Here is a 144,179-nt window from a genome sequence, read left to right as displayed (position 1 = left end):
ATTTATTGATAGTGTAGTGTTAGGTTTAATTGTAACTTAGGTTAGGATTTATTTTACAGGTAATTTTGTAATTATTTTAACTAGGTAGCTATTAAATAGTTATTAACTATTTAATAGCTATTGTACCTGGTTAAAATAATTACAAAGTTACCTGTAAAATAAATATTAATCCTAAAATAGCTACAATATAATTATAATTTATATTGTAGCTATATTAGGGTTTATTTTACAGGTAAGTATTTAGCTTTAAATAGGATTAATTTATTTAATAAGAGTTAATTTATTTTGTTAGATTTAAATTATATTTAATTTAGGGGGGTGTTAGTGTTAGGGTTAGACTTAGCTTTAGGGGTTAATACATTTATTATAGTAGCGGTGAGATCCGGTCGGCAGATTAGGGGTTAATTATTGTAGGTAGGTGGAGGCGTTGTTGGGGGCGGCAGCTTAGGGGTTAATAAATATAATATAGGGGTCTGCGGTGTTAGGGGCAGCAGATTAGGGGTACATAGGGATAACGTAGTTTGCGGCGGTGTACGGAGCGGCAGATTAGGGGTTAATAATAATATGCAGGGGTCAGCGATAGCGGGGGCGGCAGATTAGGGGTTAATAAGTGTAAGGTTAGGGGTGTTTAGACTTGGGGTACATGTTAGGGTGTTAGGTGCAGACTTAGGAAGTGTTTCCCCATAGGAAACAATGGGGCTGCGTTAGGAGCTGAACGCTGCTTTTTTGCAGGTGTTAAGTTTTTTTTCAGCTCAAACAGCCCCATTGTTTTCTATGGGGGAATCGTGCACGAGCACGTTTTTTAAGCTGGCCGCGTCCGTAAGCAACGCTGGTATTTAGAGTTGCAGTGGTGGTAAATATGCTCTACGCTCCCTTTTTTGGAGCCTAACGCAGCCCTTCTGTGAACTCTAAATACCAGCGGTATTTAAAAGGTGCGGGGGAAAAAAAGCATGCGTAGCTAACGCACCCCTTTGGCCGCAGAACTCTAAATCTAGCCGTAAGGAAATTGGTATAAATGATCATTTAAAAATAGTGTATTCCCTAAGGTGATACCCTCTTTCAAATAAGTGGCATCACACTCATCTTATTAACTGAATTAGGGCTAGATTATAAATGGAGCGCTAATTCATCATGCACCCACAAGCGGTCAACTTTGTGCGATAAATAACCAGCCATTATGGTATTAGGTTCAGAAGGCTGATCTCCACCCACAACGTGACATCACCCGCGCCATTCCGATGTACGTTTCCTTGAAAAAGACAAGCGACTATTTTGTGAAACGTAGGTTGGAACGAAGCGGGTGACGTCATGTTATGGGCAGAGATAAGCCTTCTGAACCTAATACTATACTCATAGACATTGTTTCCAAATAAACAGTCTGTGTTCAATATGGAGGTTCTAGCTGTGGTTGTTTTTCTTTGTAAACCCCTGTATTTTTAACACTTTTTTAAAATAAATAGTTTTTACATCAATCTGAATTCACTTCTATTGCTCCTGTTGGAGTCACCCTATGCTATCAAATCTAGAGCTTGATGTGAAGCACTATAATATGTGATTATATTACTTACATGCTAATTAACCCTGCAGTCTCACAGGACTTCACCATTTGCAGCACTTGCTTTTATTTGAGGTGCAATCCCTGGAATCCAGTTGCAACAGTTACCTGTTTCCTTTGAAGAATAGTCCCTGAGATCACTTATTCACATTTGAAATCGGGACTCACATTTTTAATAGCACATATCCTTTAAGCATTAACACATTGTATTTTGTTTGATTATTATTGCTTGTGTTTTAACAGGTTCATATTTTTTGTGTATTGAGATATATATATATATATAGGTGGCCCTCGTTTTACACCGTTTCAGAATAACAATCTTTATTTTCCAGTCATGTGACTGCTATTGAAAAGCATTGAGACGCAGTGCATTTATTAAAATAGCCAATAGGTGGAGCTGTCCGCTTGTGTTGCAGCAAAGCCAAGCAAGCTGAAATTAATCAGTTTATCCATACCTGAGCTATCGAGCAGATTTCAAGGGAACAAGATCTTCCTGTCTATAAATCAGTCCAGAATGGAATGCATAGAAAGAACTGTTTGCAGAAAAATGCAAGTGAAGTCTGCGTTGTGTGATTATTTTATTATGTTTATAATGCTGTTTAGCAAATGTTTTTGTTCATTCAACTTAGTTTAATTATATATTCTGTGTTGTGTGATTATTTTATTAGGTTTATAATGCTGTTTAGCATTTAAAGTCTTCATTTCAAAGCTTTAAAAATAATGTATTAGGTGTTACTTATGACAATTTTGAGAGGGGCCTGGAACCTATCTCCCTCACTTCCCATTGACTTACATTATAAACTGGGTTTCAATTTACAACGGTTTCGATCTCAACCATTCCTTCTGGAACCTAACCCCGGCGTAAACTGAGGGCTACCTGTATTTATATTCACATATAAAAACATATATACAGGTGTATATATAAGTGCATAATAGCCCTTTGCAGTTAAGTAGATAAAACATAATTATGCAATATACTGTACATATTTATTAAATATTTTAACTATGTATTTACTGTAAATATTTGTCATTTGCTAATTCGAATATGTTGCTGTTTGCGCAATGGGTTTTTTTTTCATCAAATTTTTTTTCTCCATTGAGTTCTATGGGGAATGTAAAAATGCGATGGAGTTTGCACGATCTCGGGTGTATTTTTCCCACTTTATTTTTCTCCATTGACTTCTATGTGGGAATACATGCACGCGTATGCTGAAAATTCAGTCAGGGTTTTCACACTATCCAGGTTAGCGCTAGTGCAAAATAAGTTTTTTCGAAACTTGTAATACGAACGCAAACCGACTAGTGCAAAAAACTTAACTCAAATACCTCACCATTTGTAATCTAGTACAAACTGTAGGAATAGAAAATGTACACCAGCTCCTCTCTAGTCTATTAAAATGTATACATTTTCACAATTCACATTACATTTTCTAAATGAATACTTTACCACCTTTGCTATTAATTAATCTGCTAGTTATTGTGATATCAATTAAGATTAATTTCTATATGAATCAAACATTTACATATAATAAATAATTAAGGGCCAGATTACAAATGGAGTGCTCAAGCGTTAATTGCACTGCAAGCTTGCTAGAAGTAAGATACATATATACAGGTTGTAGGTGGCGCAATGGATGATAATTCCCACTGATAATGATATAAAGGATGTATATACATATAAAATACAATCAGATAATGACTGATCTATAACTAAATAAAAGCGTTATACACTCAATAAAATTAAATATATAAGTTTATTAACGTGGTATAAACAATAAAATTTACTATATAAGACACCGGTGTCAGCATAAAATATGTCCTAAAACATCAGTTAATAAAAATATTAAAATATAGGCATACGATCTGGTAAATACTGTTATAGATCCACGCCTGTACAATGGTTATTGCCTAAGTAGATAGCTTAATATTGTTACAATATAATAATTGCTTAAGACATATATGTCTAAAACATGCATACAAAGTGGCTAATAGTTGACACGTTGCTGAAGGTTACTATGTAACTAGTGATCATGAAATGTTCAAATGTATATAAATTGGATGCCAAAGTCTTTAGAAGTAACAAACGTACAACTTTGTAAATATTATCCGTGTGCAATTGTAAAGTGTGGTGCTTTCATGCACAAGTTTCAGCAGTTGATGCCCAAATAAAAATACCTGAATGTCTTCGTCTTCGATCGTTCTGTTTCTTAAAAAGTACTCACAGTGCACTGTGGTTTATAGGACTCCGATCCTCAGGAGGATAGTCAGTACTGACCTTAAAAGGACCAGTCATTAGTCAACACAGTAGATTTGCATAATCAACAAATGCAAGTTAACAAGACAATGCAATAGCACTCAGTCTGAACTTCAAATGAGTAGTAGATTTTTTTTCTGACAATTTTTAAAGTTGTGCCTTTTTCCAATCCCCCTGTACCATATGACATCCATCTGCCAATCACAAATGCATACACATACCATGTGACAGCCATCAGCCATTCACAAATGCATACACACTTATTCTTGCACATGCTCAGTAGGAGCTGGTGACTCAAAAAGTTTAAATATAAAAAGACTGTGCACATTTAGTTAATGGAAGTAAATTGGAAAGTTGTTTAAAATACCATGCTCTATCTGAATAATGAAAGTTTAATTTTGATTGAGTGTTCCTTTAATAGTGTGATTTGTCCATCAATCCTGAGTTAAAGATGTGATGAAATAGTGATCTTATTTTGATAATCTCCAGATGATGTCGTCGTTTGTTAGCCTGTAATCAGTATCCGGCTAGTCTCCGATCTTTCCTTGGGTGCTCTTATGTTCAGCCCCTATCAGTCACCGGCTGGCCACCAAACTTTCCTTTAAGTGCTGTTACGTTCATCCTCTTAATTGTTTCTTGAGGGCAAACGGTTCCGGTCCGATCAGGAAAGGCTCACCTCCTCCATATCCAGTAACTGCCAATCTCTAAGGAATAGCAAAAATTCCTCTGGATCCTGACCCTGTATTCTCAGCTGTGTAGGTGTTTTTTGCAGCTTGTATTCTTTCCAAACGATCTCCGCTGTGACAACCAGCTGCTTTCTCTTTGTGCCTCACAAACACATGTTTGCTGTTATTGCGCCAATCTGTCCAGGTAAACTTGTTCAAATATAAGAGGTGCCAAGTGGAAGAGGAATCCAGAATGAGAGCAAAATTAGGTACTGGCACACTCTCAATGTATCTTAAAAGACGAAAATTTTGATTAAAACAGCAGGTAAGCATCTAACATATTTTGGCATATAGAAAATACAGTCCTAGAAGACAAAAAATGAGAGGCGCTCTTGGTGCAGCAAATTCCAAACAGGGGCAAATTATGAATACACAATATATACCATGTACTCACAAGTAAAGTTGCACAAGCAGTGCAATATCGTGCAGGCCGAAACTTCTGAGCCGTTCGGCTGACTCACAGTGGCTGAAGCAGATGGTATCCAGAATGAGGCTCCAATCCTAATATTCGTCACCTCTCAGGAACGCCAACAGAAACCGATCAGTGCTATAGAAATCCAGCACTCGGCTGAGAGTCCAACCAGGTTTTTCACTCCAGCAACACCGGATATAATAAAGGGTCCAGAGCAAGACCAGCAGCAGCTGAACAGGAAGTAAATGAGAGGGGAACAAAGGCCAGTTCAATCAAAGTAGTCTAGCTGCAGACTGGAGCTCCACTCTAGACAGGAAACATGTCTATGAGTAAGGCTATATGCCGAAACATGTTAGACGCTTACCTGCTGCATATTCTTATGTGCTAACCCAACATGAAAATATGAATATTTCACATTGCAATGCTCTTCAAATAACAGAATATGTTCTATAAATAAATATTTCTAATTATATTTGAAGTTTTTTTGGTAAAGTATTTATAACTATACCTATATATATATAGATGATTATACTTAGGTATATATATAAACAGATGTATACAGGAATATCTATTTTGAAATACAAAGAACATATTCTGCTATGTGCAGAACATTGGAATGTCAAATATTTACAGTAAATACATAGACATCTACTTATCAAAGCGTCAACTTTTTTGCATTCAACGGCACCAATACGCTCGCCTAACATCGCTGCCGCGGACCTGAATACACTCTCCAAAGCTACCAAAAAAACTGTCAAAAAGCCGCCAAGCCAAGTATGGTACGATGAGCAGCAGATTGTTGTTGACTAACAGTCATCGATCTCGCTGCTCTTCAGCTTTTTTACAGCTTTCTTGGTACCCTGTCACTAAACACCAACACTATACTATACAGTTTACCCCCTATACCACCGCTCCCAGAGCCCACCGCAACTCTAATAAATATATTAACCCCTAAACCACCGCTCCCGGACCCTGCCGCAACTAAATAAAGTGTTTAACACCTAAACAGTCGCTCCCGGACCCCGCCGCCGCCGCCTACATTATACTTATTAACCCTTAATCTGCCGCCCCGACACCGCCACCACCTAAATAAAAGTTATTAACCCCTACCCTGCCACAACTAAATAAACATATTAACCCCTAAACCACCGCTCCCGGAGCCCACCGCCACCTACATTATATTTATTAACCCCTAATCGGCCCCCCTACACCACCGCCACTATATTAAATTTATTAACCCATAAACCTAAGTCTAACCCTATCCCTAACACCCCTAACTTAAATATAATTTAAATAAATCTAAATAAATATTACTATCATTAAATAAATTATTCCAATTTAAAACTAAATACTTACCTATAAAATAAATCCTAAGATAGCTACAATATAACTAATAATTACATTGTAGCTAGCTTAGGGTTTATTTTTATTTTACAGGCAACTTTGTATTTATTTTAACTAGGTACAATAGTTATTAAATAGTTATTAACTATTTAAAAACTACCTAGTTAAAATAAAGACAAATTTACCTGTAAAATAAAACCTAACCTAAGTTACAATTACAGCTAACACTACACTATAATTAAATAAATTCCCTAAACTAAATAAAATTAAATACAATTAAAAAAAATGATCTAAAGTACGAAAAAAAACCCACTAAATTGCAGAAAATAATAAAATCATTACAAGTTTTTTAAACTAATTACACCTAATCTATTCCACATAATAAAATAAAAAAGCCCCCCAAAATAATAAAAAGCCCTACCCTATACTAAATTACAAATAGCCCTTAAAAGGGCCTTTTGCAGGGCATTGCCCCAAAGTAATCAGCTCTTTTATCTGTAAGAAAAAGTACAATAACCCCCAACATTAAAACCCACCACCCACACACCCAACCCTACTCTAAAACCCACCCAATACCCCCTTAATAAAACCTAACACTAACCCCTTGAAGATCACCCTACCTTGAGAAGTCTTCACCCAACCGGGCCGAAGTCCTCAACAAAGCCGGGCGAAGTGGTCCTCCAGACGGGCAGAAGTCTTCATCCAAGCCGGGAAGAAGAAGGTCCTCCAGATGGGCAGAAGTCTTCATCCAGGTGGCATCTTCTATCTTCATCCATCCAGCGCGGAGCAGCTCCATCTTCAAGACATCCGATGCGGAGCATCCTCTTCAAACAACGTCCAACTGAAGAATGAAGGTTCCTTTAAATGACGTCATCCAAGATGGCATCCCTTGAATTCCGATTGGCTGATAGAATTCAGCCAATCGGAATTAAGGTAGGAAAAATCCTATTGGCTGATGCAATCAGCCAATAGGACTGAACTTCAATCCTATTGGCTGGTCAGCCAATAGGATTGAGCTTGCATTCTTTTGGCTGTTCCAATCAGCCAATAGAATATGAGCTCAATCCTATTGGCTTATTGGATCAGCCAATAGGATTGAACTTCAATCCTATTGGCTGATTGCATCAGCCAATAGGATTTTTGCTACCTTAATTCCAATTGGCTGATATAATTCTATCAGCCAATCAGAATCTAAGGGACGCCATCTTGGATGACGTCACATAAAGGTACCTTCATTCAGTAAGAAGACTCCGGATGAAGAGGATGCTCCGTATCGGATGTCTTGAAGATGGACCCGCTCCGCGCCGGAATGGATGAAGATAGAAGATTAAGTGAAGGGAAAAAGGAATGGGAGGGGTAAGGAGGGGATATTAGCACTCTTACACCTATTGTTACTAATAAACTGTACAATTACAGCATATGTTACTTGCTAGTAAATAATGTGAATACTAAAGTTAAAAGAAATAATCTTTATTAAGACATATATTAAAAATAGTAATTGAGGTGATGAACATCACCTATAATGACCCACACAGTTGAATAACCTAAGAATACACTACAGAAACTGCACTGCTGCTGTCAAGTCCTGCTGTCAAGTCACCCCCCTGTATTCCTGGCCGATATCAGAACCGTCGGCTTCAGGTGTCAGGGGTAGCATGAGGCCACAGTAATTGCAGCCCAAAAGAGTAGTATAAGCTAAGTTATCAAAAAAGTTTTAAAAACTCAAGAATTTACACAAACATGTTTCGGCTATTGCACAGCCTTTATCAATGTGGTTCTGCAAATGAACTGACAAGCTGATCCTCTGCCGGATGCTGCCTTATAAGCCCTAATGTGAGAAAGAGTAAACCAATCAGCTGAGAGTTACCATACACGCCTCTAGGAAAACCTATCACGGTCCTCTGTTTATTACAATCCTACTTTTGGTTGGTAACTATCTCCTGATTGGATGAAAATCGTCACAGTAAATTTCCCTATCACAAGTTGATGTAAACACACACCTCCACATCGGAAATGCACTATACAGGGAGTGCAGAATTATTAGGCAAGTTGTATTTTTGAGGATTAATTTTATTATTGAACAACAACCATGTTCTCAATGAACCCAAAAAACGAATTAATATCAAAGCTGAATAGTTTTGTAAGTAGTTTTTAGTTTGTTTTTAGTTATAGCTATTTTAGGGGGATATCTGTGTGTGCAGGTGACTATTACTGTGCATAATTATTAGGCAACTTAACAAAAAACAAATATATACCCATTTCAATTATTTATTTTTACCAGTGAAACCAATATAACATCTCAACATTCACAAATATACATTTCTGACATTCAAAAACAAAACAAAAACAAATCAGTGACCAATATAACCACCTTTCTTTGCAAGGACACTCAAAAGCCTGCCATCCATGGATTCTGTCAGTGTTTTGATCTGTTCACCATCAACATTGCGTGCAGCAGCAACCACAGCCTCCCAGACACTGTTCAGAGAGGTGTACTGTTTTCCCTCCTTGTAAATCTCACATTTGATGATGGACCACAGGTTCTCAATGGGGTTCAGATCAGGTGAACAAGGAGGCCATGTCATTAGATTTTCTTCTTTTATACCCTTTCTTGCCAGCCACGCTGTGGAGTACTTGGACGCGTGTGATGGAGCATTGTCCTGCATGAAAATCATGTTTTTCTTGAAGGATGCAGACTTCTTCCTGTACCACTGCTTGAAGAAGGTGTCTTCCAGAAACTGGCAGTAGGACTGGGAGTTGAGCTTGACTCCATCCTCAACCCGAAAAGGCCCCACAAGCTCATCTTTGATGATACCAGCCCAAACCAGTACTCCACCTCCACCTTGCTGGCGTCTGAGTCGGACTGGAGCTCTCTGCCCTTTACCAATCCAGCCACGGGCCCATCCATCTGGCCCATCAAGACTCACTCTCATTTCATCAGTCCATAAAACCTTAGAAAAATCAGTCTTGAGATATTTCTTGGCCCAGTCTTGACTTTTCAGCTTGTGTGTCTTGTTCAGTGGTGGTCGTCTTTCAGCCTTTCTTACCTTGGCCATGTCTCTGTGTATTGCACACCTTGTGCTTTTGGGCACTCCAGTGATGTTGCAGCTCTGAAATATGGCCAAACTGGTGGCAAGTGGCATCTTGGCAGCTGCACACTTGACTTTTCTCAGTTCATGGGCAGTTATTTTGCGCCTTGGTTTTTCCACACGCTTCTTGCGACCCTGTTGACTATTTTGAATGAAACGCTTGATTGTTCGATGATCACGCTTCAGAAGCTTTGCAATTTTAAGAGTGCTGCATCCCTCTGCAAGATATCTCACTATTTTTTACTTTTCTGAGCCTGTCAAGTCCTTCTTTTGACCCATTTTGCCAAAGGATAGGAAGTTGCCTAATAATTATGCACACCTGATATAGGGTGTTGATGTCATTAGACCACACCCCTTCTCATTACAGAGATGCACATCACCTAATATGCTTAATTGGTAGTAGGCTTTCGAGCCTATACAGCTTGGAGTAAGACAACATGCATAAAGAGGATGATGTGGTCAAAATACTCATTTGCCTAATAATTCTGCACTCCCTGTATTGTAATAGTCTTCCCTTTGATGATATGTAATCATATGTGGTCATAACATTAATGTTTTTGTTTTAATGGCATATATTACTGGGTATCTATAGGACAGTTGATGTTATGAGAATAGCCGTGTCAACTGATGATACCAAAGCTGCCTATTAAGCACATTATCTATACTTGTGTGTGTATTGGTTTGTAATGATCTAAAATAGATTCATATCTTTCATGGTTAGATCGATGTGTGAATGGGGAGATTCTATAGAATCTGTGTGGATTCATTCATCCAGGTTACACAAAAGCATAAATAAATAAATAACAATTCAAAATAAATAGGAAGTATGCACCTATTGAATTATTATTCTCATGAGCTAAATAAATATAAAATAGGTTTGTGGGATGTACATTTATGATACTGTTCACTTAGCCCTATAACATCATAGCTCATTGAAATGGCTCTCCTAGTCAGATTTATTATGTGTTTATTCTGTTTAGATACGAACTTTCTATGTTCTATTATTTCTAAACATTATCCATATTTTATATGACATCTTGGAGAGTAAATTCAGGGTGCATACCCTATCTTAGGAGTTTACTATCTACTAAATCTTTTAATGCATATCAACATTAATTGCTTTTATTGTTACATATTCTTAGCTCTTGTTTAGAGAACAATATAAGCATAGTAATATATTGATACCATTAGTAGTGGAAAACAACTATCATAATGGTTATGAACCAATAATTTTGATGAATATATCCAAACCCATATTAATATCATATGGGCATAAATGTTCATCTATCTCTGTAGTTGTATTGACTCATTATGGATCTACTGTATATGTATTTTACCCATATTACTAGCATAGGGAATAAGTGTTTATCTACATATACAGTGATATGTGGTCTTATAAATCCACTTTAGAATGAGTTTCTTAAGTTAGTAGTTTAAAAATAAACGCAGAAATTATTATTTTCATTCATGCCGTGGGGCATCACAGAGTTTAATTTAAAAATCCATCTGGCTTCTTTTTTGAGTAATATTTGTTCAATATTCCCTCCTCTAATTCCAGATTTGGCAGTTTCTAATCCCCAGCATTTGAAGGACTTAGTACTTCCATTGTGATGTTGTAGGAAGTGTCTCGCTACACTTGTTATTTTTTTGCCTCTCTCTAGGGTCTTTGTAGCAGACCGAATATTACTTAGGTGTTCTGTCATTCTTGTGCCAAATCACCTGGTCGTCATGCCTACATAAATTAAGTCACATTCGCACGATACACAGTATATTATGTTGGTACTTTTGCAGTTAATGTGACTGTTGATTATCCATTTTTTGTTGAATCTGTCTGTTACAAATTTCTTTTTTATCATATGTTGACATATACAACAATCCCCACAGGCGATTGACCCTTTATATAGGGTTTTTTTTCCCGCATTTCTGGAGAAATGACTGGTGGTTAGGCAGTCACTTAAATTATTTGCCCTTCTATATGTAAAAAACGGTTTATCAGGTATGACAGTTTCCAATATTTCATCTGCTTTCAAAATGTGCCAATGTTTCTGAATGATGCTGGAGATTGATGTGCTTTGGTTGGTATACGTGGATATAAACCTGAGGGGATTCGAGGATTCTTTAGTATTAGATTTTAAAAGTTCAGCTCTATCCTTTCCTAAGGCTCTATTTTACGCTTTGGCTAGAGCTTTCTTAGTGTAACCTCTTTGTAGTAGTCTCACCTTCAAATCATTTGCTGCTTTTTTGATGGATTCTACCGAGGAACATTTTTTGCGAATCCTAAGGTATTCCCCCATGGGAAGACTTTTGATGGTACTTGGATGATGAAAACTATCAGCACTTAATATATTGTTTGTGGATGTGGGTTTTCTATAAATGTCTGTCTCTAGATAGTTCTCACTTTTCCTGATGGTAATATCAAGGAATTCCAATTTCAGTTTGTCAGTATTCATGGTAAGGAACAATCCTAAGGGATTCAAATTGAGGGTGGCAATAAATTCTGACAAAAGTTCTGTAGTACCCTCCCAAACAAACAAGATGTCATCTATATACCTGGACCAGTGGGTGATGAATTGGGTGTACCGATTATTAGCATTATAAAATACTACGGTTTCTTCCCACCAGCCCAGGTATATATTTGCATATGTGGGGGCACAGGATGTCCCCATCGCTGTCCCGAAAGTCTGCAAATAAAACTTATTATCAAACATAAAATAATTGTGTCCTAATACGAATTCCAGTAATTTTATTAGGAATTATTTAGTTTCATTAGACAATGACTTGTTTTTTAACAAAAAATATGATACAGCTTTACATCCCCATTTGGTGTCAATACTAGTGTAAAGTGATTCAACATCACACGTAACTAGAGTAGAATTGGGGGATAATGTAAGGTGATCTATTTTGTTAAGCATATGCATTGTGTCTCTGGTATGAGATGGGAGGGATTCAACTACATACCGAAGTCTGGCGTCAATGTACCTGCTGGCCTTTTCTGTTAAAGACCCTATACCCAAAACTATGGGCCTGCCCGGGGGGCATACCAGGTCCTTGTGTACTTTGGGAAGCAGGTACAGAGTTGCCACCTTCGGTTGTTTAGTTTCAAGAAAATTGAATTCTTTTTTGTCAATAATGCCTTCCCGTAGAGCTGAATTTATAAGTTTGTTATATTGCTTTAGAAAGTCATCAGTGGGATTACCAAAGAGTTTTTTGTAGTTTTTATCATTACTAAGTTGTCTCTTAGCCTCTTGTAAGTACATTTCAGTGGGCCATAGGACTATATTTCTGCCCTTATTACTTTGCTTTATTTGGATTTCTGTCCATTCTGTTAACTCTTTAAGAGCTTGTTTTTCATCAGATGTCAGATTGTCAGTTATATGCTCTTTGTTATCAGAGAGACAGAGAATATCTTTACATACTAAATAAAAAAAAAGTTATTGTATTGTGTTAAATACTGCTGGGTGGTATAAATTGTGATTTTGGTTTTAATATTTTCCTCCAGTCACTATTACCCTGAGTATTATATACTTCATCTACATTTGACTCTTCTAATAATGAGATTAGATCAGCAATAGCTGTCATATCAACTTTGTCTAATGAATCCTCATCCTTATTCCCAAAGAAGTATTTCTTAAGCAAAATTTTCCGTACGAATAGGTGAACATCTTTTATTACTTCAAATTTGTCAGTATTGGGTGTGGTTACAAAAGTTAGGCCCTTTTTGAGTACGGATATTTGGGTGTCAGTTAGTGTTTTTTCTGTGAGATTTATTATGTTTAATTCTGGCTGTTTGATTTGTTCTTTTTGTTCTGAGGTTTGGATTGAAATTTGACCTGTCTTCTTGTAGAAGATGCCATCTGGATGAAGACTTCTGCCCGTCTGGAGGACCATTTCACCCGGCTTGGATGAAGACTTCTCCCGGCTTCATTGAGGACTTCGGCCCTGCTTGGATGAAGACGTCTCCCGGTAAGTTGATCTTCAGGGGGTTAGTGTTAGTTTTTTTTAAGGGTGTATTGGGTGGGTTTTATTTTTAGGTTAGGGTTTGGGCGGCAAAAGAGCTAACTGCCCTTTTAAGGGCAATGCCCATCCAAATGCTCTTTTCAGGGCAATGGGGAGCTTAGGCTTTTTTAGATAATATTTTATTTGGGGGGTTGGTTGTGTGGGTGGTGGGTTTTACAGTTGGGGGATTTTTTTTTAATTTGGGGGGGCTTTTTTTATTTTAATAGGACTATTAGATTATGTGTAATTAGTTTTAAATTTCTGTAGTTTGTTTATTATTTTCTGTAATTTAGTATTTGTTTTTTTGTACTTTAGCTAATTTAATTTAGGTAATTGTATTTAATTTAGTTAATTTATTTAATTATATTGTAGTGTTAGGTGTTAGTGTAACTTAGGTTAGGTTTTATTTTACAGGTAAATTTGTCTTTATTTTAACTAGGTATTTATTAAATAGTTAATAACTATTTAATAACTATTCTACCTAGTTAAAATAAATACAAACTTGCCTGTAAAATAAAAATAAACCCTAAGATAGCTAAAATGTAACTATTAGTTATATTGTAGCTAGCTTAGGGTTTATTTTATAGGTAAGTATTTAGTTTTAAATAGGAATAATTTAGTTAATGATAGGAATATTTATTTAGATTTATTTAAATTATATTTAAGTTAGTGGGTTTTAGGTTTAGGGTTAGACTTAGGTTTAGGGGTTAATGACTTTAATATAGTGGCAGCGACTTTGGGGCAGCAGATTAGGGGTTATTAAATGTAGGTAGGTGGCAGCGATGTTAGGGATGACAGATTAGGGGTTAATAATATTTAACAAATGTTTGCGAGGCGGGAGTGCGGCGGTTTAGGGGTTAATATGTTTATTATACTGGCAGCAACGTTGGGGTGGCAGATTAGGGGTTAAAAAGTCTAGGTAGGTTGCGGTGACATTGGAGGAGGCAGATTAGGGGTTAATAAATATAATGTAGGTGTCCGCGATGTTGGGGGCAGCAGATTAGGGGTTCATAAATATAATGTAGGCGGCAGATTATGTTTTAAAAATTTTATTATAGTGTTTTTGCGATGCGCGAGGGCCTCGGTTTAGGGGTTAATAGGTAGTTTATGGGTGTTAGTGTACTTTTTAGCACTTTAGTTATGAGTTTTATGTTACGACGTTGTACCATAAAACTCTTAACTACTGACTTTTAAATGCTTTAGGACTCTTGGAGGTAGAGGGTGTACCGCTCACTTTTTGGCCTCCCAGGAAAGACTCATAATACCGGCGCTATGGAAGTCCAATAGAAAAAAGACTTTATGAAGTTTACATAAGTTGTTTTGCGGTAAGGCCATAGAAGTGTGCTTTGCCCCTAAACCTGCAAGACTCGTAATACCAGCGGCGTAAAAAAGCAGCGTTAGGACCTCTTAATGCTGCTTTTTTACCCTAATACACAACTCGTAATCTAGCCGATAGTTTGTCTCTATATATGTACAACATACCTTATTTAAGATTTGATTCTCATAGAAAAACTACACCTTTACCATAAAATATATTTATTCATCAATTATCACATTCAAGTAAATTAATAAAAATGAGGGACGTCTCCCAAAATGGTTAAAAATCCTAAAAAACAAATTTGTGTTTCTGAACAATATTGTATACCCAAAGTATAGCAAACTTGTGTGTTACAGATAACCAGCCTTATCAAACATTTAATGCTTCCTGTATATTTATAAACAATGGTTACAGGCTTAATACTTATATACTGAGCAGTGATACAGTATACCACCAGAGAAAGTCTCCTCTTTGTAGTAGTCTCACCTTCAAATCATTTGCTGCTTTTTTGAAGGATTCTACCGAGGAACAATTTCTGCGAATCCTAAGGTATTCCCCCATGGGAAGACTTTTGATGGTACTTGGATGATGAAAACTATCAGCACTTAATATGTTGTTTGTGGATGTGGGTTTTCTATAAATGTCTGTCTCTAGATAGTTCTCACTTTTCCTGATGGTAATATCAAGGAATTCCAATTTCAGTTTGTCAGTATTCATGGTAAGGAACATTCCTAAGGGATTCGAATTGAGGGTGGCAATAAATTCTGACAAAAATTCTGTAGTACCCTCCCAAACAAACAAGATGTCATCTATATACCTGGACCAGTGGGTGATGAATTGGGTGTACCGATTATTAGCATTATAAAATACTACGGTTTCTTCCCACCAGCCCAGGTATATATTTGCATATGTGGGGGCACAGGATGTCCCCATCGCTGTCCCGAAAGTCTGCAAATAAAACTTATTATCAAACACAAAATAATTGTGTCCTAATACGAATTCCAGTAATTTTATTAGGAATTATTTAGTTTCATTAGACAATGACTTGTTTTTTAACAAAAAATATGATACAGCTTTACATCCCCATTTGGTGTCAATACTAGTGTAAAGTGATTCAACATCACACGTAACTAGAGTAGAATTGGGGGATAATGTAAGGTGATCTATTTTGTTAAGCATATGCATTGTGTCTCTGGTATGAGATGGGAGGGATTCAACTACATACCGAAGTCTGGCGTCAATGTACCTGCTGGCCTTTTCTGTTAAAGACCCTATACCTAAAACTATGGGCCTGCCCGGGGGGCATACCAGGTCCTTGTGTACTTTGGGAAGCAGGTACAGAGTTGCCACCTTCGGTTGTTTAGTTTCAAGAAAATTGAATTCTTTTTTGTCAATAATGCCTTCCCGTAGAGCTGAATTTATAAGTTTGTTATATTGCTTTAGAAAGTCATCAGTGGGATTACCAAAGAGTTTTTTGTAGTTTTAAATGCGTTAGGACTCTTGGAGGTAGAGGGTGTACCGCTCACTTTTTGGCCTCCCAGGAAAGACTCATAATACCGGCGCTATGGAAGTCCAATAGAAAAAAGACTTTATGAAGTTTACATAAGTTGTTTTGCAGTAAGGCCATAGAAGTGTGCTTTGCCCCTAAACCTGCAAGACTCGTAATACCAGCGGGCATAAAAAAGCAGCGTTAGGACCTCTTAATGCTGCTTTTTTACCCTAATACACAACTCGTAATCTAGCCGATAGTTTGCCTCTATATATGTACAACATACCTTATATAAGATTTGATTCTCGTAGAAAAACTACACCTTTACCATAAAATATATTTATTCATCAATTATCACATTCAAGTAAATTAATAAAAATGAGGGACGTCTCCCAAAATGGTTAAAAATCCTAAAAAACAAATTTGTGTTTCTGAACAATATTGTATACCCAAAGTATAGCAAACTTGTGTGTTACAGATAACCAGCCTTATCAAACATTTAATGCTTCCTGTATATTTATAAACAATGGTTACAGGCTTAATACTTATATACTGAGCAGTGATACAGTATACCACCAGAGAAAGTCTCCATATATGCCACTTGTGGATCTATATAAGTGTATAAACGATAATTCACAGTCCACTTCAAAATTCAATTTTTGTTTAACTTAAGGTGTATATGTGCAATTAAGAAAAAACGGCCGCTTGCTGGACCAGAACAGAAACACATTCTTTTGGTGTAGAATTGCCTCTATAATGAAGGTGCAAAAAAAACGGATTGTATTGGTAATGTATGTTTACCTTAGAGCAGTCTTTCTATGCTTATGTAACAATTTTTTTGTAGCAAGTTTTATCCTTTAGTTGTTTAAAGGCTTCTTTTAGATACATATCTATTGGCCAGATAACAATGTTACCCCCTTATCAGAACCTTGTATCACTACCTCATCCCATTGTTTCATTTCTTGGACATCTCTGAAAATCTCTATTTGTGGAGTGTTGAAATTTTTGGGTACAAAGGTGGATTTGTTACTTCATTCTCCCTCCATTTGCCTGGCATTTGAGATTCAGATTCTCTTTTTTTTTTTTTTTTAAATAATTTTTTATTGAGGTTTTTGCGTAGAACATACATAATACACAATACACCATTTTGTAAAAAGAACAAAATACAAACATAGTTAACCGAAAAATTTCGGAAATCATACAATAGCTTGGTGAAAGGCTAATGAAACCTCGATTTTTCAATAATATATCACATGTGACTGACCTGTTAGGAACAAAGATTCAGGCCCTATGGGCCTAAAATATGAAAAATAATAGCTATCTGATGGTCAGGAGTCTAGCTCGCTAGGAGCTTCAAAGTATATCATGCGTAGCTGGTCTATGAGGAGCTTTGTTTTAGGCCCAATGGACCTAGAGTATAGGAAATAATAGATAACTAATGACCAGAAATCTAGTTCTTTAATAGCTTCAAAAGGAGCATGAATACGTGTATAATAAGTGGGGGAAGGGGGATATTCAGCGGGTAAGCACCGCTATGTATATTAGGGAGAGAGTGAAGGGCGGAGCCATAGGAATATAGGAGTATAGTAGGAGACTTGGAGGGGCCTATTAATCTTGGTAATGTAGCAAAGTAAATGGGCTAAGATATCTAATTACCCAGCTATGAATTATTAGTCATGTGAAAGCATGATAGGGGTATATAAAAGAGCACTCTAAGATTTAACACGAAGGTTGAATAATCTGATGATAAACACATAAACTATTATGTATTAGCTCCTTAGCTTAGCTGTGAAAGGGGGTTGTGAGAAGATTTTTTTTTTTTTTTTTTATATATAAAGGGGGATACAGTGGAGAATAGACCATAGAATTATATTATACAATATCTAACATTGCATCTAGGCCGCACATGAACAGCTTCTAAACATGGAGTAAATAAGAAGTTATATCGCCCCATATACAGGTATAACATAAATCTCTCAAATTTGTAATGGTCAGAACTTGGTAACTTGGAAAATAATCAGTACAAACCTGTGGGGCTTCTCAAACGTATATCAACAATAATGCAGACAGTCCTGCTAATAGCAAGGAGTCCCTTTACACACACAGCAATGAGCAGGAATAATAGCATTATGGATATAACTAAGTAACCGATCCCCCCTTTTTTTTTTTTTTTTTTATTATTTAGTGAGTATTATTAAGAGATAGATATACCCTGCTACACTAGCATACATTAGAATTAGTAATAACCAGCTTCTAGGGTAAACATTTACATATATAGTTTTGTAATGACTGCAAGCTCATATCTACCTATCTAGTACATATATAGAACATTCAAATGATAGTGTCAAACTTGTTAAACCCTGAAACACTAAACTTGAGGGTTTAGGAGCAGAGCATAAATATTGGCACACACATGTGTAAAGTTTACACAAGGCTGTGCCTTTAGCAGCATATACAATTACATAAAATTAAGGTAGATTGCAAGAAGTTTTACCCTGTAATTTCCATTAATACTGCATAACTAATTAAGATATAGAGTGTAAATGACTCTTAATACCTTATGTGTGTTTATCAATTAATGTAAATATCTACTAGCATATCTCTATCAGGATTGGTATCATCAAAGGTAGAAGAACACATTGCATATTTCACATTACATCAGACAGCTGATATGTATATTTAATTGTATTATATCATTTATAAAACTATAGCCACGTGCCATATAAATGTACAAACATTTCTCAAAACATTTGAGGTGTAAACCAAGTAGATAAGAGTGAGAGTTCCCAGCAATAGTAGTTCTCTGAGATAGCGAATGCAAGTAATCAGAGTTCTTGACATATAAATCTGAGGCTTATGATTTACATGTAAATGTCTCCAGACTCTGGGTTGTTGGGGATAGGCAAAAGTCTTGAGACAGTAGCAACAGTTTCTCTATATGAGGAGAAGTAATGTGGCGACTCACCCAATGCCCAGGCCAAGTAGAATCTACACCACATTCGCAAAAGATTAAGTCTTGTATGATTGGGATATGCACTAACACTGTGCAGATAGATGTAGTCTGTTGATAATATAGATCTATTATAGAGGAGATCTAACAGTCGCTGTGTTTAATTCCCTTCATTCAGCCGTCCCCATAACGGATCGTAGATAGAGAATGTCAATTTATAACAGAGTCCTTACCATTCCGGATTAAAGTTTCTTAGCAACAGGGTCTCTATCGAGGAACATTTAGAAGTGAGGTGTCTCATTAACAGTTTCAGTATCGACACCCAAAATGCAGGCATTATTTCGTGTTGGAGCCCTAGCCGATTCCAGCTTTATGGTGTATGGGGGCAGATCTCAAAATGAACTTATCTAGTACAGGCCTTTTTGCGAGTTCTAATATTCTACTGGACATAGAGAACGCACCCCCTGCTCCAGGAGAGGTGTAAGAAAGGCTGCACAATTTCCAAGAATGTAGGTTTGAGCGCCTGAAGTGAGTTTTAGGGCGCAATGCGTTTAGGTAATTTCGCTGCTGGGGGTCATGGCGCCGGGCAGTTAGATCTGTCAAGTCCCATCTGCGAGCGGCAAGGTTCCCCACAGGCACAGGCCCCCACTCGCCCTCTCCGGTATCATGGGCATAAACCTGCGCCATAACCGTGCTGGAAGTCCTCAGTAACACATTCAAATCAGACTTCTGGACGCAGACTTGTTCAAAAATAAGAGTGGGCTGTAATCCTCTACCCCAGCGACCAGGTATCTCTTCATTAGCAAAAGCTGACGGGAGACGAGTCATCTCTGCTGCTGTAAGGCAAGTTATGGGGTTTAATGGCCGCTCCAGCACCTCCCTCTGAGATATACTTTCCGGTGCTATGTCAGCTATCACTGCGGGTGCTGTACTATCGGCTGCTGACGCGCTGGATTGGCCCTGTGGATTGCAATCTGGGTCTTTATTCCCAATATATCCTAGTAGCAACTGGGATTGTGTTGGCTCAAGGTCTGTGAAGGGGAAATCTGTCAGCGCGTCCCCGCTCACATTCCCTGGTATTCCTCGGATCGCTGATCTCAATGTGTCTGTGAGATCAGTAAAGCAGCTTTCCATCTGCCGATCCAACCCTTGTAGAATAGTGTAGAGTAGCTCCTGAGTTTCCTCCATTTTAAGAGCAGTGTCAGGCTCAAACCTGCAGTCCCGCAATAATGGAGGTAGGCCCAAGTATCTGACCTCACATAGTCTAGCAGTCTCTTATGGCATGGGTGCACAATAGATGATCAGTAGCATTAATCAGCTTAGGCAAGGTGCCTCTCCTTAATAGCTCGGCTGGTAGTGATTTTCTCATGAATATAGCTCAGTTCATGGCTGTATTTAGTTATTTTAGTTAGTCAAGGCCTAGGAGCTCAGCAGAGCTACGTCTGATCTCCTCGGCTGTTGGCTCCGCCCCCCAGATTCAGATTCTCTTAATAAGTTTTCCAAGTCAATTAAAATTACAAGTTCTTAATTGGACCATCCTTCCTCATTGGGGTTATGAGATAAATGTTTTTTGAGTAGTAATTTTCTTATATATAACTGCACATCTTTAATAACTTCAAATTTATCAACATTACTTGATGGCCAAAAAGATAAATCTTTGGACAAAACTGAGATATGTTCATGTGTTAAAGGCAATTTTGACAAATTTATCACTCTCAATGATTCAGTCGAATCTGTGAGAAGGGACTCTGTTGCCTCCTTGGTGGTCTCCATTGTCCCTGCTGGTCTCTCTGATAACGAGTTTGACCTCTGGTGTTTTTTTTTGTTTATTTCTCCCCCTCTGCGTGTCCTCCTCCCTGCTCTCCTGAATCTAAAAAATAATTTCTCTTATTTCTGCTCGAGGATCTAGATGTTACTGGGGGAGGCAGGGGGGAGGTATATTGTTAGATAGGTTACTGGTGGAGCTCTCTTCTTCCACATCACTTTCAATGGTGTTTACTTTGGGGTTTTTATTGGTGTTTCAATAGAAACCATTTTTGCGCCATTTATATACTCTGTTCTAATCAATTTTCCTTGTTTGGTACTCTTGAGTTCTAGTTCATACTTCTCCAATTCCTGTTGATAGGTTTTGTACAATTGATTGAACTCAGTGTCTTGTTCAAATTTCTTGAGGATCACATTTTGTTCTTTAATCTTAGCCTCTAATATATCATATTCCAATTTGTCATTTTTAACTGATATGTTCATTAGTTTGGCTGAACATTCCGATAGTGCTTCTTCCCATTCTGCTGTTAATGCTTGATCTTTAAACTCAAATGCTGGGAATAAGGAATACTTGGCGGTCCAAGAAATAAAACAATGGAATGAGGTGGTGATACAAGGTTCTGATAAGGGGGGTAACATTGTTATCAGGCCAATAGATATGTATCTAAAAGAAACCTTTAAACAACTAAAGGATAAAACTTGCTACACAAAATTGTTACATAACCCCATGGAAGGATATGTAAAAATTTATTCTAACATGATAAATCGGGCACATAATGAAGGGGTAATTACCATGAAGGAAAGGAAATTCCTATGTTTAGAAAAACCGAAAGTAGCAACATTTTACATGATACCCAAAATCCACAAAAATCCACAGGTTCCACCGGGTAGGCCCATAGTGTCAGGCATACGGTGTTTAACAGAAAAAGTCAGCAAATATATTGACCACAGGCAACACCAATATGTGGAAGAATTGTCGTCTTACGTGCAAGACACTATGCAAGTACTACAGAGATTAGAGAATTTAACTCTAAATTAATCTACCTGGCTTAGCAGAATATGATCATATTGTGTGACTAAGATCCCATTTCATTTAAAGGCATTTTTTAAAGCAAAATTTTTTTTGCAGCATAAATATAAGTCAATATTATTGCGAGATGTTAATCCCAATTTTATTTGAACTATATAAGTATATTTAGCAGATAGAAGTATATTTGTTTTTGCAGCACAAATATAAGCTCATATTATTGCGAGATGTATATCCCAATCTTATTAGAAGCTATGTAAGTATATTTGGCAGAGAGAAGCATATACAAATATGCCATGAAAGAGTGGACTTAAGTGGTTGGATGTGCACCAATATTTTTTGTTGTTTTGTAATTGTTTTGGTCACTTTGGTAGCACTCCCACAATATATGTGTTAAGATTAAACAGTCCTTTTGTGGTGTGCTTAACCAAAAAAAACCTTTGTTGTATTCCTATCATTGACAGCACACTGGTGGGAAGCCAACTGGGCAGTTTTTCAGAGATGAGGGCTGGCAGTGGAGCTGGAAGGCCACAGAAATTTGGCAATCATACTTTCTGTAACTCCAAGCTGAAGTTATGGATTCTCAGCATACCTCAGCACATATGTTGTCAGCCCTTCAAAAAATGCTGGTACAGTGGGTTGGAGTGTGTGTTTGTGTGATTTATGAACACACACCTTTAACTTACCCTACCTTCAGGTTACTGATCGAGCAAAAGCAAGACCTGAGTCTTGTAGTGCATTCCTAAAAAGTCTATTTAGTGAGGATGCACTATTCAGTTTCTAGTTGTTAGCCATCCTGAGGCTTTTGGTGAAGTGCTAGCATTTTACTTTCAACTTTTAATATGGAGATGGAAATGCAAGCACTATGGATTGTGCTCTAGGTGACCATATTTCTGCTATACTTGTAATCTAGATCTTATTGATTATTAAATTCTGCTGTATTTAATAACCCTTTTACATTAAAATAATTGCAAAAAAGGCCATTAATGGGACAGTTTAGTCCAAAACAAACTTTAATTATTGAGACAAGTCATGTCATTTTAAACATTTTTCCAATTTACTTCTATCACCAATTTTGATTTGTTCTCTTGGTATTCTTAGATGAAAGCTAAATCTAGGAGGTTCATATGCTAATTTTTAAGCCCTAATGGACCACCTCTTAGCTCAGGACATTTTGACAGTTTTTCACCACTAGAGGGTGTTAGTTCGTGTGTTTCATATAGATAACACTGTGCTCACGCACGTGGCGTTCCTAGGAGCCAGCATGGATTGGCTAAAATGCAAGTCTGTCAAAAGAACTGAAATAAGGGGGCAGTTTACAGAGGCTTAGATACAAGATAAACACAGAGATAAAAAGTATATTAATATAACTGTGTTGGTTATGCAGAACTAGGGAATGGGTAATAAAGGGATTAGCTATATTTTAAAACAATAAATATTCTGGTGTAGACTGTCCCTTTAAATATAACTATTAGGACTATGGTTAGCCTTTTAAGCTGCATACAAAACCCCTGATTACTTTCCAGGAATAAGCCAAGTGCTGGTTGATTCTTTGCTTTTGAAAACAAATAGTGCCAAATAAAATATACAAATCATAAATCTATTTCACAATCATTTATTCTTGGATGTTATGTTTAACAGTAGAAAAATCAATTAAATGTATACAATTTCTTAATAATTAGTGATGTCATGCACAGCTTACAAGGTGAGAGTGAGGGCAGTTTAAGTTAGGAATGTCCTTGCTTTAAAATGTTTTATAAACAACACTGGCTTTAAGGTTCGTTTTTTTGACAACTAATTAATTTGCTATTCCTAGGAAATTAAAACAAATATGACATTAGAACCAAACAAATAATTTGTTTCTATTTTTTTTTTATTTCCTTCTAAAATTTAAATAAATACCAAACACTTTTATTCAGCAAGAAGGGACCCTATTATATTATATCATTTATCTTAGCCAGCTCTGCACAGGTGAAGATTGCTCAAAATTCATAATACACATATTTAGCTGACAGTTACTAACTACAGTCAAATACAAGCTAAATTGTAGTGAGAACATTCCAATTTAATATGTATTTGCTGCAAACTGAGAATTTATATCAATGCACGGTGCTACCCTGTTAAACGCAATTTCCCCTGTGAGATTCTGTACCCCAGAGATCTTCATTACTTTCTATGTTGAATCACTTGAAACTTGAAAGTGATGCAGTATATCTGTAAAATAAAATAAATATAAAATATCACCTGAACATCTATATTTTAAAGGACCAGTAAATACAGTAGATTTCAATAATTAACAATTGCATGATGAAAAGACAATGCAGTAGCACGTAGTCTGAACTTCAAATGAGTAGTAGATTTTTTTCTGGAAAATTTCTAAGTTCAAATTTCCACTCCCCCTGTATCATGTGACAGCCATCAGCCAATCACAAATACACATATATACATATACATATATATATATATATATATATATATATATATATATGTGTGTGTGTGTGTGTGTGTGTGTGAATTATTGCACATACTTAGAAGGAGTGCAAATATAAAAAGACTGTGCACATTTTGTTAATGAAATGGAATGGAATGTAAATTGGACAGTTCTATAAAACTGCTGCTCTATCTGAATCATAAAAGTTTTTTTTTTTTATTATAATTTTTATTGAGATTTTCTTACATAATATAGAAAGAAAAAGAGATACAATTAGATAAACTTGTCAACGTAAACATTATATATGAGAATAACAATCATTCCTTGTAATTGTATCGAACATAACAATCTGTATAGTTTTAGAAAAAAAATACCCTACAGTTATTATAGATCATATAATATTGTTAATCATTGTCTAAACAGAGTTGTTTTATAACTGTAGATATGCGATAAGAGATAAGGAGAGACCAATTATAACACAACTTATATAAAAGGGGCACAAACTTAAGATAAGCTAAAAAAAAACATTTTATGACTGTTGCATATTATAAGCCCTTTATCTAAGATGTAGTTTCCTTTTGATGAATAATTACCCGATCTCTACCAATGCTACAACTAACCACAACAAAAGAAACTGTAAGGAAAGTGGGTATTAATAGAAATATATTTTTGTAAAACAGAAAAAATAAATATATAAACATTGTAACATATAACCAGCCATATAATTTCCTGAGCTAATTCACATCATATAGGCCAGTTAGTTTTATATATATATATATATATATATATATATATATATATATATATATATATATATATTCACTGAGTTATAGATATTCAGAATTACAATATAAAATAAATAAAAAGTATGATTGAAAATGCTGTATTTTGCAAGGGAAAACGCACAATATGCTCTAAGCTTAATTAAAAAATGCTAGAGCTTATATAAATGGAGGTGGAAGATATGGAGCCAACCGGACAAAGATTTAAATATTATAGTATAAATATACCAGAATTTTAGGAACAAATCAAATATTATCTATATAAGTATAACATAGAGGTTACAGATTAAACTTGAAGCATTGTCTATGAAGGCTTCTTTCTAAGCATTAAATACAGAGTTATACTGCATTCTACATGTGGCCATACAGGCATAGAAGTACATGCCACCTTGGCCACTGATAGCAGGACCACCAACCTGTACAATAGGTATTAAATACTGTGAGTAAAATAATTAAACAATAATTCCACTCCTGTGTATATGTTTGCAGTATAACATAATATGCAAGTCCAAGCTACACGCCTAAATTAGCAAATATATGATAGATAGAATAGTTTATCCTTTAACGATAGGAGGGTAAACATAAATTCAATACATAATAGGATATTACACTTAACATTAAATTAATGTAGTCTTAGTTATAGTGAACAATATAGATACTTGAGGTTTTCAGTTTACGAAATTAAACATGCACTTCCACATCCTGTCAACATCAATCAATATTATATAAAACACATTGAGCAATCTTCAAATAGGTATTGGTTAAATAAAAGTTACATAACAAGTCCGGATGACCATCTCTCAGAAAACAGTGTTGTATGTTAAAAAAGGCACTATTACAATGTGTTGCTAGCTATGCGCATGAATAGCCAACAGCTCCAAGCCATGTCTCCAGAAATCAAACCACCTGGATCCCAGTGGAGCAATAAGGTGGCAGCATAGATAAGGATGTCAAATTTCGGGTGTCTTGGCCACATCCCAGTAGTGCCCCACAAAAGTAAACCACAAGGGTCCCATTTGAGAATTTGTGTGATGATGTGGAGAAATGTATGTGGGAGCAATAAAGCTGATGAGGAGTTTAAGGTGTGTTTCTGCGTATTACCAGCCTTCCGGGCGCATCTTCGAGCTGGGGTCTCTATATATTTCCTGGTTCTGTGATAAAGCTGATCGAGTCCTTGTGGCATTAACATTGCAAGTCTGGGATAGAATATTGGAGCTCTCCTTATCACACTCTGTGCTCTTAGCCGCTGTATCCTCACGTTGCAAAGCCAGTTTCCTGTCATTAGGCTTCATATTCCCCTTAGTTGTACAGGTAGTGAGCGTCGGGGCCCCAAAGCGTCACCTCTCCCACACTCCATCATAACAGGTTCAGGCAGGGTGCGGTGAAGAAGCGAGTAAGCACTGCTACGTTTGGACACCTTACACAGCATATCTTCCAAGGCAGCATGGTGTCTGTCAAGTAGGCTACTCAGTGTTTCCAAGAAACCTGAAGGAATTTCTATAGGAGACATTTTATAGTACTATACTACAAGTACAAAAAATAAATAGTTCATAGGTATATCCTCCTCTACTCTTAATTGTATGAAATAATATTAGCTAAATCAGCCTAGAGATCTGAGAGAGGGTATATTACGATCAACTAGTTCCTCATTCAATATAGATTGCCAAAGCAAGGGGGCCCGGCAGGTAAAACTTCAGCGCTTACCACATGGCGACGTTGAGAAGCTATAACTTTACATGTATCCTCAGTATAGGATTTCTTCTAGCCTCACTTTCTTATATGAGTGCATATGAGATATTGAGCGTTAGTAAAGGAAATCTAGGCTTGTAATATTAAATTATTTTCCTCTATTTAGTCCATTAGTCAGGAGCTCTGCTCATACACATCTGCCCTCTTTGGCGGTTGGCTCCACCCCTGAATCATAAAAGTTTAATTTTGACTTGTGTCCCTTTAAATGGAAGATATTTTACCTCAAAATTTCCATAGAATCCACATGCCACTTGCAAGCCAGCATGCATCTAGCATGTGCAGTAGAGTTACTTAATATCCCTCCCTAGTTTAAGAAAATTTACTATGACAGTCAAGTTAAAAAAAAACTTTCATAATTTAAATAGGGAATGTAATTTTAAACCCTTAATGACCACAGCACTTTTCCATTTTCTGTCCGTTTGGGACCAGGGCTATTTTTACATTTTTGCGGTGTTTGTGTTTAGCTGTAATTTTCCTCTTACTCATTTACTGTACTCACACATATTATATACCTTTTTTCTCGCTATTATATGGACTTTCTAAAGATACCATTATTTTCATCATATATTATAATTTACTATAAATTTTTTTATAAAATATGAGGAAAAAATTGAAAAAACACACTTTTTCTAACGTTGACCCCCATAATCTGTTACACATCTACAACCACCAAAAACACCCATGCTTAATGGTTTCCAATTTTTGTCCTGAGTTTAGAAATACCCAATCTATAAGTTCTTTGCTTTTTTTGCAAGTTATAGGGCAATAAATAGTAGCACTTTGCTATTTCCAAACCACTTTTTTTCAAAATTAGCGCTAGTTACATTGGAACACTGATATCTTTCAGGAATCCTTGAATATGCCTTGACATATGTGTATATATATATATATATATATATATATATATATATATATTTTAGAAGACATCCCAAAGTATTGATCTAGGCCCATTTTGGTATATTTCATGCCACCATTTCACCGTCAAATGCGACTAAATAAAAAAATGTTTTCACTGTTTCACAATTTTTTTCACAAACTTTACTGAAATTATTTACAAACAACTTGTGCAATTATGGCATAAATGGTTGTAAACGTTTTCCTGGGATCCCCTTTGTTCCGAAATAGCAGACATATACGGCTTTGGCTTTGTTTTTTGGTAATTAGAAGGCCGCTAAATGCCACTGCGCACCACAAGTGTATTACGTCTGTTTTTTTTTTTTTGTAGTGTAGCTTGCCCCCACAGACCAACCCAACCCACCTGATTTATCGTTTCTTTATTTATTTATTTTAACATTCCCTCCACTGATCAATTTTATACTATATAAATTTTCTGTAGTGTAGCAGTTCCCACTTGCTCCCTCCCAGTGCACGCGCCCGCCTCTGCCCCCTCGTGCATGCGCGCACATCTGTGCACACCCCCAGTTACCCCCGCCCACGATCCCACCCCCCTCCACATCACTGGGTCCATCGATGGCCGCCACCCGCCTCCCACGTCGGCTCCCACCCACCAACGATACTGGCCATCGATATCCGGTGCAGAGAGGGCCACAGAATGGATCTCTCTGCATCGGATGGCCAATTGATGTTATTGCAGGATGTCTCGATATACAGGCATCACTGCAATAACCAGAAAACACCTGGAAGTGATCAGGATTGCTTCCACCGCTTTCTCAGACCGACAACGTACAGGGTACGTCCTCAGTCGTTAACTGTATATTTTTTTGAGGATGTACCCTGTACGTCGTCGGTCATTAAGGGGTTAAACAACTTTCCAATTTACTTTTATCACCAAATTTTCTTTGTTCTCTTGGTATTCTTAGTTGAAAGCTAATTTCTAATTTTGACCACTAGAGGGCATTAGTTCATGTGTTTCATATAGATAACATTGAGCTCATGCACATGAAGTTACCCTGGAGTGAGCACTGATTGGCTAAAATGCAAGTCTGTCAAAAGAACTGAAATAAGGGGGCAGTTTGCAGAGGCTTAGATACAAGGTAATCACAGAGTTAAAACGTGTATTTCTATAACAGTGTTGGTTATGCAAAACTGGGGAATGGGTAATAAATAGTGATGTCACAAACCTAAAAATTTGCATTCGCGAACGGCTGACACGAACTTCCACAACTGTTCGCGAACGGGTGAACCGGGCAAACCGCCATAGACTTCAATAGGCAGGCGAATTTTAAAACCCACAGGGACTCTTTCTGGCCACAATAGTGATGGAAAAGTTGTTTCAAGGGGACTAACACCTGGACTGTGGCATGCCGGAGAGGGATCCATGGCAAAACTCCAATGGAAAATTACATAGTTGATGCAGAGTCTGGTTTTAAGCCATAAAGGGCATAAATCACCTAACATTGCTAAATTGTTTGGAATAACATGCTTTAAAACATCAGGTATGATGTTGTATCGATCAGGTAGTGTAAGGGTTACGCCCGCTTCACAGTGACAGACCAAACTCCCCATTTAAAGGGACAGTCTACACCAGAATGTTTATTGTTTTAAAAGATAGATAATCCCTTTATTACCCATTTCCCAGTTTTGCAGAACTAACACATTTATAATAATATACTTTTAACCTCTGTGATTATCTTGTATCTAAGCCTCTGCAAACTGCCCCTTTTTTCAGTTCTTTTGACAGACTTGCAGTCTAGCCAATCAGTGCCTGCTCCCAGATAACTTCTCGTGCATGAGCACAGTGTTATCTATATGAAATAAGTGAACTAACACCCTCTAGTGGTGAAAAACTGTTAAAATGCAATCTGAAAGAGGTGGGCTTCAAGGTCTAAGAAATTAGCATATGAACCTCCTAGGTTAAGCTTTCAAATAAGAATACCAAGGGAACAAAGCAAAATTGGTGATAAAAGTAAATTGGAAAATTGTTTACAATTACATGCTCTATCTGAATCATGAAAGTTTATTTTGGCCTAGACTTTCCCTTTTAACGCACAGCAAACAACTGCAAACAGTCCATTTGCACAACCGCAAACTCCCCATTTGCACAAGGTTGGATACCAAGCTAGCCATGTCCCGTTCCTTGTCCTCACTGATGTCATTGAAGGTCTCTTCCTCCATCCAGCCACGTACAACACCAAGGGTCCCCGAAAGGTGACAACAAGCCCCCTGGGACGCCTGCTGTGTTTGGTCTTCCACCTCCTCAAAGCCACCTTCCTCCTCTGACTCCTCTTCTTCAGACTCCTCTCTCTGCATTGCCTCTCTCTGCGTTATTATAAGGTGTGTTAAGTAGTACTATTCCTATCAGTGTAATCCCTGTTACGTCCCCTATCAGGGGACGTGTATATGGCATGGATTTTAGGAACCGGGAGATGGAAAAAGATGCTTGGTCGGTCCTCCTACTTCAAATTTAGGGCACTGCGCGTGCAATCTACTGTGCCACCAGATATAAGTGGTGTGTTAAGTAGTACTATTCTGATCAGTTTAATCCCTGTTACGTCCCCTATCAGGGGATGTGTATATGGCATGGATATGTATATGGCATGGCCGAAACACAAGTGGCTGTCAGATAACAGTCAGGCCACGAGATAGATAGATTTGATAGATAGATAGATAGATACATAGATTAGATAGATCAATAGATGCAATAGATACATTTGATAGATACGATAGACAGATAGATAGATTTGATAGATAAATAGATAGATTTGATAGATAATTTCCAAGACAGAGAATTACAAGACGTGTGCCTGGGACCCATGGTAAGGTTCCCAGAGGATGTTGCGGCGCCCGAGGCTCTGATTAGAAGAGAGCACACTGGAACGTATCTGCTCTGGGCCGAAATCGGAACATTCTTTAGCTTTCTGTCTGTCGGCCAAATGTTCGTCTGCCAAATGTCCTTCTGCATTTTGTCAGAGCACCGCGTGCAATCTACTGTGCCACCAGATATGAGTGGTGTGTTAAGTAGTACTATTCTGATCAGTTTAATACCTGTTACGTCCCCTATCAGGGGACATGTATATGGCATGGATTTTAGGAACCGGGAGATGGAAAAAGATGCTTGGTCGGTCCTCCTACTTCAAATTTGGGGCACTGCGCGTGCAATCTACTGTGCCACCAGATATGAGTGGTGTGTTAAGTAGTACTATTCTGATCAGTTTAATCCCTGTTACGTCCCCTATCAGGGGACGTGTATATGGCATGGATATGTATATGGCATGGCCGAAACACAAGTGGCTGTCAGATAACAGTCTGGCCACGAGATAGATAGATTTGATAGATAGATAGATAGATAGATAGATACATAGATTAGATAGATAGATCAATAGATGCAATAGATACATTTGATAGATACAATAGATAGATAGATAGATAGATTTGATAGATAAATAGATAGATTTGATAGATAGATAATTTCCCAGACAGAGAATTACAAGACGTGCAGGCTGGGACCCATGGTAAGGTTCCCAGAGGCAGTTGCGGCGCCAGGGGACGTGTATATGACATGGATTTTAGGAACCGGGAGATGGAAAAAGATGCTTGGTCGGTCCTCCTGCTTCAAATTTGGGGCACTGCGCGTGCAATCTATAGTGCCACCAGATATGAGTGGTGTGTTAAGTAGTACTATTCTGCTCAGTTTAATCCCTGTTACGTCCCCTATCAGGGGACGTGTATATGGCATGTATATGTAAAAGGCACGGCCGAAACACAAGTGGCTGTCAGATAACAGTCCGGCCACGAGATAGATAGATTTGATAGATAGATAGATAGATAGATACATAGATTAGATAGATAGATCAATAGATGCAATAGATACATTTGATAGATACGATGATAGATAGATAGATTTGATTAATAGATAGATTTGATAGATAGATAATTTCCCAGACAGAGAATTACAAGACGTGCGGTCTGTTACCCACGGTAAGGTTCCCAGAGGCAGTTGCGGTGCCAGGGGACGTGTATATGGCATAGATTTTAGGAACCGGGAGATGGAAAAGATGCTTGGTCGGTTCTCCTGCTTCAAATTTGGGGCACTGCGCGTGCAATCTATAGTGCCACCAGATATGAGTGGTGTGTTAAGTAGTACCATTCTGATCAGTTTAATCCCTGTTACGTCCCCTATCAGGGGACGTGTATATGGCATGGATATGTATATGGCATGGCCGAAACACAAGTGGCTGTCAGATAACAGTCAGGCCACGAGATAGATAGATTTGATAGATAGATACATAGATGAGATAGACAGATCAATAGATGCAATAGATACATTTGATAGATATGATAGATAGAGAGATAGATTTGATAGATAAATAGATAGATTTGATAGATAGATCATTTCCCAGACAGAGAATTACAAGACGTGCGGTCTGGGACCCATGGTAAGGTTCCCAGAGGCAGTTGCGGCGCCAGGGGACGTGTATATGGCATGGATTTTAGGAACCGGGAGATGGAAAAAGATGCTTGGTCGGTCCTCCTGCTTCAAATTTGGGGCACTGCGCGTGCAATCTATTGTGCCACCAGATATGAGTGGTGTGTTAAGTAGTACTATTCTGATCAATTTAATCCCTGTTACGTCCCCTATCAGGGGACGTGTATATGGCATGGATTTTAGGAACCGGGAGATGGAAAAAGATGCTTGGTCGGTCCTCCTGCTTCAAATTTGGGGCACTGCGCATGCAATCTATTGTGCCACCAGATATGAGTGGTGTGTTAAGTAGTACTATTCTGATCAGTTTAATCCCTGTTACATCCCCTATCAGGGGACGTGTATATGGCATGGATATGTATATGGCATGGCCGAAACACAAGTGGCTGTCAGATAACAGTCAGGCCACGAGACAGATAGATTTGATAGATAGATAGATAGATAGATACATAGATTAGATAGATAGATCAATAGATGCAATAGATACATTTGATAGATACAATAGATAGATAGATAGATAGATAGATAGATTTGATAGATAAATAGATAGATTTGATAGATAGATAATTTCCCAGACAGATAATTACAAGACGTGCGGTCTGGGACCCATGGTAAGGTTCCCAGAGGCTGTTGCGGCACCAGGGGACATGTATATGGCATGGATTTTAGGAACCGGTAGATAGAAAAAGATGTTTCTTCGGTCCTCCTACTTCAAATTTGGGGCACTGCGCTTGCAATCTACTGTGCCACCAGATATGAGTGGTGTGGTTTTTGGAGCCACAGTGCAGCACCAGAGGCCAGAAAAAATTGGCATGTACACATGCCTGAAAAATTAGGCATTGTTGCAGCCGCTGCTGTAGCAGCGGCCAGAAAAATTGATGTTTGTGTCCCAGGCAGAAAGTGCCCTAAAACATTGCGGCTTGAACCCTAGTTGGTGGAGGATAAGTCATGCAAGTCATCCGGCATTCGAAGATAAAATACAGCAGCGTATGGACCATTTTTAGCCAAGGCAGCTCATGTCATCAGGCCTTTTTTACTTGAATGTATCACCCAATGTCAGTCCCTTTAGGATCCATCCCTCATTCATCTTAATAAAGGTTAGGTAATCTAGACTTTTTTGACCTAGGTGACTTCTCTTCTCAGTGACAATACCTCCTGCTGCACTGAAGGTCCTTTCTGACAGGACACTTGAAGTGGGGCAGGCCAGAAGTTCTATCGCAAATTGGGATAGCTCAGGCCACAGGTCAAGCCTGCACACCCAGTAGTCAAGGGGTTCATCGCTCCTCAGAGTGTCGAGATCTGCAGTTAAGGCGAGGTAGTCTGCTACCTGTCGGTCGAGTCGTTCTCTAAGGGTGGACCCCGAAGGGCTGTGGCGATGAATAGGACTTAAAAAGCTCTGCATGTCCTCCATCAACAACACGTCTGGAAAGCGTCCTGTTCTTGCCGGTGAGGTCGTAGGAGTCGGAGGATTACTTTCACCTTTTCCCCTGTTTCCCGTTGTGCTGTGACATCACACTTATATGCTGTGTAAATCATACTTTTTAATTTATTTTGGAACTGCTGCATCCTTTCCAACTTGCGGTAATTCGGTAACATTTCAGGCACTTTATGCTTATACCGGGTGTCTAGTAGCGTGGACACCCAGTACAGGTCGTTCTCCTTCAGCTTTTTTATACGAGGGTCCCTCAACAGGCACGACAGCATGAAAGACCCCATTTGCACAAGGTTGGATGCCGAGCTACTCATGTCCCGTTCCTCGTCCTCAGTGATCTCACTGAAGGTATCTTCTTCCCCCAGCCACGTACAACACCACGGGTACCAGATAGGTGACAACGAGCACCCTGGGATGCCTGTTGTGGTTGGTCTTCCTCCTCTTCCTCAAAGCCACATTCCTCCTCTGACTCCTCTTCCTCACAATCCTCTTCCAGTGTTGCCGCTGGTCCAGCAAGCGATGCTGATAAGGCTGTTTCTGGTGGTGATGTTGACCATAACTCTTCCTCTTCACGCTCATCTACTGCCTGATCCAGCACTCTTCGCAGGGCACGCTCCAGGAAGAAAACAAATGGTATGATGTCGCTGATGGTGTCTTCGGTGCGACTTACTAGGTTTGTCACCTCCTCAAAAGGACGCATGAGCCTACAGGCATTGCGCATGAGCATCCAGTAACGTGGCAAAAAAATTCCCAGCTCCGCAGAGGCTGTCCTAGCACCCCGGTCATACAAATACTTGTTAACTGCTTTTTCTTGTTGGAGCAGGCGGTTGAACATTAGGAGTGTTGAATTCCAACGTGTCGGGCTGTCGCAAAACAAGCGCCTCACTGCCATTTTGTTTCACCGCTGTATATCGGAAAAGTGTGCCATGGCCGTGTAGGAACTCCTGAAATGGCCACACACCTTCCTGGCCTGCTTCAGGATGTCCTGTAAGCCTGGGTACTTATGCACAAAGCGTTGCACGATCAGATTACACACATGTGCCATGCACGGCACATGGGTCAACTTGCCCAATTTCAATGCCGCCACCAAATTACTTCAGTTGTCAGAAACCACTTTGCCGATCTCCAGTTTGTGCAGAGTCAGCCACTGATCCACCTGTGCGTTCAGGGCGGACAGGAGTGCTGGTCCAGTGTGACTCTCTGCTTTCAGGCAATTCAACCCCAAGACGGCATGACACTGCCGTATCCCGGATGTGGAATAGTACCTGTGGAGCTGGGGGGGTGCCGTTGATGTGGAGCAAGACGCAGCAGTAGAAGAGGACTCAGCCGAGGAGGTTATGGAAGAGGAGGGAGTAGGAGGAGTAGAGGAGGTGGCAGCAGGCCTGTCTGCAAGTCATGGCGGTGCCAACTCCTCTGGAGAGCCACGCATTCCATGCTTGTCAGCCGTCAGCAGGTTTACCCAATGCGCAGTGTAGGTGATATACCTGCCCTGACCATGCTTTGCAGACTAGCTATCAGTGGTCAGATGGACCCTTGCCCCAACACTGTGTGCCAGACATACCATTACTTCCTTTCGCACAATCAAGTACCGGTTGGGGATTGCCTTTTGTGAAAAGAAATTTCAGCCGGGTACCTTCCACTGTGGTGGGTACCTTCCACTGCGGTGTCCCAATAGCTACAAATTTTTGGAATGCCTCAGACTCCACCAGCTTGTATGGTAAAAGCTGGGGGGCTAAGAGTTCAGACAAGCCAGCTGTCAGACGCCGGGCAAGGGGGTGACTTTGTGACATTGACTTCTTACGCTCAAACATGTCCTTGACAGACACCTGACTGTGGGCAGATGAGCAGGAAATGCTCCGTAAGAGAGACGGTGTGGCAGATGGTTGAGAGTGGGCAAGGAGGACAGCAGTGGTTGTCGGGCTGAAGATGCTGGACCAGGAGGAGGATGGCGGCTTTCAGTTTGTGTGCTGCTTCTACTCATGTGTTGATCCCATAGGCGTTTGGGATGTGCGATCATGTGCCTTCGCAAAGCAGTTGTACCTAGGTGGCTGTTGGACTTCCCACGACTCAGTTTCTTTTGGCACAGGTTGCAAATGGCATCGCTGTTGTCAGAGGCAGACACACAAAAAAAAATGCCACACTGCTGAGCTCTGCGATGACGGCATTCTGGTGGTGGCAACAGCATGCGTTGATTGGTGTGCTGTCTGGCTGACCCCGGGTGCCGATGCCTGCTGTCTGACTGTGCCACTAGCTCCTTGCGACCACCTCCCGCTGCTTCCAACTCATCTCCTCCTCCTCCTCCTCCTCTCTGTCTCCCCATCTGAACTTTCCCCCTGTTCTTCTTCTCTTCTAGCGGGCACCCACGTGACATCCACGGACGCATTGTCATCATCAACCGCTTCACTTGTATCTGACAAATCAACAAAGGAAGCAGCAGCGGGTAGAACATCATCATCATCACACTGTACGTCCATGTCTGTAATGCTGCCTGACTGAGACATATCACTGTTATCTACATCCTCTGTCAATGATGCTTGTGCATCACTCATTTCTTCCAAATGATGTGTAAATAACTCCTCTGACAGATCAAGTGAAGCGGCTGGGTGCTAGTGTTGGTGGTGGCGGCAGGCGGGCGAGTGGTAACGAGAGTTGCCCGAAGCTAAGCTGGAGTAGGATGGTGCGTCAAGGTTTGGAGCGGAAGCTATAGAAGATTGTGTGTCCTGTGTTAAAAAGTCAACTATGTCCTCAGAACTTTTCGAGTTCATGGTACGTGGCCTCTGAACACTGGGCATTATTCTAGGGCTAGAGGGAATCACAGCACCAAAACCACGACGGCACCTGCGGGGTGGCCTGCCTCTGCCTATCATTTTTTTTTAAATGTACACTTACACTACTATTAAACAAGATATGAGTGGTGGCACTGGACAAGTGGGCACAGTATACGCTGTGAGCCTGACACAAAAAAGCAGACTGATGTTTCACATTCCAAAAACTATATTTATTTTTAAATGTACACTTACACTACTATTAAACAAGATATGAGTGGTGGCACTGGGCAAGTGGGAACAGTATACGCTGTGAGCCTGACACAAAAAAGCAGACTGATGTTTCACAGTCCAAAAAGGCAGGCAGTCAAGCAAGTTTTTTGTTTTTTTTTAATTTACACTACTGTTACACCAGGTTTGAGTGGTGGCACTGGGCAAGTGGGCCTGGCACACACGCTGGCAGGCAAGCAACTGCAATTAGATTACAATAGCAGACTGATCTTTCACAGTCAAATTTTTTTTTTTTAAATGTACACTTACACTACTATTAAACAAGATATGAGTGGTGGCACTGGGCAAGTGGGCACAGTATACGCTGTGAGCCGAACACAAAAAAAGCAGACTAATGTTTCACAGTCCAAAAATTTTATTTTGTTTTAAATGTACACTTACACTACTATTAAACAAAATATGAGTGGTGGCACTGGGCAAGTGGGCACAGTATACGCTGTGAGCCGAACACAAAAAAGCAGACTGATGTTTCACAGTCCAAAAATTTTATTTTGTTTTAAATGTACACTTACACTACTATTAAACAAGATATGAGTGGTGGCACTGGGCAAGTGGGCACAATATACGCTGTGAGCCTGACACAAAAAAGCAGACTCATGTTTCACAGTCCAAATTTTTTTTTTTTTTTAAATGTACACTTACACTACTATTAAACAAGATATGAGTGGTGGCACTGGGCAAGTGGGCACAGTATATGCTGTGAGCCTGGCACACACTGGCAGGCAGGCCACTGCAATTAGATTACACTAGCAGACTGATGTTTCACAGTCAAAAAAGTTTTTTTAAAATTTACACTACTGTTACAACAGATATGAGTGGTGGCACTGGGCAAGTGGCCTGGCACACACGCTGGCAGGCAGGCAACTTGCAATTAGATTACACAAGCAGACTGATGTTTCACAGTCAAAAAAGTTTTTTTTTTTTTAAATTTACACTACTGTTACAACAGATATGAGTGGTGGCACTGGGCAAGTGGGCCTGGCAGGCAGGCAACTGCAATTAGATTACACAAGCAGACTGATGTTTCACAGTCAAAATTTTTTTTTTTTTTTTTAATTTACACTACTGTTACACCAGATATGAGTGGTGGCACTGGGAAAGTGGGCACAGTATACGCTGTGAGCCTGGCACACACGCTGGCAGGCAGGCAACTGCAATTAGATTACACTAGCAGACTGATGTTTCACAGTCAAAAATGTTTTTTTTTAATTTACACTACTGTTACAACAGATATGAGTGGTGGCACTGGGCAAGTGGGCCTGGCACACACGCTGGCAGGCAGGCAACTGCAATTAGATTACACAAGCAGACTGATGTTTCACAGTCAAAAAAGTTTTTTTTTTTAAATTTACACTACTGTTTCACCAGATATGAGTGGTGGCACTGGGCAAGTGGGCCTGGCACACACGCTGGCAGGCAGGCAACTGCAATTAGATTACACTAGCAGGCTGATGTTTCACACTCAAAAAAGTTTTTTTTTTTAAATGTACACTACTGTTACACCAGATATGAGTTATGGCACTGGGCAAGTGGGCCTGGCACACATGCTGGCAGGCAGGCAACTGCAATTAGATTACACAAGCAGACTGATGTTTCACACTCAAAAAAGTTTTGTTTTTTTTAAATTGACACTACTGTTACACCAGATATGAGTGGTGGCACTGGACAGGTGGGCCTGGCACACATGCTGGCAGGCAGGCAACTGCAATTAGATGACACAAGCAGACTGATGTTTCACAGTCAAAATTTTTTTTTTTTTAAATTTACACTACTGTTACACCAGATATGAGTGGTGGCACTGGGCAAGTGGGCCTGGCACACACGCTGGCAGGCAGGCAGGCAACTGCAATTAGATTACACTAGCAGACTGATTTTTCACAGTCAAAAAAGTTTTTTTTTTAAATTTACACTACTGTTACAACAGATATGAGTGGTGGCACTGGGCAAGTAGGCCTGGCACACACGCTGGCAGGCAGGCAGGCAACTCCAATTAGATTACACAAGCAGACTGATGTCTCACAGTCAAAAAAGTTTTTTTTTTAATTTACACTATTGTTACACCAGATATGAGTGGTGGCACTGGGCAAGTGGGCCTGGCACACACGCTGGCAGGCAGGCAACTGCAATTAGATTACACTAGCAGACTAATGTATCACAGTCAATAAAGTTTTATTTTTTTTAAATTTACACTACTGTTACACCAGATATGAGTGGTGGCACTGGGCAAGTGGGCCTGGCACACACACTGGCAGGCAGGCAACTGCAATTAGATTACACTAGCAGACTGATGTTTCACAGTCAAAAAAGTTTTTATTTTTTTTAAATGTACACTACTGTTACAACAGATATGAGTGGTGGCACTGGGCAAGTGGGCCTGGCAGGCAGGCAACTGCAATTAGATTACACAAGCAGACTGATGTTTCACAGTCAAAAAAGTTTTTTTTTTAAATTTACACTACTGTTACACCAGATATGAGTGGTGGCACTTGGCAAGTGGGCACAGTATATGCTGTGAGCCGAACACAAAAAAGCAGACTGATGTTTCACAGTCCAAAAATTTTATTTTGTTTTAAATGTACACTTACACTATTATTAAACAAGATATGAGTGGTGGCACTGGGCAAGTGGGCACAGTATACGCTGTGAGCCGAACACAGCAGACTGATGTTTCACAGTCAAAAAAGTTTTTATTTTTTTTAAATGTACACTACTGTTACAACAGATATGAGTGGTGGCACTGGGCAAGTGGGCCTGGCAGGCAGGCAACTGCAATTAGATTACACTAGCAAACTGATGTTTCACACTCAAAAAAGTTTTTTTTTTTAAATTTACACTACTGTTACAACAGATATGAGTGGTGGCTCTGGGCAAGTGGGCCTGGCACACACGCTGGCAGGCAGGCAACTCCAATTTACACTATTGTTACACCAGATATGAGTGGTGGCACTGGGCAAGTGGGCCTGGCACACATGCTGGCAGGCAGGCAACTGCAATTAGATTACACTAGCAGACTGATGTTTCACAGTCAAAAAAGTTTTTTTAAAATTTACACTACTGTTACAACAGATATGAGTGGTGGCACTGGACAAGTGGGCCTGGCACACATGCTGGCAGGCAGGCAACTTGCAATTAGATTACACAAGCAGACTGATGTTTCACAGTCAAAAAAGTTTTTTTTTTAAATTTACACTACTGTTACACCAGATATGAGTGGTGGCACTGGGCAGGTGGGCACAGTATACACTGTGAGCCTGGCACACACGCTGGCAGGCAGGCAACTGCAATTAGATTACACTAGCAGACTGATGTTTCACAGTCAAAAAGGTTTTTTTTTTAAATTTACACTACTGTTACAACAGATATGAGTGGTGGCACTGGGCAAGTGGGCCTGGCACACATGCTGGCAGGCAGGCAACTGCAATTAGATTACACTAGCAAGCTGATGTTTCACACTTAAAAAAGTTTTGTTTTTTTTAAATTTACACTACTGTTACACCAGATATGAGTGGTGGCACTGGGCAAGTGGGCCTGGCACACATGCTGGCAGGCAGGCAGGCAACTGCAATTAGATCACACTAGCAGACTGATGTTTCACACTCAAAAAGTTTTTTTTTTTTTTAATTTACACTACTGTTACACCAGATATGAGTTGTGGCACTGGGCAAGTGGACCTGGCACACACGCTGGCAGGCAGGGAACTGCAATTAGATTACACTAGCAAACTGATGTTTCACACTCAAAAAAGTTTTTTTTTTTAAATTTACACTACTGTTACAACAGATATGAGTGGTGGCTCTGGGCAAGTGGGCTTGGCACACACGCTGGCAGGCAGGCATTTGCAATTAGATTACACAAGCAGACTGATGTTTCAAAGTCAAATTTTTTTTTTTTTTTAAATTTACACTACTGTTACACCAGATATGAGTGTTGGCACTGGGCAAGTGGGCCTGGCACACACGCTGGCAGGCAGGCAACTGCAATTAGATTACACTAGCAGACTGATGTTTCACAGTCAAAAATTTTTATTTTGTTTTAAATGTACAGTAACACTACTATTAAACAAAATATGAGTGGTGGCACTGGGCAAGTGGGCACAGTATACGCTGTGAGCCGAACACAAAAAAGCAGACTGATGTTTCACAGTCCAAAAATTTTATTTTGTTTTAAATGTACACTTACACTACTATTAAACAAGATATGAGTGGTGGCACTGGGCAAGTGGGCACAATATATGCTGTGAGCCTGACACAAAAAAGCAGACTCATGTTTCACAGTCCAAATTTTTTTTTTTAAATGTACACTTACACTACTATTAAACAAGATATGAGTGGTGGCACTGGGCAAGTGGGCACAGTATACGCTGTGAGCCTGGCACACATGCTGGCAGGCAGGTAACTGCAATTAGATTACACTAGCAGACTGATGTTTCACAGTCAAAAAAGTTTTTTTTAAAATTTACACTACTGTTACAACAGATATGAGTGGTGGCACTGGGCAAGTGGGCCTGGCACACACGCTGGCAGGCAGGCAACTTGCAATTAGATTACACAAGCAGACTGATGTTTCACAGTCAAAAAAGTTTTTTTTAAAAAATTTACACTACTGTTACACCAGATATGAGTGGTGGCACTGGGCAAGTGGGCCTGGCACACACGCTGGCAGGCAGGCAACTGCAATTAGATCACACTAGCAGACTGATGATTCACAGTCAAAAAAGTTTTTTTTTTTTAAATTTACACTACTGTTACAACAGATATGAGTGGTGGCACTAGTTGGCAAGTGGGCCTGGCACACACGCTGGCAGGCAGGCAACTGCAATTAGATTACAGAAGCAGACTGATGCTTCACAGTCAAAATTTTTTTTTTTTTTAAATTTTCACTACTGTTACACCAGATATGAGTGGTGGCACTGGGCAAGTGGGCACAGTATACGCTGTGAGCCTGGCACACAGGCTGGCAGGCAGGCAACTGCAATTAGATTACACTAGCAGACTGATGTTTCACAGTCAAAACAGTTTGTTTTTTTAATTTATACTACTGTTACAACAGATATGACTGGTGGCACTGGGCAAGTGGGCCTGGCACACACGCTGGCAGGCAGGCAGGCAACTGCAATTAGATTACACAAGCAGACTGATGTTTCACAGTCAAATAAGTATTTTTTTTAAATTTACACTACTGTTACACCAGATATTAGTGGTGGCACTGGGCAAGTGGGCCTGGCACACACGCTGGCAGGCAGGCAACTGCAATTAGATTAAGCTAGCAGGCTGATGTTTCACACTTAAAAAAGTTTTTTTTTTAAATTTACACTACTGTTACACCAGATATGAGTGGTGGCACTGGGCAAGTGGGCCTGGCACAGATGCTGGCAGGCAGGCAACTGCAATTAGATTACACTAGCAGACTGATGTTTCACACTCAAAAAGTTTTTTTTTTTAAATTTTCACTACTGTTACACCAGATATGAGTGGTGGCACTGGGCAAGTGGACCTGGCACACACGCTGGCAGGCAGGGAACTGCAATTAGATTACACTAGCAAACTGATGTTTCACACTCAAAAAAGTTTTTTTTTTTTAAATTTACACTACTGTTACAACAGATATGAGTGGTGGCTCTGGGCAAGTGGGCCTGGCACACACGCTGGCAGGCAGGCAACTGCAATTAGATTACACAAGCAGACTGATGTTTCACAGTCAAAAAAGTTTTTTTTTTTAAATTTACACTGCTGTTACACCAGATATGAGTGGTGGCACTGGGCAAGTGGGCCTGGCACACACGCTGGCAGGCAGGCAGGCAGGTAACTGCAATTAGATTACACTAGCAGACTGATGTTTCACAGTCAAAAAAGTTTTTTTTTTTAAATGTACACTACTGTTACAACAGATATGAGTGGTGGCACTGGGCAAGTGGGCCTGGCACACACGCTGGCAGGCAGGCAACTGCAATTAGATTACACAAGCAGACTGATGTTTCACAGTCAAAAAAGTTTTTTTTTTAATTTACACTATTGTTACACCAGATATGAGTGGTGGCACTGGGCAAGTGGGCCTGGCACACACGCTGGCAGGCAGGCAGCTGCAATTAGATTACACTAGCAGACTGATGTTTCACAGTCAAAAAAGTTTTATTTTTTTTAAATTTACACTACTGTTACACCAGATATGATTGGTGGCACTGGGCAAGTGGGCCTGGCACACACACTGGCAGGCAGGCAGGCAACTGCAATTAGTTTACACTAGCAGACTGATGTTTCACAGTCAAAAAAGTTTTTATTTTTTTTAAATGTACACTACTGTTACAACAGATATGAGTGGTGGCACTGGGCAAGTGGGCCTGGCAGGCAGGCAACTGCAATTAGATTACACAAGCAGACTGATGTTTAACAGTCAAAAAAGTTTTTTTTAAATTTACACTACTGTTACACCAGATATGAGTGGTGGCACTGGGCAAGTGGGCACAGTATACGCTGTGAGCCTGGCACATACGCTGGAAGGCAGGCAACTGCAATTAGATTACACTAGCAGACTGATGTTTCACAGTCAAAAAAGTTTTTTTTTTTTTAAATTTACACTACTGTTACAACAGATATGAGTGGTGGCACTGGTCAAGTGGGCCTGGCAGGCAGGCAACTGCAATTAGATTACACAGGGAAAAAAAAAACATACTGATGTTCTAGCCCTAAAAAGGGCTTTTTGGGGTGCTGTCCTTACAGCAGAGATCAGATGAGTCCTTCAGGACTGTAGTGGACTCTGAATACACTAGCCTAGCTATCAATTTCCCTATTAAATCAGCAGCAGCTACACTGTCCCTCCTCTCACTAAGAAAGCAGCTTCCGAATGAATCTAAAATGGCTGCTGTCCAGGGTCTGGGAAGGAGGGTCTGCTGTTGATTGGCTGGAATGTGTCTGCAGACTGTGAGATACAGGGTCAAAGTTTACTCAATGATGACGAATAGGGGGCAGATCCAACATCGCATATGTTCGCCCGCCGTTCCGAACGCGAACAAGCTATGTTCGCCGGGAACTATTCGCCGGCGAACAATTCGAGACATCACTAGTAATAAAGGGATTATCTTTCTTTTTAAACAACAAAAATTCCGGTGTTGACTGTCCCTTTAAGTGAAGTCCCATGAGATCACAGTATAGCGCACAGCTTCCCGCCCACTGCAGCCATATTGATTAAGTTTTGAATAAAAATCACTTATAACTGACCAATTGTATTGGACTGTGAAATGCTGAAAAACAAAAATAATTTTTGGAAATAGCTTAAATAACAAATAAAATCTATAAATTCAAACTACCAAAGGCCATTATATAAAGTCAAAAGCTTGCTAAGTTTCATAAAAACCCATTAACCATGTCAGCTGTAGAACTGGCTACAAATCCCAATGATAATCAAATGGAATTTCTCTGTTTTTTCTACATTAAATAACAGGTTGACCAGTTTAATTGAAAATGTGTTCAAATTTAAGATATTAATATATAGGACATATGCGTATATATGTAATGACCTTACATTTTCCCCCAACAATAGATCATGTTTAGAAGGACACTTTCTTAGGTGCATTGAAGTGGCCTTGATGTGGGTATTTTGCAGTGAAAATATGTCAGTCTTGTCAGGTAAATTGTTTTTAACAAAAGTAACAGAGCACACTGATGGCGTAATTGAAATATGTTCTTTGTTAGCATTACTTTCATCTCTGTATATTACTAGAATATGCTCTATTGTTGTAAACGCTCTATTTAGGTAATCATTAATTGCTTTGGTCTGTTTTTGGAATAGTCTTACATAATTTATGGCAGGCAACATATTCCTCTAAATTCTCCAATATCCAACTGCATTTGCTCTTCAAGCATGGGGGATCCTGTTACCATATTTGGGGCGCTAATTGTTGCACGTGAGTGATACCAGATTTTTACAGGTAACAGTTAGAGCTCTCATATTACAAGTTAAAAGTATATGTGATTGTGAGAGCACAATCACATTGTATGCTTTTCGAATTAGCTTGACTAAAAACCTTGCATAAAGAGTAGTGCAGTAAAAAAAACAGTTACACTAAACACAACATAAAGACATTGAAAACTACTATTACACTCATATAAACACTATCTGATAAAAATTATTGATATAAATATAAAAAAAAGTTATAAGGGCTCAAAGGTATATGGTATATGACAAGGTGTTTGACTTGTACAAGTGGAAGGGTGGTGTGAGAGCTACCTAGATTGGTTATAGGCTAACTGTCCCTATTTGATTACTTTTTCCTCAAAAAGTAATCCTAATAGTAGAAAAAGAACAAGAGGTGCGGGTCAAAAAGAGCTCCGTAGTTGGAGCTAACCAAAAGAAAATGTGATACTAAATATAAGTAAAAGATAATAGTTGATATAAATTCATAAAATTCTATGTAATATGTTTCACAAAAAAGAAAAAAAAAGAAAAATGACAGTATAATTGGATATGACAACATTTTTATATATATATATATATATATATATATATATATATATATATATATATATATATATATATATATATATATATATAAATATATATATATTAAGCTAAAAAACAGACTTTAAAACAATTGTTATAAGAAAAGTGATGCCGGCATCAATAAAATGTTTACTAAAAACAAATACTTCAGAGAGGGCGCAAATGACAAAAGGAAGAAGGTAGTAACAAAATACCATTGGTAATAACATATACATATAATGATTTAAATAGCAAGATGGTTTAGTTGTACTTAAAGCAACAAAACATCATAAAACATTAATCATAAACAGATGCTGAAAGCTCACTACAGGAGATGACTATCCCTTGCGATATGGCATTTGGCGAAAAGGAAGTTTCAAGATATTGCCAAATTGAATGATAAAGCTGTATCAATCTTCGGCTTTGCACAGCTTAAACAACTCACTGTTCATGGTAGCATGATAGATGTCCAGGTTCCATAGGGCGCCCTGAGGGGTGTGATGATGTCAGACCACAAGACCTGATCGGCTTGATTTTATAGGTCTCTCATCGATGATGGCTCCTTGTCAGATGAAGACAAAGTATCTCCGTGATTGAAGATTCAATAAAACTGAAGATAAACTGTGTTTGCTCAATTATAGCACAGTTTTAGCACAGTGGTTTCTTTTGAGTCCTTTGATGCTGAAAATAAAGCTAAATACAATGTACACCAGTTATTATACATATAGTTAGCTCGAGTATGTAAAAAACAAACAGTGAACCTGATTAGTGCTAAAAAATTAGATTACAAGTTAAGGAATTATTCATATGCCCATATTCCAAAAATTTAGAAATGGGGATGAACCTGTAAGAACGAGTAAATATTCCAAGTGAGTATATTGAACAGTAAGCAAATTTCTACGCGTTTTGGTAGACCCAGCTACCTTTATCAAGATGCTTACTAATGCTAACACATCCCCTTATATAGGGAACAGAGAGGTGGTGAACAATATGATAGTTAGATTGTGTCTGTACAATAGGACTAGAGTGGGAGTGCATTAGTTATTTTCACCTGTGTAGAAGGGGCTGCGAACTTACTTGTACATAATAACTAAATGCAAATTTAATTTAAACTAATTGAGTTCAAAATGAAAAGTATATAAAAAAGTAATAGAATTGTAATGTTGTGTATCTATATGATCAGTAAGTGTTACATAGAACTAATGCATAGTTTCTACTTGCAGAGTTTATATAGCGCCGGAGAAAACAAAAACAGTTTACTCATATGTATTAAGAAATACATATATAGATCAATGTAGTGTATTATAATATATACATAGGAAAAAAGGACAAATCCAGATAGATAGCCAGTGCAATAGTTTTTATTCATCTGTAGAGTAGTTTAGCAGGGCAGCTTAAACTAACTGACATGTTTCGTGCATGTCCTATGCGCTTCTTCAGAGGACTAGTTACAGATATGCATTAAGAAATACATATATAGATCAATGTAGTGTATTATAATATATATGTGTCCTTATAGCTGTGTTAAATTAAGGTGTTCAGATCAAAAGAACTATTAAGTCCTTGTGGATATAGGGTTCTAAAACGAAAAATGAGTTCTGCTTCTTTTTTAAGTAATATTTTTTCCATATTTCCTCCCCTTATATTCGGAGGGATTTTTAGGATGCCCCAGAAGTTGAAACATTTTATGTCACCTAAATGTATATCTGTAAAATTTTGATATAGTGCATTCTTATTTGTTTTGTGTTCTATATTCCAGATGTGTTCTCTGATACTGTCTCTCAGAATTCGTTTCAAGATATTGCCAAATTGAATGATAAAGCTGTATAAATCTTCTGGCTGTGCACAGCTTAAACAACTCACTGTTTGTGGTAGTATGATAGATGTCCTAGTTCCGTAGGGCACCCTGAGGGGTGTGATGACGACAGACCACGTGACCTGATCGGTTTAATTTTATAAGTCTCTCATCGATGATGGCTCCTTGTCAGATAAAGACAAAGTATCTCCATGATTGAAGATTCAATAAAACTGAAGAGAAACTGTGTTTGCTTTGATGCTGAATATAAAGCTGAATACAATGCACACCAGGTATTATACACATAGGCCTAGATTTGGAGTTCGGCGGTAAAAGGGCTGTTAACGCTCCGCGGGCTTTTTTCTGGCCGCACCATAAATTTAACTCTGGTATCGAGAGTTCAAACAAATGCTGCGTTAGGCTCCAAAAAAGGAGCGTAGAGCATTTTTACCGCAAATGCAACTCTCGATACCAGAGTTGCTTACGGACGCGGCCGGCCTCAAAAACGTGCTCGTGCACGATTCCCCCATAGGAAACAATGGGGCTGTTTGAGCTGAAAAAAAACTAACACCTGCAAAAAAGCAGGGTTCAGCTCCTAACGCAGCCCCATTGTTTCCTATGGGGAAACACTTCCTACGTCTGCACCTAACACTCTAACATGTACCCCGAGTCTAAACACCCCTAACCTTACACTTATTAACCCCTAATCTGCCGCCCCCGCTATCGCTGACCCCTGCATATTTTTTTAACCCCTAATCTGCCGTTCCGTAAACCGCCGCTACCTACATTATCCCTATGTACCCCTAATCTGCTACCCCTAACACCGCCGACCCCTATATTATATTTATTAACCCCTAATCTGCCCCCTCAACGTCGCCGACACCTGCCTACACTTATTAACCCCTAATCTGCCGAGCGGACCTGAGCGCTACTATAATAAAGTTATTAACCCCTAATCCGCCTCACTAACCCTATCATAAATAGTATTAACCCCTAATCTGCCCTCCCTAACATCGCCGACACCTACCTTCAATTATTAACCCCTAATCTTCCGATCGGAGCTCACCGCTATTCTAATAAATGGATTAACCCCTAAAGCTAAGTCTAACCCTAACACTAACACCCCCCTAAGTTAAATATAATTTTTATCTAACGAAATAAATTAACTCTTATTAAATAAATGATTCCTATTTAAAGCTAAATACTTACCTGTAAAATAAATCCTAATATAGCTACAATATAAATTATAATTATATTATAGCTATTTTAGGATTAATATTTATTTTACAGGCAACTTTGTAATTATTTTAACCAGGTACAATAGCTATTAAATAGTTAAGAACTATTTAATAGTTACCTAGTTAAAATAATAACAAATTTACCTGTAAAATAAATCCTAACCTAAGATATAATTAAACCTAACACTACCCTATCAATAAAATAATTAAATAAACTACCTACAATTAACCTAACACTATACTATCAATAAATTAATTAAACACAATTCCTACAAATAATTACAATTAAATAAACTAGCTAAAGTACAAAAAATAAAAAAGAACTAAGTTACAGAAAATAAAAAAATATTTACAAACATAAGAAAAATATTACAACAATTTTAAACTAATTACACCTACTCTAAGCCCCCTAATAAAATAACAAAGCCCCCCAAAATAAAAAATTCCCTACCCTATTCTAAATTAAAAAAGTTACAAGCTCTTTTACCTTACCAGCCCTGAACAGGGCCCTTTGCGGGGCATGCCCCAAGAATTTCAGCTCTTTTGCCTGTAAAAAAAAACATACAATACCCCCCCCCAACATTACAACCCACCACCCACATACCCCTAATCTAACCCAAACCCCCCTTAAATAAACCTAACACTAATCCCCTGAAGATCTTCCTACCTTGTCTTCACCATCCAGGTATCACCGATCCGTCCTGGCTCCAAGATCTTCATCCAACCCAAGCGGGGGTTGGCGATCCATAATCCGGTGCTGAAGAGGTCCAGAAGAGGCTCCAAAGTCTTCCTCCTATCCGGCAAGAAGAGGACATCCGGACCGGCAAACATCTTCTCCAAGCGGCATCTTCGATCTTCTTCCATCCGGAGCGAAGTAGCAGGATCCTGAAGACCTCCAGCGCGGAACATCCATCCGGACCGACGACTGAACGACGAATGACTGTTCCTTTAAGGGACGTCATCCAAGATGGCGTCCCTCGAATTCCGATTGGCTGATAGGATTCTATCAGCCAATCGGAATTAAGGTAGGAATTTTCTGATTGGCTGATGGAATCAGCCAATCAGAATCAAGTTCAATCCTATTGGCTGATCCAATCAGCCAATCAGATTGAGCTCGCATTCTATTGGCTGTTCCGATCAGCCAATAGAATGCGAGCTCAATCTGATTGGCTGATTGGATCGGCCAATCGGATTGAACTAGATTCTGATTGGCTGATTCCATCAGCCAATCAGAAAATTTCTACCTTAATTCCGATTGGCTGATAGAATCCTATCAGCCAATCGGAATTCGAGGGACGCCATCTTGGATGACGTCCCTTAAAGGAACAGTCATTCGTCGTTCAGTCGTCGGTCCGGATGGATGTTCCGCGCTGGAGGTCTTCAGGATCCTGCCACTTCGCTCCGGATGGAAGAAGATCGAAGATGCCGCTTGGAGAAGATGTTTGCCGGTCCGGATGTCCTCTTCTTGCCGGATAGGAGGAAGACTTTGGAGCCTCTTCTGGACCTCTTCAGCACCGGATTATGGATCGCCAACCCCCGCTTGGGTTGGATGAAGATCTTGGAGCCAGGACGGATCGGTGATACCTGGATGGTGAAGACAAGGTAGGAAGATCTTCAGGGGATTAGTGTTAGGTTTACTTAAGGGGGGTTTGGGTTAGATTAGGGGTATGTGGGTGGTGGGTTGTAATGTTGGGGGGGGGGGTATTGTATGTTTTTTTTTACAGGCAAAAGAGCTGAAATTCTTGGGGCATGCCCCGCAAAGGGCCCTGTTCAGGGCTGGTAAGGTAAAAGAGCTTGTAACTTTTTTAATTTAGAATAGGGTAGGGAATTTTTTATTTTGGGGGGCTTTGTTATTTTATTAGGGGGCTTAGAGTAGGTGTAATTAGTTTAAAATTGTTGTAATATTTTTCTTATGTTTGTAAATATTTTTTTATTTTCTGTAACTTAGTTCTTTTTTATTTTTTGTACTTTAGCTAGTTTATTTAATTGTATTTATTTGTAGGAATTGTGTTTAATTAATTTATTGATAGTGTAGTGTTAGGTTAATTGTAGGTAATTGTAGGTAGTTTATTTAATTATTTTATTGATAGGGTAGTGTTAGGTTTAATTATATCTTAGGTTAGGATTTATTTTACAGGTAAATTTGTTATTATTTTAACTAGGTAACTATTAAATAGTTCTTAACTATTTAATAGCTATTGTACCTGGTTAAAATAATTACAAAGTTGCCTGTAAAATAAATATTAATCCTAAAATAGCTATAATATAATTATAATTTATATTGTAGCTATATTAGGGTTTATTTTACAGGTAAGTATTTAGCTTTAAATAGGAATAAGTTATTTAATAAGAGTTAATTAATTTCGTTAGATGTAAATTATATTTAACTTAGGGGGGTGTTAGTGTTAGGGTTAGACTTAGCTTTAGGGGTTAATCCATTTATTAGAATAGCGGTGAGCTCCGATCGGAAGATTAGGGGTTAATAATTGAAGGTAGGTGTCGGCGATGTTAGGGAGGGCAGATTAGGGGTTAATACTATTTATGATAGGGTTAGTGAGGCGGATTAGGGGTTAATAACTTTATTATAGTAGCGCTCAGGTCCGCTCGGCAGATTAGGAGTTAATAAGTGTAGGCAGGTGTCGGCGACGTTGTGGGGGGCAGATTAGGGGTTAATAAATATAATATAGGGGTCGGCGGTGTTAGGGGTAGCAGATTAGGGGTACATAGGGATAACGTAGGTGGCGGCGCTTTGCGGTCGGAAGATTAGGGGTTAATTATTTTAAGTAGCTGGCGGCGATGTTGTGGGGGGCAGGTTAGGGGTTAATAAATATAATACAGGGGTCGGCGGTGTTAGGGGTAGCAGATTAGGGGTACATAAGTATAACGTAGGTGGCGGTCGGCAGATTAGGGGTTAAAAATTTTAATCGAGTGGCGGCGATGTGGGGGGAGCTCGGTTTAGGGGTACATAGGTAGTTTATGGGTGTTAGTGTACTTTAGGGTACAGTAGTTAAGAGCTTTATGAACCGGCGTTAGCCAGAAAGCTCTTAACTCCTGCTATTTTCAGGCGGCTGGAATCTTGTCGTTAGAGCTCTAACGCTCACTTCAGAAACGACTCTAAATACCAGCGTTAGAAAGATCCCATTGAAAAGATAGGCTACGCAAATGGCGTAGGGGGATCTGCGGTATGGAAAAGTCGCGGCTGAAAAGTGAGCGTTAGACCCTTTAATCACTGACTCCAAATACCAGCGGGCGCCCAAAACCAGCATTAGGAGCCTCTAACGCTGGTTTTGACGGCTACCGCCGAACTCCAAATCTAGGCCATAGTTTGCTCAAGAGTATGTAAAAAAGAAAGAATGAACCTGTTTTGTGCTAAAACATGGGATTACTAGTTAAATACAGGAATTATTCATATGCCCATATTCCAAAAATTTAGAAATGGGGATGAACCTGTTAGAATGAATAAATATCCAAAGTGAGTATATTGAAAAGTAAACAAATTTCTACGCATTTCGGTAGACCCAGCTACCTTTTTCAAGATGCTTACTAATACTAACACATCCCCTTATATAGGGAACAGATAGGTGGTGAACAATATGATAGGTTAGATTGTGTCTGTCCAATAGGATTAGAGTGGGAGTGTATTACTTATTTTCACCTGTGTAGAAGGGGCTGCGAACTTACTTGTACATAATAACTAAATGCAAATGTTTAATTTAAACTCATTGAGTTCAAAATAAAAAGTATATAAAAAAGTAATAGAATTGTAATGTTGCGTATCTACGTGATCAGTAAGTGTTACATAGAACTAATGCAAAGTTTCTACTTGCAGAGTTTATATAGCGCCGAAGAAAACAGTTTACACATATGTATTAAGAAATACACATATAGATCAATGTAGTGTATTATAATATATATGTGTCCTTATAGCTGTGTTAAATTAAGGTGTTCAGATCAAAAAAACTATTAAGGGCTCCATGTACTAAGCCGTCAATTCATCCGTCATTTTAGTCGCGGCTAAACTCGCCGTTACTCGCCGCGGGCGAAATGGTGTCCGCTGTAGCTATGTACTAATAATCCCACAACAAATAGACACCTCTAGCCCGCCGCGAGCAGTGGCGGAATATTGATAAATTTGACGCCTCGCTCGCCGCGAATAAGCTGATGTACTTAACTTTCAGTTCAATTGTCTGGCCAATTGTTAACACGTGACATGTAAGGTGTCATGAACGTCATAGTAGAAGCGGGAATAGAATTTTGCTCCTATAAATGGACAAGTTTTCTAAACAACTTTATTATTGTTCCAAAATTTTTGGAGAGTAATTACAGAGCGCTCGTTTTTGAGATCTTTATTTACTATTTCGATATGGCTTCATCTGGATCTGAAACCGCTTCAAAATCCAAGAATCCTCACTTTTCTCATCAGCAAAACGTCGTTTTGATTGATATGATTATTGACTCTTATGATTATTTGTTTGGATGTCGTGTCAAACAGACAAATTTTTCTAGAAGGAAGCAGATCTGGCAAAGGATCAGCGACGCTGTTAGTGCCCAGGGTCCAGGAAAAAAGGATGTCGATCAGCTGAAGAAGCGTTACAACGACATTAAACGCTTCGCCAAAGCTAAATTGGCCAGAGAGAAAAATTCGGCACGTGCTACCGGAGGTGGACCAGCATATGTGGCAGACCTCAATGACTATGAGCAGAAGCTTGTTCAGCGTCTGGGACCGGAGATCATCACTGGCATAACGGATGATTGTGACAGTGATTTAAGAGGTAAATGTACAACATAGTTGACGTAAATGTTCTTTTTAAAGTTATGATAGGTTATTGTCTCCAATATATATTTCTTTAAAATAACATTATCTGACTTCTTACGCTTCAGTATCCTATATGCCATCTAGGCCCCAAATACTGTAATCATTTATGTCGCATATATGTATAAGGGATTGTACAAGCCATTTAGGCCCCAAATACTGTAATAATTTATCTCGCATATATGTATAAGGGATTGTACAAGCCATTTAGGCCCGAAATACTGTAATAATTTATCTCGCATATATGTATAAGGGATTGTACAAGCCATTTAGGCCCCAAATACTGTAATCATTTATGTCTCATATATGTATAAGGGATTGTACAATAATAGTATTGTTATACTGCCTTTTTTTTAATGGTCTAACGGAACTAAAGATTTGTTGATTATTACTATAGTGATCCCTAAAGATAACACCCATGTGTTTATTTTCAAACCAGTATTGCATAGAAACCTTAAAGAGATAATGACAATAGAAATAATGTAATTTGAAACTATTAAAATAATATTGTATGTCCGACATTAATCATGAGACTAACCCCAGATCACATGCCTTCTTAAATTTCTGATCTATTGACTTCCATGTTGCGTTATTTCACTATAGAATATTATTGTTAGCATCTTTCAAAATTGTTCTCCGCTTTATAAACATACATTTTTCAGATATAGCTATGCACATAGTTGACGCAGTCACATGAACCATCTATGTGCATCAACCAATGATCATTTACTGTGCCTGTATAGATTTGCTTTTCCTCAAAGTATAAAAATCCAATGAATGCAAAAACATAATACATTTAAATATTTTTAAAAATGCATTTTCTTATGCAATTTGTAAAGGTAATTATTTTTTTTCATGTCCCTTTAAAGGGCCACTAAACCCAAAATCTTTTATTAATGATTCGGATAGAGAATTGAAATTTAAACAACATATTACTTCAATTTTCTAGATATTCTTAGTTGAAGAAAAATAAATACACATGTTGAGCCAATCACACGAGGCTTCTTTGTGCATCAATCAAATGCTTTTCAACAAAGAATATCTATAGAATAAAACAAATTAGATAATATAAGTAAATTATAAAGATGTTTATAACTGCATTCTCTTTCCAAATCATAAAAAAAGGTGGTTGGCATGTCCCTTTAATGATTGAGCCTGCATTCACTGCTGTAATTATTATTATTAACAGTTTTAACTTTCAGTTTCAAATATAAATAAAAATAAACCTAATTTTTTTTTTAATTTTTTTTTTTTTAAGCAATGCCAACAACAGCAGAGCCTGTGAGGAGTAACGAGGTGCCCACTTGTTCTACTTCTTCTTCTGCGGTTTCGAGACCACCCGGTGCAGCTGTTTCAAGACCTTCGGACAGTTTTACACATGGACAATTTATACGCTCATCATCTAATGTTACACACACAACTTCCTCGGCGGACACACTTCCGGATCTAAGGACCAGCACTCCACAAACTGGTGTTGGTAGAGCAACTGGTAAGTACTTTACAAATGAATAATTTCAATGTTGTGTGTTTTATCTCTTTTATCTCTCAATTTTTTTTTTGTAATTTTTTTTTTAAATGTCAAATGTCATTATTGACATATTCTATTTCGAGATCTTGTACATATTTTTTTAAATGAGGATTCTTGTAGAGCATGCATGCTATTTTAATCAACTTTCAAATTTTTTTAAAATTTATCATTATTTTCTTTTTGAGAATTGATCATAGTATTACATAAGAAAGCTGATAGAAATTCCATGCAATATATCTTATTCTCAAAAAGATTATTTTTGCTTCAGTGTCCAGTTAATTGCAAAATACATTTCCATTAATAATTTCGAATATATCGTTACATTGACAAAAAAGCATTTTATTTATTTATTTTTATGTTATTTATTTTTTTATAGGTGATTTGGGACGTCTTTTCCAGAGATTGACTGGACATTCATCTCCATTATTTGATGGTATGTATCACATATGTATATATATATATAATATAACTTAAATTGGTGTATGACGGTTGTATCTGCTCTCTCCTTCTATTCTATTTCTGCAAGTGTTTTTATAACATTTTATTTTTATTTACTAACAATTTGTTATGTCTTGATCTAGAAGAAGAAAACTCATCAAGGGAGATCACTATCAATCTCATGCCGATAGTGGAAAATCCCATTCAAGATGAACCACCAGGAGGGCATGATGGAAGTGAGACTCCGGATATTCTTGAAGATTTGGGAGATGCGCAACCGGATGAAATTCACACACCAGAAAACATTGAGGAACCTGTTGAAACACAGGCACCACCAATTGAACTGCAAACAGGTGGTGTAAATATTGACAATACACCGGCAGAAGGACAATTTGGCGATGTTGCATTGAGGGAAATGTTGACACTGGCAAGGCAATACAGAGAGGACCACAGAGAAATGCTGAATATTATTAACACTAATATTGAACGCTGGGCTGCTCTGTCAGAAAAAAATGTGGAAATCGAAAGGCAAAGGAATGAGATAGAGATGCAGAAATTACAGCTGCAAAGAGAGATGTTCCAGTGGCAGAGGCAGATGGATGAAGAGAAAAACCATCAAATTAACAGAGCTTTGAGCATCAGCGAAAGGACATTACAATCTCTGTTGGCTATTGTCAGTGAAAGGGAGGCGACAACAGACCCAAAGAGGCAACGTCTGGAGTGAACATTTTTTATTATCTAGTCACTGTTAATTTTTTTACTCTGTATATTGTGTACAAAGTTATTGTTTGTGTATTTTTAAGGGACACTGTACTCAAATTTTTTCTTTTGTGATTCAGATAGAGCATGCAAATTTGATCATAGGAGTACATTTGAAAGTTGCTTAAAATTGCATGCTCTATCTGAATCACAAAAGATAAAATTTGGATACAGTGTCCCTTTAAGTTTAAAATGTTAGTCACTGTTAATTTTTTTACTCTGTATATTGTGTACAAAGTTATTGTTTGTGTATTTTTAAGGGACACTGTACTCAAATTTTTTCTTTTGTGATTCAGATAGAGCATGCAAATTTGATCATAGGAGTACATTTGAAAGTTGCTTAAAATTGCATGCTCGATCTGAATCATTAAGTCCTTGTGTATATAGGGTTCTAACGAAAAATTAGTTCTGCTTCTTTTTTAAGTAATATTTTTTCCATATTTCCTCCCCTTATATTCGGATGGATTTTTAGGATGCCGCAGAAGTTGAAACATTTTATGTCACCTAAATGTATATCTGTAAAATGTTGATATAGTGCAGTCTTATTTGTTTTGTGTTCTATATTCCAGATGTGTTCTCTGATCCTGTCTCTCAGAATTTGGCTCATTTTCCTATATATATTAAATCACAGGAACATTTTATACAATATATAACATTAGAATCACTGCACTTAATAATTTATTTAACTGAAAAGGTGTTTTGTTTATTTGTGGAGACTATTTTCAATATTTTACTACTTGATTTACATGACTTACAGGTATGGCACAGGAAAAAACCTGTTAGCTTCTTGTTATCTAGGTCAATATCAAATAAACTGCTATTTGAGTTTTTAAACTCACTAGGGGACAGATAACTTTTTAAGTTTTTTCCTCTTTTAAAAATAAGCTCTGGATGTTTTTTTTTTTACTTTTGTTCCTAAAATGGGATCTTTTTGGATGTAGTGCCAATGTTTATTTAGAATTTTTTTTTTATTTCTTTATGTTGAGAACTGTATTCTGTAATAAATGGAACTGTAATAGAGTTATCTTCAGATATAAAGTTGGTGTTAAAAGACTTATTCAGATTTCTTATTTTATTAGGTCTATCTTTATTAAGTAGGGTTTTTCTATCAATAGTTCTTATTGAATCTTTAGTTTCCAAAACTATTTTTTTAAATTATAGCCCTTCTCTTTAAACCGATTGACCAATACATCTGACTGAATGTCATAAGATTCAATATCAGTGCAGTTTTTTCTCACTCTCAAAAATTGGCTTTTGGGAATATCGGATTTTCATCTGTTTAGGTGACAGCTGTTATAGTGAATGTAGTTATTTGAGTCAATCGGTTTAAAGTAAGTTCTTGTTTTTAGTTGATTGTTATCAATTTCTATTTCTATATCCAAAAATGTATTAGTCTAGTGCTCATTTCGTGTGTAAAAGTTAATCCTAAATTATTCTTATTCAGATCCTCAAGAAAAAATGCAAGGATTTCTGGATCTCCCTTCCAGATCAGGAAGACATCATCTATATAGCATTTATAGAGCACAAGGTTCGCTCCCCATTGATCTCCAGTGAAGAAATTCTCTTAAAAAATAGCATAAAGAGATTTGCATAAATGGGAGTGATCCTTGTGTCCCCATTGCTGTCCACCTGATCTGGAGAAAAAATGCATTATTAAATAAGAGGCTGTTATTTTTTAGAATTAATTCTATACTCTCTAATAAAATTTTATTTTGTTCATCCATTAATAATTTGTCCTTATTTAGAAAGTGTGTGATGGCTTTTATACCTAGTGTGTGATCTATATTAGTGTATATGGAATTTACGTTGCATGTGACCATAATATAATTTTCTTTCCATTCAATTTGGTAAATAAGGTTAAGAAAATGTGTTGAATTCTTTAGATATGCTGGTAACTCACTGACATAGGTTTGAAGATAATAGTCAATATATTGAGATAAGTTGGATGTAAGTGATTCAATCCCTGATATGATAGGGCGACCTGGGGGACAACTGAGATGTTTATTTTCGGTAAAAAGTAGGAATGAGTGGATGGTTGATTTAATGGAAATTATATTCTGAATCTGGGAGTATGCCTATTGTTTTTGCTTCATCAAGAATTTCATTTAATTTTTTTTTTCATTTGACCCGTTATTGGATTATTTTTATGTTTGGTGTATGTAGTCTTGTCATTCAGTAATCAATATGACTCTTCTTTATAACTATATAGAAGAGTCATATAGGTTATTGAATGACAAGACTACATGCACCAAACTTAAAAAATAATTCAATAACGGGCCAAATGAAAAAATTCAATGAAATACTTGATGAAGCAAAAACAATAGGCATACTCACAGATTCAGAATATAATTTCCTTCAAATCAACCATTTACGCATTCCTACTGTTTACATTTTACCGAAAATCCATAAACATCTCAGTTGTTCCCCAGGTCGCCCTATCATATCAAAGATTGAACCACTTACATCCAACTTATCTCAATATGTTGACTATTATCTTCAAACCTATGTCAGTGAGTTACCTGCATATCTAAAGGATTCAACACATTTTTTTAACCTTATTAACCAAAATGAATGGAAAGAAAATTATATTATGGTCACATGCGATGTAAATTCCCTATACACAAATACAGATCACACACTAGGTATAAAAGCCATCACACTTTCTAAATAAGGACAAATCATTAATGGACGAAGAAAATAAAATTTTATTAGAGAGCATAGAATGAATTCTAAAAAATAACAGCCTCTTATTTAATAATAATTTTTTCTCCAGATCAGAGGGACAGAAATGGGCACAAGGTTAGCTCCCAGTTATGCAAATCTCTTTATGGGTTTTTTTTAAGGCAATTTCTTCACTGGAGATCAATCGGGAATGAACCTTGTGCTCTATAAACGCTATATAGATGATGTCTTCCTGATCTGGAAGGGAGATCCAGAAATCCGTGCATTTTTTCTTGAGGATCTGAATAAGAATAACTTAGTAATAACTTTTACACACGAAACAAGCACTAGACTAATACATTTTTTGGATATAGAAATAGAAATTGATAACAATCAGCTAAAAACAAGAACTTACTTTAAACCGATTGACTCAAATAACTACATTCACTATAACAGCTGTCACCTAAACAGATGGAAATCCAATATTCCCAAAAGTCAATTTTTGAGAGTGAGAAAAAACTGTACTGATATTGAATCTTATGACATCTTATTACAGATGTATTTGTCAATCGGTTTAAAGAGAAGGGCTATAATTTAAAAAAAAGTTTTGGAAACTAAATATTCAATAAGAACTATTGATAGAAAAACCCTACTTAATAAAGATAGACCAAATAAAATAAGAAATCGGAATAAGTCTTTTAACGCCAACTTTATATCTGAAGATAACTCTATTACAGTTCCATTTATTACAGAATACAGTTCTCCACATAAAGAAATAAAAAAACATTCTAAATAAACATTGGCACTACATCCAACAAGATCTCATTTTAGGAAAAAAGTAAAAAAACATCCAGATCTTATTTTTAAAAGAGCAAAAAATTTAAAAAGTTATCTGTCCCCTAGTGAGTTTAAAAACTCAAATAGCAGTTTAATTGATATTGACCTAGATAACAAGAAGCTAAGAGGTTTTTTCCCATGCCATACCTGTAAATCATGTAAGTCAAGTAGTAAAATATAGAAAATAGTCTCCACAAATAAACAAAACACGTTTTCAATTAAAGAAATTATTAAGTGCAGTGATTGCAAAAAAGAGTTCAGATATAGGCTCCCGAATAGTTTAAAAGGTATTCTTTATTCCATAGTAGTTAAAAACATATTGAAGACATCAGCATGAAGTGAGCATAATCTTGATCTTACGCGTTTCAGCCGTTGGCCTTAATCATAGATCTAAATCTCCTTGTCAGAGGTATGCTTTTAAAGGGGGCATTAGCCCCTCCCAGTAAAACTTAATTAAAAAGACAAAAAGAGGGGCGGAGCCAACAGCCGAGGCAACCAGAAGCATATCTACTGAGCTCCTGGGCCTTACTTTATAAACTCTCAATAAACTGCTTCTTTTCAGCATTATCCTAAACTAAACGTGTGGGTGAGAAACTATAGTCCACCTGGTACAGAATTCCTGATCTCAGAAGAATCCTGAAGCGGCAACAGTGCTTTAATAACTGCCACAGAAGTGAGCTGTCGCACTAACATGGAAGCGCTGCAAGTGTGGGAGCTGAAGACTCAGCAACTTTTGGAGAATCATTATCGTAGCCTTGCTGACGATATATTATCACTGCTAGAACATATATCGCAACCACATAAAAAGGAGACTAGGACTGCTGCCCAGCAATCAATTACATCTAGAAATCCAGGCACTCAAGCTGGCGGCGCTACAAGCAAGATGGCGGAGAGCAGAGCCGTGCTACTACAGGCCCTGACTACACAAGGCGCTCACCTTCAGTCTGATGAAAAGTTGAACCACGGGATACAGCGTGAAAGTGATACCCGCGCTGAGGAGTCAAGCATCCGGGGACAAGGTTCACCACTTACAACTCCTATGACTCCGGTGCAACAACCATTACCTAAGGCAACTCGCAACGCACAGTATATAAAGACTGACCACAGAGTGATGCCTAAGCCACGCCATGCACATGAAGGAGATATGGGAGACATGGTTACAGCGATGTGCGCTGCATTGAGTGTGGTAAACATAGCATGGCATTTGCAGAAGATTTGCCCACCTCAACCCGGTCAAGTAAATACTTGGTCCCAGCACTATATGATGAACCCTGCTATGCCATTTGGAGCGCCTAGATTCTTTTGTGCAAGGAAAGATAAGTTTCTATTTGCTGAGCACCCCCTGAGGTTATCTGTGTTCGGGAGATGTATTGAACTGAACTCTGCTATTCTCTATAACCTCAGAAGGGGTATTGGCTGAGATGAGGTAACCTTTTGTACCTGCTCCCCGTGCCTACTAAAAAAGACCATGCTAAGGCCCATGGAGTACCCTTGATCTAAGATTAGTTGCGCTGCTACTTGCCCAGCGTTGCTGTCACTTACTGATCCTATGATTTCCTACATTAACCTTTAAGAGCTGATAAGACATGCAGTACTTACTTTTCTAGCTTTGCTTCTAAAAGTTCTGACAAATCTCTTCTATATCAGATGTTATTTACAAATGTTGACTAAAGTTTTGGGATATATAATTACACCCCCACATACTCCTTATAATCTTTATAGTTTATGACAGTTATGTTTATTGTGCATTGCCTATACAGGGAACATTTCAACTTTTGCTAAATCACTTCTATGGCATGAAATATATGTAAATGTATTATAAGTGCCACCTTGCTAATGACAAGTGCATGTTTTTCGGAGTCTATGTCTTTTGTGTTATATTCATCTACATCACATCTAGTCATGATGTTAGCCTTTAGCTGCGATATGGACACACGTAATTACCTCTTATCACATGGTATATGCCTACATATATACATATATTGTCTGTGTTTTTATAAGTTTATCTGAATCTATCCTCAGAGAGGTTATATGGTTCTCATGAATATGCAGTGAGGATTTTTCATACCACCTACCATCATTCAAGTTGTATATACTGTGTCCAAGCCAGAGTTCTTTTGTTATGCCTTGCACTCACTGGGATTCGACCTTCTACTTATATTAGGGGAGACTCTCCTATTGTTCTATTAATGTATACTTAAGCTTCCTACTAGACCTGGTTTAAATGATCAGTCCTCAATGCTCAATAGTTGAGCAGCCTAAGAATTACTAGCAAGATTCTATTATAATCCCTATTAGATATATGGATAGGCCCTTTACTTCATAGGACAATATCCCTGATTCACGGTTCAGTTATCTTACGTACTGCGACTTACTTTCCTTTACGGAAATGGGAGGAAAAGAGAAAAAGTTGATAGCTTAAGTATATACTTGTTGGGCTAGGTATCTTGTATTCACGCCTTTCAAATCTATTCATTACCAATACCCACTAGTTAAGCTACCTTTGACACCCTGTTAATTTATATGTTTTGATTAAGTGCTTTGCTTATGTTAACTCTTTCATTACTTAATCTCTGGGTGTCATAGCAATACTTGGCCGTTAATTACTATTAGGATATACCTAAAGGCATCTCCTCCTTTAGTCCTAAACGCATCACCCTGATTATAGAGCTTGAAAGTAAACTGCACATCACATCCTCCAGTTCTTTTTATCCATGCTGAGTTTTGATGCTAGGATCCTGGCGACTAGAAAGCTATATAACCCTCAACTCATATTATATGTAACCCCTAGACTAGCAGATATTATTTAGTGGGAGTAGGCATTACTTTTCCATTGTGGTGATGTTTTTGTATATGACCCTCATTTTATGCATGCCTATGCATGCCATTATTACATGTGAAAGTAACACTGTCAGCCCTAATATGACTAAGGGTGTTCCTTATGTTGTTGATGTTGATTTCATTATTAGAATAATTTAACTATTCCCTCTTGGGCCCCTCTCCTCCCTTTCCCGCTGGTACTTTTTGCCTGCGGGTCATATCCCTACACCTTTTTCCCACATCGCCTATAGCTGGCACTCCCATAGGAGAGGAGCCCTTCCAGAAGTCATTCATATCCTTTATTCTATAATCCTTATTGCCTATATACTAACATCCCTTTCTGTGTATAACTGTAATGGGAATTAATCTTGTCCATTATGCACACAAGAACCTAGAGACCTTTACTAAGTCCCTATTTAAGAATATTCTCAAATTATAACTGGTAGCAGCTTGAGAAGTATGTTAGACTTAATACATGTTATGGCTCTGCCCTCCACTCCACTCCACTCCCCCCTAAATTTAGAGCGGTGCTTACCCGCTGAATATCCCCCCCCCCTACTCCTTCTGCAAGCTCCTAAAGAGCTGTTCACCTGTCCAGTAACTATTTCTTTATTATATATAATGTTGGTCCATTAGACCTAAACTTGTGTCACCATCTGGTCAGCCATGTATGCTATTTTATAGCAAAATCGAGGTTTCATTAACTTATCATTAATGCTCTTTTATAATTGTCAAAGTATTTTGTTCAAGTTTGCTTATATCTTGTTCTTTTCTTCATGAGAGATGTGTTATGTTCTATGTTTGACATGCAAAACCTCAATAAAAAAATATTTAAAAAAAAAAAAAAAAAAGACAAAAAGAAAAAAAGAAAAACTTTTTTTTACAAAACGCTCAACTAGTATGTACACACAATTATAAAGAAGTTTCAAAAAGAATATTTACACAAAATTACCTTGATATAAAGAAGTTAATACATTTTGAACAATAATAGAGAACATGGACTATTTTAATGGAGATAGGAAATGACACTAAGCTCTTTATGTACAAAGTGCATTAGCAGGATTATCCGTGACATACTTAGGTTTTTATACTTAGATGAACCTTTATGAGTTTAATCTGCGAAGGGTATTAATATCATAATATCATAATATCTTTAAATAATTAAAGAGCTGTATTGTCAGTTCCTAAATTCTTATCCCTAAATAGAACTTTAAAAATGTATTGCTCTCTCTATATAAGCAGCACATGTATATGCCTCATTACTAGTCAATAGGTTATTAACAAACTAAAATATTAATCCAAGACAGAGACCTTACTTGCATAATCAAAATTTAGTTTACATATTATTGTGACAAAGCTTAAATATTTCTAGATACATTCATATGTATCCTACTTTACAAATTTTATCAACTCAATTTGTCTATGCTGAATAGATTAAACCTAAATCAACTCATTGGGATAGATCATAGAAATCATTCCCAATAGTTGATTATATCATATTGCGAGTTAAACCCATTGGGTACCAGTGTCTGCAATGTGTGTATCCAGTACACTAAGTGCAGTGATTCTAATGTTATATATTGTATAAAATGTTCCTGTGATTTATTATATATAGACAAACGAGCTGAATTCTGAGAGACATGATCAGAGAACACATCTGGAATATAAAACACAAAACAAATAAGACTGCACTATATCAACATTTTACAGATATACATTTAGGTGACATAAAATGTTTCAACTTCTGGGGCATCCTAAAAATCCATCCGAATATAAGGGGAGAAAATATGAAAAAATTATTACTTAAAAAAGAAGCAGAACTCATTTTTCATTTTAGAACCCTATATCCACAAGGACTTAATAGTTCTTTGGATCTGAACACCTTAATTTAACACAGCTATAAGGACACATATATATATTATAATACACTACATTGATCTATATATGTATTTCTTAATACATATCTGTAACTAGTCTGTTTTTATGTTTCCTATATTACATTAATCCATACTTATATTTAAAGATAGATTGCACATTACCAATATTTTATTATATATATTTTTTTAATCATAGACATAATAAATATATTTGTTTTTTTCGTATGTGTTCTGGTCTGTATATATTTGATATGACAAAACTATATACAAATTCTATATCTGACTCCTATATTCTGGAGGAGTTTCTTTAGTGGTAATCAACAGCACCATAAAAAAAAGTATTGTGTAAACTGTTTTTGTTTTCTTCGGCGCTATATAAACTCTGTAAGTAGAAACTTTGCATTAGTTCTATGTAACACTTACTGATCACGTAGATGCCAAACATTACAATTATATTACTTTTTTTATATACTTTTCATTTAGAACTCAATGAGTTTAAATGATAGATTTGCATTTAGTTATTATGTAAAGGTAAGTTTGCAGCCCCTTCTACACAGGTGAAAATAAGTAATACACTCCCACTCTAGTCCTATTGGACAGGCACAATCTAACCTATCACATTGTTCGCCACCTCTCTGTTCCCTATATAAGGGGATGTGTTAGTATTAGTAAGCATCTTTATAAAGGTAGCTGGGTCTACCGAAACGCGTAGAAATTTGCTTACTGTTCAATATACTCACTTGGAATATTTACTCGTTCTTACAGGTTCATCCCCATTTCTAAATTTTTGGAATATGGGCATATGAATAATTCCTGTATTTAACTAGTAATCCCATGTTTTAGCACAAATCAGGTTCATTGTTTCTTTTTTACATACTCTTGAGCAAACTATCTGTATAATACCTGGTGTGCATTGTATTCAGCTCTATATTCAGCATCAAAGGATTCAAAAGAAACCACTGTGCTATAACTGTGCTATAATTGAGCAAACACAGTTTCTCTTCAGTTTTATTGAATCTTCAATCACGGAGATATTTTTTCTTCATCTAACAAGGAGCCATCATCGATGAGAGACCTATAAAATCAAGCAGATCAGGTCACGTGGTCTGACATCATCACACCCCTCAGGGCGCCCTACGGAACCTGGACATCTATCATGCTACCATGAACAGTGAGTTGTTTAAACTGTGCACAGCCGAAGATTTATACAGCTTTATCATTCAATTTGGCAATATCTTGAAACTTCCTTTCGCCAAATGCCATATCGCAAGGGATAATCATCTCCTGTAGTGAGCTTTCAGCATCTGTTTATGATTAATGTTTTATGATGTTTTGCTACTTTAAGTACAACTAAATCAGCGTGTTATTTAAATCATTATATGTATATGTTATTATCAATGGTATTTTGTTACTACCTTCTTCCTTTTGTCATTTGCGCCCTCTGAAGAATTTGTTTTTACTATACAATTTATTGACCGGCATCACTTTTCTTCTAACAATTGTTTTAAAGTCTGTTTTTTAGCTTAATAAAATAATATATATATATATATATATATATATATATTTATATATATATATATATATATATATATATATATATATATTTTGTCATATCCAATTATACGGTAATTTTTCTTTTTTTTCCTTTTTTTTGAAACATATTACATAGAACTTTATTAATTTATATCAACTATTATCTTTTACTTATATTTAGTATCACATTTTCTTTTGGTTAGCTCCAACTACGGAGCGCTTTTTGTCCCGCACCTCTTGTTCTTTTTCTAAGGTGTTTGACTGCAAAGGGCTATATTGTATATATACATAAATAATTAAATATATATGTCTAAATATGTGTATATATATATATATATATATATATATATATATATATATATATATATACGTATATGCATATATGTGTGTACATAAGTATTTATGTTTTACTGTATATTTAATGTACACATTCCAATGTTCTTCACATACAAGACAATGTTATTTTTATTGTAAATACATATTTCTATATATATATCTGTATATATCTATATCTGTATATCTATTCCTATAGATACATCGGTATACATATATATTTTACATTCAAAGTATCAGAAACATTTAGAAATATATATTTAATCATAAAAAGTACATTATTTTCTATGTGAAATGCAAAGGAATCTAAAATCTGCATAACTTGATTAGTGTCGGTCTAGCACACATGAAGAATTAGTAATATTTAAAGCACATTCTTGAAATATTAAATATAAAATATTAAATAATATTAATACTAATTATTAAAAATTATTATACATACTGAATAAATTCTAAATAATCCAAAGAATATATATATATATATATATATATATATATATATATATATATATATGTAATAGTGTACAAGTCCAGCACTCACTATATGCCTTAAAACTGGGGTGCTTCCCACAAAGTATACAACAAATCAATCCAAAGAGAGCACTCGCCGTGGTAAAAAATCGTGTTTTAATCCAGAGTGTAAACATTTTCAGGGAGTGACACCGTCATCAGACAAGTGAAGAAAAGAACAAGTGTACTTACTAAGTTTTACTATTTAGAGACTGATGCCTGTATGCCGCCAGCTCCCGCGGGAGAACGCTCCTCCTAAAACCGGAAGTAACCATAGTGATGTCATCATGTTAGGCTCCAGCGGTGTACTCAAACACCATTGGACAAAATCTGTGTAAACAAAAACGGTTGCCGTGGTGATACAAATCCTGTATACAAATGTTAATTATAGATGCTGATTACTGTGCTAACTGTGTAGGTTATACAGTTGTGTTAATATAGTGGCCATAATTGAGTGAATACTACTAGTGCTCAAGCAACCAAGTGTTTTAAAAGTCGAAATGTGGAACCTGCCTATAAATAGAGCAAAGATGTAATAGTTGCAGGGAATACCAAGTACAAGAGGAGATAAAGATTATTGGTCACTTTAGGGAGGTGGTTGAACTGTTCCTAAGAATAGGGCCATATTACTATGGGGCCAGGGTTACTACAATATAACATGGACTACAAATTAATATCAAAGGAGTCCACATAACGGCTATATAGCTGGCTACGGTACTTCTATATAGGGAAAAAAACTGTGTATTAACCAGGTATAGAATAGCCAAGGAGGGTACTAAACCCTATTGTTAATGTTGCTCCCGTAACTCACAGAGAGGGAAAAGGGAAAAAAGGGGGAAAAAGCAGGAAAAAAAGAGGAAGAAATAGAAAAATAATAAAAATTAAGAAAATGAAGAATAAGGATAGGAATAAGGGAAAAGAAATTTGTAGCTGTCAAATACATCAGCCTAATTAGAAATTGGTACTATAAAAGGGGATGTAATGTGATATGACACTAACATATATGTAGCAAAGGCTGAAAAAATGTTGCCAAAAATGAATGCAACAAACAGTTATGCAAATTAGTTACAAAAACTATAAACAGCAAATAATTGCAAACAACTAGTTATTAAAAAACTAATTATTAAAAAACTGCAAAAATCCAGAAAATGGTATTGTGTCTGTATCAAAAAGGTATTGTGTAGGTATTATAGACTATAGGGAAAGAGTCTACAAAAAAGGAGTCTACAAAAAAAAGAATCTACAAAAAACAGTGCCAGTCCAGATGAGTGTTAAGTCCTTTGGGGACCAGTGTTCCCAATTCCTAAGTCCATCTGGCCTCACGTTATAGGAGTAGTCTTCCCCTGTATCCTCCTCTCAATAGTGGAGGGACGTGATCAATGAATGTGTACCGCAGATCTTTAGCAGTGTGGCCCTGTTGGAGAAAATGCCTTGCCACTGGTTGGTTCGACTGACCCCTATCTATGGCGGTCCTAATCGCAGACCTGTGATTTGCCATTCTTGTTTGGAGGTAATCTGTTGTCTTCCCAACATAGATTAAACCACAATTACAGTGAAGCAAATAGACCACATGTGTGGTGGTACACGTAAGTCTGTATTTGTGATGGTATTTCTTACCCTTGTGAGGATGGGTAGACATACATTCCTATGTTCCTCACATAGATTTGTTTTTATTTTTATTATTAATAACATATATTTCTATATATATCTTATAATGCTAATGTAAAATATATATCTATACCTATATATCTATAGCACTGGTTTTCAAACCTTTTCTCAGGCTTCCCTAACAGGCCTGATTTTCAGGATTACCTTGGGTGAGAGCAGGTAAAATAACCATGTTTGCTAATCAGCTGATTATTTCACTTGTGCTCTAGTTCAGATATCCTCAAAATCAGGCCTTTAAGGAAAGTCTGAGGACAGGTTTGAAAACTAGTGATCTATAGGAATAGATATACAGGTATAGGTATATACATAGAAATATGTATTCACAATACAAATAACATAACATGTGAAGAACATTGGAATGTGAAATATTAATAACTTCTGTCGGGTTAGCGCCCGAGTGATAGGTGTTAGTTTTTTTCTTCTGCGCTCTCCATTGAAGTCTATGTGGAGAGTAAGTTAATGCTGTCTTAAACAGGAGCGCTAAATACTGTGCCATTTGCAATCTAGCTCCTAAAGTGATATTATGCACTGATGTTTTTATGTTATTATTTTTTTGAGCATGTGAACAAATCGTTAACTCTTTATCACCAATATCTAAATTTAACAAGCAATACAATTTAGAATTAAATGTTCCCGTTTTTACTGATGCTTACCAAGCCCTGTAGATTCATTTATTTTGTATGTGCAGTGGTGAACAAAGGAATTTGTCAATGAAGGGATAAAAAATGCCAGCTAACTTAAAGGCACAATATAGTCAACTTGTTAATATACTTATTTTCAATCTGCATTATAATATTTTTAAAAACAATGTACATTTAATATTAAAAATAGAGGATTACACCAAATTTCCTACTTGACCACTTTAATTTCCTACTTCTGCCGTAATAACCTGAAATATTGTTGGGCAGCTTTGTCTTTTATTATTAAAGGACCACTGACCACAGTAGAATAGTCTGAAAAGTTAAATTAGCACTTGGTTTGAATTTCAAATGAGTAGTAGATTTTTTTTTGTCTGACAAATTCCCACTGCATCATGTGACAGCTATCAGCCAATCCCCCAAATAATATAAAAACATTTGGCGTATGTATTAAACAAATCATTTGTTTTCAATATACATGTTTTGAATACATCCAGAGCTACTTTTTCACTGTAAAGTATTATGATGGATTTAACAAAGAATTTTGCAAACACTATATATGCTTTCTGATACATTTTTAGAAATTGTAATGGAAAGGAAAGTGTATATGGAGAGATGATGATTTAAGCAGAATTCCTTCCTTCATTAATCATATAGGTTTGATTTCTAAATGCATGTGCAGGTCCTTATCTCTCTGATGAGTCTTGTTGAAGTATTGAGCTTAGATGACCAAGGAAAAAGCAAATAGCATCTGACCTTGCTTTACAAAAGACATTCAGATTAGCTGAAGTAGTTATTGACCCTTTTTATTGCTCCATGTGATTGCGGTACAATAGTCTGTTTACTCCCACTTTAAAGAGGAAATGGAAGAAATTAAATTCGAAGGTATATGTATATTAAACAACTTTTATTTTTTTTTGTATTCGTGGGCAAGAAATATAATTGATAACAGAATGATACCATATTTAGATGCAGTAATTGTTAGAAATTAATTCCCTGACTGCAAATTTGCTTTCAGTTTTATTCTATTTTTTTTTTTTAATATATATTTCTATATGAAGTAACATTTTAGGTTCAGATTTAAATTGCATCACTGTCTAAATCAATCTCAAGATACAATACCCTTTCTCAGGATGTATTCTTTATACAAGGTCCAGTTATTGATTTAAAAACCTTCCATTTAAGTTAACATGGTGCTTTGAATTTCTTTTACACGTTTCAATAAAGGCAAATTAAATATCAATGATTTTAAGAAACAAGGAGCAACAAGCAAGTTTAATTAAGCTTTTCAACTATAAAGAACACAAACACTTTCAAGTATCAATACCTATTGACATAAATAGGTGTTTCAGTATGATTCAAAGGCCATTGTACTTACATTTTATCTTTTGCTGTATCTAAGAGAATGTCTTTTTAAAATGTAAAACATTTTCCTTGATGTTCAATATTTTTTTCTTGTTGTATTATGAAGGATTGTCCCGGCTGGTACTTAAAAGAAACATAGCCCAGTTATTGTAGCATATATGCAGGTTCTTTATGAGCTCTTCTGTTTCAGCATATTTCTATGAAAGTAAGAGCTTGTAAGTTCGAACCTATTGGAGCAATAGGTCATTTATCTATTGTTAAAAGTGCATCAAAGATCTCTGTAACTCTTGCAATTTAACATCAATTTATACTCACACTCTCTAAAATTTCCTTGAAAAGGGACATGAAACACATTTTTCTTCTTTCATGTTTCAGAGAGAGCATACAATTTTAAGAACTGTTACAATTTCGTTTTATTAGAAAATGTACTTTGTTCTCTTGATGAAAAGCGGGTAGGCAGGCTCAGGAGCATGCAGATGACTGGAGAAGTATATCACCAGTTTTGCAAGAATGGTTTTGAGCACTAGCTGGCAGCAGTGTATACCAATGTTAAAACATTATTTACTGTAGCAATTTTACTAGAATATCCTTACTGATCTTCTGCAGTAATATCTATGGATATAAGTATTGCACTACATAAATGTTAGCAAAGTATTATACATAAAAAAGCTTTCAACTTTCAATTAGATTTTTTTTATCAATGGCCTCTATCACAAATTGTTTTCAAATTTTGCTGATATGGGAGGCATGTTTATCAGGTGTTTAGAATCCAAAATGGATTCAGATGCTAAAATGCCACAGCTATGAATGAGTTTTTAATAGAAAAAATCCTGAAAATGTCTTTTTGGCTGTTAAGTACTTGTTATGAGGTTTGAAACTGGGAGTCCAACCAAATCTGACATATGCAATTGCCCTTTCACAACTATAATTATTTACATGTGTGAGATTAACCCATTGTAATCCAAATCATTCCTGATCAAGGGTAAACAATGATAATGTCATTTGTATATAGGCATAATGGTTAAACTGTACATGTTTGCTTAATTATATTGACAATTTTAATATTAATTATTATTTTAAAAATCACTGTGACTGGGATTTCAATAAGGTAGTAACAAAAAATGGAAACTGCACTGAGGTGCAATACCATTTAATATCACAGTCACAATTCTATTTGATATCCCAGTCACAATGGTGCCCTTTAATATACTTTTTACATCTGTGATTATGTTGTATCTCAGCCTCTTCAGACTGCCCCCTCATTTCGGTTCTTTTGACAGACTTGCATTTTAGCCAATCAGTGACCTCACATAAGTAACTCCCCGGGCGTGAACACAATGTTTTCTATGTGGCACACATGAAATAATGTCCTCTAGCTGTAAAAAACTGTCACATGCATTCAGATAAGAGGCGGCCTTCAAGGGCTTAGATATGATGATAAAAGTTAATTGGAAAGTTGTTTAAAATTGCATGCCCTATCTGAATTGTGAAAGTTTAGTTTTTACTTTTTTCTATGTGAAAAACAGGGATGTAAAATATGTATGCATAATAATTTTTATTAATGTGATAATGTTAATGTAAAATAGATATTTTACCTACATTTCTATAGGAATAGATATACAGGTAAATAAAAATGTATATAGACATGTGTATTTACAATAAAAATTACAGTTTTCTGTATGTGAAAAACATTGGAATGTTAAATATGTACAGTACATATACAGTAAAAAACATAAATACTTTTATATATATATATATATATATATATATACACAATACATACGACACATATTTAGACATCTATATGTATGTACTGTATATATGCAATATAGCCCTTTGCAGTCAAACACCTTGCCATATACTGTGTACCTTTTTAACCCTTATAACTTTTTAAAATATTTATATTAATATTTTTTTATCAGACAGTGTTTTTATAAGTGTAACTGTAATTTTGAATGCATTTATGTTTTTTTGTTCTGCAGCTTTTTTTAACACATTACCCTGTACGCAAGCTTTTCAGTTGCGCTAACCTAATGAGCTTAAAATTCGATTGCGCTCTCGTGATTAAATTTACTTTCAACTTAATGTGTTCAAAAACCTGATATTGTTCAGACGCAAATGTTGGTACACCACTTATAATCTAGGCCAATGTTAGCTAATATTAATTTACAATTATGTTAACAAAAAGGGTGAAATAATATATATATATATATATATATATATATATATATTTACACATGATTTACTATATCTATCTTTAACACTTACTTTTTTTATCTATATATATATCTTTGTCTGATTCATCTAGAATTTTCCATATTTTTTTATTAGTTCTTATGATTTAAAATAAATAACTAAAACATGGAGATAATATTAATAAACTTACTAGAGGAGTCTGTTATAATAGAATCAATAACAGGATAATCAGGCTCCGATTTTAGACTTTCTATTTGAGAAATTGCAGTTTCTTTATCAGTTTCTATTTAAATATTAACGTTAAACTTGACTTTTTCTATATTAACATAACATGCACAAACATATCATATAAATATGAATTCACTTTTATGTGCATTGCATACTCTGATGCTACAGAGGGGTCAACTGTTTGCACATGGGGATAACGATGACAGGAATTTCTTTTTATGGGAAACAAAAACTTTGGTTTCCTGTGATGACCAATTACCCTTTTCACCATTTGTATTCCTCCATTGAATGTCTGCAACCCTTGTGTGACATTGTTATACAGTCCACTTGTTTTGCAGAATAATTAAATATTTCTTACTAAATTTTCCTAAAACTCCTCCCTTGCTGCTAAACTGGTTGACCAGTTGGTGGCCCAACAAGTATAAAATAGTGTGGATCAAGTACAGCCAACCATATATAATTTTCAATGATTTATAAACATTTCTCCAAAACTCCCACACACTGCAAAAAAAATGGAAGTGGAAGGCCCTCTAGTGGGCCTGTAGCAAAATTAAGGGATAGCTGACTTGAAGTCTGGAGGGTTCTAGAAGTGTGTGTATGCTACAATGTTGCAAATGTGTGGGAGGGTGTACCTCTTGCCTTTATAGGGTCCTGTTCCAGTGGATTCGGCCTCTTCCTGCCTCCAAACTTTCTTCTGTGCTGGATATCTTGAACTCTAGGCCCCAGTGATCATGAAGCGTGCCAGGCGTACCTCTTTGCCTCCCAGGAGGTACAGGGATGCGGCGGTGGAGCCTTCAAGAAGGAAGAGACCTGCAGGAGGAAATGAGACGTCAGACCTGGAAGATGTGGTACCCCCTACCCCCCAAGCTAGGGTTCCCAGTAGGCCCTCCATTGCAGCTAGACAGAGGGTTAGGAGGGAGCTCAGTTACACCCCTACTAGCAGGGCGGGGGCCAGGGCGGGCACCAGGGCTAGGGGAAGAGGAGCAGGGAGAGCGGTTCCCAGAGATAGTTCTGCCCAGGTTTCTGCTAGGGCTGGGCCTGATGTGGGGGGAGCCGGGGAGCATGGCGCAGACATGGGGGCCCTTATGCAGCAGCTGCCGGCACTACCGCCGGGTGCTCTGGCCACTGTCTTGGCCCTCGCTCAGTCTCTGGCCTCAGGCCGGGGGCCGGGCGGCATAGAGCAGGGCCTGGATGGTGCCGGAGGGTCCGGTGTTGCTGCCGGTGGTTGCCGGGGCCGGGCGGGCTTTGGGCCTTCTGGTAGTGCGGGGCGTGGCCACGCCCCCGCACGTAACGTGCGTCGCGTCTCCTCCCCCTCTGACGGATCTTCTTCTGGGGAGGAGCGCGGTCTCACGCGAGCACAACGCCGCCCTGCAGGACGACCGGAGGAGCCTTCCGGAGCAGCCCCTAGTAAGTTGGGGAGACTCCGGGCGGCGACGACGGTCGCAGGGGGCAGGGGGGCGGGCACCGGGCAGGTGGTGAGTGTGGCTGTGAGCGGGGAGCATAGGCGGCAGGTGCGAGGCATGCAGGTGGGTGGCTCAAGTGTTAGAGGCGCGGATGACGCCATCACTGCAGCTGGGGACTTCCAGGCTCAGGGTCACAGGCAACAGGTTAGACCTCCAATAGAAGCGGAGGTAGTGGTGCTGAGGGGTAGTGGCTCGAATGGTGCTGTTACAGCTATGAACAGGGATCTTATCATGACAGATCAACCCCAGAGTCAGGAGCAATGCGTGAGAGTTTGCAGGGGACAAGGTTTAGGTACAAATGATGCCTCTAACTTTCAGGAAGCGGTCTGTCCGCAACAGCCTCCTTTGCAGCAGAGGGAGCAGATGCAAGCTCCCGGCAGGGGCCAGGGCACAGCCAATAGACAAGGCAATGATAATGTGAATCATGGGTCAGGTGCTATAGGTGACGAAGGTGACTCTATGCAGGGCCAGTTGAGGGGTGTGAATGTATGTGTGGACAGTGCGCAGATCGCTGCTGAAGTACAGCGTGAGGTGAGAGAATGCGTTAGTCAGGCATTAGGTGTTCAGGAGGACTTGATTAGAAGGGCTGTGGCTGCAGCACTTGGGGTGCAAGAGAGGGCTAGGGGTGGCGAAATGGAGGGTACGGCCCCATCTGGGGCCCTCTTCGTCACTCAGAGTACTCCCCAGTCTGTTTTGTCTCCTCAGGTGTCATCTGTTGCAGAGCAAAGAATGGAGGCTGGTACAAGCAGCCAGTGCACGGCGAATGGAGGAGCTGCGGGACTTGCTAGCCCAACAGCAGGTGGACACCTACAGCCATCGGAAGGGGCTTCACAGCAGCTGTCTCAGGCTGGTGAGTGCACCATCACTGACATTACACACACTAACATGGGGTCTTCCTCTAGCGACTCAGGCTCTGATAGCGAGACAGGGCTAGGTTTAGTGGGCAAGGGCCAACAGCAAATGTTTAGAATGATTAAAAAATTAGTGGCAGCGCAGGTGCAGGCGAAGGCAGGCGCGCCGGGCGTCGTAGAGAACAATTCCATAGCGCAAGTGGGAGTTGCGCCGGCAGGGCAGGTGGCGTCAAGGAAAGTGGCGGTGCACGGGGATTCGTACCCATGCCTAGTCCACTCACTTTATGGCCATTTGAAGGCTAAAGTGATTAAAAAAATCCAAGAGGGTAGATATGTGAATATCTACGAACTCACTCTGGAAGCCTGTAGAGCTAAGGAGAGGGCGGCCGAGGGCTCTGGCCCCAAAAAAGTTCGGCACCAGGAAACTTATGACGAATGGCAGGCAGGATATAGGGTGTTGGCGTCCTGCTATGTTGATAGGTGGCCGACTCAGGGGCATAACCTTTTTAAATATCAAGACACGATTGGTGATATTTACAAAAGGTTCAGGGAAGGTGCTTGGAGGGATTACGATATAGCATTCCGCAAGAAAATGGTGGGCAACCCCATCTTACACTTCGGGACGCAAGATATGCACCTGTGGTCTAAGTTGGGGCGCGAGAGGTCTACTTCGCCACCCGCGGCGGCGAAGCCTGGAACGCAGCGGTCCTTTCTGCGCCCGAAGAGGCGGGGGAGGGAGTGCTGGAAATTCCAGGACAAGCAGTGTGACAGGGGAGCAAATTGCTCCTTTCGGCACATCTGCAAGTTTTGCAGCGGACCTCACCCGGGTTCAGAATGCACGAAGAGAAGGGAATCCGGTGCACCCACCAAGATTAGTAGAGGGGGGTCTGGTGGCAAGGGCCCCAACTCCACTTAAGTACGAGAAGATGGCGCCGTGGCTGGCGCTGTACCCTGACGGTGAGGCAGCGGCAGTCCTGTCGTCAGGGTTGAGGGTGGGGTTTAGGATACCGGTTACTTCACAAGTAACCGGGTCCTCTGTCCACCGTAACCTAAAGTCAGCTTATGAGTTCCCGCACGTAGTGAGGGAGAAGTTGGCTAAGGAACTGAGGCTGGGGAGGGTGGTCGGCCCATTTCGGGAGCGACCAATCACGGATCTAGTAGTCTCTCCACTGGGAGTAGTTCCCAAGTGGGAGAAGGGGAAGTACAGGCTTATTCATCACTTGTCGTATCCCAAAGGGGCGTCAGTGAACGACGCGATAGATCCGGACCTTAGCTCTGTACACTATCAGTCCTTTGACGAGGCACTGGAGGTGGTTCGCTCTCAGGGTCGCGGGGCCTTGATGGCCAAGCTGGACATTGAGTCCGCTTTCCGCTTGCTCCCGCTTCATCCTTCCTCATTTCGGCTGATGGGGATGAAGTTCGAGGGTGAATTCTTTGTTGACAGGTGTTTGCCCATGGGCTGCTCCTTGTCATGTGCCCTTTTTGAATGCTTCAGCTCCTTCCTGCACTGGGTAGTGCAGAGGGCGTCTGGGGGCGGGGCCGTGGCCCACTACCTGGATGATTTCCTGCTGGTAGGGGGTCCAAATACTGACGAATGTGCGGCGTTGATGCGGGTGATGCAGGATGTTACAGCCGAGTTTGGGGTTCCGCTCGCACACGAGAAAACGCAGGGACCATGTACATTCCTAGGCATAGAGATCGACACTGTTGCATCCCTATGCAGGCTCCCAAAAGATAAAGTCGACCGCCTACTTCAATCAGCGTGTCGCGCGGAGCACATCTCCATTAAGGAGCTGCAATCTCTTCTGGGGTTGCTTAACTTTGCAGGGAGGGCGATCCCCATGGGGAGGGTCTTCAACCGCAGGTTAGAAGCTCAATTGAAAGGGCCTCGGACGCTTAGTCACAAGCGCCGGGTGACGGAGGAGATGAGGGACGACCTGAGAGTTTGGGAAAGGTTCCTGGTTCATTTTAACGGGGTCTGCCTTTGGAGAGACGGACCCATTTCCAATCAAGCCCTGCATCTGTTCACGGATGCTGCTGGCGGGTTGGGCTATGGAGCCTATTTGGACGGAGACTGGAGTGCGGAGCCATGGCCAGAGGGCTGGATTACCGCGGGCCTCACGCGTAACCTTGCATTGCTCGAACTCTTCCCTATTGTAGTAGCGGTAGAACTATGGGGAGAGAGGCTGTCCAATCGGTCAGTAATCTTCTGGTCAGACAATATGAGCGTGGTATACGCCATAAACAGGTTGTCAGCAGCCTCGCCGGTGGTGGTGACCTACCTCCGGCACCTGGTCTTGCGGTGTTTGCAGCTTAATGTTCGCTTCACAGCGCGGCACGTCCCAGGGGTAAGCAATGTGATAGCAGATGCCCTTTCAAGATTTCAATGGGATCAGTTTAGAAGGGTAGCCCCGAGGGCAGCAGCTGAGGGTCTAACGTGCCTTCTTTTCCTTTGGCAGCTGGCAGAGGTTGGGAGTCCATTCTCCCCCTGATCAGAGCATCGCTGGCTCCTAAGACGTGGGCTGCGTACTCGTCGCATTGGAGGGCGTGGGAGCGCTTCAGCGTGCAGAAGGGTTTCTTGTTGTGTCAGGCGTCTCAGGTACACGTTCTGGAATGGCTAGCGTGCTTGAAGCTTGAGGGTGTGTCCAGATTGTCAGCTCTGAGCAGGTTAGCGGCATTGTCATTTTTCAGCAAAGCTTTAGGTTTCAGGGACCATATGGGTACTTTCCTAGTAAGGTAGATCTTGAAGGGATGGGGCCGGATGGCCCCACCCGCGAAGGATCGGAGGGAGCCGATTATGACAGAAAGATTGCGCTCGCTGGTAGTAAATCTGGGGGCAGTGTGCAGTTCAGCCTACGAGGTGGTCTTGTTTCGGCTGCTTTCGCGCTGGCATTTGCGGGGGCGCTGAGGATAGGCGAAGTGGTCGCCTCCTCCACAAGAGGGGAGGTAGGCGGCATTAAAGTGGGGCACGTAAGGACCTCAGATGATTGCGTGCTACTGCTCATTCCCAGATCCAAAACGGATCAGGATGGGAAAGGGGCTTGGTTGCCTTTAGCCAGGCACGAATGCACGGAGTGCTGCCCGGTATCGAGCGTGGCGGATTATTGCCGTGTATGGCCGGGCGGAGGGCTGCAGTTCCTCATGCATGAGGACGGCAGTTCTCTTTCAGCCTTCCAGTTCCGCAAAGTGCTAGCCAAAGTGGCAGCGGCAGCGGGATTGGATCCGTCTAAGATTGCTCCACATTCATTCCCTATCGGGGCAGCGACTAGTGCTGCTGCCGGTGGGTCGTCGCAGACGGTCATTAAGAAAATGGGGCGTTGGAAGTCGGAGCGATATAGGGGCTACATTCGCCCGTTGAATGCTTAGTTGATGGGGGCGCGTAAGGTGCGTGACCTCTTGATACCTTCCCGGCCGGGCGGGGGGGGGGTGAGAAGGGGTGTATTGCTAGTGGTTGTTTGTCACCGTTTCATTGTCCCCATCCATGTTGTTATAGGTACAGTAAAGACCCCAGTGCGCGTGTGGATTATTGGGCACTCCTTTATCCACTGGGCGGCTATCAGGGCGCATCATTCCCCGGGAGGGCAGCAGCTAGGATTGGCGGCATCCAGGGCTAACATTCGCTGGCTCGGGCGCAGGGGTCTTAATTGGAGTGAGCTCCCCGCTCTGTTACAGGATGCGCATAGGAGGTGGGGAAAGCCTCAAGTGATTGTTGTGCATCTGGGCGGAAATGACTTGGGATCCATTCCCGTGTTGGATTTAATTTGGGTTATGGTTGCGGACATTAAGTGGGTGTGCACATGGCTTCAGGATGTGCGGATAGGTTGGTCTAACGTGGTTGCACTGCTGCGTTGGCGTCACATTGTGACACAGAGGGCAGCGTACAATGTCCGCAAGAAAGTTAATAGGGAAGTGGGAAGAGCGGTCACGGCCGTGGGAGGTTTCGTCATCAGGCATGACACTATTACGGCCGACAAGAAGGCCCTTTACCGACCGGATGGGGTTCACCTGGCGGACGTCGGGTTGGACATTTTCCTGGCTGACCTTAAGAAAGCCATCTCATCGGTTGTTTAAAATGGACACTCGGTAGGACATTAGTTAGTTTTCAAAGTCCTGTGCTATGGTTGGCATCCGACCGTTGTTAACACAGCGTTATTTATATAAAAAAAAAAAAAAAAAAGTTGAATTTGGTTGTGTGTTATATTGTTATATTGTTATTTAAGGGCTATGTTGGTTAAGTGTGGCGGCAAGAGGATCATCTTTTGTGGCGGTCGGGCAAGGCCCTGGGAGCAGGCGCAGTGTGAGCAGAGTGACGGCCCGAACACAGGGAGAGGTGTCGCCCACTAAGTGCCGGCTTAGGGGTTCCTCTCCCCCTTTTAAAGAGCTGCAGGCCGAAGAGCTCTCCAAAATCTCTCTCACTGTGCCAATGAGCGTGCGCAACCCCTGTGCCACGCTGCAGACATTGGAGGGGCCTTGTCCGTCAATAAGTAGGGGTTAGTTAGCTAGAAGAAGATGCCGCCACCAACTGGAATGAACTTGTTACAAGTTCAGTGATAGGTTGATTTGAGCTGCCTAATTATTGGCTAAGATTAGGCAGAATTCAATTTGTTTAATAAACGCGACCGTGACCGGTCTTTTCCCCAAGCAGTTGTGTTGTGTTTTTATTGAAAACGTAGGACGTAATAGGAGGTTTATCCCTTATGGAAGTGGAAGGCCCTCTAGTGGGCCTGTAGCAAAATTAAGGGATAGCTGACTTGAAGTCTGGAGGGTTCTAGAAGTGTGTGTATGCTACAATGTTGCAAATGTGTGGGAGGGTGTACCTCTTGCCTTTATAGGGTCCTGTTCCAGTGGATTCGGCCTCTTCCTGCCTCCAGACTTCGAGGAGAACTTTCCCCGCCCGCCCGTCCCTGGAAGAAGGTATGTGGCGGCAAGTTAGGTTGAGGGTAAGTCTGTCCTCGGCGGGGGTAGGTTTATTTGAACCAGCCCCATAAGCCCGAGGTTGTAAGATAGTCATCCACCTCTCTCATTCGTGTTGGACGACTCGTTTGGAGAGGATGCCTTACTGGGTTGGTGAAATTGTGCCCTAGCTGGCGGTCGGGCAAGGCCCTGGGAGCGGGCGCAGTGTGAGCAGAGTGACGGCCCGAACACAGGGAGAGGTGTCGCCCACTAAGTGCCGGCTTAGGGGTTCCTCTCCCCCTTTTAAAGAGCTGCAGGCCGAAGAGCTCTCCATAACAAAATCTCTCTCACTGTGCCAATGAGCGTGCGCAACCCCTGTGCCACGCTGCAGACATCGGAGGGGCCTTGTCCGTCAATAAGTAGGGGTTAGTTAGCTAGAAGAAGATGCCGCCACCAACTGGAATGAACTTGTTACAAGTTCAGTGATAGGTTGATTTGAGCTGCCTAATTATTGGCTAAGATTAGGCAGAATTCAATTTGTTTAATAAACGCGACCGTGACCGGTCTTTTCCCCAAGCAGTTGTGTTGTGTTTTTATTGAAAACGTAGGACGTAATAGGAGGTTTATCCCTTATGCAACTGTACATATGAAAATGAGAAAAATAAGAAACTGTGATTAGTGTAAACTAAGGAAATACACATGACCCCCCATTTCTGAGTCCACTCCATCCATTCACAATAAGACACAACCAACTTTATGGGGAAGAAAAGGCCGCAGCCTGTTTATTAAATCAACAACACAAGTTAAACTTTATCAACATTACAACCTCTTATCTAACAATCCACCCAGTGCTTGCTTTTAACCTCTCCATAAGCCCCCACCCCTTTTCAGGGGCGGGGCGTCCACCATCACTTTTCACTTTCTCTTACCGACAGAAGTACCAGCCACTATCTATCAGGCGTAAGCCTCAACAGATCACAGCAAGCACCCCGCCGTAGCTGCGACAACCATCCTAGTTTCCATTCCTGGGGAGGGAGGGCGGGAAAACTTCCCCCTTCCGTGCTGCTCCCAACTCTGCAACTGACAGCTCTCAGCAGGGGAGGAGTATTTATCTCCTCCCATCACTCTCCACCCCCACAGCGGAGCCTACCATCGCTCCCATAAAGTGGGGGTCAAATAGCCCTTTTCTTCCATGCGTCCGCCGGGCTAGTCTTGACCCCCCATTTCTGAGTCCACTCCATCCATTCACAATAAGACACAACCAACTTTATGGGGAAGAAAAGGCCGCAGCCTGTTTATTAAATCAACAACACAAGTTAAACTTTATCAACATTACAACCTCTTATCTAACAATCCACCCAGTGCTTGCTTTTAACCTCTCCATAAGCCCCCACCCCTTTTCAGGGGCGGGCGTCCACCATCACTTTTCACTTTCTCTTACCGACAGAAGTACCAGCCACTATCTATCAGGCGTAAGCCTCAACAGATCACAGCAAGCACCCCGCCACCACTCGCCTTCAGCGAGTACCGCCACCCCGGGCTAAGGCCTTTTCGATCCCCTCCTTAATAGTGAAATTAAATAGGTGCAGACCAACTTCATTCAAATGGACCCCATCCTTCAAGTAGAAACACTTGCCCGACTCCCCTTCAAACTCCACGTGCCTAATGCTCACTCCGCCCAGCTTCCTAACATACCCACTGACCGTCCTATTTACCTTCCTTCTGGATGCTTCCAAATCTATCCCACTCTTCATTTCCCACAGCAAATCCTTCTGAGGCATCCACCCTAAGTCATTCCCTCCCACATGGAGGACCAACAACTGAGGGGGTTCAAACACCCTTGCATATTCTGATACCTTCCCGACCACCTGCGCCCACTTCATTCCTCGAACCCCCAACCAACGTAAATGCACCTGATCCCTGGAGAACCCCAACTGCAACCCATTGTCCTTAACAGCTGCCTCTTTCCTCGCCCAAAATATGTAGGAGTGCCCTAAGATCCAGCAAGACACCGGCCCTGTCAAATAAAGCAAAAAATTATCACTTGTCAGTAAACCCCTGGCTGCACCACCAACCCTTGCCTCACGTACCCTTGAAACCTTTCAGACCTCCATCTGCCAATCTTTCTGATCACCCCCCCATCCAAACCTAAGGATGCTGCTTCCGTCGCTGCCCCAATCCGGAATGAATGGGAACTGAAGTCTTCCCCTCTCAACCCCATCGCCACTAATGCCTTACGCACCACCGCCACAAATTGGTACCTAGATAAGGGCTTTCCATCACTGTGAACCAACAGTGGACCCGATAAATTATTAGACACCTCAAAAAATTCCCGAACCGACCCAACCGGACAGCAACGGCCCCCAATCTCCCTCAGTACAACCATAGCACCTCTCCCTTCCTGGTCCGTCTTGGACTTTCTCACCCAAAGCTCCACCGAATCTCCCTTCAACACCACGTCCTGCCTTGCCAAGCCTCCTACGTCCCCCCGATTCCTCCCCATCAGCTCCGATACCCTAAATGCTCCGAAAAAAGCCAGCACACTTGCCATCTTGAATAATTTTTCTTCGTAACTTGAAGAACAAATACCCCCCAGCCTTCCAATCACACCTTCTAATATGGCGAATGTTAGCGGCCGCCTCCCATCCGCCCGCAACTTCCTCTTACACAGACTCCTCACCGCCATCCTTACCACAAAGAATTTTGTCAAATCTACCTGTCCCAACAGTTTGAACAGGAACGCCAAAGCTGCCATCCTCCTCCGTATTTCTGAGGGCGACAGCCCTTCTGTCCCCCAGCATTTTATCCACTCCACCAAAGTTCTCATCCCTTCCTCCACAGTACCGTCTTGATAATCCTGCTCCATCCTATTCCTCCACAACTTCCACACTCGGACGTAAGCCCTCCATGTGTTAGGAGCTAACGCCCCCTGTACCAGACTCAATGTTCCTGACAGCCAAGCTGCCAAAGATCCTCTGGGCACTCCCGGCCTTCCGCATCCGCCCCTGGAGCCACCTCTCGAAATCGATCCCACTGAAACCGGGATAAAGAATCAGCAATCACATTAAGACTTCCAGGGACATGCACCGCCCTCCATGATACATTACACCTCAAGCATTCCAACACAAATGCCCTTAGTAAACGGATCACAGCCGGAGAATTCGCTGTCAAGCGATTAATCGCCCATACCACCCCCAAATTGTCAGAGTGGAAACAAACCCTTTTGTCCCTGAGGTGGTCAGGCCAAATTCTCAACGCTACCACCAATGGGAACAACTCCAGAAATGTCAGATTCTTTGTCAGCCCCCATTCCACCCAGGCCTCCGGCCAGGCCCCCGCACACCACATACCATTCAGGAAAGCCCCAAAGCCATGAGCACCCGATGCATCTGTAAACAAACACAATTGGTCGTCCGACCAACCGACCTCCTGGATCAACAGAGCTCCATTGAAATCTTCCAAAAAGATTTTCCAAATCTTCAAATCCTCCTTCATATCTGCCGATATGCGGATGTGAAATTTTGGATTCGAAACACCAGCTGTAGCCAGAGACAATCTGCGACAGAAAATCCGCCCAATGGGAATAATCCGACTAGCAAAATTTAATTTACCCAACAGCGATTGAAGTACCTTAAGCAAGACCTTCTTCTTGCTCAGGATCCCGTCAATCACCTCCCGCAGATCCCGGACTTTGTCCTCCGGGAGTCTGCATTCCATTCTGACCGAATCAATCTCAATCCCCAGAAAACTCAAGGTCGTTGCCGGGCCCTCCGATTTTTCTTCTGAAATCGGAATACCGAATTCTTGTGCCACCTCACCAAAAACCGCTACAAGGAGCTCACATATACCGGACCCAACCGGGCCCACAAAGAGGAAATCGTCCAAGTAATGTACTACTGAGACCTTCCCCGACCTCTTCTTCACCACCCACTCCACGAACGAGCTGAACCTCTCAAAATATGAACAGGAAATTGAACAGCCCATCGGGAGGCAAAGGTCAACATAGAACCGTTCTTCAAAATTGCACCCCAAGAGGTGATGGGACCTCGGGTGAACAGGCAATAATCTGAAAGCGGATTCAACATCCGCCTTCGCCAAGAGGGCTCCCCGGCCCGCCTTCCTCACTACCGAAATTGCCTTGTCAAAAGAGGCATACTTCACTGATACCAATTCCGGGTCAATGCCATCATTCACTGATATACCCCGCGGGTAAGATAAATGATGTATCATCCGGAATTGCCCCGGGGTCTTCTTAGGGACTACCCCCAAAGGAGACACCCTTAGCCCCGGGAACGGAGGTAGCCTGAATGGGCCAGCCATCCTCCCCAGTTTGATTTCTTTCCCCAGCTTCTCCCTCACCACCTCCGGAAATTCCCTCGCTGACTTTAAATTTCCTGTGAAAGACGGCCCCTCTTGCTCCTTAAAAGGAATCAAAAATCCTGAACTAAATCCCGTTAAGAGCAATTCCGCGTCCCCAGCGTGTCCCCGCTCATTGGCGTATGCCTCGAGCCACGGGACCATCTCTTTTACTTTCACCGGCGTCCGTGCCCGGTACACCCATTTCCCCTGGCCTGTTACCCATCCTGTTCTTTCGGAAACATTTAGCCCCGGAATGGATCCCTCCACACACCGAACACTCATGTTTGTATTTACACAAGGATCCAAACTTACATTGCCCTTCATTAAACTGGAAACACAGCCCTTTACGGATAGCTGTTCCAGTTCCTGCGCTGGCTCCCGGGATGCTCCCCGACTGCCCTGGACTCCGAAAGGAACGAACCCCCCTCAATGGGGTCATCATTTCTAACCAAATCCCCATATCCCTATCGTCCCACCGCATCTCCGGACGAACTGCCATTCGCTGCCTAAATCCCTCATCATACCTCCACCAGGCCATTCCCCCATAGGTCCCAAAGGCACTAGCTATCTCCTCATAATAGCAAAAAAGGGAAGCCCCTTGATCGGGGAACTTTTCACAAAAGACACTAGCTAAAATCCGAAAGGCCCGAGACCAATTCGCAAATGTCTTGGGCAACTTCCTCCATCTTTTCTTTCTTTCCTCCTCCTCCTTTTTCCCTTTCTCCTTCTCATCCTCTTTCACCTCTAAAACATGTTCCAAGGGCAACAGGGAGAATATCTCCACAAATTCCCTCTTCCCTATCTTTTCCCGCAACTCGGCCGTGAGATGGATACCCAATGGGCCCACCGAGCATAAACAAGGCCTCCTAAGCGCCCCTTCCGGAACTTTAACCACTTCCTTACTCGTAGCCGGTGACTCACCTGCTATCGCAACCCCGCTACTCAGCGCTGCCACCGGCCCTACTGGTCCCTGCGTCCCTGCTGCTACTCCCGTCGCTACTACACCCTGCGTCACCGAACCAGGGGCCACCCATGCCGCCGCAACAGGAACACCCCCACTGCTAGGCTTCTCCAATGCCGCCAACAACCCCTTCAGACCTGCCAATATCATGCCTCTCTCACCACTCTCCACACCAGTCACTCCTGGAGCACCCCCAGCCGTACCCTCACCTGTAGGCTGCTGCTCCGTCACTGGGATTTGTGTCGACTCCGTCCCTTGTTCCCTCCTCTGTTCTCTCCTTCCGCCTTCAGGACATCTGCTGTCGTCCAATCTCCTACGTACGTCGTCTTGTCTGGCAGGAGAACGTCCCCTGCCGTGCCTGCTCCTGTCCCGCTCTCTTTCCCCCCGCCCTTGGGGCGGCGACCCAGACCTGCCTCCTCCTTGAGGCCGCCGTATCGGCGATCTTGACCTCCGGCGACCGCCGGAGCCTCCAACCCTGATTGCGGGCGATGCACCCCTCCTACCTGCACCTACAGACTGTGAAGAAGACATAGTCAAAACACCCCTAGCCCCCCCTTCTTCCCCCCGGCCTCCCTCCCCTTCCCCTTGCCCCACCCCTACTGCACTCCGTTGAGGAGACAACAATTGAAGAAGCTGCACCAGGGTAGACATACCCCCTACCTGGCCAACCGTACGTGAACCCGACGATGTTCCCTCCAATGGGTCCTCCTCATCAAAGTTCCCACTGGCCTCCAACTCTAATGGTGGATCCGTGATGTCCTCCTGCCGTTCCCCAGTGTCATTCCTTCTGGCTTCCGCAGCCACCACACCCCTCCTGTTTCCCGCAGCATTCCCTGTAACCAGAAGAAAAATTAATCCCCTGCACCCTAACCTGCCCCTTATAGCACCCCCCCACTTTACCTCCCCCTCCTAACCCCTCGTGATCCTTCCCAGCTGCCCAGCTGGCCTCCCTATAATCACCCTCCGACAGGCCCCCTGCCCCTTCCCCTCAATCAAACCCATTCATACCTACCTATCTCACTACTACCACCCCTACCCTGCTCAAACCATTATATTAAACCTTCCAATGGCATACACCTCCTGATTCCTTTTTTTTTTTTTTTTTTTTTTTTTTAATATATATAACCCGCCCCACCTGTCACCCAAGGACCTCCTCGCCTCCCTACTCCTACAAATCTTTGTGCCTACTTTCGACCATACCTTAACCAATCTCCCCCACTACCATTTCCCTGTTCCTCCCAGCGTGCTAGGGAGCCACCACCTTCCCCGTCCCTCCTTGTCAAACCTCCTTCACCACTCCCCTCCCCCTTTCAGCTTCTTGCTGCCCGCCTCCGCTCAGCCAATCCTAGTAACCCCTCCCCCTACTACCATACCCACCTGCACCCCTTACCAAGTCTACACCCATCTCCCCGCCACCCACCCCGAATAAATAAAGCTCTCCTCACCTCAGATACCCCCTTTGTCCCTCCACGTCAGCCCCCACTCCCTGCTATCGCAAACCCCTTACCACGCTGCCAAGGCTCACAATAACCCCCCCACCCCCGTTAATTCCCTTAATAGGCCCAAACCTAACCTCACAACCGTCATATACCAAAAAACACCAGGCCCTAACCCCCCCCTCCCCACCACAAGAATATTGCCTCCAACACACCACTACCTGTAGCCTTATTCCGGCTCCCGGCCTCTGCTCCCTGAATCTAAATACCAGGAATCCACTCTTCCCCCCCCTCCTTAAACTAAATCACACTGAGCCGGAACCCTACTTATCCCTTCTAAACTGCCCCCTCCCTTTGCCTGTCCATAACGGCCTCCCGGCCCTTGAAGCCCCCCCCGGAGCCTTATCCCGGCTCCCCACCCATCCTTTGGATTGTATCCATTTAACCCCACACGTCACCCATGTGCTCCACCTTCCCCGTTACCCTCCACACACTATGGCCTCCACATTCCCCCATGCTTGCTTTGCCGCCCAATCTGCGATAGCTCAGCGGCACTCACCTTCGTCCACGCCACCGGTCCCGCTCCTCAACGATCTCCGTCTGCCTCTTCCAGCGCCCGGTTCCTCCTGACGCCGTTCGCCAATGACGTCAGCCACCGGCGCCGTGCTAGGCTGCGACTCGGCCCCACCTCCTCCTCGACGACTTCTCCCACCATCCGGCCTCACATCTGTCTCCGCCGGCCGCCCAGGCCCCGCACTCCCTCTTCTGGACCTGGCGGCGTCGATCTCCGGACTCAGGCGCTCCGGTGGCCGCGACCTCCTGGCTGGCCATCCTCTGGTCCCGCTCCTCGCCGACTCTCCAACCGGAACACCAACCGCCGCCACACCTCCGCTCAGCCGCTCCCGGATCCAGTCTTCGCCGTTCTGCCTGGCGACCGCCAGCAACTCTGACAGCAGGGCTTCCATCCGACTTCAGGTAAGACACTTCAGGTGAGTAAAAACTTCCCCCTTCTGTGCTGCTCCCAACTCTGCAACTGACAGCTCTCAGCAGGGGAGGAGTATTTATCTCCTCCCATCACTCTCCACCCCCACAGCGGAGCCTACCATCGCTCCCATAAAGTGGGGGTCAAATAGCCCTTTTCTTCCATGCGTCCGCCGGGCTAGTCTATACATTTTGTAATAATTATGCATGCAATGTATAATGGTTACAGTGCAATGTAGTAATGGTTTTGATGAGGTAAAAACTGTTACACATTTACAAAGAACTTGAGTGTACATTAAACATTTATTATGCTTGGCCTTTCATGGGCGTAACCTATTCTGTACAGTGAAAACTTACAGTTTTCAGTGAAAAAAGCAGCTCAATAGATTAAAAGTTAGAAATATCATCATTGAAATAAAAAAAAAACATTTTCAAAGCGTGGAAACTTTGTAAAGCTTCCTATCGTAAATGGGAAAAGTTGTGACCACTTTCTTCTTTGAGATAATTTATGTCCCATAATATTATCTTGTCTCTAAAAAGAAAACATGCCAAATGAAAGGAATTTTATTTTAAAAATAAACAGTTAGTTAATGTATGTAGGGCCAAATTACAAGTGGTGTGCTATCGATAGCATTGGACGCAATACACAATATTGATGGACTGCGTTATTATTAGTGCGCAACTTGATATTACAAGTCCATCGTAAAGCCCATTAGCCAGAGAAGGGTTGGCACGGTTGACTTTGCTTGAGCACAACCTACACTTTCCATAGAGATTGCAAATGTGCTAACCTGTGCTCATATTACAATTTGAAAATTATAGTTAGCGCTCAAACAAAAGCTGAAACTGTGCTAGAATATTTAGCGCAATTTGAGACCTGAAGTAAAAAATAAGGATTAAAAAAACACATTAAAATAAAGTATTACACACACATATACACATTTTAATAAAAATAGATAATTTTTCATATTAATAAAAGTTTTAAAAGTGTTTGACTGGAAAAGGCTCCAATGTATATATATATATATATATATATATATATATATATATATAAATATGTGTGTGTATATATATATATATATATATATATATATATATATATAATTGTTGTTATTGTTCTTTACTTATAAAGCGCCAACAGATTCCGCAGCCCTGTCTATGGGTGCAAAGATAAAAGTACAGTACAATACAATATAAAAGATACCAGAAAAAGTTTAATAAACAAATACAGGGGGAATTGAGGGCCCTGTTCCTGTGGGAACTTACAATCTAGATACACGTGTATTTAAGTGTTTATATGTGTAAATATGTATGTGCACACATATATACCTACAGTATATGCACATAAATACACATATATACACTTTTGAGCCCTTCCCAGTCAAATACCTTGAAACATGCAATATGAGCTTTTTTAATCTTTAACCCCTTAATGACAAGTGACGTACCAGGTACGTCCTGCAAAAACTTGCAGTTAGTGACAATGGACGTACCTGGTACGTCACTTGTCTAAGAGAGTGCTGGAAGCGATCGCAATCGCTTCCAGCAGCTCTCAGGGTATTGCAGTGATGCCTCGATATTGAGGCATCCTGCAATACCCTTTAGAAAGCATCCGATGCAGAGAGAGCCACTCTGTGGCCCTCTCTGCACCGGTAGCGATGCGGCCGTTCGTTGGTGGGTGGGAGCTTACAGGGAGGAGGGTGGGCGGCCCATCGCTACCCGGCATCCGGTTCCTTCAAGTGTATTGTGCACGCCGGATGCCGGGAGCGTGCGGGGGCTGCGTGCACGCGCGCGCGCGCGTGTGTGTGTGCGCGTGCGCGCGCGCGCGCAGCAATCACTAGCACTGCCACCAATGAATTTAGGTAAGAGGGAGGGGGGCAGAATTTTGATCACGATCTGGATCTGGGGGGGGTGGGGGGGGGTGGTTGGGGCAGCTACACTACAGAAAAAATAAAACATGTCACAAAACAAAACACTTTTTTTGGGGGGGAAAACTGGGTACTGGCAGACAGCTGCCAGTACCCAAGATGGTGGCAATTAGGTAGGTGGGGAGGGTTAGAGAGGTGTTTGGGGGGGATCAGGGAGGTTGGGGGTTAAGGCAGGGGTCCATCACAGCTGAATAATTTAAAAAAAAAAAAAAAAAAAAAAAAACACCTTTTATTTTAGTACTGGCAGACTTTCTGCCAGTACTTAAGATGGCGGGGACAATTGTGGGGTGGGGGAGGGAAGAGAGCTGTCTGGGAGGGATCAGGGGGTGGGATGTGTCAGGTGGGAGGTTGATCTCTACACTAAAGCTAAAATTAACCCTGCAAGCTCTCTACAAGCTACCTAATTAACCCCTTCACTGCTGGGCTTAATACAAGTGTGGTGCGCAGCAGCATTTAGCGGCCTCCAAATTGCCAAAAAGCAACGCCAAAGCCATATATGTCTGCTATTTATGAACAAAGGAGATCCCAGAGAAGCATTTACAACCATTTGTGCCATAATTGCACAAGCTGTTTGTAAATAATTTAAGTGAGAAACCTAAAATTGTGAAAAATGTCACTTTTTTTTTTATTTGCTCGCATTTGGCGGTGAAATGGTGGCATGAAATATACCAAAATGGGCCTAGATCAATAGTTTGGGTTGTCTACTACACTACACTAAAGCTAAAATTAACCCTTCAAGGTCCCTACAAGATCCCTAATTAACCCCTTCACTGCTGGGCATAATACACGTGTGGTGCGCAGCTGCATTTAGCGGCCTTCTAATTACCAAAAAGCAACGCCAAAGCCATATATGTCTGCTATTTCTGAACAAAGGGGATCCCAGAGAAGCATTTACAACCATTTGTGCCATAATTGCACAAACTGTTTGTAAATAATTTCAGTGAGAAACCTAAAGTTTGTGACAAAATTTGTGAAAAAGTGAACAATTTTTTTTATTTGCTCGCATTTGGCAGTGAAATGGTGGCATGAAATATACCAAAATGGGCATAAATCAATACTTTGGGTTGTCTTCTAAAAAAAAATATATACATGTCAAGGGATATTCAGGGATTCCGGACAGATATCAGTGTTCCAATGTAACTAGCGCTAATTTTGAAAAAAAGTGGTTTAGAAATAGCAAAGTTCTACTTGTACTTATTGCCCTATAACTTGCAAAAAAAGCAAACAACATGTAACCATTGGGTATTTCTAAACTCAGGACAAAATTTAGAAACTATTTAGCATGGGTGTTTTTTGGTGGTTGTAGATGTGTAACATATTTTGGAGGTCAAAGTTAGAAAAAGTGTGTTTTTTTCCATTTTTTCCTCATATTTTATTATTTTTTTTTTAGTAAATAATAAGATGTGATGAAAAAAATGGTATCTTTAGAAAGTCCATTTAATGGCGAGAAAAACGGTATATAATATGTGTGGGTACAGTAAATGAGTAAGAGGAAAATTACAGCTAAACACAAACACTGCAGAAATGTAAAAATAGCCATTGTCATTAAGGGTAAGAAAACTGAAAAATGGTCCGGTCATTAAGGGGTTAATGTCTTTTAATGTGTTTTGAAAATAAAATTTTAAAATTAATGTTTCTACATCTATCTGAAAATGGAGGAGTTTAATCTCATGATTTTATCTCCACCATAATTTTTATGAATTTCCATTTATCTGTACATACAATATATTTCTCTATTTATATCAAAATCTGTATGTATTCATACATATACTGTATATAGGTATATATATATATATATATATATATATATATATATATATATATATATATATATTTTACAAAAAATATTAATGTATTTAGAAATATCTATTTAACAACAAAAACACATTTTCTTCTATGTGAAGAACATAGGAAATTAAAGTATTCCTAACACCTTCTGGTTTAGTCCAATTTCAGGTTTGAGCAAACCAGCGTGCGATAACACATAGTTTTTCTAGCACGCCCTATAGAAGTCTATTAGGAGAATGTGTTAGTGTGGTCTCAGTATCTGAAGTCAGTATGCCTCTGTCTTTTGCTTGCTCTCTAACTTTTTACTTCCAACTTGTAATAACGAAAAAAATAGTGTGCCACTTGTAATCTGGCCCATAATAAACTATTTTACATTATAATGCATATAACTGCATAAAACACCATATATATATATATATATGTGCACAGTATACCCATAATGCCCATCTTAAAGGGACACGCAAGTCAATATTAAACTTTCATAATTCAGATAGAACACACCATTTTAAACACTTTTCCAATTTACTTCCATTAACAAAATGTGCACAGCCTTTTTATATTTACTCTTGTTGAGCCACCAGCTCCTCCTGAGCATGAGCAAGAATTCATAGAATATATGTTTATGCATTTGTAATTAACTGATTGCTGTCACATGTTACAAGAAGAGTGGAAACATACATAACTTTGAAAGTGTATAAACTTAAAGGGAGTAAGGGACATGAAAACCAAAATGTTTATTTTATGATTCAGATGGAACATACATTTTTAAACAACTTTACAGTTTACTTCTTTTATTAGTTTTGCTTCATTCTCTTCATATACTTTGTTGAAGTAGCAGCAATATTTTTTAACATAATGGAAATCAAGAATTCATGATATACCGTATTGATGCACATCAAAATGTACTTGGTGTTTTATTAAAACACAACCCTTATTTGTTATTCATGTTTATACTTTGTTATCCAGTTCTAATGATCACTTAAAGGACCAGTCAACACAGTACATTTGCATAATCAACAAATGCAAGATAAGACAATGCAATAGCACTTAGTCTGAACTTCAAATGAGTAGCAGATTTTTTTTTTCTGACAGTTTTAAAAGTTATGTCTATTTCCACTCCTCCTGTACCATGTGACAGCCATCAGCCAATCACAAATGCATACATGTTTTATTCTGTGAATTCTTGCACATGTAGGAGCTGGTGACTCAAAAAAGTTTAAATATAAAGAGACTGCAAATTTTATTGTGAATTGGAAAGTTGTTTAAAATTTCATGCTCTATATGAATAATGAACATTTAATTTTGACTTGAGTGTCCCTTTAATTCTTGATCAAGTAGTTGGTAAGACAAATTTCTAAGTAATATACTTTTTCGTGACTGTCCCAGCTACTAAACAGTTTTTTCTTATATTGAAGACAAAGTAAATAACTCCTAATAAAAGTTACTATGCAAGCTAAGATATTTTAAATGAATGCAAAGCAGCAGTGATGTGGATCCATTTTTGTGCCAGGCAGATAAGGATAATCAGTTTATAGATGGCAGGTAATATTACAGCATTAACATTCAGATATGCTCCCTTTCATAAGAATAAAATACATTTATTGTCTTGCCTTTTATTTGCAATATGATTCTTAGCCTTGCTCTAGACGTAGTGAATTACTGGATGCATTTTCCCATTTTAAGTTACTAGGACATACCTTCAAATGGGTAAGAAATGCTATACTTCAAGAACTGTAATAACAGTAGCTTTTAAAACTATGTTTGGATTTCTGCCCAGAAAAAGATCAATTTGATTGCTCAAAATATCATGTTTCATTAACTAGTTATTCATATTTTGTCTTTTAAAGAACATGATGCTTTGAGTAGAAAAAAAATATGTATAGAACAGGATTGTCTAATTTTATGATCACCCAGACATTTAGATTTCTTTTTCTGCTGATATATAAGCTGGGTATTCATTTTCAAACAAACAATTTATTTCTTATTGATCAACTCTTTTCAATTCCATTTAAGAAATATGAGTCTTTGTTATATTTTTGATTTTTTATGTTTTAAATTTTCTTAGAGTGTTGATTTTCTAGTTTTTTATAAAAATTGGTTTTACATATTAAAGGCAGATTTAGATAACAAAGTACTTTAAATATCAGAATGAAATCAGGGGCGGTATATGTGCAGTCACCAACAACTGGCCATGTTCATCTCAGGATCCCCTGTGTTGCCCAATTTCCGTAGTCTTGATCTCTTAAAAATCTATTTTGGCACATTGCAAAAGTCATTTTTTGACTGCTGTTTTTGGAGATTTTAGTGTCAATGCCTTTAAACGAACTGCTGTTGGAGGCTGATAATATCGAATAGTCAGAAATATTTAATTGTCCTATTGAAAGAAATCTAGCCTATCATCTTGTTGAAGACTATCCAAGTTATAAAGTACGTAGATTCTTAATGTAATGTTAGGAGGAACTGGCAATTTATACAAGCCTTAGGGGCATATTTATCAAGCTCTGTACAGAGCTTGATGCCCAGTCTTTTTGGTGAGCCTTCAGGCTAGCTGGAAACAGAAGTCATGAAGCAGCAGTCTAAAGACCGCTGCTCAATAACCTTTCCACTTGCTCTGAGGCGGCGGACAGAAATCAACCCGATCAAATACGATCAGGTTGATTGACACCCCCTGCTAGCGGCTGATTGGCCGCAAATCTGCAGGGGGCAGTATTGCACCAGCAATTCACAAGAACTGCTGGTGCAATGATAAATGCCGTCAGCGTATGCTGTCGGCATTTATCGATGTGCAGCAGACATGATCCGCTATATCGAATCATGTCCACTCGCACCATCATAAATAGACCCCATAGGGCTCCATGTACTAACCGGCGGGCGGACAGCTTCTTAACTCGCGAAGCTGACTGCCTGACTTCTCTACACATGGGCAGCGGATCTGTTTATCTGCTTGGCCGTATGTATCATTACACACTCATTGGAGTGTGTAATGCCCGCCCCTTCATTCGTGAAACCAATCTCATGACTGAAGGGGCTGTCAATCACCAAGAGCAAGCGAGCTCTCAGTGATTTTCCCTCACCACCTCAGAGGTGGCGTAGGGTGTAAGAAGCAGTTGTATAATGACCGCTGCTTCTTACATTGCGGGAAGCATGCTCAGATATGCAAACCTGCCCCGCAAGGGCTCCGGAGCAGCTTTTGCTGCTTTGTACATGGAGCCCATAGTGTTTACGAAAAACTAAATGTGATTACTCTTGCTGGGGTTTATTCATTTGCCAGAGTCAACAACATAAAGCATCCCTTAGTGCTGGAGGGGCAGGTACCCGTGAACATCATTCCCTAGTTCCTAAATTCACATTTCTATGCAATGTCCTTATATGGTACAATAAAGTTGATACAACATGTGGTGTTGTTTTTTTAAATCAGACAGCTCCAAAATCTGTGCTTATTATTCTTTTGAGTGCTATTTAGTGCATATTTCAGACTTTGTATTATGGAGGTGAAAAGCATCCTTCCAAAAATAATAACTAATAAACTCAATTGAATATAATAAAAACATATCACACACTTCTTAGTTGCTGGTAATATATTTTGCTCATATCACAATTTCAAACCATTTATAAAACCCATAAACATCTAGAATACAGAAATCAGTATGTTCTTTCATAAATTCAATGATGTTGTGTATTGTGAAATGGAAAATTAATCAAAATGGCATGAAGTTGGTGATTGCTATGTTTTTAACCTGAATAAACTAGATTACTAATAAAAACACTGGATTGGAAGGGATTTTAAAAATGTTTCAAAAAATTAACCAAGATTGCATACATTTTTTTCCCCAGGTGGATTGTAATGGAGACTTCAAAAAATGAATGCTTGGTACTATCCTTAATTATATATTCAAACTAAAATATATATTAATATATTATATACAACATTCTACAGTTGAACATACAATTTTCCTAAATGATGTTTGAATGAATTGTTATGTTATACAATGATCATCTATTTTGGAAAATTGATTATTATCAGTTACAAATTATCATGTCTAAATCAATTTGCCTATATCAATTTTGTTTATCTAAAGTTCTAGCAATGGTAATCTATTTGTTTGTCCAAAACCATGGTGTAAAGCTTCCACAATGACCTTCTATATACTCTGTCTAATGATTTCATATTTTGCTAGAAAAATATAAAATAAAATAAAAAAATACTAATTTTGAAACATTTTGAAAAATATGGAAGCTGCACTGTTTACTTTTTAACCCATATTATAGAACTATGAAAAAATGAAGAAATATATATATATATATATATATATATATATATATAACATTTTCCAAATATGTTTTTTTATATATATATATATTTATATTTTCATTTTTTTACTATTTGGGTCTCCATTACAATCCACCTGGGAAAAACAATTTAATAAAGCTTGGGTGATTGTTCTTTCAATATTTTTTAAATCCCTTCCAATCTAGTGTTTGAATTAAAAAAAAAATATTAATTTTGCATACAATAAAACAGGAAAATCTGGTTAAAAACAAAACAATTAACAATCTCATACCATTTTGATTAATTTTACATTTCACAAAACACAAACACAGAGATCATAAATGAATATGCTGATCTATATTTATAGGTTTAACATAGTAACATAGTAGATGAGGTTGAAAAAAGACCATCGAGTTCAACCTATACAAATCTAAAATACTTACAAAAAGCTCCAGTTAAAACTAAATAATCCCACTAAAAGGTGACCCATTTAATACTAGCAATCATATCCATGCATTTTTTTTTCTAGACAGAAATGTATCCAATTTTTAAATGTATCTAGGGTATTGGCATTCACTACCTCCTTTGGTAATGAGTTCCACAATTTTATTGCTCTTACAGTGAAAACATGTTTCCGTTGCAGGAGATTAAATCTCCTTTCCTCCAACCTTAAATTGTGACCTCTTGTCACAAACAATTTTCTTGGAATAAACAGAGCTTCTGCCATCTCTGTATATTGGCCTTGAATATATTTATATAAAGAAATCATGTCACCTCTCAAGCATCTTTTTTCTAAAGAGAACAGGCCTATCTTGGGTAGCCTCAACTCATAGCTTAAATTCTCCATTCCCCTGATTAGCTTTGTGGTCATTCTCTGACTTTTTCTAGTTTTGTAATATCTTTTTTTGCGATCGGTCTCCAGAACTGCACTCCATACTCAAGGTGAGGTCTTACCAGGGATTTATATAGTAACAGAATTATGCTTTCCTCCCTTGAATCAATGCCTCTTTACATACAAACTAGTATCTTATTAGCTTTTGTAGCCGCTGCCCTGCATTGTACACCCATCTTTATCTTGTTATCTATTACTACTTCCAAATCCCTTTCCTCCTCTGTTTGGCTAAGACTCGTCCCATTTAAATAATACGTTGCCTGCTTATTTTTACTTCCAAAATGTAGATCCTTGCATTTTCAGCGCTGCGGAATCTGTTGGCAGTGCTGCAGAATCTGTTGGCGCTATACAAATAACAGATAATAATAATAATAATAATTTTCCCGTATTAAATCTCATTTTCCATTTAGCTACCCATAATTCTAATTTTTGCAGATCCCTTTGTAACGAAAGTTCATCCTGCTCTGACCTTACTTAACTGAGGCCTAGATTTAGAGTTCGGCGGTAGCCGTCAAAACCAGCGTTAGAGGCTCCTAACGCTGGTTTTGGGCGCCCGCTGGTATTTGGAGTCAGTGATTAAAGGGTCTAACGCTCACTTTTCAGCCGCGACTTTTCCATACCGCAGATCCCCCTACGCCATTTCGTAGCCTATCTTTTCAATGGGATCTTTCTAACGCCGGTATTTAGAGTCGTTTCTGCAGTGAGCGTTAGAGCTCTAACGACAAGATTCCAGCCGCCTGAAAATAGCAGGAGTTAAGAGCTTTCTGGCTAACGCCGGTTTATAAAGCTCTTAACTACTGTACCCTAAAGTACACTAACACCCATAAACTACCTATGTACCCCTAAACCGAGGTCCCCCCACACCGCCGCCACTCGATTAAAATTTTTAACCCCTAATCTGCCGACCGCCACCTACGTTATATTTATGTACCCCTAATCTGCTGCCCCTAACCCCGCCGACCCCTGTATTATATTTATTCACCCCTAACCTGCCCCCCACAACGTCGCCGCCAGCTACTTACAATAATTAACCCCTAATTTTCCGACTGCAAATCGCCGCCACCTACGTTATCCCTATGTACCCCTAATCTGCTGCCCCTAACACCGCCGACCCCTATATTATATTTATTAACCCCTAATCTGCCCCCCTCAACGTCGCCGACACCTGCCTACACTTATTAACCCCTAATCTGCCGAGCGGACCTGAGCGCTACTATAATAAAGTTATTAACCCCTAATCCGCCTCACTAACCCTATCATAAATAGTATTAACCCCTAATCTGCCCTCCCTAACATCGCCGACACCTACCTTCAATTATTAACCCCTAAACTTCCGATCGGAGCTCACCGCTATTCTAATAAATGGATTAACCCCTAAAGCTAAGTCTAACCCTAACACTAACACCCCCCTAAGTTAAATATAATTTTTATCTAACGAAATAAATTAACTCTTATTAAATAACTTATTCCTATTTAAAGCTAAATACTTACCTGTAAAATAAATCCTAATATAGCTACAATATAAATTATAATTATATTATAGCTATTTTAGGATTAATATTTATTTTACAGGCAACTTTGTAATTATTTTAACCAGGTACAATAGCTATTAAATAGTTAAGAACTATTTAATAGTTACCTAGTTAAAATAATAACAAATTTACCTGTAAAATAAATCCTAACCTAAGTTATAATTAAACCTAACACTACCCTATCAATAAAATAATTAAATAAACTACCTACAATTACCTACAATTAACCTAACACTACACTATCAATAAATTAATTAAACACAATTGCTACAAATAAATACAATTAAATAAACTAGCTAAAGTACAAAAAATAAAAAAGAACTAAGTTACAGAAAATAAAAAAATATTTACAAACATAAGAAAAATATTACAACAATTTTAAACTAATTACACCTACTCTAAGCCCCCTAATAAAATAACAAAGCCCCCCAAAATAAAAAATTCCCTACCCTATTCTAAATTAAAAAGGTTACAAGCTCTTTTACCTTACCAGCCCTGAACAGGGCCCTTTGCGGGGCATGCCCCAAGAATTTCAGCTCTTTTGCCTGTAAAAGAATAAATACAATACCCCCCCCCCCCAACATTACAACCCACCACCCACATACCCCTAATCTAACCCAAACCCCCCTTAAATAAACCTAACACTAAGCCCCTGAAGATCTTCCTACCTTGTCTTCACCATCCAGGTATCACCGATCCGTCCTGGCTCCAAGATCTTCATCCAACCCAAGCGGGGGTTGGCGATCCATAATCCGGTGCTCCAAAGTCTTCCTCCTATCCGGCAAGAAGAGGACATCCGGACCGGCAAACATCTTCTCCAAGCGGCATCTTCGATCTTCTTCCATCCGGTGCGGAGCGGGTCCATCTTGAAGCAGGCGACGCGGATCCATCCTCTTCTTCCGATGTCTCCCGACTAATGACGGTTCCTTTAAGGGACGTCATCCAAGATGGCGTCCCTAGAATTCCGATTGGCTGATAGGATTCTATCAGCCAATCGGAATTAAGGTAGGAATTTTCTGATTGGCTGATGGAATCAGCCAATCAGAATCAAGTTCAATCCGATTGGCTGATCCAATCAGCCAATCAGATTGAGCTCGCATTCTATTGGCTGTTCCGATCAGCCAATAGAATGCGAGCTCAATCTGATTGGCTGATGGGATCGGCCAATCGGATTGAACTTGATTCTGATTGGCTGATTCCATCAGCCAATCAGAAAATTCCTACCTTAATTCCGATTGGCTGATAGAATCCTATCAGCCAATCAGAATTCGAGGGACGCCATCTTGGATGACGTCCCTTAAAGGAACCGTCATTAGTCGGGAGACATCGGAAGAAGAGGATGGATCCGCGTCGCCTGCTTCAAGATGGACCCGCTCCGCACCGGATGGAAGAAGATCGAAGATGCCGCTTGGAGAAGATGTTTGCCGGTCCGGATGTCCTCTTCTTGCCGGATAGGAGGAAGACTTTGGAGCACCGGATTATGGATCGCCAACCCCCGCTTGGGTTGGATGAAGATCTTGGAGCCAGGACGGATCGGTGATACCTGGATGGTGAAGACAAGGTAGGAAGATCTTCAGGGGCTTAGTGTTAGGTTTATTTAAGGGGGGTTTGGGTTAGATTAGGGGTATGTGGGTGGTGGGTTGTAATGTTGGGGGGGGGGGGTATTGTATTTATTCTTTTACAGGCAAAAGAGCTGAAATTCTTGGGGCATGCCCCGCAAAGGGCCCTGTTCAGGGCTGGTAAGGTAAAAGAGCTTGTAACTTTTTTAATTTAGAATAGGGTAGGGAATTTTTTATTTTGGGGGGCTTTGTTATTTTATTAGGGGGCTTAGAGTAGGTGTAATTAGTTTAAAATTGTTGTAATATTTTTCTTATGTTTGTAAATATTTTTTTTATTTTCTGTAACTTAGTTCTTTTTTATTTTTTGTACTTTAGCTAGTTTATTTAATTGTATTTATTTGTAGCAATTGTGTTTAATTAATTTATTGATAGTGTAGTGTTAGGTTAATTGTAGGTAATTGTAGGTAGTTTATTTAATTATTTTATTGATAGGGTAGTGTTAGGTTTAATTATAACTTAGGTTAGGATTTATTTTACAGGTAAATTTGTTATTATTTTAACTAGGTAACTATTAAATAGTTCTTAACTATTTAATAGCTATTGTACCTGGTTAAAATAATTACAAAGTTGCCTGTAAAATAAATATTAATCCTAAAATAGCTATAATATAATTATAATTTATATTGTAGCTATATTAGGATTTATTTTACAGGTAAGTATTTAGCTTTAAATAGGAATAAGTTATTTAATAAGAGTTAATTTATTTCGTTAGATAAAAATTATATTTAACTTAGGGGGGTGTTAGTGTTAGGGTTAGACTTAGCTTTAGGGGTTAATCCATTTATTAGAATAGCGGTGAGCTCCGATCGGAAGTTTAGGGGTTAATAATTGAAGGTAGGTGTCGGCCATGTTAGGGAGGGCAGATTAGGGGTTAATACTATTTATGATAGGGTTAGTGAGGCGGATTAGGGGTTAATAACTTTATTATAGTAGCGCTCAGGTCCGCTCGGCAGATTAGGGGTTAATAAGTGTAGGTAGGTGTCGGCGACGTTGTGGGGGGCAGATTAGGGGTTAATAAATATAACATAGGGGTCGGCGATGTTAGGGCAGCAGATTAGGGGTACATAGGGATAACGTAGGTGGCGGCGTTTTACGGAGCGGCAGATTAGGGGTTAAAAGTGTAATGCAGGGGTCAGCGATAGCGTGGGCGGCAGATTAGGGGTTAATAAGTGTAAGGCTAGGGGTGTTTAGACTCGGGGTACATGTTAGAGTGTTAGGTGCAGACGTAGGAAGTGTTTCCCCATAGGAAACAATGGGGCTGCGTTAGGAGCTGAACGCTGCTTTTTTGCAGGTGTTAGGTTTTTTTTCAGCTCAAACAGCCCCATTGTTTCCTATGGGAGAATCGTGCACGAGCACGTTTTTGATGCCGGCCGCGTCCGTAAGCAGCTCTGGTATCGAGAGTTGCATTTGCGGTAAAAATGCTCTACGCTCCTTTTTTGGAGCCTAACGCAGCATTTGTTTGAACTCTCGATACCAGAGTTAAATTTATGGTGCGGCCAGAAAAAAACCCGCGGAGCGTTAACAGCCCTTTTACCGCCGAACTCTAAATCTAGGCCTGAGTATCATCTGCAAAAATAGAGCTGTCGCTATATTATCCTTGCTCCAAGTCATTTATACAAATATTAAAAAGAACAGGGGCCAGTACTAATCCCTGTGGGACTCCACTGATTACCTTTGTCCAATTGGAGTATTATCCATTCACTACTACTTTTATCCAGTTATTTATCCATGAGCTAACATTTTCAGCTATTCCCAGTCCCTTAATTGTGTGCATTAATCTCTTATGTGGCAGTGTATCAAATGCCTTTGCAAAATCTAAGTATATCACATCAACTGATTCCCCTTTATCTATATTTTTACTAACTTCCTCATAGAATCTAATTAGATTAGTTTGACATGATCTATTTCTCATAAAACCATGCTGATTTAAACTCATTATCTTGTTTACACGAATATGCTCATCAATATAATCCCCACTATTGATGTGTCACTAACTGGTCTATAGCTTCCTGGATCATCCATACTTCCCTTTTTGAAGAGTGGCACCACATTAGCTTTACGCCAATCCTGGGGTACATTTGCCTAAAGATAATGAGTCTTAAAAAATTAAGATTAGAGGTCTGTCTATTACAGTGCTAAATTCCTTTAACAAATAATAAATTATTTACATTGTGATCTGAGCAATATACAGGGAGTGCAGAATTATTAGGCAAATGAGTATTTTGACCACATCATCCTCTTTATGCATGTTGTCTTACTCCAAGCTGTATAGGCTTGAAAGCCTACTACCAATTAAGCATATTAGGTGATGTGCATCTCTGTAATGAGAAGGGGTGTGGTCTAATGACATCAACACCCTATATCAGGTGTGCATAATTATTAGGCAACTTCCTTTCCTTTGGCAAAATGGGTCAAAAGAAGGACTTGACAGGCTTAGAAAAGTCAAAAATAGTGAGATATCTTGCAGAGGGATGCAGCACTCTTAAAATTGCAAAGCTTCTGAAGCGTGATCATCGAACAATCAAGCGTTTCATTCAAAATAGTCAACAGGGTCGCAAGAAGCGTGTGGAAAAACCAAGGCGCAAAATAACTGCCCATGAACTGAGAAAAGTCAAGCGTGCAGCTGCCAAGATGCCACTTGCCACCAGTTTGGCCATATTTCAGAGCTGCAACATCACTGGAGTGCCCAAAAGCACAAGGTGTGCAATACTCAGAGACATGGCCAAGGTAAGAAAGGCTGAAAGACGACAACCACTGAACAAGACACACAAGCTGAAACGTCAAGACTGGGCCAAGAAATATCTCAAGACTGATTTTTTTAAGGTTTTATGGACTGATGAAATGAGAGTGAGTCTTGATGGGCCAGATGGATGGGCCCGTGGCTAGATTGGTAAAGGGCAGAGAGCTTCAGTCCAACTCAGACGCCAGCAAGGTGGAGGTGGAGTACTGGTTTGGGCTGGTATCATCAAAGATGAGCTTGTGGGGCCTTTTCGGGTTGAGGATGGAGTCAAGCTCAACTCCCAGTCCTACTGCCAGTTTTTGGAAGACACCTTCTTCAAGCAGTGGTACAGGAAGAAGTCTGCATCCTTCAAGAAAAACATAATTTTCATGCAGGACAATGCTCCATCACACGCGTCCAAGTACTCCACAGCGTGGCTGGCAAGAAAGAGTATAAAAGAAGAAAATCTAATGACATGGCCTCCTTGTTCATCTGATCTGAACCCCATTGAGAACCTGTGGACCATCATCAAATGTGAGATTTACAAGGAGGGAAAACTTGCTACTGCACGCAATGTTGATGGTGAACAGATCAAAACACTGACAGAATCCATGGATGGCAGGCTTTTGAGTGTCCTTGCAAAGAAAGGTGGCTATATTGGTCACTGATTTGTTTTTGCTTTGTTTTTGAATGTCAGAAATGTATATTTGTGAATGTTGAGATGTTATATTGGTTTCACTGGTAAAAATAAATAATTGAAATGGGTATATATTTGTTTTTTGTTAAGTTGCCTAATAATTATGCACAGTAATAGTCACCTGCACACACAGATATCCCCCTAAAATAGCTAAAACTAAAAACAAACTAAAAACTACTTCCAAAAATATTCAGCTTTGATATTAATTTTAATATTAAGTTTTTTGGGTTCATTGAGAACATGGTTGTTGTTCAATAATAAAATTAATCCTCAAAAATACAACTTGCCTAATAATTCTGCACTCCCTGTATATAACTATATTGGCACCCCTGGATTTCTGTCAAATAATGCACCACTTCGCCCAGAAAATTGTTGCAATTACAAATGTTTAGGAATTCTCATGTTTATTTCTTTTGTTTGTATTTGTATGACAAAAAAAAGTGGAGAAAAAAAGCCAAATCTGACACATTCCACACAAAACTCCAAAAATTTACTTGACACAATTATTGGCACCTTATCAAATTTGTAAGAAATAATTGCATTCCAAGTTTGTGATACTCCTGTAATTTGTAATTAAACTCACCTGTATCAATTAACAGGTGCTGACAATATAGAAATCCCACCAGAAACCAGTCAAAATGGTGAACAAAATTACTTAACCTTTCTGTTGTGTGTCTCTGTGTACCACACTGAGCATGGAGAAGAGAAAGAGCAGCACAGAATTGTCTTAGGATTTGAGAACAAAATTTGTGGAAAAGCATGGACAATCTTAAGGTTATAAGTCCATCTCCAGAGATCTTAATGTTCCTGTGTCCACTGTGCGCCACATTATCAAGAAGTTTACAGCCCATGGCACTGTAGTTAATCTCTCTGGACATGAACAAAAGAGAAAAATTGATCAAAGATTGCAATGAAGGATTGTTCAAATGGTGGATAAAGAACCAAATGCAAGCTGACCTTCAGGCAAAATCTTTTTCGGAGAATGTGCTGTGGAAAGACAAAACAAAATTACAGCTTTTTAGTAAAGCCCATCATTCTACAGTTCAGAAAAAGAAATGAGGCTTTTAAAGAAAAGAATACAGTCCTTACAGACAAACATGGAAGACTAGCAAATAATTCTGTAATGCATTGTAAGGCCCAGTTTCAGAAAGTTGGGTTTCCGTCAGAGGTCATGGGTCTTACAGCAGGACAATGACCCAAAACACACGCCAAAAAGCTCCCAGAAATGGTTTAAGACAAAGCACTGGAGAGTACTGAACTGGCCAGCAATGAGTCAATATCTCAATCCCATAGAGCATCTGTGGAGAGATCTTAAAACAGCAGTTAGGAAAAGGAACTCCTCCAATCTGAGAGACCTGGAGCAGTTGGCAAAAGAAGAGTGGTCCAAAATTCCAGTAGAGAGGTGTAAGAAACTCAATGATGGTTACAGGAAGTGATTGATTTCAGTTTTTTTTTTTTCAAGGCGTGTGCTACCAAATATTAAATTGAGGGTGCCAATAAATGTGTCTTAAGTTTTGCATGGAATGTGTCAGATTTGGCTTTTTTTTCTCCACTTTTTTTCTGATATAAATATAAAGCTAAAGAAATAAACATGAGAATGCCTAAACATTTGTAATTGCAACAATTTTCTGGGCGAAGTGGTGCATTATCTGACAGAAATGCAGGTGTGTCAATATTTTTGACCATGACTGTGTATATATATATATATATATATATATATATATATACACACACATCTCTAAGCTGCCATCTCTCTAAGTGACATCTTTAAGTGGCAGCAATGAGAATTAGACAAGATTTACAAACAGGACAGAATGCTACTTATTCAAGCCTAAACTAACCCTGTTATTTCATTTACTTTCAGGTATGCCCCCCATCTAAATTGCTGTCTCTTACTGGATCTTTTTTAACACTGCTTTATAACTTATTCTATGGTATCTCCCCCATCTAAACTGCCTTCTATGCCTGTATCTGATCACATCCTGTCCTCAGCATTTGCATGTCCTAATATTTTAACTTTGCTTAATTAATTGACTAATCCCCACCCAAATTTGTTTTATCTGCATCTATCCCTTTGATCTAGTTTTAGTTCTTAATTGTCTCACCTGTGTGTCACTCATCTCCCTGTCTCCACTCAGTTAATTGATTTAACTCAGCTGTCTGCAAAAGCCCTATAAATTTATGATCAGCTTTAGGGAAAACATTTGCTGGGTTTAGCATTTGCAGAGAACACCATCTTTAAGCTGCCATCTCTCTAAGTGACATCTTTAAGTGGCAGCAATGAGAATTAGACAAGAATTGAACAAGATTTGAAGAAGACCTGAGGCAAGCTAAATATATATTATAGTAACTTTAATAAAAGCAACACATCAAATGCATCCCATATGCACACACTCCTTTCATTTGCGCACTATGGAACTCTCGCTCTGTGTGCAACAAACTTACAACCATTCATGACCTGTTTATTTCAAATGCTTTCACCCTTTTAGCAATTACTGAAACCTGGCTATCTCCTTCTGACACTGTCTCCACTGATGCTCTCACACATGGTGGTCTTCACTTTAGCCATACCCCTAGGCCAGGTGAGAAACGTGACGGCGGGGTTGGAATCTTGCTCTCCACCTCCTGCACTTATCAGTACCTACCGCCAATCCCATCTCTCTCCTTCTCCTCCTTTGAAGTCCACTGCATTTGCCTGTTCTCCCCCCTCCCTCAAAGTGGCAGTCATCTATCGCCCTCCTGGACCTACCTCCCATTTCCTTGACAACTTTGCCGCCTGGCTTCCTCACTTTCTCTCTACAAATATACCAACCCTAATTCTTGGGGACTTCAACATTCCCATTGACAACCCGTCTTCCCCTGCTGCCTCTAAACTTCTTTCACTCACATCCTCCTTCGGTCTCTCACAATCCACCCTATTCCTTACCAACCGTGGTGGAAATTCCATCGACCTGGTATTTTCCTACCTCTGTTCTATATCTGACCTCACTTGTTGCCCTTTTCCCATTTCTGACCATCACCTGGTCACCTATAATATTAATGCAACAGCTAAACCCACTCCATCCCACCCCCGCACCTGTAGAAATCTACATGCTGTGGGTCCGCTCCAATTTACAAAAAATATTCAAGATCTCCTTCCTCACACTTCCTCTATAATCTGCCCTGATCTTGCAACAGCCCACTATAATAAAACACTGTCCTCTGCACTAGACACACTTGCACCTCCCCAGCTGCGCAAAACATCATGCCATCAGTTGCAGCCCTGGCACTCTCAGCAAACACGCTATTTGCAAAAATGCTCCCGTACTGTTGAGCGTGTCTGGAGGAAAACTCACTCTGAACCTGACTTCATACACTATAAGTTTATTCTTCGTTCATACACTTCTGCCCTTCACTTAGCCAAGCAAACCTACTTCTCTTCTCTTATATCTACTCTTTCCTCAAAACCCTAAATTACTCTTCTCCACCTTTAAATCTCTCCTCTACCCTCCTGCTCCACCCCCTCCATCTGTCTTTAGTGCTCAAGACCTGGCAGACTACTTCTTAAACAAAACATGTTCTATCCAAAGCAATATCCCAACACCAACCTGCAATATTTGATCAACAGGCCCAGTTACTCCCTCTGCCACCCTCTGCATCTTCCATCCAGCCACTGGGAATGAAGTTTCTTCCTGGATGGCTTCTCACCACCTAAAGATTAACATGTCCAAAACTGAACTCCTTCTTATCCCCCCCCTTAAGCTCTACGCCGACTTATGACTTCTCTATCCCTGTTGACAGCATCACCATTTCCCCATCGCCCCAAGTCCGCTGCCTCGGAGTTACACTTGACTCAAATCTATCCTTTGCCTCCCATATTCAATCACTTTCTACATCCTGCAGCAACCATCTACGTAACATTTCCAAGATTCGACCTTTCCTTTGCGCTAACACCAAAAAGCAAATAATCCACTCCCTTGTTATTTCCCGACTTGACTACTGCAATAACCTACTTACTGGCCTTCCTCTTTCCCACCTCTCCCCCTTCAATCCATCCTAAATGTCTCTGCCAGGCTGATCCACCTTTCCCATCGCTCTTTTTTCTGCTGCACCTCTCTGTGAGTCCCTTCATTGGCTCCCCATACACAGCAGAATTAAATTCAAAATTCTCACCTTTGTATACAATGCGCTCACCAATACCGCTCCCCACTACCGCTCCCCTCTACCTATCCTCTCTAACCAACAAGTATACTCCAGCCCGTCCACTAAGATCCAACAATGACCTGCTCCTTGCATCTGCGACTATCACCTCCTCTCATGCTAGACTGCAGGACTTCTGTCGTGCAGCACCTACCCTCTGGAACACTCTCCGTCGTGCTGTCAGGCTTTGTCCTAATCTTTCTTCCTTTAAATGCTCTCTGAAGACTTTTCTGTCTAGAGAAGCCTACCACCCAACTCAATAATATTTTTCTTACCTAACATCATTTCCCTCCTGTAACTCTGTATTAACATCTTTCTCAATCTTGCAGTCCTCACCTCCGGTTTCTCAACCTCCTACCCTTCTAGATTGTAAGTTTCCACGGGAATAGGGCCCTCAATACCTCCTGTATGTGTTTGTAAATTTTTTCCTGTGTACTTGAAGTTTTATATTGTTTTATTTAAATGAACCGTATCCATGGACAGCGCTGCAGAATATGATGGCGCTTCATAAATAAAGTATAATAATAATAAAATTATATATATATATATATATATAACACAGACACAGATTGCAATGTAATGCTGTAAACAGAGTGAACTATGCATAACAAAATGGTGCCAGTCACTTTTCTCACAATCTCACAATGAGTACAGCACTGTTTTAAAATACATGGAGGTTTAACTTCAGCTCCACATAAGGGATGTATTAGCGAATTGATGTAAAGTAAAGCATTGTTAAGTGAGGTATACCTGTATGTATATGTATATATATATATATATATATATATATATATATATATATATATATATATAGTCAAACAGAAGATGCACTCACAGTTCTTTTTCACTCGCAGAGGATTTTAATGTATCCTTTTCGGGGTTCAAAACCTCTTCATCAGCATTGGGGTTTTGAACACCGAAAAAGTTACATTAAAATCCTTTGCGAGTGAAAAAGACATGTGAGTGCATCTTCTGTTTGCCTATTCATCTGTATCCTTGCACCCAGGCTGTTGCCGAACAGGAGGGCTTAACTGGAATTTGTAAATTATATATATATATATATTTATATATATATATATATATATATATATATATTTATATAAATATATATATATATATATGTGTGTATGTGGCTAACACATACGCATGTTACTGTATCTAGCTGTCATGTATTAACTTGCAACTGGCAATATTACTGGAGAAAAAAATATTAACTGACATGTTCTGCACTTACTACAGATTAATTATGTATGTTTATATAGAAATTCCCCAACAGTATGTTAGTACATTATCAGAATTCCCTATAGAATTTCAGTCAATAGGATAAAGTATTGTCGGAAATTTATTTGATGCAGTAAAAAAGAAAATGATGATCTGTAATAGACATATTTATCAAAGTTTTATTTGGTATGTCACAAAGAAAGAGAGAGATTTTTCAATATATTTCTTATTTTGAAGATTGTGCAAAAAAATATGTTAATGCCAAATTGCTATCCCTAGATTTTTTTTTTACCCTTTTTATTTACCAAGCGTTGTATAAAGAAGAAAACAAAATGTAATTATTGAAATCACAGGGTAATATTATTAAGATTTGGAATACCCGTTTTCGTTTTAGAATTAGACAAGGGGATATTTAAATTTAAAAAAAAATCTTAATGACTCTACTGAAGTGTCTGAAAACACTGAAGGCATCTGTGCATCCACTGTTCTTCGCAATCAAAAAGTGTACACTTTAGTGCTCAGGATTGCATGGAAGTGTATTTACAACCTAAACTAAGCATACATGGAAGTAAAGGATATAAGCATGTTTTTTTGTAGACAGTAATAAGTGTCTGTAGACAGTTAAATGTGCCAGAGACATGTGCACATTTATTTCCCTTTACTTTAATCAAATATTTGCTTTTAAAAAAATAATCAAGAAAGCAAATAATCCAATAAATAATACTAAAGATAAAACAAGCATAGTATATAGTATTAAATAATACTGCATTCTCCTAACTTTCCAAATTATATCAGCTCTTCTTATGTAAAGTCAATTTTTAAATCCCTGTGTAAATTAAAATATGGCCATAATATATTTCAGATTTTACATTTTGTTATATCTGAAGTATGGATTTTCTTTGTTGTACTAATAATTTAGCACTTTAGATCATTCATGTACAAAATATGACAGCCGTCATATCAGATATAAAAGCACACATCTAAAATCAATTGCAAATGCAATTTTATTTGGACTTTAAAAAATAATATAATTGTTAAAATTTAAGTTAACCAGACATATATAATCTATTTGCCACATTATTGTGTTATTTATTATTTCTTTCTATCTATCTATCTATCTATCTATCTATCTATCTATCTATCTATTATCTAGCTCTCTTCCTCTCTCTGTCTCTCTCTCTCTCCTTTCTCTCTCTCTGTGTCTGTCTGTCTGTCTTTCTGTCTATTTTAACTTGCAACCTGAGATGAAGACTAATTCAAACAGTTTCATGAGCAAAAGTTAATGGCCCATATTTACTAAATTATTCTACAAGGCACCTGTTTTTGCCAGAAGTCACTGTGCAATCTGTTCAAATAAGTGGACCATTAGGGCTAACTGTTTTAAGTGGATATTTTTTTAAACCTGGCATTTTAATTTGATTGTAATGCCCCAAATACTATATAGAGCTCAAAAAAATTAATGTATATTTACTGATACACAACTTAAAATCTAAGTGATATAACACTAACTGTGCAATTTTCCCAGTTCATTTAACTATTTATGATGGCAATTGTGAGAAATCCAAAATGTAGTGCATTTTATCTAATATTTATAATTGTAATATTTTGTAAAATGTAATTACATATTAAAATATTAATAAAAGGTTTAACATGTTTGACATACGCATCATCCTATTTTAATGAAAGTAATTGCAATAATGTTAATTTTGAAAGAATATATACTTTATATATTTTACTTTAATTTAGTAACATAGGGGTATATCCAATCTGTTGTCAAAGCTTGTCACACAAGTTAATGTAGTTAGTGCATTTTATTGGAATCCAATTTAATCCGTAAGAATAAAAGGTTTTGTTTAATTGTTTTCAAATACATTCTCAGATTTATATCTTGTCAGATAACTATCATTGAGGCCCTAAAATAACCCTCTAAGATACCATCTGAAAAGCATTTTTTTTAAATATTTTCAAGACCTGTACAAGGTCGAAAATCCAGTACAACCATTGTAGCATTTTTTTTTGCTCCAAATCTATCTCAATTCACATTTTAACAAATGCAATTATTAGCTGAATTTTAGGATTTTGTAACAGCATTTTTTTAGTGCATCATATACTTTTAATGGAGAGTGCAGGAAACATTATTCGCTTTTGAAGATCTGAAGTAAACCATTACCGCTTGATTGTTTGCATAATAAAACACACGAAAATTAAATAAATTATTTTTGTAAATTATACTAATTTAATCTAACGCAAAGGTTTATTATTAGAGATGTGCACAGGGGGGGACATTTTCTTGGCGAATCTTTTGTAACAAATATTAAAAAATTTAAGTTTTCGTATATTTGTTGCCCTGCTTTTCGGTATTCATTTTGTTTTAAACTAAACGAATACTGAATATTCATGGAACATTTACATTCATTTTCATTAGATACTTAACTTTAGCATGCCGGAGAGACACGCTAATCTCGATCCTTCTTTACATATCCCCAGGCTATTGCTCAAGCACTAAAATATTACTTTTTTTTAACTTGTAATATTAGCACAAAGGTAGAAGCGCTATTGATTTAACTCAAGCGATGTTAATGCGCAATACTTCTAGAAAATATTCTTGCTTGACTTGTAATCTAGCTCAGGGTGTTTCTTCATGGTTGAATTACATTTTTTGAAAATGATAACAACAACTGTTTCTCCAATATAGCATCCCATTTCACATGCAGTGCAATGTATCATGTATACCACATTTGCAGATATACATGAATATGCCCCTTTAATGTTATAAGATTTATTATTGTGGTTTGCTGTGCTGCTTTCACAAACGTGTTGACACAGTTTGCAGAGTGCTTTATAGCAGCACTTGGTTCCATTCTGAGTGTTCTTTTTCTCAAGGGGTAGCTATATTGGAGAAACAAGCCAAAAACTGCACCTTCAAATGAACTTACACAGACACTCAATCAAAAACCACTGTGAAACAAAATACTGCACCCCTGTTGGTCACCATTTCACCCAACCTGACCACTCCATCCAAAACCTCAAAATCAAAATTCTCAGAGGCAACTTCAAAACACCATGGAAAGAAAAACCTTTGAAATGAAAATGATAATGCACTTCAACCTGTTTAATTCTGGACTAAATGTGGACTCTGGATTCTTAACACATTATCAAAATTTTTTGTAATATACTTTCATTTAGTCAATTACATTGTATATTCCACATTCTTTATACATAGGTACACAGGTAAGCCTATGTCCACACTTTTGTCTTTTTTTTTTTTAACTTTTGCACTCCCCCTGTATATACAATTTCACATCTTTATAGATATTGATTCAATGTTGATATATAACTTTATGTCAGTATATGCTCTATGTATAGCTATATATTTCCCCTGTCTGTTCTCCTACACTGGACACTGTCTGCCTGTTACCTAAGCCCCCCTCATGATTTTTACGACACCTCCTCCTCTCCCTGCACTTTCTGTCTCCTTAGCTATTCTGTGTTTTAAGATATAATCTGTAAATTCCATTGAATTGGTCAGTATTGCTTCAGACTTGATAAAGGAAGGAACTCTTCCGAAAGCTTGTCAACTTATAAATGTATAGTTAGTCCAATAAAAAAAGTATCATTGCTCAATGCAATACTCTTGTTATTTTGATATCTAAATCTCTGGACTAACATGGCTACTGCAATCAACGTATATATATATATATATATATATATATATATATATATATACACAAACACATATAACACACAGAGAAAGTCCAGCACTCACTTACAAGCTCACAACTAAGGTAAACAGTAAAAATTGAATAGTTAGTTACCGCATCTGGCGAACTGGGACAAGCCCAGGTACCACGTCAAGGTCTCTTTTAAAAAACCTGTGTCCCAAAACAGCCACACAATGTAGGCTCACAATCCAGCAAACTGGGAAAAATGAAGGGTGCACAGGCTTATGTAATCTCTCCAGACATATACAAAGCACGGAAGGGGACAGTACTCTTAGGCCGGAACGTTACACATCCCATGACCCTGTAACATGCACAGCCCTGGGTGCACAATAGCACTCTCAGGAAGCTGCACTGGCCACAGAGTCACAGGCAGTTAACCCCAGACAGGTCTGGGTGCAAGTCCCAAAGGGGAAAATTACAAAACAAATAAATATAACACACATAGAAAGTCCAGCACTCACTTACATGCTCACAACTAAAGTAAAAAGTAAAAATGCTATTGTGCACCCAGGGCTGTACATGTTACAGGGTCATGGGATGTGTACCCGGTCCAGCGTGAGAGTGCTGTCCCCTTCTGTGTTTTGTATATGACTGGGGAGATTACATAAGCCTGTGCACTCTTCATTTTTCCCAGTTCGCTGGATTGTGAGCCTGCATTGAGTGGCTGTTTAGGGACCCAGGTTTTTGGACGGGACCTTGACGTGGTACCTGGGCTTGTCCCATTTGGCCAGATGCGGTAACTAACTCTTCCATTTTTACTTTTTACCTTAGTTGTGAGCTTGTAAGTGAGTGCTGGACTTTCTCTGTGTGTTATATTTATTTGTTTTGTAATTTTCCCTTTTGGGACTTGCACCCAGACCTGTCTGGGGTTAACTGCCTGTGACTCTGTGGCCAGTGCAGCTTCCTGAGAGTGCTATTGTGCACCCAGGGCTGTGCATGTTTCAGTGTCATGGGATGTGTACCCGGTCCGGCCTGAGAGTGCTGTCCCCTTCCGTGTTTTGTATATATATCATATATATATATCAGTAATATCTATTTATAAATGCTTAGAACATATTCCATTATGGGAAGAAAATTGGAATGTAAAATACACAGTTAAATACTTTATTAAATATGAATATTCCATAAATATATAATTTTCAGCTACTTGACAGCAAAGAGCTTCAATGAACTTATATATATTAATACATATGTATTTATGTGTTTATATGTGTATGCCTGTAAATACATAAATACATATTTTCTCATATAAATATATATATATATATATATATATATATATACACAAACAAAGAGGTATCAGCGCACATCCATTTTCCAAAGCACAACATATTTTTTGAACTGCTGCAAAAAATTGCCTGCAAATACATCAAGAGACAACTATTATTTTTTAAATAATATTGGGAACTTAGTCACACAATATGGCCATATTTTGCTTAGCCAGTCACCACTTACAAGGTGCCCCAATTCGACTGGTCCTAACACTACAGTCCTGTTTGCCACAGAGGGCTGAATCATTCCTGCTTTTACTCTTCATAATAGAATGACACTCCCTGGCTTTTTATTCACAACTCTATTACACTGTTTTGAGCACACCTGAACTTGGGTGGGGTGCTTAAACCAATGGGAGATGGTCAGTCTCCCTGGTAATTTTAAATACAAATACAAAATTTGTTTTTTTAGCACACCTTACAAAAAGTTTAACCCCTTAATGACAGAGGACGTACCAGGCACGTCATGGAAAAAACTCCCCTTAATGACAATTGACGTACCTGGTACGTCCTCTGTTGTTAGAAGTGCTGGAAGCGATCATGATCGCTTCCAGCTGCTTACAAGGGATTGTAGTGATGCCTCAATATTGAGGCATCACTACAATCCCCTATTTTACCCACCGATTCAGAAAGGGCCACTCTGTGGCCCTCTCTGCATCGGCGATTGTAAATCACATATTCGTTGGTGGCTGGGAGCAACTTTTAGGAGCAGGCTATGTTATGTTATCCTTCTTCATCGGATCCTAATGTCTTTATGTTTTCTCGGCGGTTGCGGCGAGGGGGGCGGTTGTGGTGAGGGGGCGGGGGTTTTTTGGGTGCGCGCGCGCACGTAAATATGCCCACAACTAAAAAAAAAAAAAAAAAGACAGAGGCAGATGCAGGTGGATCTCTGTTTAGTAAGGGATCTGGGAGGGGGAGGGAAGTAATTATTTAGGGGGGCCAGCTACACTACAGAAAACAAATGTTTTAAATAACAAAGTTAAAAAAAAATATTTTGGGGGGCAAATTGGGTACTGGCAGACAGCTGCCAGTACCCAAGATGGCGGCAAATAGGTAGAGGGGGAGGGTTAGAGAGATGTATGGTGGGATCAGGGAGGTTGTGGGGTAAGGGGGGATCCATCACTGCAGACTGTATGAAAAAAAATAAAAAAATATTTTTATTTCAGTACTGGCAGACTTTCTGCCAGTACTTAAGATGGAGGTGACAATTGTGAGGTGGGGGAGTTAAGAGAGCTGTTTGAGGGGGGTCAGGGGGGGATCAGGGGGTGGGATGTGTCAGGTGGGAGGCTGATCTCTACAGTAAAGCTAAAAATTAACCCTACAAGCTACCTAATTAACTCCTTAACTGCTGGGCATATTACAAGTGTGGTGCGCAGCAGCATTTAACGGCCTTATTATTACCAAAAAGCAACGCCAAAGCCATATATTTCTGCTATTTCTGAACAAAGGGGATCCCAGAGAAGCATTTACAACCATGTGTGCCATAATTGCACAAGCTGTTTGTAAATAAATTCTGCGAGCAACCTTAAAGTTTGTGAAAATATTTGTGTAAAAGTCAACAATTTTTTTTATTTGATCGCATTTGGCAGTAAAATGTTAGCATGAAATATACCAAAATGGGCCTAGATCAATACTTTGGGATGTCTTCTAAATAAAAATATATACATGTCAAGGGATATTCAGGGATTCCTGACAGATATCAGTGTTCCAATGTAACTAGCGCTAATTTTGAAAAAAAGTGGTTTGGAAATAGCAAAGTGCTACTTGTATTTTTTGCCCTATAACTTGCAAAAAAAGCAAAGAACATGTAAACATTGTGTATTTCTAAACTCGGAACAAAATTTAGAGACTGTTTAGAATGGGTGTTATTTGGTGGTTGTAGATGTGTAACAGATTTTGGGGGTCAAAGTTAGAAAAAGTGTGTTTTTTTCAATTTTTTCCTCATATTTTATATTTTTTTATAGTAAATTATAAGATATGATGAAAATAATGGTATCTTTAGAAAGTCCATTTAATGGCGAGAAAAACGGTATATAATATGTGTGGGTACAGTAAATAAGTAAGAGGAAAATTACAGCTAAACACAAACACTGCAGAAATGTAAAAATAGCCATTGTCATTAAGGGTAAGAAAATTGAAAAATGGTCCGGTCATTAAGGGGTTAAATCCACATCTGGGAGTGCTGTCAATATGACCCAGTAATTACACAAACAAAGAGGTATATACATATTTAGACATGTATATGTATGTAGCCCTTTGCAGCTTTTTTTTCTAACACATGAGACCTCATATCTTTGAACCCGAGCTTTGAAGTCGGGCTATCCCAGCACACATTAAATGCAATTGCGCTTGAGCGAAGACATTTACTTTTAACTTTTCATATGTGTGCTACTTCCAATGAGTGCAAACACCCGCGATAAACCCCTTTTCGCTTGCGCACAACACTTAGCACGCCACTCGTAATTTAGCCCATTGTGTGCACTTAAAACTTAAAATTTACCAATTTTAGTTTGCAAACAAATTAATATGTTTCTATATCATATTGTTATATTTATCGTAATGATTTAACTAATCTATACAGAAATCATGTTTTTATTTTATTTTCTGCCTGGTTAATAGAATTATATTGATTTGGAACATTTAGCATGATTATCTGTCACTATCTATGTTCTGATTCACTACAGTACAATAAAATACATCAAAAAACGAACATGACTTATTTTAACCCATTGATTGTAAAGGATAGCACTGTATCATGCTTTGCAATGCTTATTGATTGCAAAGGATAACAAGGTTGTCCTCTTCACCACAATCAAACATCCTCATTCTCTAGTGGAAGAATGGGGAGGGACCAGATGGATTCTGAGATCTTTTTCAAATTGTATAGCAGAAACATGTTGGTCAGTCTTTTTTTGCATGCTGTGTCCTTTTGTAAAGCAAAGCTCTAATTTAGATTTGTTTTTCTCTAAGGAAGATCTAACAGACCTAACCATAAATTGTGATTTTCAGTGTAAAGTCAGCATTATAACTTTACAAATATAAGAGATGTGATTTCAAGTGTAAAGCAGACAAAGGCACTGTTTAGAAAAAAATTGTTTAAACTTTCCATTACAGGTAGGAATTCTGGCCTAGTCAAAGTAGGAAGCCTCCAAAGATTGTGACTTGATTATATCCAGACTTACCAATAATTAGCTATGATAAACAAAAAGCCTTTTAACATTACAAAACGTTTTAAAATATGTTTTTATGAAAACAATCAATGCTTTAAAAATATCTATTTAAAATTCAAAAATAAAAAAAAGTTTTTATTTACCTATTTTTCAATATGTCCAAAAAATGATTAAGGTGGTATCATTAATTTATTCATAGCTAATTCTAGTGGATTTTTAAGGGAAGAAATTAGTTTCATGAATTACTTATATTAATTTGAAAAAATAAATTTAATTTAATGTGATTTGTTTCACAGTGCTTGCTATTGAAACTCACATTCTTGTGTATTTAATGGCACAGAGCCCTATACCTAAATTTCACATGATGGAAGGTTATCATCTAAGGGGGGATGGTTGTGTCTGGAACAGACCTCTCTAGAACACCTATCCAACTTGTTTGATAACTTGCTTATACCCATAGCTTTATGCCTCCCCAGCTGTATATACCACATAAAACAGCTGTTAAATCGAGAGAAGAAAGTACATTTGAATGATCATTGCAGTTTTTTGTTAGTACATGTCACATTATGGCCCACATTGGGCCAGATTAGGTTTGGTGCGCTAACAGTTATGAGCAAGCGAAAAGGGGTTTATCACAGCTCCACTTGTTGGATGCAGCGCTCATATTACAAGTTGAAAGTAATCACTTGAGAGGAATTGAAGTTAATGTGTGTCAGGATAGAACGTCCTCAGAGCTCTGGATAACTGTTTCACGAAACAAAAAAGTGTTACAAAACACATCAAAAATGCATTTAAAAGTACAGATACACTCATAATAACACTATCTAATAAAAATTACTAATAAAAAATATTGCTCAAAAAAGTTATAAGGGCAAAAAGATATGAGGTCTCAGGTGTTAGAGAAAAAAGGCAGGCAAAGGATTTTAACATTAAGATACATACATATACATACATAAACATATATGTATAGGGGAATTTGTTCTATGAATTTATAAATATATATTCCCATATATATCTGTATATATCTATACCTATAAATAATCATACAATGTATAGATACATAGATAGATAGATAGATAGATATAGATAAATATTTTAGCAAAAGAAATAAAACATGAGATATATGTAGAAATATGTATTTATGAATAAATAGAACAATATTCTGCTATGTGAAGAACATTGGAATGTGAAATATTAATATTTTCATAGGTGGTTAGCGCACTTGAGAATATGTGATCGGGTTTGCACGTGAGTAGGGTGTTTTTTCCCCACTTTTCTTGCTCCATTGATTTCTAAAGGGGAATACTTTAACGCGTTTGTGATGTTCTAAAACGTTTTACTTTCAACTTGCAATATGAGTGCTACCTGTTGCGCACAAAAAGCTATCTTAAAGGGCCATGATACCTAAATGTTGAAACACTTGAAAGTGATGCAGCATATCTGTAAAAAGCTGACTAGAAAATATCACCTGAACATCTCTATGTAAGAAAGAAAGATATTTTACCTCCAAATGTCCTAAGTATTCAAACCCCATTGCAAAGGACTTTAAGCAGCAAATCAGTATGTCTGTCCCGGGACAGGCAAGGGAGTGAGCTTTGTGTACACTCATGTTATTTCCCTATTCAGTTTAAGGAAGTTTACTATAAAATCTCATGAGAATTAAGTGAAATCTCCTGAGATCACAGTAAAAGAGTTCAGGACCTCAGCACTGTTGATGCTGATTTGCTGCTGTTCATTTCTTTTTTTTTTTTTTTATCTATCTTTTTTTACATAGAGATGCTCAGGTGATATTTTCTTGTCAGCTTTTTACAGTTATACTGCATCAGTTTCAAGTGATTTAGCATATGAGTATTATGTCCCTTTATTTTTTTTATATTTTTTTTTTATTGAGGTTTAAATCATGGCATACCTACAGACTGTGTCATTAGAAGATGCACAAAAAGTTTGTTACAAAAATATAACCAATGTGAAAAGAGACAATACAATGCAGGTCTATATGATATATTGAAACAAAATATAAGTAGAAATATTGTTTGCCCATATGTAGTGTATACCTCCTGACTGGTACATGGGGCCACTCTTGGACCCTCTAACAGCAGGTAAAATATAAATCTATGGAAGGTAGAGAAGGTGAAGAGACCTCTCTTGGGTCTCAAGTGATGAACCTCCTTTTATGTAATTATATTTTTTTCATTATGAAATAGTCCAGTTGACCCCTATTTTCAATCAACTTGTCATACAGGTATATATTCCCCATATGGAAAACAATGGCCACTCTTGGGGCTTGGCTTTTAATAGACATGTGCGTTTCGAATCGTTCCGAATCGAAATTCGGATGAATTTGTTAAATTCAGAGATTCGGATCGATTCGAATTTCCGAATTACGGTAGTACCGAATCTACCGAATAAATCCAAATTAGTTTGGATTTATTTGTTACATTCGGATGGCCATGGATTACACTAGTATTGTACAGTATATTAGGTTATATCACTCTGCTATGGGTTACACCTAATATACAGTACATAATACTAGTCTAATACACAGCACATCCCACCTAACACATACCGAAATTCCGAATTTCCGAATCGAACCGAACCTAATCCAGCCGAATTTATTCAAATCCGAATGAATACGAAATGAATTCATTCAAAATTTTCCGAATTCGAATCTATCCGTACCGAAATTCGAAAACATCCGAATCGATCTGAACCGAAACGAAACAAATTTTTCGGCCGTGCACAAGTCTAGCTTTTAACTTCTATCAGTAGGGGAGCTTAGTAGGGGATATGTAGTAGTAATATAATATATAGAGCCACTCTTGGACCCTTAGGACTATAAAAATAACAGAATAGCTATATTATTAGCATTTAGACTTTGAAAATCAACTAGCAGGGGGAGAGGCAAGAATATTTAGAATAAAGTTTAGGCGCCTTGATCATATTTGTAGAGAAGGGCTGTCATATTTTCATATCTAAAAAAAAAATCATATTGATTTGTTTATATATCAGGTCTATTATCTCAGTATGTGCTGTATACAGGAAGTTTAACAGGCTAGTTACATGTGTTCCTTTTGTTTGGATAAATAAAGTAGATAGAGACTTAAAAAAAAAAAAAAAAAAGAACAAACTTAGAGCAGAGATACAGCGTGATACCCCAACTGGTGTAATAAGCTAGGAGTTAAGAAATTATATATAATTGTGTACATATTTAAAAAGTATGGCCATAAAATGTGCATATATGCTGAAAATATCAAGCTGCTAGAGAAGGACGGTACCTCTGATTAACTGGTCACAAAAAGTAAATGTTGTCTAGGGGTACAACAACCAAGCCACCCCGGCTGCAGGCAGATGGTGTAAATATATGTCAACTTTAGCAGGATACAATAAAAATGGATGCTGTGTAAATCTTAAGCTTTCCTCAACATCCCTAGATTTTACTATGAAGCTATAATACTTAAATAGGAGGAACTCAGATATTAAGCATTTTATAGTAAATGGCCCAAAAAAACCTCTGATATCAGTACTCCTAATGTATAATGTAAAACTAGCGTTTAAGTTCACTAAAAAAACAAACATTTGTATCTCAGGGGTAGAAGCTGGGTAGAATATATGTCTCCTACAGTCTTAATCACAGGATATTGTCCTTGTGGTATCTAAGTGTAGGGCTACTGACAATATATACAAATTATCAGCCTTAGTAAACATATTACAAAACAGTAAAGTAAACCTTCCATGCAGAAGTTATTCAAAACATATCTAAACTGAGATGTAACTCTTTATAGACAAATTATAAACTTATAAAATTGTCCAAGAGGATAACTCGTAGTGACTTTTAAGTGGATTATCTTCAGCGTAAGTTCCCTCTATAATGAATAATAATTAACACAAAAATAGTTAACTAGCCGACTCCAGTTTTTAGCTTGGACCCTGTAAACTTTGAACAAGGGGTAGGACACAGAAAGGGCCATTCTAGGACCCTATAAACTTAGCATGTCAAAGCTTTATAAACTCAGATACAACCACTAATATTAATCTCTTAATGGAGACTATAAATGCAGTAAATAAGAAAGTTGTGCTTGCTAGGACCTGCTCCAGTAAGAATACAATAAACCAATGGCTTTAAAACAAGTGTTCATTATTTGCACAGAAGGGACGGCGCAACTTTGACCAGCCTTTCTACTTCGCTTAAGAATAAGCTGTCACCCAACTATTTAATCAGAGACACAGTGTGTGACATATTCAATCTTTAAAAAAACCTGCATTTATCTTATAAAGCAGAATATACATGTAAGCCTCATCAATTCTCTAATATAAACTATAGCACACATTGCAAATAACTCTAATGGTTAAAAAAGTTCATGCAAATAAAGAGCCATGCAGACTTTCCAAGAATACATGAGCTGTTTAGATTGTAATCCTACATAACAGTAAGTCCAATAGCAGGTATAAACCCTCACAATTAGTCGTTTAAGTAATGTGAGGAGAGTATAGACCTGATGGGATAGCAGCTGCTCTTCTTAAATACCTCCACTGATATCTATAGTGTAGTAGCTTGACTGGTCTCTAAGCTTAAAAAGTAAGATATATGTTATTGTGGCCTGTTACTATTAAAAAGCACATAACTTGGTTTGGATCAATGTAGGTCTTAACCTTGCTACAAACAGGCACATATGTCACCCAGTTTAAGATAAACCTTTAGCTATCTTATAATAAAAGTTATTGTTAGGAGAAAATGAGAGCTATGTTAAAATGGCTATAATAGATATAAAAAGAAACAACACACACAAAAAAAATTCAGAATCAAGAACTGACCTTTAAGCTGGTATGGATAGACTGCACCATGGAGGCATAATTGTCCAATGCAAATAAGAAAATATTTTTTAAAAAGTAAATGCGGTGACTAAAAGAAACATGAAATTATCATGGCACTAGCTGCTATATTGTTATGGCCATCTAGGGGTCAAAATGTGAATTACCCTGATGTGTTAAAAAACTAAAGTGATATTACCATTACGTAAATGGGAGAGAAAAATGGTTATGTGAATAGGTCAATATCGAATAAGATGAGCTGCAGAGCACTTAGATAGACTCAAAAACCCTTTGACAGCTCTAGTGGTTGCTAATATTATGATCTCCTATGCATTGTCATATTGTGAAACTGCAAGTATATAACACCTTCCAACTCTTGCCTACGGTTCCAGCTGCTAGCTGCAATGCAAGAGTGTACAGATTTTTTTTTTAAAATGGAGATTAGGGAACAGAGCAGTGGCATATGAGCAGATCACCTTAAGGGATAAAACATAACATATAAAAACAGTGCAAAGATATAATTTTTAAATGGAACTCACAATCAGCTATTTTAGTCTAGATCTGCCCTGCAGCAAAAGCTTGTATGATCAAAACTGTTCCACAGATCCATTACTAAAAGATTAAATTGTCAATTGTGCATAATAAAATGTAGTCCTATTGCATAGTCAGTCGTTCAAGGCCTACACAAAGGGTAGTGCCTTACCTTTGACATCTCACAAAACTCAGGAACATCATCCATCATATAGAGATGGATTTCAAAGAGTCAGATCAATAGGCAGAGTACATACTCACAAATTCACTAGTGCAGCAGTCTCAAACTGCTAATCTGAAACAGTCTGATTTGTACAGGATCTTCTATCCAATGCCGGCTCTAACCTGGAATCTAAGACGGCTTGCAGTATTCAGTTGTGCTGGCATTGCAGAATCACAGATGTCCATTGACTGAAATCGGCTCCAGCAGGTCTCAATTGTTTCCCCAGTAAGGGTGAAGTGCCGGATATGTATAAGCTGGCAAACGCCTGGATGTAGATTTATAGGTTTGTGTCCATGAAGGGCTAGTAACAGCTCGATATCTCTGTCAATGTAGGAGACTGTACTTACTATCAGCTGGGGTACTTCAGAGCATTGGATGGGCACACGCACCCCAGTGGAGTCTGATCCGTCTGTTGTCTTGCCTCCTCCATAGTCCAATGCCCACATCTAGAGCTTGCTTGGCAATTGGTATTGAGGGAGTATCAGATACAGCCGTCAACTCCGTCATTTGCAAGAAAGGAATGACTAAATTCAGCTTGCTGCAAGTATTTCCCTGAGCATAAGGTTCAGATGGAGCATTTTCTCTTGTAGCGATTCGCCATGTGTTTTGGGACTCGGCGTGATCCTACTCAGGAGTATCACACGCTCTGCTGAAACATCCTTTAATTGGTTGATGAAGCTTCAAGAAATGTTCGTCTAACAACCTGAGCAGTATTTCTTCTGAATTCTGCGTCTCCATATTTGAGTGAACATAGCAGTCTATCTTGTACTGCTCTACCCGGTTCACCGGGGTGGGGGATGAGAAATCCAGATGGAGGCCGCCGCCTATGATTTTCAAAGGTCCAGACAAGAGCTCTGAGAAGTGAGATCACCAAGAGATAAGTATCAGTCGATGGAGGGCCGCCTACTTAGATGATCACTAGTCCTTTCAAGGTTAGATGTCAAGTATATCAGAAGATAATTGGCGGATTATCAAAACTTAGCACATAGCAGATAGTATTGCGGCTTAACATGGCCGCTGCCCGGACACGCCCCCTCCAGATATATCGTATTATGTCCCTTTAAATACCACTCCACTTGCAATCTGGCCCATTATGTCAGGGTCACTATTAATATTGAAAGCCCACGCTATGATTAGTGCACAATCTAGTAGTACAAGTGAGTGAATAGTTAAAGTTAATTACCAGAGAATGTGTCAGGCATCTCTCTAGCATGCCCTATCCTGCATGGATAGTGCAGCCATGCTAAATATTGCTTATATTACAAGTTGTGAGTTATAACAGCATGAAAAAGTTAACTCAACTGGAGGCCTGAACTAAAGTGCCTAGGCTAAAATAATGTGCATGTAAAACATATTAAAATAAAGTATTGCAACTCCACACACATGAATTGCCATGAACTAGGCAATATTCTGACAACTACATATTAATTTGAATAATAATGTACCTGTATATGTTGACTTCACTCTCAGACTGGAATGGGTACACATCCTAAGTCATTGTAAAACCCACAGCCAATTTCACATTCCAATGTTCTTCTCATACAGGAAAATGTTATTTTTATTTTAAAGTCACCAAACAAAATTGCTTTCATTGAAGTTTTACATTAATATTAACCACAGTCTTAATGCAGGAAATATTCTAAATGTGTTTCAACGGTTGTGCAGTTGTGGCTTTACATTGGCCAAAATAAAAAATAGTACTTAATCAATCACTGAAATCAGCTGCAGCTGCACCCTTCCGTCTCACTCTTATAGTGCATGTGTGTTTGGAGTATACTTATGTAGAATAGATATACATAAATAGATATACAGATATATATAGAAATATGTATTTAAAATAAAAATATTTTTTTTCTTTATGTGAAGGACATTGGAATGTGAAATTTTAATAGCTCATGTCAGGTTAGCGCATGAGCAATAAGAGAAAAAGATAGTTCAGTCACGATATCCGAAGTTCTTTAGTTAGCATGCATTGAGTTTCGCTCTTGCATAAAATCATTACTTCTATTGTCGCTCAAGCGAAAGCGCTAAATAACGCTCCCCTTGTAATCTGGCCATTAGTATTTTAAAGAAATAGGCTGAAAAATAAAATGTCAAGTTTACTAGTACTTTTGGTCACAAACAAATGATTTATTTTGGTGTCATGTTTATAGTTAATGTTTAAGGACTCTATTTAACAAGCTCTCAATTTGTTAATTTCCCCCGAATACAAAAATAATCACTGCTGTTTGTGCCTTGTAGCAAAGCCTTTGACAGTCAAAATTAATTAAAAAATATGAATACCTTAATGTGTCAAATTAGACATAAAGAGCAGCAAATGAATGATTACTTTGGATCTATGAATACCACAAATATATTAGTTCATCATTCTTTCAATCACATCATCCTTGCAGTAAATATAAGACACAGTTTACCTTTTTTCCTTGTAATAATTTCCTATGAAACTAATTTTATATTTTAAAGCATAAAATATTTTCAATTTGACTAATTACAATATATGCATACACACACTATGTAAGCTTTTGTTAACAAAAAGGAGCAAACATTTTTCTCTGTCAGGTGTTAATTTAAACTCAACAATTGTTAATGAAATTTAAATTTTGTTACACTATTATTAGATTTTACATCTTGTTTCATGCATTTTTATGTATTGGGTGTTGCTTTTTTAATTATTTATTTATTTTCTTTAATTAACACATGAGTGAGGCAGTTCATATATTTTATATTTAATTTGTATATCATTTTATTATATCATTTTTATAGTTATTATAATTTGATAATGGCCACCTTCCTATCAGTCTGGTCTACAATTTGAAACAATAGAATGGATTATGCAGTGTTTTTTCATCATTGTGCTATGGCCAATAATAGATATTGAAGGAGCAAAAATTTGTTTTGTCCAAAAGATTTGTTTCAGATTTTCCGCAAGGTTCATTTTGGCAGAATTTCGGTTATGCCGGTTTACGGCTTGTCAGAATATTCAGTAAAGAATTTTGTTCATAACAAAAATATTTCTTTGCACTCCATATGTCAGCCATAGAGAAGCTAGTGTGGCACTAAATGAGTGTGTGTTGCAGAGCAAAGCAAGGTATATAAGTGGAGTTAAAGTAATATAGGTGAAATGGAAAGTACCTACTTCATCACATTTGCACACACCTACTCATCAACAAGTTTGTAATTATTATTGGAGTATCAATTCAGACATTTTTTTACAAATTTGTAGGGGGGGTTTTGAGGGAGAGTTGAGTGGGTTATATTAATCCAAACTGGGTAACCTGTTGGCATATCTTTACTAAGCAAGGTTGAACTGCAAATTTAATTTCTATTTTTTTTTTTTAAAGCAAAGTTAATAATTGTTTGTACAAGTTATATACTTATATTATATTTAACGATGCATATGTGCATTATGCATATAAAGTGCATTTGATTCTCTAATTAATTTAAAGGTATATACCGTACTTCAAAATCACCAATTACTTTGCTGTGACCGGGGTCCTTTAATGACAATTCAATATATTTTGCAACACTGGCAACGATTGAACTTTAGAAACACAGTAAACCACCAGCTTTACTTCCGACTGTTTGATTAATATATATACATCGAGTGTACTGTAGATCATTTCTTGTAACTTTACATTTTTTAGCACACAAATTGGAAACTTAATCGGATATCATATATATTATTGTGGTGCTTTTTTGTATAAGTACTTATCAGATACACTCTACTACCACTACTAATAACATACTCACTTACCTACAGGGGTTGATTACTTATATATACACAAATACTCAAATACCTCCTGTAAAGAAGTGATGTATATTTTATAAGGTGCAATTCAGATTAAACTACACAGTCTGAGTTCCAGCAAGTTTTAAACCGTATGTGTGTGTGAGTGTGCGTGAGTACTAGTCCAGCCGGACTACTACCTTAATACTTTTTCCAAATAAAGTTATTTTGTGTGAATGCAGTTGTCAATGTTATTTCAAAGAATTGAATTTTGATTTCACTTATTTTTTGATTACTCTGATAGTGGGTTCTAGTATTTAACTAGTCCAGTAACCAACAGTCTTTTTTCTTTGTGCTGCAAAATCTCTCCTTTTTTGCATCTCACTGTACATTCTGATTTTTTTACAAATATCTTATGAAATTCCTTCAAAATGAGCAAAAGCAGTATCTCTTTCAGTTGCCCAACTTGAACAGAAGGGAGCCATCTCCTTTGAAAATGATGCTTTGGTGAAGGGAAGGAACTTCGAATAGATGCACAATGGTGTTGATTACTGTGACTTACATCTTGTATGGTTTTTTTTTTTTTTTTACTTGTTTGTAGTCCACAAATTTGGAAAACATCTTATGTCACTTCCAGGCCAGCCTTCAGCATGATGTTGTCATCATGAACTCCTGCCTCTAGGACATCACTAGTTATAGCGAGAAACAAATAGAAGAATACAAGACCAAGATAACAAACAGATGCACCAAAACTCTGCTGGACACAGCTGCTAGCTGTTTCCTAAGGATTTGGCACTGATGATGACCACCACATATCAGGAAGAGCAAGAGAAGGAGCAGCAGAAGGCATCAGCATCACTGAATTAGGCCTCTGATTATTGTACACAAACCCCAAAAATACACCTGTAAGGAAGACAAACAAAGCCATGCCTAGTTCCCCTTGTACACATCAACAAGCTGCTCCCTAAGAATTTTGACGTGACACAGTTTCCAGCTCTGCCTGCCCTTCTACCACTGCGGAAGTCTTCTTAACCAATTTAACAGAATATATAGGATCTGTGGACAAGTAAGGAAAAAAATGATTGTAAGAAAAACATATACATGACTAATGTTCTAAAACTTAGGTGTCAACCACTGCAGATGCCTCTATGGCCAGTGAATCAGTTGGTTAGTATTTCTAGTCACACTAATCACCTTACAGTTTCAAACTTCTGCAAGGGTTTTTTCTTTCCCTTCTACCATTCATTTGTCCAGATGTAAAATTTGAAAAAATATATTTATATGTTTAATTGATAATTTATATTTGTTAATAATAATAATAATAATAATGTAAAAATGTAAAAATATCGTTATACATTTAAGGATAATTTATATTTTAATAATAACCTTTATAACATATTAAAAAAAATTTAATTCATGATATCTATGGAAGAGACAATGGACCGAATCTTAATTCATTGGTGTGGTGGTGTATATTACCTATTAATTATTAGGGACGAAGCAAAGAGAGAAATTAATGCAAAAGCTTTATTATGTTTATTTTATTAAATGCAATGTTTTTGCTTAACAAAATATTTTTTTGTAACACATAAATCTCAAAGCTTCTTTCAACTTTGTTATTTAAAGGGGCAGTAAACCTACAAACTAATGTTATATAATTCTGCACATAGTGCAGAATTAGATAACATTATCTTAGCGTTTAACAGACCCGCTCAGTAGTGCAAGGAGCGGCGGTCTGAGAAATCCTCCTTTATAATAAAATATCAGCTGCAATATTATGTTGAAAAAAGTTAGCGCTAAGATAATGTTGTATAATTCTGCACTATGTGCAGAATTATATAACATTATTTTGTAGGTTTACTGCCCCTTTCAATGTTATTATTTTATGAAATATTTATTAAACAATTATTGATTCAAACTATATACATTTCCTATAAAAAAATTTTTTTGTGTATTGAAATCTTAACTCAGTGTAAATATACTGCTGCAAAGTTCTACAGTGATGGAAATACTGCAGCAGCAGAGTTACCTTTCTGTGGTACAGATTACAAGTGTAGAGGTATTTTATTTTCCTGTTCACACATATAAACTCCACTAGAAGTAAGCTTTTTGCATGAGTCGGATAGCGCTTGTGTTGCAAGTTGAAAGGAAATAGTTTTCGATCGCACTCTAACCCGATGCATGCAAAAAGCATATTCCCCCTTAGAAGTCAATGGAGCAAAAGCGGAAAAAACACACCCTATTTGGACATAAACCCGATCGCATATTCTCAAGTGTGCTAACCCGACATAAAAATAATATTTCACATTCCAATGTTCTTCCCATAGCAGAATATGTTCTATGTATTCATTAATACATATTTCTATATATATCTGATAGTATTTAGTTAAATTTTATATATCTATATGAATAAGGCATAAATATGGTTTTACATGTTTTTATCTACTTAACTTCTAGGGCTCTAATGCACTTATATATATATTTACACATATGTATTTATGTGTTTATATGTGTATATATGTCTGTAAATACAAATATACACATATAAATACATAAATACATATGTACACACACATATATATATATATATATATATATATATATATATATATATATATATAAACGATGACTTGCACTCGCTGGTCTTTTGCAAAAAATGTGCCTTTAAAGGGACACTGAACCCAAATTTTTTCCTTCATGATTCAGATAGAGCATGACATTTTAAGCAACTTTCTAATTTACTCCTATTATCAAATTGTCTTCATTCTCTTCATATCTTTATTTGAAATGCAAGAATGTAAGTTTAGATGCCAGCCCATTTTTGGTGAACAGCCTAGGTTGTCCTTGCTGATTGGTGGATAAATTCATCCACCAATCAAAAAGTGCTGTCCAGAGCCCTGAACCAAGAAAAAGCTTAATGCCTTCTTTTTCAAATAAAGATAGCAAGAGAACGAAGAAAAAATGATAATAGGAGTAAATTAGAAAGTTGCTTAAAATTGCATTCTCTATCTGAACCACAAAAGAAAAAATTTGGGTTCAGTGTCCCTTTAATGTAATGTTTCGGGGACCGTATCCCCTTCCTCAGGTCCCCGAAACGTTACATTAAAGGCACGTTTTTTGCAAAAGACCAGCGAGTGCAAGCCATCGTTTATTTCTATTTGCTTCTTGTTTGCACCATTGCACGTTGGCTTGAAGTGAGAGTGCTCTCCATTTGCTTATATATATATAAATATATTATATATATATATATATATATATATATATATATATATAGTATGTTAGGGGGTGTAGTAGATTGCACAAGCACAACTATAGCTCCATAAAGGATTAAATTCCTCTCTCAAAAAGTCACTCAAACACCCTCAATAGGAGTGAGTAAAGGACAGTTAGGACCAAAGTCACAATACAAATCTCAAATCATATCCTATAAAGCGTATACCCACACCTGGAAATGTTAAGCACACTAGGGGACAGAAAAGTCCGTATATGACTGGCTGTTTAAGCAGAACCCAAAAGCTAATATTGTCCAGGGCAGCCTGTGGCTGCGCTCACTGACCGCTCCTGTGTCACTGTAGCTGGTATGCCGATATCTCCATATTATTTTCCCCAGGTTCTGGTAAGTATACTCAGTGTGTACCACTGCATCCGTGGCTGGTGTGTGACCAATGATTCATTGTTCTGGTCATGTGGTCCTCATCAATCAATCACCACCTTACTTTCCGGTGCTGTCTGAAAGTGCACTGTAGGTAGAACTTTGCAGGGGAAAATGCTGTAAAGTGGAGAGGAATGGCGAGCTCGCTCTGACCTAGGATCCTGGCCAAGTAATAGAAGATAGTGAAAAACGTAGATCCAAAGGCAGGGTTAAAATATGAAAAGTCTTTATTAGAATTCCACTTTTGGATGAAGACTTCTGCTGGCTTCGATGAGGACTTCTGCCGCTTTGTTGAGGATGGATTTCAGGTCTTCAAAAACTGTAAGTGGATCTTCAGGGGTTTTGTTAGGTTTTTTAAGGGTTTATTGGGTGGGTTTTATTTTTAGATTAGGGGTTTTGGGCACCAAAAAAGAGCTAAATGCCCCTTTAAGGGCAATGCCCATCCAAATGCCCTTTTCAGGGCAATGGGGAGCTTAGGTTTTTAAGTTAGGATTTTATTTGGGGGGTGTGGTTGTGTGGGTGGTTTTAATGTTGGGGGGTTGTTTGTATTTTTTTTTACAGGTAAAAGAGCTGATTTCTTTGGGGCAATGCCCCGCAAAAGGCCCTTTTAAGGGCCATTGGTAGTTTATTGTAGGCTAGGGTTTTTTTTTATTTTGGCGGGGCTTTTATATTTTGATAAGGCTATTAGGTTAGGTGTAATTAGTTTAAATATTTGATAATTTCTTATTTTATTTTGTGTAATTTAGTGTTTGTTTGTTTGTTTTTTTGTAATTTAGTTAATTGTATTTAATTAATGTTATTTATTTAATTTTAGTGTAATGTTAGGTGTTAGTGTAAGACAGGTTAGGTTTTATTTTACAGTTAAATTTGTATTTATTTTAGCTAGGTAGCTAGTAAATAGTTAATAACTATTTACTAACTATTCTACCTAGTTAAAATAAATACAAACTTGCCTGTGAAATAAAACTAAAATCTAAGTTAGCTACAATGTAACTATTAGTTATATTGTAGCTAGCTTAGTGTTTATTTTACAGGTAAGTATTTAGTTTTAAATAAGAATTATTTAGTTAATGATAGGAATTTTTTATTAGATTTATTTTAATTATATTAAAGTAGGGCGTGTTAGGGTTAGGTTTAGGGGTTAATAACTTTAGTATAGTGGCGGCAATGTTGAGGGTGGCAGATTAGGGGTTAATAAGTATAATGTAGGTGGCGGAGGTGTCGGGGTGGCAGATTAGGGGTTAATAACTTTAATGTAGGTGGCGGCTACATTGGGGGCGGCAGATTACGGGTTAATAAGTGTAGGTAGGTGGGGGCGGTGGCGGGGGTGGCAGATTAGGGGTGTTTAGACTCGGGGTTTATGTTAGGGTGTTAGGTGTAAACATAACTTTTGTTTCCCCATAGGAATCAAAGGGGCTGCTTTACGGAGCTTTACGCTCCTTTATTGCAGGTGTTAGGCTTTTTTTCAGACGGCTCTCCCCATTGATGTCTATGGGGAAATTGTGCACGAACACGTAAAACCAGCTCACTGCGGTGCTGGTATTGGAGTGAAGTATGGAGATCAATTTTGCTCAACGCTCACTTCTTGCCTGCTAATGCCGGGTTTATGAAAACCTTTAATAGCAGCACTGTAGGAAGGTGAGCAGTGACAATAACTTGCAAGTTAGCACCGAGCAGCTCTTACCGCAAAACTCGTAATCTAGCCGATAGTTTATAGGAAAAACATAGACTTAAGAAGCATCATAGCCCCTCTAAATTAAAACTAGCACAAAATGAGAAATTGAAACATGTGTCTAATTGGCTATTATTAAAACGTGGAACATATAAATGTGGCAAAAAAGATTGCTGTATGTGTCCAATTATTGACAACACAACATAGTCTACAACCAATTGGAATAGAACAAAAAAGTTTGAAATCAAACATAGAACCACATGTAATTCAACATTTGTTGTCTATCAATTAACCTGTTCATGTGGGATGATTTATATAGGGTGCACTAAAAGAAAGATCAAAAGGAGCGTATACGAACACCTTACCAACATCAAAAAATGGAATGGAAGGACACAGTGTTTCCAACAATTGCAAGGTTAAACATAACCGTAGTAGCGAAGGTATTAAAATTAAAATCTTAGAGTTCATAGGTAATAAAGGGAATGACCGTCTAGTTAGACAGGCTGAGACCAGATGGATTCATGCATTAGGTAGTATGTCCCAAAAGGGACTTAATATTGATATAGACTTGCAAGCCTTTATGTTATAAATCCATCTCATCACAAGATTTATTTAGTTGTATATCAATTATTTTTTATATAAAAGTTATTGATATTTGCAATAGGGCATGTTAGTGGTCTATCTATACTATAATCGCGTTTGTAACGCGTCCGTTGCCGTCGCCAGTTGCACACGCATCCTCAAAGGAATGTTGGCTGTGCGAGGCAGCCAAAATAATGTTGGCAGCGCAAGCAGCCAAAAGAATTCACTTGGATGTCGCAAAGCTGCATCCCGGTGGATTCCGAAAAAGGCAGGGTGGTGAAAGAATCCACCGTAGGGTGATTATTTTACCACCCTGACATTTTCGGAATCCACCGGGATGCAGCAAAGGCAAACGGAGCATTACAAAAAAAAAACTAACCGCCCGCAATAAGTATTAAATAAAAAATAATCGCCGCAATAGGTATTAAAAAATAAATAAATAACTGCCCACAATAAGTATTAAAAAAAAAAAACTGCCCGTACCATGTATTAAGAAGAAAAAAAAATAACCGCCCGCATGAAGTATTAAGAAAAAAACAACTACATAATAAAATTATTAATCCCTAAATGCGCCAACCTCAACATCGCAAACTACCTAATACATCTATTAACCCCTAATCTGCCATTCTCCCACATCACAAATTAAATTATTATTTTAATAACCCCTAAACCGCCATCCACCACCAACGCAATAAACTTAATTAAGATATTAACTCCTAAACCACCCACCCCCACAAAGCAAAAAGCTAATTTAATGACTAAGCCCCCTAGCCTTACAACCCCTTAATTACATAAAATAATAAAATACTACATTAGAATTAAAATAAAAAATCCTAACAGTACTTAAAAAAAAAAAACTAAAATTACATTAAATTAATCTAAAATTACAAAAAATAAAAAAGGCTAACATTACAGAAAATAATAAACCACATTATCCAAAATAAAAAAATAAACTTAATAACAATGAAAATAAAAAAGTCCCCCCAAAATAAAAACACCCCCTAATCTAAGAATAAACTACCAATAGCCCCTAAAAGTGCCTTTTGTAGGACATTGCCCTAAGTTATTTTCCTTCAAAAAATTCAGCTATTTTCCTTCAAAAAGTCCCCCTCTAACAGTAAAACCCCCCACCCACCAAACCCCCCGAAATAAAAAACCTAACACTAAAAAATTCTAAACTACCCATTGCCCCCTAAAGGGGCATTTGTATGGGAATTGCCCTTAAATGGAATTCAGCTCTTTTTCAATTGCCCAAAAAGCCCTAATCTAAACCCCCCCAAAAAAAGCCTAACACTAAAGCCCCAAATAGCTACTCACGGTTCCTGAAGTCCGGCAGAGAAGGTCTTCTTCCAGGTGGGTCCATCATCTTCTATCTTCATCCACAACGAAGGCGGCACAGAGCAGAGGTGCGGAGAGGTGTTCCCAGATGTGGCGGTCCTCGGTGGCATGGAAGCTCCTCTTCATATTATCGTCCGCCGCACACTGAAGATTGAATGCAAGGTACCCCATATTTATTGTGGTACCTTGCATTCCTAATGGCTTACATTTTTGAAATCAGTCAATAAGATGAGAGCTACTGAAATCTTATTTACTGATTTGAACAGCGAATAGTATTTCAGTAGCTATAATCCTATTGCATAATTTTAAAATTTCAGCCAATAGGAATGCAAGGTACCCCAAATTGATTGCGGTACCTTGCATTCAATCTTTAGTTTACGACGGACATCGGATGAAGAAGAACAGGAACACAGCTCCGCACCTCCGCTACATGCCGCCTTTACTCTGGATGAAGATTGAAGATGATGGATCCGTCTGGAAGAAGACCTTCTCCGTTGGACTTCAGGAACAGTAAATACCTATTTGGGGCTTAGGTTTATGCTTTTTTATTTTAATTTTTGGGATGTTTTTTTTTAGATTAGGGTTTTTTGGGCTAGAAAAAGAGATGATTGCCTTTTAAGGGCAGTAAAAGAGTTGAATGCGCTTTAAAGGGCAATGCCAATACATTGGGGCAATGGGCAGTTTAGTTTTTTTAGTTAGGTTTTTTTTTATTTTAGGGGGTTTTGTGGGTTGGGGTTTTTTACTGTTAGGGGGGACTTAGTATTTTTTTACTGGTAAAAGAGCTGTTTAACTTAGGGCAATGCCCTACAAAAGGCCTTTTTAAGGGCTATTAGTAGTTTAGTATTAGATTAGGGGGTGGTTTTATTTTGTTTTGGTCTTTTTTGTTTTTATAGGGGTATTAGTATAGGTTTGGTTAGCTTTGTTTATTTTTTTCTGTCATTTTACTTTTTTTATTTTTTGTAAATTTAGCTTGGGGTTTGTATTTTTTCAACATAGACTTATCACCTAGTACTATATAATCTGTATTGAATACCATTTAGCTATTTAAGAAATCCAGCGCTGCTTTAATTTTTGTACTGTTATTAATATAACCATGTTGGTTGTGCAAAACTGGAGAATGGGTAATAAAGGAATTATCTATGTTTTAAAACAATAACATTTTTGGAGTAGACTGTCCCTTTAATGAAGCCATCACATGTTTTTTGACTAGTTACAATCATATAGGAGACACATAGGTAAAAAATGTAGACAGTGTTCAAAGTTGTGTTTGTTGTATCTTTTGGTTAGATTATGCAAATGTTTTCACCACAATTGTTTTTCTGTGTCATTTAAATAAATGTTACTGTTGTTTTGATGCAAGCTTTAGACAAATAAAAAAGATGTAAGTATTCTGTAACTTGTAAATATTCTTTTTTTCATATGTATCACCTTGGTTTTTATGTTATGTTAATGTTGTTTTACTATTCTGTTTCTTTTAATTGTTTGCATTGTTTAATAAGAATTTACAGATGTTTGTACTAATAACATTAGCTACAAATAAACACAAATATAGAGTAATGAAAGTAAAAAATAAATAGTACATGAAACAAGGCATCAAGGGCCCATGATCTAAAGGTCTCTGGCCTGGTGAGATTATTAAAGAATGCTTGCTAGGTCCTTCTATTTTCAAGGTGTAATCATCTAAAGCCACTTTTCACCCTGAAAACAGTGGGCCCCATCCGATATGCAGCGTCGCCGGCAAAAGCCAGCGACGTCGTTTTTTGCGCGGGTTTGGTATCCTATATACAGCGCCGCATATAAATGCGGCACATATATTTCACCCATCGGACATAGTTTTTTTACCTATAGACTAACATAGAAAAGCCGCGTAATTTGGTATCCAATATCCAGCGCAAGGCCTTATGTGGCGAAAATGGAGAAAACTTACTCCATTTTCACCTCACCATAAATTGCAGCTGTAGCAGGCCTTGCGCTGAGTATGGGAGCACCGTAAAATGCCTGCAAAAAAAAAACTAACACCTAACGCATGTCTATCTACCTGTCAACCGCAATCCCCCACCGCAATACCTAATAAAGTGTGACTTGTCTAAAGATAGAAAAATCACGTCTGTCGCATCTCACTTTTTCAGATATCACCAATCTAAAACCTCTGAACTCAAGTGCCATGGAATCCAAAAAATATCCTTGGGTCTAAGAGGGGGTGACCTGGAAAAAGCCCTCTTAAAGGCTGAAACCAGGTGGATCTATTTAATGGACTCAGTATACCCCAAGGGTATGAACGAACAAAACAACTATTCCATGTTCCTTTAGGGACATGTAGACCCAAAACATTGATACAACAGAAACAGCCAAATTAGCCTAGGAGAGATTAAGGTCACCACAGTGAACCAAGATATCATGACCTGTCACCAGCCTAGTTTAAACAAAACAGTCAAATGTGTTGCATTTAACACACATTCAGGATCTTATTATGATTATTATTATTATTATTATTATTTTTTATATAATTTTCATATATTGTTCATCTCACTCTACGTTAAGAGACACAATTCAGGCATTGGCCTAACACTTACCCCTTCTTCAACCAACACATCCCCATAAAGTAATATGTTCAAGAAATTTTGAACTATATATCAATCACCAATCAATTGATTCACTTGTTTTCACCTACACATTTTTATAAAAAATATACATATTTTATTTTCTATGTTTCACTCACACTTTTCACTGTGTATGTCCTTCATTGATTATTTCACACCTTATTATCACTTTATTATTTGTGTTTGCAGTAGGGATTATTATGTTAATCCTGTACACTACACAGCCTCACAGTTATTTTCTTCTTCCTTTTCTCAACAATTTTTTATTCCAGGTATTATCATTCACAGGATAATAATCACTGTTTAATTATTTGATACAAAAACAAAGTAGATGTGTGTATCTAATCGTGTGTCACGTCCTCTCTACCTGCACCTATTTCCTTTTTTCCCCCCCTATTCCACAATGTTAATACATTAAAAGCAAATAATTAAAATACTCATATAGGCCCCCCCTTCCCCCCCCTCCCCCCCCCCCTTGTTCCTTTGTTTTTATAAACACTAAAAAATATGACACCCACTAAGTTAATAAGATTCAATTTAGGCTGTTATAATATACTTATGCCCAAGCACCAATAATTCTAGGCACCTTAATCCGGTCCATTGTATCTTGCAGTAAAGCATACAGAATATTTGAACACTCCATTACTTCATGAATCATCTCATTGTATTTCCCTAAAAACATTAATAAATTCTATTATAGGATTTCAATAATCCGACATATAACCTTGATTTTTAGAAATTTACAGACAAAATATGAGTTAAAGTGTATCTTACCAATAACACCTATAGGTTAAAAACATTAAAACCCACAGGTACAATAATACTCAAAAAATTGTGAGCTATAACCAAATACCGTATGAAGCTAAATAAATTGTTTGTTAGGTGAAATACACAAAAAATGTATAATTTCATATTTCTGCAATGTATTATTTATCCGCACTCTAGTACTCTCAACACGTAATCGGGCTGATCATAAATTTAACATTGAGGTATAATTATTGTAGATAAGTTGTTTTCCTAGTAACATCCAAGATTTCACACCGCTTATAAATCCCAGGATGATCGTATAGCAGAATATAGGTGAGGTGTGATGACAATATTCTAAATTCACACACCTCCAGTTCAGAGTAAAATGATTGGCCGATATGGACCAATCATTTCCTTTCAAGACATTTAAAAAGCCCCAGACGCCGGCGCGCGTCACCTTTGAGAAAGCCGAAACAGCATCGGCGAAACATGTCAGGGGGGGTATAGTTTAATACACACCCCAATTAGCCGTTTTTAAATGGCATAGGAACTGGCTGAATATTTCTTAATTTAATGCGTTGTCAATCCAAAAAACTTATACTTAAACATTAACACTTGTAGTGGTCGATATAAGATTTATAGTTTACTGACCGTGACGGTCAAAATTACAATCAGTAATTGGTGATACGCTTTGGGGTAAAAATCTGGGGTTAGGTAACCTCTAAACAGCGGTTTTCTAAATTGTAAAAGCCTAAATCGATAAGCATTAATGCCAAAATAAGGCATCTCTCTAGACTCGCTAGACAAGCTAACACCCAAACAGCTCATTTACCGGGACGGTCAGAATTACACCAGCAATTGGTGACACGCTTTGGGGAAATAGTCTGGGGTTAGGTAACTGATAATAGCGGTTCTCAAAATTGTAGAAGCCTAACCGACTAGTAATAGATGCAATAAGAAGGCATCTCTCTAGATTTTTTAGATAAGCCAACACCCATATCCAATAGACACTGTTTGTGAATTACCATAAGCCGTATACCACGCTATTATAGTACTAAGATTTCAAGCAGTGCAGGTGACACTGAGCATCAAGTTTATGGTGACTGCATATTTTACAAAGTGTACCGCATTTGAAAAATAACACACTGACCCCCAGGAGGTCTCTGGCACTTGGATATTTGTACCACATGCCAGAGGTGCAATAGGTATAAAGGATATACTGATTATAACAAACACATATAAGCTATTCCTCTATTTAATTCCAACAGCAATGCGTGTCCAATTCAAATGTATTTAAGCCGATAAAGGGCACTCTATGTGGACAACAATATATAAACCATTGCGAACCTATATATATTAAGAAGCCAATTACACGTATGAGGTGAATGTCAAGTGACAACATATAGGTTCTACTTGAAAGAACACTTGCCAAAATAAGATACATATAATTTTTTTTTAAATTACCGGTACAAGGTAATAAAATAAAATTATTTCACACTCTCATTATAAGCCAAATATAAGATCCCCAATCTGAAAGTTTACACCAAGCACCTTTAGGTAAGGACTAAATAGTAGGTCCTTACAGACTTCGTATGTTATTAGCTATTTAAAACTGGAATTTTACGCACAATATACAAAAAGAAAGAAGAAAATTCATTGCATAAAGCAAACTCCAGTTTAGCTAAGTAAATTCTCTATTTTAAGACTGACAAGTCTTGTAAATTAAATAAGGCGTGATGTAGACCCTATGTACTATTTGGAAGTAAGGAATATACTCACCTAATAAAAATCTGTTATTAAATAGAGTGGCACCAACACGAATAATTTATGATATTTATATCTTTATTTTGCTAATACAAAAAGCCTAGGTATTGTGTGAGACATCAGGGTATTGATAGAAGAAATAAAACTCATCATACCACTAGATAGCCTGAAGTCCAGTATACCAACCCAGATCTGAGTATAGACTATATTAGATGTCACATCTGTAAAACCTAAATCAGATACTTGACCAGGAATATTATTAACTCAGAAAGTGCTACACACAGCATCTAGAACATGAACCCACAATGAAATACCCCAATTCACCCCTAGCATAAAACACACACGACCATCTACTCAAAGTGGGACCCCTCTGAGGTACCCTATATGTTTGCATAATCAGATTGTTCAACTAAATACTAGCCAATATTTCTAACCAAGTTCCTATGTGTTTTTAAAGCACACACATACACGTACTAATTTTATAATTATTGTTGAATAAAAGTTATGTTTTAAGTCAATCCTTTTGAATAGAAACTTTTTGGTCCCGAATGTGAGTCCATTATTAATCATTTCAATCAGGGACGGGAGTGCTACCTAAGTGCACTTTTTCTAGTCTTGATCCCTTCACCTGGGCTCCTGACTCAATCTAACACCTAATAAAGTGTATTAACCCCTAAACCGCCGCTCCCAGAGCCCACCGCCACCTACATTATATGTATCAACCCCTAAACCGCCACTCCCGGACCCCGCCGCCACCTACATTAAATTTATTAACCCCTAATCTGACCCCCCTACACCGCCGCTACCTACATTAAATATAGTAACCTCTAATCTGACCCCCCTACACCGCCGCCACCTACATTAAATATATTAACCTCTAATGTGACCCCCCCTACATCGCCGCCACCTACATTAAATGTATTAACCTCTAATCTGACCACCCTACACCGCCGCCACCTACATTAAATGTATTACCCCCTAAACCTAAGTCTAACCCTAACACCCCCCTAACTTAATTATTATTTAAATAAATGTGACCCCCCTACACCGCCGCCACCTACATTAAATATAGTAACCCCTAATCTGCCCCCCCTACACTGCCGCCACCTACATTAAATATAGTAACCTCTAATCAGACCCCCCTACACCGCCGCCACCTACATTAAATATAATGTGAAAGTGATTGAGGAGCACAGGTGTGAATGAGTTGCAACAAAAAGGTTTATTTGAAACGGCTTGCAATGTTACAACGCAAATGAGTGAAACAAATATACAAAGATTAGTATTGAACTAACCAAAAAACAAACAGTGTGAGGGGAGAAAAAAAAAACATACTCCCCGGGGCTAATACATGACTGAACAGAATCTACTGTTAGGAAGCAGACTACAAAAAGGACAGGTATACGCGTTTCAGCAGATTGCCTTACTCATTACCTGGTTAAAAGTATATGTGTGTGCTCTTTAAAAAGACTAGTAGGATGCTTCCTATTGGTTACTAGGGACCCACCCCCTGTTGCTAGGTGTAAACAACAGACCAATCACGAAGTTCTGTAGATACACAGAAAATCACTACCAGTGTTTACATTGAAACTCCTAAAGTGTTAAATGATAATCTGATAAACAAACAAACTAACAAACTAATCATTACTGCATAAATTAAAGGGGCACCAATTTATCCGAGTTATTTCAACTATCTAGGTAAGGGTGACCAAATGCAGGAAAATACAGATGAAGGTTAGTAATCTAACTATGTCATGTGTTTCATGGGTAATATGCAGTTCATCATTTCTCTTTGATTTAAAGTAGAACTTCTGCTTCCATACACTCTGAAACATAATATAGAAAATTATATGAGACATGTTATAAAAGACATTATGCAGATTATCATAAAATAAAGTTATTGAATTCTAAATTCTAAATATTTTGAATGCACAGATTGGAAACAACACTAATCAGTCCTAGATAAAGTTCCTAGAAGGGAAGGTAAAATTCTGGTTATTCCAGTGTAAACATGTATCCATTTGCAAATAGTAGATATTACATCAATAACAATTGTGGTCTAGATAACCTTGCTAATGGAGGTTTTTCGGGAACAGAGGGTCAAGAGGATGGTGAAAATACGTGGGCAGTAAGCTATAGTTCCACTTACATAAAGCAAACCCAAGATGTTACTTACTCGGTTTTGGATAAAGAGGCAAAAAGAGGTGAGCAGGACCTTGGGCTGGGAGAGAAATAAGTAACAACAAGGGAGAATATATTCTCACCAAAAGTTTATTAGGTCATATTCAGAATTAAGACCTTCAGGAACTCTTGTCCTGAGTTTGAAAATCCAAAATACTTCTCTCTCCCCCAGCCTTCGGTCCCTATCTTGTCCTCTCTTCAGTGGGGGGACCTTTTCTATGATGGTCCAAGAGAAGTTAGAGGTATCTTTAGCATGTATACCTGCAAAATGTTGTACCAGAGGGGTGGATAATACTCCCGCCCTAATATCTGCTAGATGTTCTTTTATTCGGACCCTGGCTTCCCTGGTCGTGAGACCCACATATTGAAGGGAACAATTCCTACAGCTAATGACATATATCACATAGGTAGATCTACAGTTTAGACATGTGTCTATTCCAAATACTTGGCCAGTTGTTAGTGAATTGAACTGATTTCCTGTTGTCACTTTCTCGCATGCCACACAAGTTCGATGGTGGCAGCGGAAAGTGCCCTTACAGCTCAACCATGATGACACATTTTGGCCTTGTGTTTTCAACCTAGTGGGTGCTATTAGGTTGCCTATGGTTTTATTCTTCTTGTAGGATACTCTCAAGCCTCTCTCTACTACCTCCTTCAATCTGTCATCAGCAGACAGCATGCAGAAGTTTCTTTTGATGATTTGACAAATATCATCATATTGTTTAGAGTATTCTGTTAGGAAAATGATCTTGTCATCTGTCCTCTGTTGCGGACTCAGTCTTTCCCTTGAAGCTCTAGATGGTCCAAGGAGTTTGTCCCTAGGTATACTCTCTACAATATTCCTAGCCTTAGAAATGACCGAATTCTTATAGCCTCTCTCCCTAAGCCTTCTCTCTAGGTCATCCGCCTGTTTATTGTAAACTGCTGCATCGCTGCAGTTTCTCTTCAGGCGGATGAACTGTCCCTTTATAGGCAACCTAATAGCACCCACTAGGTTGAAAACACAAGGCCAAAATGTGTCATCATGGTTGAGCTGTAAGGGCACTTTCCGCTGCCACCATCGAACTTGTGTGGCATGCGAGAAAGTGACAACAGGAAATCAGTTCAATTCACTAACAACTGGCCAAGTATTTGGAATAGACACATGTCTAAACTGTAGATCTACCTATGTGATATATGTCATTAGCTGTAGGAATTGTTCCCTTCAATATGTGGGTCTCACGACCAGGGAAGCCAGGGTCCGAATAAAAGAACATCTAGCAGATATTAGGGCGGGAGTATTATCCACCCCTCTGGTACAACATTTTGCAGGTATACATGCTAAAGATACCTCTTACTTCTCTTGGACCATCATAGAAAAGGTCCCCCCACTGAAGAGAGGACAAGATAGGGACCGAAGGCTGGGGGAGAGAGAAGTATTTTGGATTTTCAAACTCAGGACAAGAGTTCCTGAAGGTCTTAATTCTGAATATGACCTAATAAACTTTTGGTGAGAATATATTCTCCCTTGTTGTTACTTATTTCTCTCCCAGCCCAAGGTCCTGCTCACCTCTTTTTGCCTCTTTATCCAAAACCGAGTAAGTAACATCTTGGGTTTGCTTTATCTAAGTGGAACTATAGCTTACTGCCCACGTATTTTCACCATCCTCTTGACCCTCTGTTCCCGAAAAACCTCCATTAGCAAGGTTATCTAGACCACAATTGTTATTGATGTAATATCTACTATTTGCAAATGGATACATGTTTACACTGGAATAACCAGAATTTTACCTTCCCTTCTAGGAACTTTATCTAGGACTGATTAGTGTTGTTTCCAATCTGTGCATTCAAAATATTTAGAATTTAGAATTCAATAACTTTATTTTATGATAATCTGCATAATGTCTTTTATAACATGTCTCATATAATTTTCTATATTATGTTTCAGAGTGTATGGAAGCAGAAGTTCTACTTTAAATCAAAGAGAAATGATGAACTGCATATTACCCATGAAACACATGACATAGTTAGATTACTAACCTTCATCTGTATTTTCCTGCATTTGGTCACCCTTACCTAGATAGTTGAAATAACTCGGATAAATTGGTGCCCCTTTAATTTATGCAGTAATGATTAGTTTGTTAGTTTGTTAGTTTGTTAGTTTGTTTGTTTATCAGATTATCATTTAACACTTTAGGAGTTTCAATGTAAACACTGGTAGTGATTTTCTGTGTATCTACAGAACTTCGTGATTGGTCTGTTGTTTACACCTAGCAACAGGGGGTGGGTCCCTAGTAACCAATAGGAAGCTGCCTACTAGTCTTTTTAAAGAGCACACACATATACTTTTAACCAGGTAATGAGTAAGGCAATCTGCTGAAACGCGTATACCTGTCCTTTTTGTAGTCTGCTTCCTAACAGTAGATTCTGTTCAGTCATGTATTAGCCCCGGGGAGTATGTTTTTTTTTTCTCCCCTCACACTGTTTGTTTTTTGGTTAGTTCAATACTAATCTTTGTATATTTGTTTCACTCATTTGCGTTGTAACATTGCAAGCCGTTTCAAATAAACCTTTTTGTTGCAACTCATTCACACCTGTGCTCCTCAATCACTTTCACATTGTTTCTATTGGCCGCCCGGAGTGAGCACAGGCAGGAAGTGAGCGCAATACCTGACCGCACAGCCTGCTCGTTGTCAGGGACGTTTGGCAAGGAGGCGACACACACACCGCACTCAGAGAGGAAGCTGCCCTGGGGGCTACACGGCATTATTCACCAGTGGAGACATAAGTCACACGGCAGTAAGCAGCAAGCAGCAGACAGAGGATGATCTCCGGTGGGTAACAGCAGGATTAAAGGTACAAGTTTGCTTCTTATCCCACAGTTCTGTATCTAGCTAACCACGTTGTGAACTTTTGCATGCATATATACATACCTCTATACCGGCGGTGAGACAGTGGATAAGGGGCACCGGTCTGATAAGGGAACGGACGGAACCCCACTCCTCCTATTTATATGTATTCATGTGCTCAGGATTGCTTCAAGAGAGCACTGCATAACTGTCAGTTGACTATACCTTTACAGCTTATGAGCACACAATTGGTGCTAGCACATTACGCCAAACTTTACTCTCCCCCACAGCTATTTCCCTGAATCTGACTTTTTTTCATACATTAAATATAGTAACCCCTAATCTGCCCCCCCTACATCGCCGCCACCTACATTAAATGTATTAACCTCTAATCTGACCACCCTACACCGCCGCCACCTACATTAAATGTATTACCCCCTAAACCTAAGTCTACCCTATCACCCCCCTAACAATTATTATTTAAATAAATATAAATAATATTACTATTATTAACTAAATTATTCCTATATAAAACTAAATACTTACATATAAAATAAACCCTAAGATAGCTACAATATAAATAATAATTACATTGTAGCTATTTTAGGATTTATATTTATTTTACAGGCAACTTTGTATTTATTTTAACTAGGTACAATAGCTATTAAATAGTTAATAACTATTTAATAGCTACCTAGTTAAAATAATTAGAAAATTACCTGTAAAATAAATCCTAACCTAAGTTACAAATACACCTAACACTACACTATCAATAAATTAATTAAATAAATTAACTACAATTATCTAAAATAAAATACAATTAAATAAACTAAACTATAGTACAAAAAAAAACACTAAATTACAAAAAATAAAAAAATATTACAAGAAGTTTAAACTAGTTACACCTAATCTAAGCCCCCTAATAAAATTAAAAAGCCTCCCAAAATAATAAAATTCCCTATCCTAAACTAAATTACAAATAGCCCTTAAAAGGGCATTTTGCGAGGCATTGCCCCAAAGTAATCAGCTCTTTTACCTGTAAAAAAAAGAACAATCCCCCCCCATCATTACAACGCACCACCCACACACACCTACTCTAAAACCC

The sequence above is a fragment of the Bombina bombina genome, chromosome 6 (assembly GCF_027579735.1).
Source record: "Bombina bombina isolate aBomBom1 chromosome 6, aBomBom1.pri, whole genome shotgun sequence".
Classification (NCBI taxonomy): Eukaryota; Metazoa; Chordata; class Amphibia; order Anura; family Bombinatoridae; genus Bombina; species Bombina bombina.
This window is presented reverse-complemented; position numbering follows the sequence as displayed.